This window comes from Miscanthus floridulus, chromosome 17 (assembly GCF_019320115.1).
Source record: "Miscanthus floridulus cultivar M001 chromosome 17, ASM1932011v1, whole genome shotgun sequence".
NCBI classification, from domain to species: Eukaryota; Viridiplantae; Streptophyta; class Magnoliopsida; order Poales; family Poaceae; genus Miscanthus; species Miscanthus floridulus.
In genome coordinates this window covers 93,941,983-94,085,680 of record NC_089596.1, presented here as the reverse complement: position 1 = coordinate 94,085,680, position 143,698 = coordinate 93,941,983, and the positions used below count along the sequence as shown (strand labels likewise).

Below are 143,698 nucleotides of genomic sequence, written 5' to 3'. Positions count from 1 at the left end.
GGTGCAATAGCTTAGATTTGTGGACTTTGAGCAGTGGTTTCCACTGAGGCAGGATGAGCGTGCTTCACAGGGTTTCTACACATCTCTGCAGGAAGATTTTTATAATGCATATCTTAACAGTGGGGCAGTATTCAGATCTCAGAGGGTGTGCAACATTGAGACTATTGTAGCAGCAGCTGGAGAGCATATTCGCCCTTACCTAGCTTACCTTTCAGGGCTGACAGATTTACTTGGATGGATAGGCTTATATGTTCTATCTTGGGTCCGTCGGTTCTATACTACACTCTGGATTGACCTGCAGCATAGATTTATACACTTTGCATTTAGAGGCAGAGATTATAGGCTGACGAGTACTAGGGTCAGAGAGATACTCAGGCTTTAGGAGCAGCCCGTCCGGCTACATGAGGTTTGCTATGGACAGACAGCACCCCTAGACGCCCTCATGGCAGTATGGTGCCCCCTACAGATCTAATCTATCATTGCTTCATAGAGCTATTCGATGAGGGGTCTAGCAGGACACCCAGTGATCTCACTCCCACTGCTAGAGTGCTTGATGCTATTATGAAGAGGACACTGCTTTCGAGGATAGGGTATCACGAGGGCTTGACTCACATATAGTTATGGTTACTGAACACTCTGATGCAGCAGACAATGTTTGACATTTGGGATCTCCTTCTATCAGAGATGGAGGATACTATTGCAGAGGGTTTCAAGGGTCACAGACAGCTGCCATATGCTCACTGGATTACATTCCTGATCCATAGGGCAGTTGCTGTGAGGCCACTAGAGATGCTGGCAGAGTATAGTGGTGCTACTATAGAGTTCCCTATATACAACATGACCTAGATGATCCGACATAGTGCAGTGAGGACACCCAGCCAGCCGAGCCGACGTCCAGAGGTGCCAGAGACTGTAGCTCAGCAAGATGAGACCATCAGGAGCATAGCAGCTATAGAGGAGCAGCAACTTGATGCTTAGCAGGAGGGGTTGTTGCGAGTGACCCCAGTGACAGCTCAGATAATGACTACCAGCCTATTTCTCAGATGCCTCTACGATGACATGACCATGAGGTCGTTAGCTCTAGTTCAGCTCTATCTGCACCACAGACTGACCCTGCTCTACTTGCCATACTTGAGCAGATGAGGCAGGATCAAGCTCGCCAGACTCAGGAGACAGCTGTCACTTTTGCTCAGTTTCAGACTAAGCAGGATGAGTTCCAGCGACAACAGCAGGTGATCCAGCAGCAGCAGCAGGCCATGCATCAGCAGCAGCAGGCCATGTATCAGCAGCAGCTCCTCATGCAACAGCAGCTCCTTGGATTTATGCAGCATGTTGTGACAGCTATTGTGGCTCCACCACCACAGTCTTTGTCCCAACTAGGTCAGCCTGCCACCACTTCTATGACTCTAGCTTTACAGCCTAGTGGGCTTCAAAGTCAGGGATAGCCACCAGCACAGTTTTCTTCACTTATAGAGCAGGTGTCCTAGTGGTTTGCCTCGCTAGTGCTAGCCCCGCAGTTCACACCTCTTCAGACAGGCTTCAGACAGGCTCAGACTTCCTCGCTGCTAGTGTTAGATACCTCAGTCTCTAGGAACCTTGGAGTGACTTTCAGTGAGTCGACAGGGTAGCCTACTCCGCCATATTTATATGTCCCAGGTCCTTCTATAGTTGCACCTATTACCGGGATTACAGAGACGCTCCCTTCTTCTGTTACATTATCAGAGCCGCCTGCTTCAGTGATACCTGCACAGTCTATGGTCGCTCCAGTCTTTGATCTGACCCAGACTGCTTTAGCATCGCTTTCAGCTACACAGGGTCAGACAACTCAGAGCTCAGGGTCAGATGATGATGGCACACAGTTCTAGCTCGCTCCTCGTATCTCAGCGCCTGACTCGTCCGCTGCAGCCCCGCCGACCGACCCTTAGGTTTTGGTGTTTGACGTCAAAGGAGGAGAGGGATCGAGTATGTTAGACCTAGGGGGAGCGACTTAGGGGGAGCTTAGTGTATCTATTATATTTGGTTTTTATGTGTGATATACTATTATCCATTCATGAGTTTACTTTTATGCATCAAACTATATTTATGTGATAGTGATATCTACGTGATCGTGATACGTGACATGTGTGCTCTCTACTTTGAATCTTTTATATGTCATATTACTAGTGTTATGTTCATTTGCTTTGCTTTCGTGTTTTACTCTAATGTAAATGAGCTTTATTACTTGTACTCATGCTTATTTTATATCTTTTGAGTACATCATGTTGGCTTGGGTTATATAAGCTTGCCTAATTCTTTTGTTCTTATTGACAAAAGCTTATATGAACCAAGCGTGTTAAAAACCTCAACCCTTTCACATACTCGAGATGGTATTGTCATGAATCACCAAAAAGAGGGAGATTAAAAATATCTAGGCCCCTAGTTGGGTTTCGGTGATTAATGACAATACGTGATTACTGTGACTAACGTGTGTTTTGCAGAGGCAATTAAGTTAGGTCACGGAAATGGAGATCGATTGGGCTATCATGGTGGTCATGCCCCTACGATGGAAATCGTTTCGATTTTCAAAGGATGGACGACAAGATTAAGAATGGACTAGTTCTAAGTGTCGATTGGAGTTGAAGAGACACTTATAATAGTTTAGGACTTTACTTTTCCTTTGACCATACTATTAAGGGGGTATGGACGGGTAGCTTGACCTATGTGAGTCTAGTGGGTTAGGTGTGGTGCATACTTGCTAAACCTAGCACTAGGTAACTCCTAAAAAACCCTTAGATCCATTGGAGCAAACTTCATTCACATATGATAGAGAGTTGAAAGTGAATGAAGGGTCAAATACTGACCGGACGCTGAATTCGGTGTGACCGGACGCTGGCGCAGAGTCCGGTCAGTTTATTTGATAAGGGGAAGTCGTCTGGAAGTGACCGGATGCTAAGAGGTGAAGTGACCGGACGCTGGGTCCCAGCGTCCGGTCGACTCCAGTAAGAGAGGGAAAAACGAAGAACTGTTTGAGCAAGTTGAATTGTTCATTAGATCTCAATTAAGTGCTCATCTGTACCATTTATCGCATCATTGAAAACACCTTTTCTTTTGGTTGCGATATTTCCGGCATCAAACATCTCAATCCACAACAGTAATCTGACAAGCTGTATTCATGAGCACAATACCGAAACGTGCAGGCAGGGGCAAACTGATACTGATACTTAATTTTATGAAGAAGCCATGGGTTGGGCAATTGGTAATTTGGCATGCTTAATTTTGTAAGTACTCATGTTGCTTTCACCTGCTCCAATGCAAAGTTCGTGCAAAGGCAATATAGCTTTCAGCCTAGCAACTAAAATACGCACTAGCGACATATGAGCACACAACACGGGGCATACAGATGTTTGGGAAGGACACAACAAAAGTAGCTATGGTCTTGTTTAGATTGCAAGTTTTTTCATTCTCTTCATCACATCAAATCTTTGGATATATGCATGGAGTATTAAATGTAGATAAAAAAAATAACTAATTACACAGTTTGATTGTAAATTACGAGACGAATCTTTGGAGCCTAGTTAAACCATAATTGGACAATAATTATCAAATATAAACGAAAATGATACAGTGTCAAATACTAATTCCTAACTCTAATCTAAACCAGGCCTAAAGATTCTTTCGTAATCCACCCCGTCTCTTCCTCTTTTCCGCCGTTCGGTATTCAGGGGTGGTCCAATGACAATGACCTTTCCTCTGTCCCCAATTCCAAGGCTGGAAGTATGGCAGTGAATATTTCCATCTGTTTGCAGAAAAATAAATGGTAGTTTTTTGTCTGTTGTCCTATACTTTATGTTTAACTTACAGGTTTTCATTATCTGCAGATGGAGCTATTGGTTATAAACCAGCCGTTTGGCTGTTCACGAATACCTGTTGCAGTAGTGAAATGGAGTGCCTGAGCTGCAGCAAGCAAGCATATAAGGGCTTTCTCCTTTTCCTCATGGTACAAATTACAGGTATCTCTCAGACTTCTCGTGGTATATAAAGTTGAATCAGGTCAAAGTATTTGTCACTGTGCATGTGACAAATCCTCCATTATTGATGAGCTATCTGAATCCCATCCTTGTTATACTTGTTACTTGGGTTGGCAGAAGGAAATGCTTTACCATTGTAATCTAAACATTATATTTACGCATGCCTTTTGCGTCCCAGTGTTAGCTGAAAATTACCACATCACACTAAAAACACATTCTTTAGCTTCAGTAGACCTAACAGACCATGTCGAATAGCACTGACCAGCACTATATCTGAAATAGAGCAAGGAAAATTACAAAATATGCAGTGCATTCAGGACATAGGCAATATTCTAGCATTATCTTATTAGATTTATCTCTACAAGCCAAAAAGGGTCATCCGAAGAAGCCAATGATTGACACAGCTTGCATGATTCAAAGGCTGGGCCTGGGCGACTGGCCTCATATCAGTTATCAGCACTCCCTCTCAGAGGCAGTTTTAATCTGTAAAATAGCAGGTTAAAAACAGAAATGAGTGGAAACTTTGAATTGAGTAACTGAAACAAAACCGGGGATTTATGTCAATATAAAATAATTAAATTTATAAACTTAGCAGTGATAAAGTTTTAAATTTCCATAACATGAAACCAAAGACAGCTTGAATCTGCACTGTACTTACCAGGCCATGAGGAAGTTCAGAGGTTTTCATAACCCTCAGCCTCTTAGCAGTAGAAACAAATACACTGCAGAATTAAATAATTTCATTTAGATAGGACAACCGTCATTTTTTTAGTTGGTATTCTCAAATTTTGATAAAATGTGAAAATAATTACAATTATTAAGAACACACCATAAGGAAGAAAAAAATGATTGTAACTAAAGGATATAGCTTAAGAAACTTATGAAATCTACTAGGTTTGTGAATTCTCATATACATAGACAAAAAGGAGAAGGGAAGGCTTACTTCCATGGTAGGTCCCCAACTAATGTCCTGCCTCCTTCACTGTCTTCAAAAATTAAAGTGTATTCACCAGTTCCATCCAACAACCCTGAAAATGTTTTCTCTTCTGCTCCTTGCTCTCCAATTTCAGAACAGGCTAAATCCTTTTGGGCAGCTGAACAACCAAATTCATAATCTTTAGAAAAAATTGTCCCATTAGCGCTATACATATGCACAAAGTATTTGATTATATAAAAATGACCAAGTACTTCTTTTGTATTTATGATTTGTACCTTCAAGAAAGCCACAAAACAAATCTTCGACGGCAGATGAAAGCTTCTGATAGTTGTCGTATGCTGAGAGGTTTATTTTCCTTCCAATGGGGATGCCGTCCATGTTTATTTTGATAAGTGGGCTTCTCTTGCAAGTTTGCTTTGCCTTGTCACAAGCTTCATCGTTTTGTTGCTCAGGGGATTGCTTAGATGAGCTGGCATTTGTGAGATTTCTCCTGAAGGACCGTACTGGAGGCCAACCAACCACTGGAAGAACAGCGCCTCTACATTGAATTTGAGCGAGTTGAGTAAGTTTGCAGTCCTTCAAGTTTGTACGGAAAGAAAAGGAAATCAAATCACTGTTGTGTTATAACAAACTAAAATATCCGAAATAGTTATACGCATCTCAAGTGATGTGACGTTAAATTGAGAATGTTGCAACCGACTCCCACCTCCTACAGTTTTTTTTTATTTTGTCAGTAGGACGTATACTATAGTTGATTTGAATGTAAATCAGTTCACTGGCCGAAAAGGATAGTCAGAACTAACAAAGAAAACGTTTAGGGCAAAAACTAATCTGTGTCATAGACAATAACCATAGGGTTGATTGATACGCGATTTTCTATTATAGCAGATTAGTGAATTTGCATGACCAAGGTTACTCCTTGAAACTGGAAACTTCATAACTATTTTCTTGTGTATGCTCGCTTGCTTATCACTTATCAGATTTGATTCTGGGAGCAAGGATCAAAAAGTCAAAATGAAGTGGACTGGAACATTAGACTATGTAATCCTTTCCCAAGATCACGCATATGCGACGACAAAAACAAACAAGCATAGCTCCCCAAGCTGGGAGCACACAAAAAGACGGGAAAGCAAGTAAAACAAGCCTGTCCTCAGTCCTCACCTCGTCAGGTGGGGGTTGCTGCTGCTGCTGTGCACAGGCGGCCCAGCAGCAGCCGAGTCATGCGACGATGATGGGGGACAGCACCCTTTCTTCCTCTCACCTGCCATGTTTTCACCTCCCAATGTTAATAACTCATTCCCACACCCTTTCCTGTCCTCCTGCCTCTGGTTACAACCTTACAAAATCACACAGAAAAAGATGTCAGAAATTAGTAAACGGGATTCCAGCAGCTCAGTGAACTTACTAATGAACGGTTGCATATTTTAATTCCCTTTGCGCTACCTTCTGCTTTGGCACCAACGGTTGCCAAGAACCCTCTCTTTGCCCCGGTGGTAGCACCAGTGCTGGTGGCGAGCTTCGAATGTGATGGGAAGCAACCAGAACCAAGGGAGAGTGCCGTGCAGTTCTCCTGTTGTTGCTCCATCTTCTCTCCTGGCCGCGCTGTTCTCTCATCATCTTGGGCACCAGGGAGGCCGAGCTTCAGCTCAAGCTGGGAGTCCTCCTCGGCATCAGGGCTTGTGGTTGTTGATGAGCCCCCTGCATCTTCTGTCTGCCTGATCACCTTCCATTCTCTCTCGTCTCGGATGAGGTTTAGCAGTTGCGGAGTGGAAGGAGCTCTCTCTCCGGAGCTTTCCTCCATGGGACTTGATCTAGGAGAGGCAAGAGGAAACAAAGCTTTAGTTTGCGTATATAAATACGTGGATGGTGCTAGTTCAGCAAGGCTTCGACAGCACTGAAAACCCTACGGCCTATATGATAACATTCGATGGATAGTTGTGAGGAATACAAGTAAGCTAAGACTGACTCGGAAACTAAAGTTAGTTTCATACTCAACTTCGGACGGAGAAAGCTGTGAAACTAAACGTGGGGTATAATATATGCAAGGTCAAAGCGAAGGAAAGCCGGGATGAAAAAAAATGAGCCGGAAAAGACATGACTCCGGGTCGCCAAATCAGCTCACGTCAAAGGCATTTTGGGCAAGGGAAACGGAGCCGGCAACTCATCCTATTCGGCGACGGGATGACTAAAACCTTCTGGAGTTGTTGTGTTCCACAACGCAACCATATCCTTGGAGAGAGATAGAGATAGAATCGACGCTTAGTAGGCTAGTAGTTGCTCAAGCTAGTAGAGGAAACGATCAGAACAAAGTCACTTCAAACGCCCAATCGAGACTGATCTTTCAGCAGTGAGCAGATCGATTCAAAGTCATTCCGACAAGGGTAGCCTCTCTAGTTCATAGGCCCTGAAACTCTAACACTGAACTGTACAGCAAGAGAATTCAGCAGAGCGAGGAGCAAGGAACTCACCTGATGAGGTGCAGTGAGTGACCTGAGGTAGCTGAAGAACTCTAGAACCCTGACGACTGACGAGGCCGTGGGAAGATTGGCTATCCAGGAGCCAGCTGAAGTGAGCGAGCGAGGGAGCTGCAGCTATCTGTGGCAGAAGAACTGCCGCCTGGCCTTTCTTTTGTACCAGTCCAGCATGATGCCTGCCCCGAGTTGGCGCCGTTCTTTTTCCCTGGCCCTAGCTTGCTATATCTCTGTAGCGTAGGCGTAGGGTGGATCCTCTCCTTTCAATCCTGCACTTTTCCGCCTATCGATCTGTTTCTCGCACTGCTGGTCTGCTGCTGCATCACAAGTTAAGAGGCAACGGCAACGGCAACAGCAACGGCGTCGTCGCGTCGCGTTGCGTGTGGGCGCCGTGCGCGCGTGGGATGGATGATTGGGACTGGGAGGGGGCCTTGGCGGGGCCGGCCAGGCGAGCGCGAGCCGGCCGGAGGAGCCCAGAGGAAGCGACGCTTATCCGGGCGAGTGCGGTGAGGTGAATGTGATGTGATGGATGCTGCGTGTAGTTGGTGTCGGGTGACGGGCCTGGTGTGGGTTGGGTGATGTGATGCGATGGTTCTTGTTGCCTGCCCTGCCTGGCTTCAGGCTTGAGGCTTGAGGCTTCAGCAATCAGCAAAGCACGGCCAGCCGCACCGGCCGGGACCACTGTCGGCGTTCTTGTTGGCTTGTGCAATTTGTACCTGACCCATGCTGTTGAAGAATATGTTCGTGTTGTGCTACATACCGGTTCCTTCAATTATCAAGAAAGGTCCATGCGCGCAGCTCAGGCTCTTTTTCAACGCAACAAGATGTTCTTTTTTTCTTTGTTGGGCACAAATTAATGACTCATCGTTGGATACGAGAACCATTTTACTACCCCTCCGTTTCTAATAATTATAGTTTTTTTTTGTCTAGACATATAGAGTTTATCATGTATCTAAGCGTGGCATATATCTGGGTATATAGTAAAATTTTGTATCTAGAAAAGTCAAATAACCTATAATTTAGGACGGAGTGAGTATATTCTAGTCAAGTTGTCTTATATATAAAATGCAATTATACTTGTGATGACTGATGAGCATGGCAGTTCTTGCTTGCTGCTCATGGGTTCTCTGACCATGCGAGCATGCTGCAGACCTGGTGTGTGCATGTAAGGTAGCGCCGGTCTACTAGCCGCAACTGGGGAACGCACTGTCCGTGCCCATGCCCATGCATGACCAAACTCAAAAAGGGACCAGAAAGAGCAACCACCTCTCAGCACCTCGAATTTGTACTTACGAAACGAAACGAAGCGAAGCCAACGCTAAAAACTGGAGTAAAAAACGTGCATGGAAGAAGTCTGGCAACACCCGCAGGGAGCCAGAGCCACACACGAATTAGGCTAGGTATGAATACGATACGACGGGCAGGCGCAGCTACCTCCGCAAGGCGGAGCGAGGTGGACTTCTCTCTCGATCCGCCGGCGCGCAGCAGCAACTCTGCGCCGCCGCGTGGGAGAGGAGAGTGGACTTCTCCGCGTTAGCCTCACACACAAGTGGCTGTGCGTGCGTGGTCACCTCACCGGCGGCCGGAGGCGTGCATGCGTGCAGGCGCAGCGCAGTGCAGTGTAGATGGACAGTACGGTACGGTGCTGCGTCTACGGCGCCGAGTGGTGGTCCAGCGCTACGCGCGAAGCAGGAGTACATACAAGCCCGTCCCCCGTGCCATGTGCCGTGCGCAGGCGCGCGACGCCGGCCGGGCGAGAAGTGGCATGCAGCTGTGCGGCACGTGGTCGGTTACGTGCGGCGCGATCATGCTTCTGCGGCCGGCACCGGCCCAGAGCGCGCTTGTAGATGATCTTCTGCATCTCTTGCGTGAATGTGTAGCAGATGAATACAACACCAAAAAAGACTCTGTTATTGCTCTGTAGCAGCTACAGGGACAGGCGTCGAATGGCTCACTTGTCGCACTATAGCCACAACACGGGTAGACATCAAAGTCGGTCATGCTGTCATATCTAATAACTGTAGCAGCACGATAGCTGTACTAGGACTAGATGAATAGAGTTGTATATATAGTTTACCACTGCAACTCAGTAAAGAGAGAGTTTATATTTACCATCTCCTATACAGAGCTCCGGCCAACGTTGGTGGCTCTGCTGTGTGTATATGTTCTGTTCTCCATCCCTTCTTCTATCTCTAGCCATAGTGTGTGGTTGGACAGCGTCTGTCGTGGTCGGCCGTGCTCGGCAAGACTGGTGAGTGGTCGACTCACCTGAGCCGGTGATCTTGTGGGTCAACAATTGGTATCAAAGCCGTACAAACGTCATCGCTGGACTAACCGCTGGCGATGACGGACGGTTCGGAGATGGACGACAGCAGTGGCACTGAGGTCGTTGTTTGCATGGTGCGGGAGGTCGGTGGCACCAGTTGACCGACGCTGACTCGCACCAACTATGGAGAGTGGTCGGTGACCATGAAGGTCAAGCTTAGAGCCTGACGGCTCTGAAATGCTGTTGACAAAGGCACCGACAATGAAGAAGATGACATGTCAGCGTTGGAGGTTATCCTCGCTGCTGTACCGACGGAGTACAAAGAGTCGTTGGGGGCGAAGAGCTCTGCTAAGGAGGCGTGGGAGGCTATTGCGGCGACGCACGTCGGTTCCGATCGCGCAAACAAGGTGACGGCCTAGCTTCTAAAGTAGGAGTACGCCAACCTCAAGTTCAAGGATGGTGAAACGGTGGAGGATTTCTCCCTCCACCTGTAGACGCTCGTCAGCAAGCTGAAGAGCCACGGCGTCACCATCGACGAAGAGGAGGCGGTCTCCAAGTACCTCCACTCCGTGCCAGCAAAGTACATCCAGATCGCTCTCTCCATAGAGACGATGCTGGACTTGTCCACCCTCACTATTGAGGATGTGACAGGCCGTCTGCGGGTGGTGGACGAGCGCCTGAAACTGACGACAGCAACCAAGGACAGAGGCAAACTGCTGCTGACAGAGAAGGAGTGGGCTACACCATATTCTAGAGCATAGGTAGCTAGCTAGATTAGATCTAGAGGAAGGCAAGCTTGGCTTGGATTCCTGATCTTGTCAAGAGCGTGGCTTGGTATAGCCATTTGTATCATCTTTTATATCTTTCATTATTTATATGTTTGCAACAATTGATTCGACATTGTTCTTAATATTATTCATGTTCCTAGTTATTATGTTCATCGTCTACTTTGATTATATGCTTACTATAGCTAGATTATCATTATATTTAAGCATAAGTTCGTATAGCGCTCGCTCCAGTATACATGAGTGAGTGGTCGACACTGTGTAAGCGTGATGCTCATACGTTGTTTACCTGCGGATGCACCCTATATTCCGGGTCATGTGGTAGATCGCAGATGTGACACTCCCGTTGAATCCTTTGTAGTTCAATCTCTAAATATAGGATAAGTAGGATCTAGTTACGAAGGAAGACATGCTCTATTCTTGATCTTCCTTAGTAATATCCCTTATGTGTAGGTATAAAGTTGATCTTAGCCATGACTACTAAGTGTAATTGCACTAATCAACATATGCTTTGACTTGTAATTAAGAATAACTTAGGAATTATCTCTCTAATTTCTACTTAGCAATGCTAATGCCATAGAAATGAGTACTGTAACACCCCGGTGTTATGCCTACATCTAGGCACTGCTAATCATACATGTCATGCATCATCAATCATCCTAATCCTACATGCATGATCTTGCATATAACAACTGAAATATTTCTTCGAAACATACGAAACATGATTGTGAAACGTAAATGGTACATACACTTATTATGGTTGTTTTGCTCTGATTCTTGCTTGCTAGTTGAGTAGAAACTGTTGGTTATGCTTATAAATCATCTAGAATGGTTTAGCACAATTTTTGGAGCAAGGTTTGTATTCAAATTAATTTAAAATTCTACTTCCAAAGTAAGTTCCCAAAATTAGGGTTTTGAGTTAAAATTTAACTTTGATTCGATAATTTAAAATCTAGATAGAATTGGACTTTGGTCATAAAAGCAAAGTTGTAGGTAATTAAATTCTAAGCAACTTTCATTTTTGGTACATTTTCAAAAGAGGTCATTTTCTTGCTCAAAATAATGTTTGAAAGATGGCATTTAAAAATTTTCTTGAAAATCAATTGAAAAATTCCATTTTCCTTTTTTCCTGGGCCGCCGCCTCCTTTCCGGCCCAGCCCCGCAAGCCGGCCCAGCGAGCTCCCGCGCGCCGCGCGCGCCTCGCCTCGCTCGGCCCAGCCCAGCACCGCGCCGCGCCCGGCCTGCCTCCGCGCGCCGCGCCTTCTTCTCCCGCGCGCCGTGCCCGTCGCCGCGCCACGTCCCGAGCGCGTCAGGCGACGCCCGCCGCGTGTCCGCCACGCGCCCGGCTAGCCCTGACCGCGCAGCGCACTGGCGGACTTGAAGAGGAGCGCGCCCTGCTGCCAGCCGCACGCGCTCTGCCCCACTCCTCCCGCGCTGCTTTTCCCTCCGCCCTCGCCGCGAGCCCGAGCTCCGCCCTCGCCGCGAGCCCGAGCTCCGCCGGCGTCTAACTCCCTCACCACCGAGCCATTCTTCAATTCGTCGCGCCCGCAGCTCCGCCTCGCCTCCCTTTGGCTCACGCGCGAGCTTGCTCCGCCTTCCGAGCCCTGGGTACGCCTCCCCACGTCTCGCCACCGACGGCCATGGCGCCGCCGTGCTCGGCCGCCATGGGAGTCGCCTTCCTCCTCTTCTCCAGCCCCGCCTAGCTGCCCTACCGCACTCACCATCTTCTCGCGCGTCGCATGCGCCCGCTAGCCCGCCTTGCCTCGGCCGGAGATGGCCGCCGGCCGCGTGGCCGAGCCGCGCCGCCGTGCCAGCGCAAGCGCCGGCATGGCCCTGCCTCAGCCAGGCCGGCCAGGCCAAGTGGCCGTGGGCCGAGCCCCGAGCCAGGCCGACTCCCCCTCCCTCGCGCTTGGGCCGCGCAGGCCGGTGATGGCCGTGGGCCAGTTCCATTCCGCAGGCCGGCCCAGTAGCATTTAAATGAATTGATTTCTATTTATTATTTGTTATTTGAAATCAAAAATGGTTTGAAAAATGTTTGGATGGTCAGATTTGCTCCAAATTTGTTGAAACAAATTTTTCTAGGTTCCTTATTACCAGATCTACTAGGGAAAATTATTGCATGTCATTTTTGGGATACTTTTCTATAGGATTTTATTTAATCTTGAATATTGCTGATAACTTGAAAAATGGGTATAGAAATATATAGGCTTCAGAAAAATATGATTTCAAGTTTGTTCATCTTCTTATGTCATGTACTTCCTAGGAAAAATATATTTCATGCATGTTCTGTGGAAAAATTTTGAGGTGTAGTTCAAGTACTTTTAATGGCTGATTTTTGTTATTTTTGCTAGGGCACAAATTTTGTATAAAACATGCATGTGATAATTTTTGTACAGTCATTATATGCTATGAAGAACCTAGGAAAAATATTATTTCTGTTGTTTGACACTTTTCATAGTACAAAGTAATTTCATGCTCATTTTCATGCTATAGCTTGTCATTTTTGTGTAGGATAGTTTACTTATCCAAATGCCATGAAATTTTTATGGTAGTCTGTTTAGAGTAGTATTATGCTACTGTAATTTTCTCAGATTTTTAGGAGCATCAGAAATATATGTTGCTATTCAAACCTATTATTAATTAGGGTTTAAGCAAGTGTCGCTTTAAGTGTGATTAAGAAATTAGTAAAGCTTTGGTGTATCTTTGAAGCATTTCATAAGATAGGTTAACTTAACATATTAGTAGTAGAAGAGAATGCAGTAGATGACATGTGCTTGTATTATAGTTTCGTGGATGATGTTGACTACCTTGCATTTAAACATATCCATTGCATTCATCTCCTTCGATGCACCGTTTGCATAATCACTTACGCGCATTGCATCATACAGGATCGCAAACCGAGAACCCAGTCGTCATAACCGAGGAGCCCGAGGAGCAGCTCGAGGCGCGGCAGCAGGAAGTGCCAGAAGCCGACGAGGAGGACGTTGAGGAACTTCCGGAGTGCCCCGATCACCGTCCGAGCTCCTTCGAGAGAGGCAAGCCCCGGAGCATTTTCTCCCGGTTTGCAATTAATTAATTAAATGTTTTACTTTAAATTGATGCATTACGTTCAGGAGTTGTTTGCAACCGTTGCTGCATTATACCTTGTTTACCTTTGTTATACTATATCCTTGTTACCCTGGTATCCGCAGTCGAGTCAATGCTTAGCTGGCTTAGACCGGTAGAAGTCGGGTGATTTCCTGTCACCTGCGAGCTATAGGTGGTTACCTGGATCTGCTTGGATGACTATGAAGTCATGGTATAACTAAGGGTTAAATGAAGTTGAGACCGGACGGAGACTTGCAGAGTTTTGAACTGTAGTGTTTCCGTCTGTGTCGATTAAGGACCGACCGTTGTTGGGCCTCGAGTCATGTTGAACGCATGCCTTACATTTAGCTGGCCGGATAAAGTACCTTCCGACCGCGAAGCTGGGAGATTTTTCGGGCCGAGTAGATTGCCCGCAGCGCACTGTGCCGAAGCAGGTGTGGTAGGAAACGGGGGCGGGATGATAAGACCAAAGTGCAGTCGGTCGGCCCCCGGGTACATGTGGTTCCTGGCAAACTCGAGATACCTGGAAAGTTGGCTCGGTGATCAATATCTCACTTTAGCGGGTGAGTGAGGTTTGTGTAAGGAATAAATCACCAGCTGGTTAGGAATCGGTTCGAATCGCCATCGCTCCTGGATAGTGAGCACTTGACTTGAGTGACTTCATCGTAGTAAATGTTATGGAACACTTGGACAGTTATAATGAATATGACGGTATGGAAGTTACTTAATGATCATTGGTTATCATTATCTGCTTAATCACATGTTTACTCTAGTATAGGTGCAAATCTAGTGGACAGGTTAATAATAATTAACTTGGCAATAATGCTTTTAGAAAGGTTCTTGAAATGCTAAAAATGCTTCTTTTGCAAATGAGTCAGCTACCCTACTATAAAGCCCTTCATAATCCTTGGTGTCATTTATTTTCGGTTATGTCGGGTAAGTCTGGCTGAGTACCTTCTCGTACTCAGGGTTTTATTCCCACTTGTTGCAGATGGGCAGATGTACTATGGCTACTGTATCAACTGCCTGTATCCTGCGATGGGTGATGCTTAGGACCATGGGCATGGTCATTCCTTACGTCTCATCTGATGCTTTTGTTGGAGATGATCATTCGCTGGCACTATATTTGAACTCCGTGTGAGTGTGTGTGGTTTTAAACAAATGACTTCCGCTACTTTTTATTTGAACTTGTTTTGTAATAACTATGTTTAAACTCTGATGTATCTATATGCAAACTTTTATGTAATATGTGATTGGTGACCGCTAAACTTATTACGATCATGGCTGGGACATGAGTTGGTTTGAAATCCTTCGTGATTTCACGGACTACCGGGTTATACGGGCTTAAGTTTGCTAAAGCGTCTGCGCTGGCGGATGATTTTCTTACTTAATTTCGTATAATTGGTCGGTTCTGTTACAGCTGGTATCAGAGCATGGTTTAGCGTGTTACTGTTCACAAGTGTATTTAAAACAAAAAGGCATTTGAAAAACGTGATTTTAAAACTATAAAGTGTGCCAGTGATCATACCCTTTATGCCCAGTTAAGGACTTTAGGTGGCTTAATTAAGTACTGACTGGGGTTCTTGCATCATATTTCTCTTTCGTCGCTCATACGGCGTGCTATTGTATGAGTACCACTTGTTTGAGTGGTAATGAATGGATCATTTGCCTCTGCGCCTCGGTAAGTGTGAGTTGTGAGAGCATGATCGGATACACCGCCGATCTAGGGTGAATGCTTATTTGATGCTGGAGTAATTACATGTTCTACGCATGTTTTACAAAGGTATCTCATGTATGGGTCTTCCGTCTGTTGAGGCGATGCCGTCAATAGGACGATGGTTCGGGTAGTTACTACCGTTGTACACGTATCTGGGGATTCGTGTAGATCGTGTAGATAAAATTTTACTGCTTTATGCATTCATTGGGAATTGGGCTGAAATGAATCTTCTGCAGGTACATAACAGCGCTATCGTGTAGAACGTATTAGCTACGTTTTGAGAGATCGTTGTATGCCACCGACTTAGTCGTTAGAAATTAATTATTTCCTAAGTTTGTGAGAACGTACGACCCGTACATACATCATGTACTTGTGCATTTCATTCATCTCATGCATTCCTCCCCTTATAAATTGATTATCTCATTTTGATAAAAGTTGTATCACCTAAAATATGTTTCCCCGGAGTAATAAGAGAACTTTTGCTACAGATGGCCCGCACGAAGCAGACCGCCCGTAAGTCCACCGGAGGAAGAGCACCCCGACGTCCGTTGGCCCTAAGGGAGCACCGCACCACGGACACCTTCTTGAGCGAGTTTGGCATGCCAACTTTGCTTTGGAGAGTGCTCCATGATGTGGGGTACCCAGAGGGTCAAGAGCCGGTGTACTCTTGGAATGAGAGCCAGTTAGCAGATGATGGACTTGCAGTGGTGGAGATCACGGTTCCTGCTCTCGGTGATGCTCCAGATTGGGATGGTTGGCATTTGGAGTTTGAGGGTCGCACTCCCGCTGAGGGTGCAGAGGGAGCAGCCTTCCGTGTCATCAGGGACATTATGAGCAGATTTCCCAGTGAGCTTGCAGCAGCTCTAGCTGGTACTTTTCCTAGGGATGATCCTCGTGATGCCATTTGGGTTCAGCCTCAAGGAAGCGCATTAGTCAGAGGCTCAGCTGAGGGACAGGCTAGCGACAACCAGGCGATGAGTGCTATGTTCGCCGCTATCAGAGCGTATGAGGGTCTCGAGAGTACCTACTGGACTTTGACTGGCTTGCGTAGTGAGGATAAGCTCAAAGGGAAAAAGCAGAAGAAGAGACAGGCACGAGCTATAGCTAGCTTGCAGGAGCAGTTGGCTGATATGAACTTACAGCGAGATCAGGCGGTTGAGAGAGGTGATAGAGCTATGCAGCGAGTGCATACGTTGACTCAAGCCAACAACAATGCAGACCGCATGATTGGACAGTTGGTCCAGGAAAGGAATGAAGCCTGGAACGCAAGAAACCTTCTGTTGCAGAGAGTCGATGAGCTAGAGGAATACAACGGCAACCTGCACGAGGAGTTTCACGCGCTCTACAATGGGGTTGGCCCTTATGCTCCAGCAAACGCCGCTGGCATGGACATCGATGACGACAACCAGAACGAGCCTGTAGTTTCACCTGGAGGCGATGGTGACGTCTCCGATCCCGACGATGGCCCCGAGGAGTAGGCTAGTTGCTTTGCGCTAGTATCTGGGTCTTGTCGCGATGACCTTTCTTTTGTTGGCATGTAATCTATCGTATGTTGCTTCGAACGTATGAGAATTGGCATGTGTTTGGAACTTGATTTTCGAATGCGATATCTGAACGCATAAAAAGTCCAGTGTATGTATGCTGGCAATGTGATTGTATGGACGCGATGTTTGCCGTTTAAGTAATACGATTAAGTGCTGTTGTTTTAATTGGAATTGCGATTGTTGTGCCTCTGTTTTATTGTATGAATTTATTCTCTCCAGTAAATTCAGTACGGCATAATTTTTCCTTCACTCGCAATTATTACAGCTCCACTCAATCATTACTTGTTGCTGAAATATGCAGATGACAAACACTCGCCGAACCACGTATGAAGCCGCTGAGCCCGGTGCTAACGGTTCAGGGACTGGTGGTGGTGGAGGAAATCATGGCAACAACAATGAGCCTCCCCATGAACCGCATTTGCCACCTCCTCCCCCGTTTACCCCCGAGATGTTTCTCGCACAGCTGCTCGGGAGTCAGCGCAACACGGAACAATCCCAGAAGAACATGGAAGATTTTCTGCGCACCATAGCCAACAACGTGCAACGTGGTAACAATCAAGGTGGTGGCATGGGAGTAAACCAATATAGCAGCTTCAAAGATTTCATGGACACCAGGCCACCCGTATTCAAGGAAGCCACAGAGCCACTCGACGCTGAGGAATGGATCAACACGATGGAAGATAAATTCCGTGTGTTGAGGATGACTGAGGTTCTGAAAACGGAGTATGCTGCACTTCAATTGCAGGGACCGGCGGGAATGTGGTGGAAGCACCATCGCACCACCTTCCCTCCAAATGCTCAGATTTCTTGGAGAGAGTTTGCTGAGGCCTTCCGTGGAGTCTATATTCCACCCGGGCTGACAGAGATGAAGTTGGGAGAGTTTCTGGCATTGAACCAGGGTACCAAAACCGTGACGCAATACCTGCATGCCTTCAACAACTTGTGTCGCTATGCTCCCGACATGGTTGACACAGATGCCAAAAGGATAGCCAGTTTTAAGAGGGGTCTCAATCCAAAAATGATGAAGCATGTTGGTACCAACAACCGCGTCAGATTCAACGACTTCATCAGTGACTGTCTGAAGCAGGAGAAGAATAACAACGCCAGCACCGCAGCCAAGACACGCAAGAGAGCCTTCGAAGGTGGGCCGTCTCAAGCTAGAACACCGATGGGAGGTCGTCCTCCTTATCGCCCATCGGCACCTGGCGCTAGATTCAGGCCACCTCAGCCAAGAAGCCAAAATTTCCGTGGACCTCAAAAGCCGTACAAGATGGCAGTACAGCCCAACAAAGCAGCCGCAACTGCGGTACAAGGCAGTTCCAAGGGAGCTGTGGGATCTGCCGGGACAGTGAGAGGACCCTGCTATAACTGTGATCAACCCGGTCATTTCTCGAGGTTTTGTCCATACCCGCCCAAGAAGAAGCAGCAGACTTATAATGCTAGAGTGCACAGTACAACAGTGGATGAAATTCCAGAGGGAGAGCCCGTCACTGCTGGTAAGTTTACTGTCAATGAAAACCCTGCAGTTGTTCTATTTGATTCTGGATCATCGCATTCTTTTATGAGTCAAGCATTTGCACAGAAACATGAACAACCATGCACAGAATTGGGTTATGGTTATCGTATAAGTTCAGCAGGGGCTGATGTTTTGACCAACCGGATGGTTCGAGGGGCAACCCTTGAATTAGGTAGCAGGAAGTTCCGAGTGAACTTGATAGTTATGCCTGGGTTAGTCTTGGATGTCATTATAGGGATGAATTGGATGAAGGATTGGGGAGCAGTCATAGATACTGGAGGTCGAGTACTTACCCTTAAGGATCCCCTAGGTGGGGGTACTTTCCAAGTACCATTGCCTAAAAGAACAGACCTTATAAGTGTTACATGCGCTACGGCAGTCATTCCTATTCATCAGATTCCGGTAGTGTGTGAATTCCCGGACGTATTCCCGGATGAGCTACCTGGTCTTCCGCCAGATAGGGAGATTGAGTTTGGAATTGAGCTAGTCCCCGGAACAGCTCCAATTTCAAGAAGACCCTATCGGATGCCTCCAGATGAGTTAGCTGAGCTAAAGAAGCAATTAGAAGATTTGTCGAAAAAGGGGTTTATTCGGCCAAGCAAGTCTGAATGGGGATGTCCAGCTTTGTTTGTGAAGAAAAAGAAAGAGGGCACGTTGAGAATGTGCGTAGATTATAGGCCACTCAATGCTGTGACCGTCAAGAATAAGTATCCCTTGCCACATATTGATGTTCTGTTTGACCAATTATCCAAGGCCAAGGTGTTCTCAAAAATAGATTTGAGATCCGGTTATCATCAGATTAAGATTAGGCCACAGGATATACCAAAAACTGCCTTTTCCACCAGATACGGGTTGTATGAGTATCTTGTCATGTCTTTTGGCTTGACAAATGCTCCCGCATATTTTATGTTCTTGATGAATACAGTTTTCATGCCGGAATTGGATAAGTTTGTGGTAGTATTCATCGATGACATTCTGGTGTACTCCGAGAATGAGAAAGATCATGAAGAGCACCTGAGAACTGTCTTGACCAGACTTAGAGATCATCAATTGTATGCTAAGTTTAGCAAATGCGAATTCTGGTTGAAGGAAGTTCCTTTCCTTGGTCACATTCTGTCAGAGAATGGAGTTTCAGTCGATCCAAGTAAGGTGCAAGAAGTTATGAATTGGAAAGCACCGACCTCAGTTCCTGAGATTAGAAGTTTCTTAGGACTAGCGGGTTATTACCGCCGCTTTATACCAGATTTCTCAAAGATCGCCAAACCGATGACGAGTCTCCTACAAAAGGATCACAAGTTTGTGTGGACAGAGGAGTGTGAAGCAGCTTTCCACACTTTGCGGAAACTGTTGACCACTGCTCCTGTTCTAGCACAACCAGATATTGAGAAACCCTTTGATGTGTTTTGCGACGCATCAAAGACTGGATTGGGTTGTGTTCTTATGCAAGAAAGGAGAGTCATAGCTTATGCATCACGTCAATTGAGAAAGCACGAGGTCAACTATCCAACACACGATCTTGAACTTGCTGCAGTTGTGCACGCCCTAAAAATTTGGAGACATTACCTACTTGGTAACGTGTGCAATATTTTCACGGATCACAAGAGTCTTAAGTATATCTTTACCCAACCAGAGCTAAACATGAGACAGCGTAGATGGTTGGAATTGATCAAAGATTACAACTTGAATGTGCAATATCATCCTGGTAAAGCCAATGTTGTGGCAGATGCTTTGAGCAGGAAGTCACATTACTTGACTGTGCAGCCATTACTTGAAGATGGATTCGATCTAATGCATCCTGCTGTGTTAAATAGTATTCAGATTAGTTGCTCGTTGGAGAGTAAGATAATAGAAGGACAGAAAACTGACAAGGGGATATTCCACATCAAAGAGAAAATAAAAGAAAAGCCGTCTCAACACTTTAAAGTGGATGAACAGGGCGTGTTGTGGTTTGACAACCGTCTTGTGGTTCCCAAGGATCGAGAGCTTAGGAATAAACTCATGGATGAAGCTCACCTGTCTAAGCTATCTATCCATCCTGGAAGTAGTAAGATGTATCAAGAACTAAGATCTCGCTATTGGTGGACCAAAATGAAGAAAGAAATTACAGCATATGTTGCCAGATGTGACACATGTTGTCGAGTGAAAGCCATTCACATGAAACCTGCCGGTATGTTGCAACCCTTATCAGTCCCTAGTTGGAAGTGGGACGATATCAGTATGGATTTTATCACGGGTTTGCCCACTACTCAAAAAGGACATGATTCGATTTGGGTAATTGTGGATCGTCTTACCAAGACCGCTCATTTCCTACCTGTCAAAACCACTTATCGACCACCTCAATATGCCGAAAAGTACGTCGCAGAAATTGTGAGGTTGCATGGTATACCAAAGACCATAATATCTGATAGAGGCTCACAGTTCACGGCTCATTTTTGGGAACATTTACACAAAGGCTTAGGAACTAGTTTGATTCGCAGTACCGCTTATCATCCTCAGACAGATGGTCAGACTGAACGAGTAAATGCTGTTTTGGAGGATATGTTGAGAGCCTGTGTATTGTCTTCCAAGGGATCATGGGAGTCATGGTTACCGTTAGCTGAGTTTTCTTATAATAATAGCTATCAAGAAAGCATCAAGATGGCCCCATTCGAAGCTTTATATGGTAGAAAATGTAGAACACCATTGAATTGGGTCGAACCTGGAGATCGAAGGTATTATGGCATTGATTTTGTAGAAGAAGCCGAGAAGAGAGTTCAGATTATTCAGCAGAATATGAAAGCTGCCCAATCACGTCAGAAAAGCTATGCGGACAAAAGAAGGAGACCCCTTGTGTTTGAAGTTGGTGAGTATGTTTATCTGAAAGTCACACCAATGAAGAAGAAAAGGTTTGGAATCCGCAGAAAGCTTGCCGCAAGATTCGTAGGACCATACAAAATCTTGGAACAAAGAGGTCCGGTAGCCTACAAGTTAGAGTTACCTGAGACAATGAGTACAGTTTTCCCAGTTTTCCATGTATCACATCTCAAGAAATGTTTGCGTGTTCCGGAGGAAAGAATAGAACCTCGAGGTATCCAACTCAAATCAGATTTGGTGTATCGTGAACAACCAGTCCGAGTGTTAGACACTAAGGAACGTGCTACTCGGAATAGTGTGGTGAAAACATACAAGATACAGTGGGATCACCATGATGAGGGAGATGCAACTTGGGAAACAGGAGAGTATCTACAAAAGGCTTATGAAGATTTTTATAACAAATGGTTCGTAACCCAAATCTCGGGACGAGATTTTTATAAGGGGGGAGGGCTGTAACACCCCGGTGTTATGCCTACATCTAGGCACTGCTAATCATACATGTCATGCATCATCAATCATCCTAATCCTACATGCATGATCTTGCATATAACAACTGAAATATTTCTTCGAAACATACGAAACATGATTGTGAAACGTAAATGGTACATACACTTATTATGGTTGTTTTGCTCTGATTCTTGCTTGCTAGTTGAGTAGAAACTGTTGGTTATGCTTATAAATCATCTAGAATGGTTTAGCACAATTTTTGGAGCAAGGTTTGTATTCAAATTAATTTAAAATTCTACTTCCAAAGTAAGTTCCCAAAATTAGGGTTTTGAGTTAAAATTTAACTTTGATTCGATAATTTAAAATCTAGATAGAATTGGACTTTGGTCATAAAAGCAAAGTTGTAGGTAATTAAATTCTAAGCAACTTTCATTTTTGGTACATTTTCAAAAGAGGTCATTTTCTTGCTCAAAATAATGTTTGAAAGATGGCATTTAAAAATTTTCTTGAAAATCAATTGAAAAATTCCATTTTCCTTTTTTCCTGGGCCGCCGCCTCCTTTCCGGCCCAGCCCCGCAAGCCGGCCCAGCGAGCTCCCGCGCGCCGCGCGCGCCTCGCCTCGCTCGGCCCAGCCCAGCACCGCGCCGCGCCCGGCCTGCCTCCGCGCGCCGCGCCTTCTTCTCCCGCGCGCCGTGCCCGTCGCCGCGCCACGTCCCGAGCGCGTCAGGCGACGCCCGCCGCGTGTCCGCCACGCGCCCGGCTAGCCCTGACCGCGCAGCGCACTGGCGGACTTGAAGAGGAGCGCGCCCTGCTGCCAGCCGCACGCGCTCTGCCCCACTCCTCCCGCGCTGCTTTTCCCTCCGCCCTCGCCGCGAGCCCGAGCTCCGCCCTCGCCGCGAGCCCGAGCTCCGCCGGCGTCTAACTCCCTCACCACCGAGCCATTCTTCAATTCGTCGCGCCCGCAGCTCCGCCTCGCCTCCCTTTGGCTCACGCGCGAGCTTGCTCCGCCTTCCGAGCCCTGGGTACGCCTCCCCACGTCTCGCCACCGACGGCCATGGCGCCGCCGTGCTCGGCCGCCATGGGAGTCGCCTTCCTCCTCTTCTCCAGCCCCGCCTAGCTGCCCTACCGCACTCACCATCTTCTCGCGCGTCGCATGCGCCCGCTAGCCCGCCTTGCCTCGGCCGGAGATGGCCGCCGGCCGCGTGGCCGAGCCGCGCCGCCGTGCCAGCGCAAGCGCCGGCATGGCCCTGCCTCAGCCAGGCCGGCCAGGCCAAGTGGCCGTGGGCCGAGCCCCGAGCCAGGCCGACTCCCCCTCCCTCGCGCTTGGGCCGCGCAGGCCGGTGATGGCCGTGGGCCAGTTCCATTCCGCAGGCCGGCCCAGTAGCATTTAAATGAATTGATTTCTATTTATTATTTGTTATTTGAAATCAAAAATGGTTTGAAAAATGTTTGGATGGTCAGATTTGCTCCAAATTTGTTGAAACAAATTTTTCTAGGTTCCTTATTACCAGATCTACTAGGGAAAATTATTGCATGTCATTTTTGGGATACTTTTCTATAGGATTTTATTTAATCTTGAATATTGCTGATAACTTGAAAAATGGGTATAGAAATATATAGGCTTCAGAAAAATATGATTTCAAGTTTGTTCATCTTCTTATGTCATGTACTTCCTAGGAAAAATATATTTCATGCATGTTCTGTGGAAAAATTTTGAGGTGTAGTTCAAGTACTTTTAATGGCTGATTTTTGTTATTTTTGCTAGGGCACAAATTTTGTATAAAACATGCATGTGATAATTTTTGTACAGTCATTATATGCTATGAAGAACCTAGGAAAAATATTATTTCTGTTGTTTGACACTTTTCATAGTACAAAGTAATTTCATGCTCATTTTCATGCTATAGCTTGTCATTTTTGTGTAGGATAGTTTACTTATCCAAATGCCATGAAATTTTTATGGTAGTCTGTTTAGAGTAGTATTATGCTACTGTAATTTTCTCAGATTTTTAGGAGCATCAGAAATATATGTTGCTATTCAAACCTATTATTAATTAGGGTTTAAGCAAGTGTCGCTTTAAGTGTGATTAAGAAATTAGTAAAGCTTTGGTGTATCTTTGAAGCATTTCATAAGATAGGTTAACTTAACATATTAGTAGTAGAAGAGAATGCAGTAGATGACATGTGCTTGTATTATAGTTTCGTGGATGATGTTGACTACCTTGCATTTAAACATATCCATTGCATTCATCTCCTTCGATGCACCGTTTGCATAATCACTTACGCGCATTGCATCATACAGGATCGCAAACCGAGAACCCAGTCGTCATAACCGAGGAGCCCGAGGAGCAGCTCGAGGCGCGGCAGCAGGAAGTGCCAGAAGCCGACGAGGAGGACGTTGAGGAACTTCCGGAGTGCCCCGATCACCGTCCGAGCTCCTTCGAGAGAGGCAAGCCCCGGAGCATTTTCTCCCGGTTTGCAATTAATTAATTAAATGTTTTACTTTAAATTGATGCATTACGTTCAGGAGTTGTTTGCAACCGTTGCTGCATTATACCTTGTTTACCTTTGTTATACTATATCCTTGTTACCCTGGTATCCGCAGTCGAGTCAATGCTTAGCTGGCTTAGACCGGTAGAAGTCGGGTGATTTCCTGTCACCTGCGAGCTATAGGTGGTTACCTGGATCTGCTTGGATGACTATGAAGTCATGGTATAACTAAGGGTTAAATGAAGTTGAGACCGGACGGAGACTTGCAGAGTTTTGAACTGTAGTGTTTCCGTCTGTGTCGATTAAGGACCGACCGTTGTTGGGCCTCGAGTCATGTTGAACGCATGCCTTACATTTAGCTGGCCGGATAAAGTACCTTCCGACCGCGAAGCTGGGAGATTTTTCGGGCCGAGTAGATTGCCCGCAGCGCACTGTGCCGAAGCAGGTGTGGTAGGAAACGGGGGCGGGATGATAAGACCAAAGTGCAGTCGGTCGGCCCCCGGGTACATGTGGTTCCTGGCAAACTCGAGATACCTGGAAAGTTGGCTCGGTGATCAATATCTCACTTTAGCGGGTGAGTGAGGTTTGTGTAAGGAATAAATCACCAGCTGGTTAGGAATCGGTTCGAATCGCCATCGCTCCTGGATAGTGAGCACTTGACTTGAGTGACTTCATCGTAGTAAATGTTATGGAACACTTGGACAGTTATAATGAATATGACGGTATGGAAGTTACTTAATGATCATTGGTTATCATTATCTGCTTAATCACATGTTTACTCTAGTATAGGTGCAAATCTAGTGGACAGGTTAATAATAATTAACTTGGCAATAATGCTTTTAGAAAGGTTCTTGAAATGCTAAAAATGCTTCTTTTGCAAATGAGTCAGCTACCCTACTATAAAGCCCTTCATAATCCTTGGTGTCATTTATTTTCGGTTATGTCGGGTAAGTCTGGCTGAGTACCTTCTCGTACTCAGGGTTTTATTCCCACTTGTTGCAGATGGGCAGATGTACTATGGCTACTGTATCAACTGCCTGTATCCTGCGATGGGTGATGCTTAGGACCATGGGCATGGTCATTCCTTACGTCTCATCTGATGCTTTTGTTGGAGATGATCATTCGCTGGCACTATATTTGAACTCCGTGTGAGTGTGTGTGGTTTTAAACAAATGACTTCCGCTACTTTTTATTTGAACTTGTTTTGTAATAACTATGTTTAAACTCTGATGTATCTATATGCAAACTTTTATGTAATATGTGATTGGTGACCGCTAAACTTATTACGATCATGGCTGGGACATGAGTTGGTTTGAAATCCTTCGTGATTTCACGGACTACCGGGTTATACGGGCTTAAGTTTGCTAAAGCGTCTGCGCTGGCGGATGATTTTCTTACTTAATTTCGTATAATTGGTCGGTTCTGTTACAAGTACTCTGAGTGATTAATGATCAGTTACCACTTACCATTCATATACATTTATCTCTTGACTTACCCCTATTATAAGTAGAATGTTGGTTATGGTTTATTTCTTCATCATATGTATAAGTTATTAATATATTCTAATTGTCCGTCCTTCCCTGTGGTAAAAATATAAATAACGATACCTGAAATACTCCTGGGTGAAGGGCTACAATGGTATTGAAAGGATCAAGATGCCCAAGAGGTGGGGTGAATTGGGCTAATTCTAAAATTCTTTGCAATAATTAAACCCTACACTTAGCCCACTTCACCCCTTGTGCCTAGAATGTGATTCTAATGATCTACCGCATAAAAGTTTAGTACCCTAAATTCCAATCCTACTCTATCATGACAATTCTAAGAATGTAAAGACAAGAATTGAATTGCTCAAAAGTAAATGATCAAAGTAAAGAGAGGAGAAGGAACGCGACGATATTTTACCGAGGTATCGGAGAGTCGTCACTTCCCACTAGTCCTCATTAGAGCACCCGCGTAAGGGTGTAGCTCCCCCTTGATCCGCGCAAGGATCAAGTGCTCTCTACGGGTTGATTCTTCAACACTCCGTCACGGTGAATCATCCACAACTGCTCACAACTTGAGTTGGGTCATCCACAAGCTCCGTCGGATGATCTCCAAACTCCCAATCACCACCAAGCCGTCTAGGTGATGGCGATCACCAAGAGTAATAAGAACAAACTCTCACTTGACCACAACAAGCCTAATGAGAAGGGTAGATGCACACTTGCTACTCTCCTTACACTAATGAGGCCTTAATCTTGGATTCTCAAATCTCAATCATCTCATTAGGCTCTTGCTCTCCAAAGCACTCTCAAGGGTGTTTCTCAGCTGATCAAATGGGTAAGAGACCTTCCTTGGATAAATAGAAGAAGTATTTATACCCCCTCATTCAAAATGAACCGTTAGGACGTTGCGTCAGCGTTCTGCGAGGTGATCGGATGCTCCGATCAAGATGACCAGACGCTCTGGTCAGTTCTCCCCGCCACAGGGCCATTAAGTTGTGATCGGACTCTGACCTGCGTCCGGTCAGCACTGACCGGACCCGTCTGGTCATGAAAACTGCTCTCCTTTGCTCACCGCGCTCGCCATCGCTGTCGCAGCCGCTCCGCCGAGCCCGCCCGCGCTCACCACCGCCCCATTCTCCAATCGGCTGCACTCAAAGCGCTGCCCCACTCTGCTCTACCCTTCCCACCTTGCAGCGCCCACAGTCACGCCTTTGGTAAGCCGCATTTTGCTTTACACCACCGCGGGTGTGCCCCTACCAGAGCTCTGCCATGGGCGCCGTCGTGGCCATGTTTCATCAGAGCACCTCAAGCCGCCTAGGTCGCCTAAATATATTCGCATGGTCACCATGATGCGGTACCGCTCCTCGCCTGACTTCACCATGGTCGGTGATGGCCGGCGCACCACAGAGCAGCGCCGCCGTGCCGCCATGGCCGGCGACGAGCACGCTCCGCCACACCTACACTGCCACCACCTAGGTCACTAGACGCGTTTTGCTCTGTAGCTCACGTCGGTGCACTTGTCTTCGCCGGAGGACTCACCGGCGATGAGCTGTGGCCGGTCTGCGTCGATCCAGCGTCGATGCTCTGTTTTTGTCTCACTGACATGTGGGGTCAACTGACCAGCGGGTCCCGTCTGTCAGTGACTCAGTTTAGAAAAGAGAGTTCAATTATTTCCAAATTTCATGCTATATTGTAAAATTTATATCTAGAGTTTGGTAGATCCAAATTTGGTGATTCTAATTTTGTTAGGATCTTGGTGAAGTGTAGTATTTAGAAAAAATATAATATTAGCACTTGTAGTAGAGTTTCTGGAAGAATTAAATTAAAACTTAAAATGTGTTTTTAAATAAATGCAAACTTGTTTAATTTATATCTAGAGTTCCTGTGCTCCAAAAATTATGATATTTATATGGTGTGCTTTTCTTGATAAGTATAAGCTCTGGTAAAATTTTGAGGGTCAGTGCATAAATAGTTTTTGAGTTATAGATTTTCCTTTTATGATTAGGTGATCCTTGTGTGAATTGTTATAAATTATCTATGAATCCAATGCTCATGAAATTTATTAGAGGTTGTCCTAGTACCTTATGGATGCTAAGAAAAATATAAAATATGTTGCTTGACACTTTTCACTAGGGTTTCCTATTTATGTTATTTTAAGCCTTTATGCCTTGTCATTTTTGCATAGGATGTTTTACTTGGTAAAATGGCATGAAACTTTTACAGTAGTCTATTGGTAGCACTAGTAAGCCACTGTAAATTTCTGAGAATTTATTATGTACATTTGGTATATGTTTATTATTTAACCTAAGTATCTTAGTAAATTGATAAAGGCATTTAAATAAATAGTTTGGGCATGGCCATTATGTTTCCTTGAGTTTATTTGATGTCCTTGTACTGTTGGTATGATTGGTGAGGTCAAATTTGGAATGTTTATATGCAATAGAAATATCGTTGCTTTATAATTCGGGTGAGAAGGGTTTTTGGACAGATTCTGTGGTTTGGTATGTTGCATAGTAAGAATGATGTTTGCTGTAAAAAAATGGTTAATAACAAAGTTGTAGGTAACTTCTTCATATATCTTGTGTTAAAATTTTAGGACAATAGGCCAAAGGGTTTAGGAGGTATAGCTGTTTAAAGTTAGTATTATGAAATGCTCGCTCTCTGGAATTTCTAGACAGCACTTGATTGATTGTCTATTTTGGTTAAGATAGATTGAGAATTAGCTTTTGGTGATTAAATAAGAGTTGTAGACAATTTTATAATCTTTCCAGAAAGTCCAAGATCACAGCATTTGGATAAGTAGAACTTCAGTCATGTGTAAAAACAAGTAGCTATTGTTTGTGGTATAGTAAATAAATTGTTGAAGTGTTTGATTAAGTGATCAAGGAGAGATATGCACATACTCAGTAAAATGTGATACACTTGTTATTACATTAACACCATGCTATTAAGAATACTTACATGAACGCATTTATCATGTGTCATCATACTATACTTATCAGCATATATGTATTCGTAATATCTTATTCCATATTCATGCATATAGGGTCGACAGAGGAGATAACATTGTTGGAGTTCAACGAAGGAGAGGAAGGGGGCCAGCAGAAGATTCCTCAAGCCGCAGCTCCCGAAAGCGAGGAGCAGACCCCAGAAGAGCTTCCGGAGTGTCCTGACCACCGTCCCACTTCTTTTCTAAAAGGCAAGCCCCGGGGCATTCTAAGTCTCCTAGTATTATACAAAATTTTACTCGAGTCCTTTATGATTGATGCATTAGGTTATAAGAGTTGATTGAAACCACTCGATGCATATAATTTCCTTATCCAGAAATATACCTTTAACCCTATGTAGGTCCAGGATCGAATATATGCTTAGCCATGCTTAGACCGGTAGAAGTTGGGTGATTTCCTGTCACCTGCGATATATAGGTGGATACCGAAGCACGGTTGGCTATATTTGCTATCGTGGAAAAGAACCATGGGGTGAGGTAAATCGAGGCCGGACGGAGTCTATGGTTGGTTGACTCATGTGATTCCGTCTGTACCGATTAAGGACCGTACCATTGTTGGCACTTCTAACAAGATTGAACGCATGCCTATCACTTAGCTGGACGGATAACTCGTTCCGACCGCGAAGCCGAGTAGCTCAACTCAGGCCGGACCCCGCTCTGTAAGAGTGTGCACTCTGGATGGTAGTAAGGATGTGTGGGGAGCCAGAGTGAGCCCAAGGGTAGGTTGGGCCTGAACGTCCTGGCATTTGGTGTCCCTGATTGTGCGGCGCTGGGCGAACCCGCGAAATGTGTACTTGAGTTGTACCAAAGGTGACCTAAGGCAACCGTGGCTGGTAGACCTGGGTTTGTGTTAGGAATAAATTTCCAGCTGGTTGAAATCGATTTGAATCACTGTCTCTCTCGGATAGTGAGAAACTTGGCTAGCCCCAACATCGTAGTAATTGTATTATGGAATATGATGGTTCGGATAAATATAGAATTATAATACCTGCTATGGTTACTATTGTATGCTCTTAAAATGATTTACCACATGTTTGGCACAGGGCAGTTGCTAATTTAGAGATGGATAGTCATAATTAACTTGATAACGGAATTATAATTGTATAACTGAGTGAATCGCTTTTTATACAAAATGTTGTCAAGCTACCTCTAATTATACAACCTTGCATAATCCTTGGAGTCAATTTATTTCTGGTTTATGACGGATAAGTCTAGCTGAGTACCTTCTCGTACTCAGGGTTTTATTCCTATTGTTGTAGATGGCACAGTATATCATGGATATTGCAAGAGTTGCTTCTATCCCGCTGTGGATGAGGAGTAAGCCTTGGGCAGGCTTCTTTACTAATCCCTCTATATACTTTTGTGGAATGTGGTCGTATGTTGGCACTGTATTAAACTATGTTGGCAAATGATACTTTCAAACTTAATTTGCTTCCGCTATTATCTATCAAACTTGGTTTGTAATAACTTTGTTTCATACTCTGATGATGGAAATATATCTGTGAACTTTATTTAATATGTGACATGTATGTTGAATCATGTACGATCTTGGTTGTTGTGGATCGTTTATCGAGACATGTCATGGTACTCGATAGACTACCGGGTTTATATGGGCTCAAGTATGACAGTGTGACCGCTTGCGGGCTGCCATTATACTTGTGCTCTTATAAATTGGTCGGTTCTGAGACAAAGATAAAACACTTACAACATATGCATGAAACATACGCAACATCCAAATAAACATACTTGTAACATGCGTTTGAAAAAACACAAAAGAAACATTGGGAATAGAAGCTTGCAACATACGTGTACAACTATTTCAACATGTGCAACATCCCAATCTACTTTTGCAACATCCGCATGAAACACTTGCAACATATCTCTGAAACATCTAAAACACTTGAAACATACGCTTGCAACATGCGTTTTTAGCGCAATATTTCCATGTTGTTTCAGAATGGAGGCTCATCGACACATGGAGTTCACCGGTGTAGAGCTCGTCAGTGGCATGGAGCTCGCCGCTCCGGCTGAGAAGGTCGTGACAGGTTCGATGGAGAAAACTACGGTGGATCCACGCGCTCTAGAAGGCTGCGGTGGATTACCAGCTCCACGCCATAGCCACCCTCGCCTCCCCATGTGGGTCTCCATCACCGTGTTCGTCTCCCACGCGCCGCTCGCCCCGCTCGCATGGGAGCCACCGTTTCCTCCCACGCGCGTGGGCCTCGAAGCTGTCGTCGCCTTGCTTGCGCACCGGCAACCGGACGTGGGAAGCGCAGTGGTCGTCGGAGATGCGGTTTGCAAGAGTGTAGAAGGGACGTAAGCCAGCAGCCAGATGTCGGAAGCGCAGTGGTTGCCTGAGGGTGGCGGCCAGATCCCTAACATCGCGGCGCTGGGGAACGGAGATGCGTTGTTGTGTGCGAGATGGATGTCGTTGCCTCTGCGGCTGCATCGATGACCCCACACCACCGCCATCGAATCTCCGATTCGCCACAGCAGCTGCTCCGGTGAGCTGGGTCAGCATCTCACCCACCTCCTTTTTTAGCAGAATCTCGACCACCTCCTGGCTCGGTGAACAATGGATGAGGCTAGCTCGCTCGAATGGATAAAGCCAAATCAGCCACCGCGTCAGCTTGTTTTTTTTAGAGGCGGTAGTTGGGACGGCACGGGCTGCCCACCATCGAGAGCATCGGGCGCGGACGGACGCCCTACCAAGAACTACCGATAGACATAGATTTTGCAAGTGAATTAGATATTAAAAAAAAAAGTTGAAGTGAACTACTACTAGTCGGGTTGTGCGGTTCGATTGATAGTGATGGGCCTGGATCTATCGACACGAAACAAAGTACAATTCTGACATCGAAGTGATGAGCCCTGCTGGGCCTTGTCTGAAATTTCAGCAAGACTCAGCCACGATACTACCGCAAGGCCCAAGGAAGCCCAGCAAATCGCCCGACAAAATAACGCGAAGCAAAGCCCAAAGGACCCTGTTGACATGTGAAGTCACGCTTCGAAGTTCGAACAAAGCAAGCACGCGGCACGCATCACGCCACCACGAAGAGCGTTCAGCATCCGTCGTCACGATCATGGACCAACCTGGGCGCGCCCCAACCTAACACGCGGACGCGCGGGGTCACCCTGGTCGACCTCACACCACACTTGACATTCTGCACTCGATCTATCTAATCCTGGGAAGAACGGACTAGATACCGAGGAGCAGCATGCTCCGTCGGGCATATGCATGTATGGAAACCGCATGGCTTCGTGGTGGAAAACGCCGAACCTGCCTGCATTTCCAACCGTTGGCGTAGCTCGGCAGCAGCCTTCTCCACGTCGTGTCGAACGAAAAAGATGCATGGCGTGACCCAAGCACGCATCTGATCTGGACTCTGAAACCTCTTCCTCTCCTCTTTCGCTCCGATCCTGACGTTTTCCTTCCTCGTTCGTTCTCATCCTCCGCGCTTTATTCCCGGAGACGGACGGAGAGAGGGCAAAAGTCATCGAGACACAAGGCATTATCGCTGGGATTGAAGTCAATCCCATCCCATCCCGCGATGGGGACGTGCGCCGGGATAGGGCATTAGGGCGCACGGGGCTTTTCGAACCATTTGTTCGATGGCTACAGCACCTGTCACGTTGCACCAGCTGTACAGTAAGTACTTGGTTGGTAAAAGGCCCGTAGCAGTGGCAGTGCTAGTGCCTTGCCAAAAGCGGTGCACGGAGACGTCGTCGCGCGCTTATTGGATCGGATCAGATGGTCCAACGCCACGTGCCGCTCACTATCTCCTCGTCGTATCTTCGCTAACGTGCTGTGACGAGTTGTTGCAGAATCGAGAGGCCTAGAGTGCGTCACGTAGGTGGGTACTCCCTACGTAAAAAAAAAGGCAATTCTAGTTTTTTAATCTGGACATTTGTGTTTTTTTCGAGGGAGTAGGAGGCTTACGAATCTGTCGCGAAATTTTTGTATTTTTGTCTCTTTTGAAAATATTTTTTACAAAAAGATCTATGCCAAAACGTTTGCTGAAAATAGACTATTTTTAGGCGTCTTAGAACATAATGCCAAGATATGAGGGTCGGCGTCGACTGACACGACGCCGAGGTCTTGCCACGTCACGGACGACCCCGGTTGACGGCGACACGGTGGCGCATGGGGCCTACTACGTCGGCGTCGTGTCAGCCAACGCCACAGGCCTAAATTCGGCGCTGTGGGGAGTCACGCCGAGCTCTTGGCACCATTCGGCGCGCGGTCCACGCGGCCCAACAACGCTTCGTGGGCCAAGAGGTCGGCGTGCGATCAGATGACGCCGAGACGCTAACCTCGGCGTAGCCCGACTCAACGCCGAGGTTCAGTCGGAACCCCACCCCACGCATCATGATTCATGAGATCAGAGAAGCATGCATGCAGCTCGATCGGTTTCATTCCACTAGTGATGGAGACATGGCATGTTCGTCTGCGGGTGCCGGGAGACCATCTCACGGTAAAACTAAGGTGTTAGGTTAAATTTAGTGGTCGGCGCCATGACCTATGGCGTCGAGACGTTACCTCGGTTTGCCGCAATCCCGCAACAGGCTAGACAGCGAGCATGCACTACCTCCGGTAGCATCGTCTCTGCCGCTCTGAATGGTCTCCCGGCACCCGCAGACGAACATGCCATGTCTCCATCACTAGTGGAATGAAACCAATCGAGCTGCATGCATGTTTCTCTGATCTCATGAATCGTGATGCGTGGGGTGGGGTTCTGACCGAACCTTGGCGTTGAGTCGGGCCGAGCCGAGGTTAGCGTCTCGGCGTCATCTGATCGCACGTCGAGCTATTGGGCCACGAAGCGTTGTTGGGCCGCCTGGGCCATGCGCCGGATGGTGGCAATAGCTCGGCGTGACTCCCCACAGCGCCGAATTTAGGCCTGTGGCGTTGGCTGACACGACGCCGACGTAGTGGGCCCCATGCGCCACCGTGTCGCCGTCGACCGAGGTCGTCCATGACGTGGCAAGACCTCGGCGTCGTGTCAGTCGACGCCGACCCTCATACCTTGGCGTCATGTTCTAAGACGCCTAAAAATGGTCTATTTTTAGCAAACGTTTTGGCATAGGTCTTTTTGTAAAAAATGTTTTCAAAAGGGACCAAAATACAAAAATTTCACAATCTGTCACGGCTCTGAGTGATAACAAAATTACTTCTTTATTTACAAAAGTAATATACACATGTACACGGCACCCCGTTTCGGGATATAGCCGGATTACGGGATAAGCAGGGGCGGATCTGCCGGGGCTCAAGCCCCTTTATCCTTAGTATATCATTGTTGGACCTTTGTGGTGATAGATGACAAAGGGGGAGAGAGACTGATTAAAGCTTCAGGATAGTTTCATTTGCTTATCTTTGTACCTGAAGATATGTACTGTAGGCTGTAGTTTGTTTTTGAGCTTCATTGATTGTATCTTGTGAGAGATGAGACTTATGCTTTATCTATGTATCTCTTGAGACATGATATTTATCTATATATCAGTGGTTTCTGGACTTGAGAAAATTTATAATGAGTGCTATGTGTGAATTACATGTGTCATATTTATTTTCATAAGGACTATGCATGCTAGAATGAAAATATTTGATGTGATGCCTTTATATTTATTCTTGTATGATATATCTTGTCATATGCATCACGGTTTCTCTTTGTCACACACACATGCACCCCACGGATGCAATGATTTAGGGGGAGTCTCCTATTTGTTTTAGTATGTGCAATTGACATTTAATGTCAGTTTGTGAATTCTAATCATAAGCACATATTAAGGGGGAGCCTCTCATAAATCATTTGAGCATATTGTGGATGCAAGCATACCTCTTCCTATAGTTGATTGGAGCAACTACAAAAATTTATCAAAAGAGGAAGAGATATGCGTGCAACTCAATGCTCAAGCTATTAATATTATTTTGAGTACATTGAGTGTAGAGGTTCAAGATGAGGCAATCTTCAATGGACAACCACCTCCGGAGAGTGCTCATCTCATTTGGACTAGACTTTTTGATTTATATGGAAAATCCAAATGTGATGATGCATTTGAGATCGAGTTAATGGAAAGTATGTCCATTGTGTCTTCATGCAGCGAAGAAGCCTCACAAGACCTCAAGAGTGCTGAGCCAGAGCAAGAAGTGCAAGCAGCGCATGACTTGTTGTCTGCCTGCATGTACCGGACGTGTCCGGTATTCCTACCGGACGTGTCCGATATGGCCGAGGCAGCAGACCAGCAAGCAGCTGTTTGCAATGATGCTCAAGCTCGGTGGCAACCAAGTGATGAGTCAATCTCAGTATCTCATGATACTCATCACTTGTGTCTCATGGCCAAGAAAAGCAAGAAGAAGAGTAACAAGAAAGATCAAGAAAAGGAGAAGGCTCAAGTGGATGATCAAGAAGAGAGTGATGTTGAAGTTGAAGACAACTACAACCTTAATCATCTCAACCATAAAGACAAGTTTATCATCATGAAGATAGTTGAAAAGAATGATGAGCTTGAAGAAGAGATAGAGAAGCAAGAGCAATCGCTTCAAAATCAAGAAAAGTTTCTCATCTCCAAATTGCAAGAGCTAAAGGCAATAAATGAGAGGTATGAAAAATTATCAATTGAGCATGCTTTAGTTACTAACTCCTCTTCTAGTGTTCCACAACTAGAGAAGGAAAACTTCAAGCTCAAGGCAAGGCTAGATGAACTATCAAGCAAGTATAATGTGCTACAAGCAAATTATGTTCATCTAAAGTGCTCTCATGAGGAAGTAGTAGAATCAAGCATTATGCTTGAGGTGGCTCATGAGGTTGTGATTACATCGGTAAAATTTTCTCAACCTCTCACACATCTGCTCACTAGTACACCATCTCAATTAAATATTTCTTGTACTAATGAATGTGCTCCTCAAGCAAGCCAATCTTCGATTGAGCTAAATCTTATAGAAAACATAGAGCTCAAAGAAGAAGTGCAAAGATTAAAGAAAGATGTGATTCGGTTGAAGGGTAAGGAGAAAGCACAACCTTCTCAAGATAACCGTGATAACATGGTGAAGAAGCTTGAGAAGGGTTCAAACCTTGCTTCCTCCAAAGCCCAACAAAAGAATCACATCTCAAGCAAGGCCAACACAACCAAGAGCAAGAAACATGGAAAAAGGATGTGCTATGGTTGTGGATTGTATGGACATGAGTGGGCTATGTGTCCACACAAGAGTTGGGCCGACAAGGTTGAAGCCACCAATCAAAAGGCTTCTACCAAGGAGGCCAAGCAAATGAAGAGTCATGGACAAAGTGCTTGTCTCATGAGCAAGAAATTGGGGCATCCTACCAAGAAATGCCCAATGTACAAAAAAGCAAGAAAGGAAGCCCAAGTTGTAACTAGAAGATGCTATGGGTGCAATGAGATGGGCCACAAGGTTGATAGATGTCCATACAAGCAAAGCCAGCATAGAGCACACAAAGGCCGCATATGCTATGCTTGTAGAAGAAAGGGGCATCTAAGCTATGAATGCTCAAATGGTAAAACTTCTAAGCCAAACACATTTGTTTATAATGATATGCTTAGGAAGACCACAAATGGAGTTAGCACTAGTAAGGTGATGTGTTCACCACAAACTAATGCTAAAGCCGTTTGGGTGCCTAAGCACTTGTTGACTAACTCAAATGGACCCAACAAGAGTTGGGTACCAAAGTGTGCTTAGGTTAATGATGTAGGTACTTGGTGATGAGATGAAGGTTTCGAGGTGGTTGAGCAAGCAATTTGACAATATTCACTCAATCTATCAACCAATTCTTATCATAATCCCTTATATGGTTGACCCAAAGATAATTCAATAAACATATCATATATTTCATCTTCACCATTGGTAACAAGTACCTAAACCTTGTAGGATAGCCACTTTGTTCGTTTCGTGATCTATAGTTCACAAATAGGTACATTTGTGAAATAATGAAAGTGGCTAATAAGATTCAATTAAAAGGAATTCTGCTTTGCCATATGATGCTTTTAACGGCTCTCTAGTAAAGCAATTCATTTGTTGAGATACAAATATATAATAAATAATAGAGCCAAACGAAAAATCACAAGCAACGAATTAATTGGTTCTGTCCTACACCTATCGGACGTGTCCGGTATTACTATCGGACATGTTCGGTATGGTCAGGGACAGAAGTAAGTGTTTCTATTATGGGTATTCCGGACGTGTCGGGTATACCTACCGGACGTGTCCGATATTGTAGCAACCAGAACACATTTTGAATTACAACTGAGTCTTTGATCCGTATATTTTCAATATCCTTAACTTACTCAGAAGCTTGTGATTCATCAATTCCTAAGTGGTTTGTGAGTATGTCTCATCGAAATCTAAATATGGCAAATTATTTGATTATGGTCAAAATGGAAAATTGGCTCCAAATTTCTTAATAGAATAAAAGTGCTTATAGAAAGTCATTTAAATTACTTGAAGCACTTATTTAGGGGGAGCTAAATTTCTATTTTGCACCATTGTGGACTAACAAATTTATCTAGCATTCTCTGTAGTTCTTTGGATGAAAATGTATCTAGCATGATTATTTGGCAATTGAGGTCGACATAAAGATCATCATGCTATTTATATTCTTAGTGGTATTCTTGTGGGCTCAAGGCAAAGGTATGTGTTTACATACATACATTGTAAGTGCATCTAAGGCCCTTTATATGTTAGAATGTGCATTTGTGTGACATAGGAGAGATATTTTTCAAAACCCATAACTAGCATGTGTAGGTGGTGTGAATTTGAAAAACTGTTTGAATCTTGGTCTTTGTGACCTAGCCTTGCCATGTGGTGATTATAGCTCTCCTTGATTGTTTGATTGGCTAATCACACATGACATGGCCCTCTTAAGTCCACAATCTACTCTGTCTCTCTCTATCTCTCTCAAGCAAGCGAAATCTTGTATATGCCAAATATTTGGAAAAGAGAAAATCAATTTAAGGCATTGGATAAGAAAAGTGATGATACTCGGTTTGGATCAACATTATATACCTTTTTGGACTAAGAAATAACAGAAAATGGGATTGGAAGAGAGAAAACATATTTTGGAATAAATTGGGCCAGCCCGTGTATATCGGACGTGTCCGGTATGATACCAGACGTGTCCGGTATGAGCGGGACTATAAAACCAGAAGTACCCCTTTGGCCCAGACTTGTCTGTCTCCTTCCAACCAACCAGTCGACGCCCTTCTTCCCCACCTAGGGTGACCAAGGATTTCACCAAGGAAAAGAGAGAGAGGGAGATTACATTGGAGAAGGCTTGGATCAAGGATTGAAGGCCCGTGGATTTGGATTTCACATCGCTCTCTCTTCTCTCCTCTCAAGGTACCCTAATCACGGACCTCGTCCGATCTACATGGTCAATGCATAATTTTGAAATTCCTTTGGTAAATGTGCTGCATTGGTGATGTAGAAGCAATGCCCAAAGTTTGGTATTAATCTGTGTTGGTTTGAATCAAGGAACCCTAGTTAGGGTTGCTGGTCGCCCATACCGGACTTATCCGGTATGCTACCGGACATGTCCGGTATGGCCAGCAGAGCAGGCTCTCTGCTTCCTTTGATTCAATCCTATCCTAGAATTGTATATTAGGCATAGTTTCTTCAGTATCTATGTTTTACAAACCTTGTGACAATGGTGTGTCGAGGTGATTGTAAAACCTTGGATAAAAGAATCTATGTCTAATTACAATTCAAAAATAAACTATGGGCATGTATCTAAAATTCTATGAAAATCTTTGGATACAGGACAGCAGCCATGAGTGGACGACAGGAGCTGAGGTCCAAGCACAGGCATGATCCAGCACTTGAGAAGTACAAGAAGGCGAGACAGGATATGCATCCTGGATTCAAGCCAACCAGCAGGAGGTCTACCAGGGCTGCCTCTAGTGCAGCAGCTCAGTATGTAGAGGGGTCTAGGAGCTCTTCTTCTGACACAGACACTGATGAGTTTAGAGTGGAGTCTAGAGAAGAAAGAAAGAGGAAGAGCACTGACAGAGGATCAAATGGTGACAGCTCAAATGAGGAGCAGGAGATTGAGGAGGAGTCAGTTCCTCCAGCTCAGCACCAGTCTGGTCAGGGGATGCATTATGGTCTTCTTGAGACACGTCTGCCCAATGTGCCCACCTATGTTCCCAGGGTTGACTACAGGGGAAAGGGTATGACCAGGAGAGCTAGAGATGAGCGAAGAGTTGATCCGAGAGGTTTACCTAAGGTTCAGTACGATCACCGCTTCTAGACAGCCTTTCACCTGGATTTCTACTCTAGTGTGATTCTCACCAGGAACCCAGTGATTGCCAGATCTCAGTGGATTGACTGGCAATATATTAGAGAGTTGCAGAAGGCCTTAGTTGATCATGCCATTGCCATCTGCCAGAGCATAGGAGTTTATGAGATCATAGAGTTCCAGCATGACTGGAACACAGAGGTAGTAGCTCAGTTCTATGCTACTCTATTTGTTGAGGAGGATGAGCGGTGGATGCACTGGATGCTTGAGGGCCAGTGGTACAGTGTTGACTATGATGTTTTTGCCACCCACCTTGGCTTCTTAGAGGATGATCTCTAGAGGGACAGGATCCACACCGAGCAGGTGTTACCCCCTGAGCAGCTCGCATATATGTATCCTCCTGGTGGTGAGAGATGAGCTGTGGGGAAGGTTCTAGGTCTTCACCCTACCTACAGATACCTAGACAGGATGTTTAGGAAGACTATTGACTGCAAGGGTGGAGACAAAGGCAACATTGCAGATTATTCTAGGAACCTACTCCATAGGATGGCACCTGATGCTCGGCCTTTTAGCGTGTTTGACTTTATTTGGTCTGAGATTAGGAGTGTGGGAGAGAGGCCCCTCAAGGGCTGTGGTTTTGCTCCTTATATCATGCATATGATCGAGCAGGTGATAGGGCACACATTCAAGTATGATAAGATTCACAAGGCCCTAAAGATTGTTGTAGATCTGCCTGAGATAGGGTTACCTCTAGCAGGACCAGGAGGAGCAGCAGTAGCACCAGAGGCAGATGCACCTGGGAGTGGTGCACCAGTAAGAGCTTCACCTTCACCACGTGCTCCTTCACATTCTACTTCATGCCGTGGTAGTCCTCCCTCGCCTTTCCGCAGGCTTTTTAGCTCCATATTTGGGATGTGCCGTGACATCCAGACCAGGCAGCAGAAGGAGAGGGAGGCTAGGAGGAAGGACACTCGAGCCTTGAAGCAAATTGCTTCTAGGCTTGAGCTTGATCCTCCTAGGTCTCCTCTATCAGATGAGGCAGCTAGTGAGCAGGAGACTAAGGAGCAGCAGCAGGCCAGATATGACAGAGAGTATGTTGAGTTCATACAGCGACAGCAGCAGCAGTAGGCACCTGAGCACCCTGACACTCTACCACTTTAGGCTCGTATGCCTACTCACTCTCAGCCATGTCCCAGCACTGCAGATGACTATGCCATAGATTGGTGGAGTGACCTGACAGGTGGTGTCAGCTTCTACGGGTCTGGTGGCTATGACCCGTCTGGTGCAGGTGGATCTCGTCCAGCCGGTGTTGCATGCTCAGATGGCGAGGATGCTGGTGATGATGATGATGAGTGATCTCAGCCTTCAGTGACAGCTTGTAGCCCCTTTGTCCTTAGTATGTCTTTATTGGACCTTTGTGGTGATAGATGACAAAGGGGGAGAGAGACTGATTAAAGCTTCAAGATAGTTTCATTTGCTTATCTTTGTACCTGAAGATATGTACTGCAGGCTGTAGTTTGTTTTTTAGCTTCATTGATTGTATCTTGTGAGAGATGAGACTTATGCTTTATCTATGTATCTCTTGAGACATGATCTTTATCTATATATCAGTGGTTTCTAGACTTGAGAAAATTTGTAATGAGTGCTATGTGTGAATTACATGTGTCATATTTATTTTCATAAGGACTATGCATGCTAGAATGAAAATATTTGATGTGATGTCTTTATATTTATTCTTGTATGATATATCTTGTCATATGCATCACGGTTTCTCTTTGTCACACACACATGCACCCCACGGATGCAATGATTTAGGGGGAGTCTCCTATTTGTTTTAGTATGTGCAATTGACATTTAAGGTCAGTTTGTGAATTCTAATCATAAGCACATATTAAGGGGGAGCCTCTCAAAAATCATTGAACCCAAAAGTTTAAATTTTATATCATTTTATAAACTTTAATCAAGTTGTCATCAATCACCAAAAAGGGGGAGATTGAAAGTGCATCTAGCCCTTTAGTGAGTTTTGGATGATTGAATGACAACGTGATTAAAGGATTAACCCGTTTGCTAAGTGTGGACAGGTAATAGGTTATCTCACAGGTACTTAGTGAAAGCCAAAATGATGTGTTGTTGTATAAACAATCTAGTTCAAGCACAAGACAACAATGCAAATAGAATTCATGTGAAGGCTTATTTATAGTGGGATTTCCATGTACTATGTGAAAGCAAGCTCGTGATTATTAGTTAATGAGATATGAGGAATTGCATATGGAATGGTCTCATATTTGAAGCTTGCTAAATTAAAATGAAAAAGATAACAATATATATGAATGGATGATTCAACAACAAGATGTGACTTGATGGCTTGAGATGGTGAAGATAGCAAGGAAAGGCTTCGAGGTACTAAGCAAGGGTGAAGGGCAAGCGATGGCTTGGCGGCCAAAGAACCTAGCTTGGGTGAAGAAGAAAATACTTGCATTTAGTTGAGGTAATAATCAAGCTAAGATGGTCATATTGATGTGAAGAATCAAATCTATAATGAAGTATTTGATGGAAGTGACTTGATACATTTGGGATTATTCAAATTTGATGAATGGAATCAAGTCACATGCTCAAGATGGCTATGCTCAAGTGAAAAGATCAACATCAACTTGTTAGCACCCTTACTTGATGAAGATTGGAAGGGACGGCATCAATTCAAAAGAAATCAACTCAAGTGGTATAAATTCATTTTTCCTTTGATCTTGAGTTTAATAGGTATGACGTACTATTAAGAGGGATGCATCATATTGATAGATAATGTTTCATAAGTGCTCAAGCCAACCCATGTGAGTTTTGAGTATTTGAGCAACAAAAGAGCTAACTGATTTGTTGCTGATCTGGCAATACCGGACGTGTCCGGTATTTGTCCAGCAGCTGTAAAATTGTTGTTCTCGGGTTGGTTCGTCGGGAGTTCCGACGTAGGTCGGGAGTTCCGACGGTCGGGAGTCCCGGCATGGATCGGGAGTTCCGACGTCTCGCACTCTAATTGACTTGGAGGATTCACTGTCCTGGTCATACCGGACGTGTCCGGTATTCATACCGGACGTGTCCGGTATGGATGACCAGAAGCCAACGGCTAGTTTTCAAAAGCCTTGAGGGTCGGGAGTTCCGACGGTCGGGAGTTCCGACATGCGTCGGGAGTTCCGACACCTCACTAACTTTAACTCAGTTACATGTTTTTCAAAATTGCTGAGGGTCAGGAGTTCCGACTTGAGTCGGGAGTTCCGACGGTCGGGAGTCCCGGCATTCATCAGGAGTTCCGATGCCTCACAACTTCACTGTAACTTAGTTACCGTTGGCGCAGTATAAGTCATACCGGACGTGTCCGGTATTGCAACGGCTATAAAACGGCTAGTTTTCCAAGGGGGCTATAAATACCCCCAAGCCTTCACCTTTGGAGGCTGCTGATTCTGCTGAGATAGACACACATTTTTTAGCCTTGCCAACTCTTCTAAACCCTCTCTTAGTGAGTGTGTGATTCAAATTGCAAAATCAATTTGTGGATTAAGAGAGAATTTGAAAAAGAGAGCAAGCCACCACTTGAGCACTTGTGCATATTGTCAATCTCGTGATTCGCATTTGTTACTCTTGGACTCTTCGGTCCTAGACGGCTAGGCGTCGCCGGAGAGCAACCGAGAGATTGTGGTTGCTTCGGAAAGTTTGTAACGGTCGATTCCGCCGCCTCAGAATCATTTAGTGGAAGGAGAAAAAGGAGTTGGAAAAGACTCCGGCTAGAGTGACCTTCATGGTACCCTATAGGGCTGACCTTCGCTGGGTCGCCCGCAGCCCCCTCAATGGAGAGTAGGACTCGAACGAGTCCGAACTTCGGTAAAACAAATATCGTGTCTCAATTCGCATTTCATTTTATATTTGTGTTGCTTTAGCTATTCTGCAGATACTCTGTGTATATTACTATCTCTAATAGTTTCCTGCAGTTTGGATTGAAGATAGAAATCAAAAGGAGCAAATTCGGGGCTGTTCCACTGAAGTCGTGAATACCGGACACGTCCGGTATTAGCCCCTGCACCAAACTGAATTGTATTGTGTTCTAACTCTTTGGTTGCAGGCGTTTGGCTCCTAGATTCATTTAGTATCTTTTATATACTTTGTGGCTAACTTGTGAGGGGTGGTACTACTCGTTATTTGGAGTTTCCATTTTGGAAACTCTCTTTACTAATCGTTTCCGCATTTAAAGGTGTTAATTTTCAAAAACGCCTATTCACCCCCCCTCTAGGCGGCATCCTAGGTCCTTTCACTCATCAAGTTAAATGAAAAAATACTTACTGCCTAGTTAGTGCTCCAGGACTGTAGTTAATCTCATCAAGTTTCCTAGCTCAGCTATGAAAGATGGCAATAAATAAGGAGAAATTTATTTTCAATTTCATCAACTTTGGTTGCTGATATTAGTTAAATGAAAAATAATTACCTCCTAGTCAGTGCGCCAAAACTACAGTTAAGGTCAAATGGGTTTGATGGTCCCTGCAGCAGCCTAAGTGGTGTATTGGGGCTAGCTGTTGCTGCTACTTATGTGATGACTTCCCTCCTAGTCCTCTTTCCCTTAGGTGTACTTGTATTGGCGGTTACCTCCTCTGTTATGATTTCTTTCTGCTTCTTGGCTCTCTTTCTCTTAGGTTTTGGTGGTGCTGGTGGTGGAGCATCTGAGTCGTACACAGTCTCATTGCAAGTTTTCTGAGTGTGCCCAAATTGGCCACATCTCTTGCATTTCTTCCTATTCTTGATGTCTCCTTCCTCAGCTCCTTTCACTCTCTTTGTTCTTGGTCTACCTGCTGCCCTCTTGAGTATTGGAGGCCATAGCTTGAATCCTATGTTCACTTGAGGCCATAGTGTCTTGTCTGGTATAGGTTCAATCCAACCTTCATATGCAGCTTTGAACCTAGATATAGAGTAACAATTGTCAACATAATCCTCCAACTCTAGACCCCTGTAAGAGCATATCAAATTGATTGCATGGGTGCATGGTAGTCCAGTGATTTGCCATTTATTGCAAGTACATGTTCTTTTTTCTAGGTTCACAGCATGTCTCCAAGGAGTCAAGTCCTTGTAAACACCACCTATCTCTGCTGTGTGTTCGACACCTTTGTGGATTGAATACCCAACCAATCCTCTACTTTTCGCATTGAGGTCCTTCACAATGTGTGGAAGCACTTTACTGTTGAGCTTCATGGCAAATCTTCTCCTTTGAAATAACTTATCCATGATTTTTTGTCTAATTCTATCCATTAGATCTATCACAGGAAGCGACTTCTCATGTTTAATCCAATTGTTGAAGACTTCAGCAATGTTATTGGTCACATAATGACACTTGCTGGCTGTAGAGAAGTAACATCTTGTCCACAAGTGCTTGTGATTATCCTCAATCCACTTCAATGCTTTTGGGGATGATTTCTTCATGATATTGTAGTGCATGTCAAACAAATCTTTCCTATAAACTCTTGCTGCTGGCCACAGATTCTTCTCGAAGACTTTACCATGAAATCTCTTTTTAAAGTTTTTGTACAAATGTCTCATGCATTCCCTGTGCTCTACTCCATTGGTGAAGACATTGGTCACCGCTATGTCAATGCCTTTCCCAGCATCAGTTGAGATAACAAGTCCAGGTGGAGATCCAACTGCCATTGCTAGGTTACCCATGAACCATCCCTAATTTTCCTTGGTCTCTGATCCAAATACTCCATATGCCACAGGGAACATCCAGTTATGTCCATCAATACCTATGGCAGAAGCTAGTTGCCTCTTCCACCTTCCAGTAAGAGCCGTGGAGTCAATGCCTAGGTATGGTCTGCATCCATTTTTGAATCCGTCTATACATAGCTTCAAAGCAACAAACATCTTGCTAAATCTGATCTTGGACCCAACCTTTTCATAATCTATCTTAACTATACTTCCATGAGACTTCCTTTCTATCTCTTCCTTGAATGCAAAAGCGTGTTCAAAACTATCCTCCCACTTGCCCAAAATCTCATCAATAGCTAGCTCCTTACCATTGTAGGCAATCTAGTATGATAATTGGATCAAGTACTTCTCTTCTAGCTTCTTCTTTAAAGCAATAGGACCAATTGTTGGGTCTTCCTTGAGCCATTGAACTACCCTATCCCTAACCCAAAACTGGTCAGCCATACAATTGCTCTCCAGTTTGCTTGTGCTTTTACAGTAGTGCTTGTTAGGTATCTTCTTAATCTACAAAAAACAATGACATAATTTAAAGGAGTTGGCTATAAATTAATAAACATAAAATTAAGGAACAAAATTAAGAAACATAAATAAAGGAACATAGAAGTAGGTACCATTCATGTCCTTCCATCTTACAGTTGTGATGCATGTATTCTCCACTTGCACTTTTTGGCCTTACAATATCCTCTATACCTCTTAGCTTCACTATAAGGAGATGCAATTTCAATCTCATTTAGAATAGCATATTGCCTAATTGCTCTTTTTAAGGTTTGTCCATCCTCAAATATCACACCAACTTCAATCTTTGGACATTCTAAGTCAGTTACATGGTCAACAATCTCACAACCTTGTTCACCATCAACAACACAATCATCATTGTCTTCATCCGAATCACGAATGCAATCAAATTCATTTTTATCATAAGAAATCAAGTCAACATGAAAGACCTTCTCATCATCTACACCAACATACTCAGCTTCATCGTTTTTGCCCCAAGGATCATCATCTGTAGGGTTTTCCTCAGTCCCAGATTTAATAACAGGATCAGAGAGATCTGCCAGAGTGGTACATGCGCTCTGTTGTGTGGGTTGTGCATGTGGATCTGCTACTACACAAGAAACATAATGTATGCTCTGTTCTATGGGCGGCTGATGAATGCCGAGCCCGAGCCTACAAGCACAGATGAAATCAACTCCTATAAAAATACTGCTAAAGCCCAAATATATATCTAACGAACTCTAGGCCGCTAAATCCCATGAACCCGTGCCATGTTCTGAACCCTAGATCCTCAAATTATTTGGGGGAAATTTGAATCTTACCCGTTAGGAACCTAGGACAGGTCTGACACCTTCTTTGGGGAGTCATCGCTGCATAGTCGCTCCACTCCAAGACCAGGGAGTGGGGACCGAGTCGCAACCATCGAGCCTGGTCTCTTAGTGCAGCTCGCGGATGGGGAGAACTTGTCGGAGCTAAGTTGCATCAGTGGTAGGAGGCATGGCGTGTGTGATTGGTGGCGGTCGGTGAAGAGTCGCCGGAGATTATGGCAAGTCGAGAAAAATTACGGAGGCGGCGGCGAGATGCGTTGCGACTACAGGATGGTGCCGTGAATAATCTGGATAGAATGTGGGTGTCAGCTAGTGTGCAGGTGGTGTATGTGAAGGGGGCATTTTGGTCTTCCTAGGCATCCACTTTTTTGTCAGGAAATTATTTTTTAATGGAGCCGATATGTAGTAGACAAATCGATGCCTTTTGCAGTGTCCATAGCTAAAACGGCAATTTGAGTGTGCTTGGCACAAAACCACGTTTTAGTGGTGTCCACCAGACAAAAAGCTCTAAAAGATTATTCGTCCACCCCCTGCCGGGCCCTGCTGGCTGACCTACGTGTCGCCTCGCCCCGCGGCGTGTCAGGCTCGCCGGGCTCCGCGCGGGACACGCTCTTGGCGCGTAGCTGCGTCCCGGCAACGCGTGTCCGTTCTTCCAGAACTCGGCACGTCGCCCGCCATGCCTGGTGTTCTCCGCTTTTTGTCAACTGGGCTGGGAACGCCTCTGTTGTCAGCTGGGAACGATGGTGTCGTACAACACGTGAGGGCGCTGTTGTTCGAGTAAGACTGGTACTGTTTCTCACGGAAAGGAAGACGCTGCTCTCTGCCATAAATCGGTTGAAGCTATTTTATTATAAAAAATAAATATTATAGATTCTAGCCGATAAGATTGTCGATAAGTTCAAATGAACATGCCTCTTCGAGACCCACAGCAAATGATGCGTTTCGAGGCGTGTGATTGATGTGGTTAGGAGAAAGAAACATGTTTGTTGTTGAACTTTAGTATTACTTCCGCGTGCACGTTTCTGTAAACCTGATATGATGACGGAGCTGAATTGGTCCGTGAACTGTGTGATGCTTGTTTCCTCCACTTAAAAGGCTCCAGCCTCTACTAGGTGCTTTTTCAGAAAAAGGGTCTTTAGCACTAGATAGATCATGTGAAAATGCCACCGTGCCTAAAAACGCTCATGAACTCTCGCCGATAGATCATGGGAAAATGATGTCGTGCCTAAACACGGAACAGCTCTCATGAATCCCATATCGACCCGAGCCTAAAATGATCATCCTAAACACAGTACTTCTAGCCCCCGTCTCGTCAACCTATTTCCTACTGTTGCCATCGTGCTTCTCGGTGACGTGCCACACCGTAGGAGCACAATTACCCCAAGAATGGAAAACGTATCTTACCGGATCCAGCTATCTAATCGCACCAACCCTACCAGCTATCTAATCGCACCAACCCTACCAGCCTGTTCGCTTGTTGGTTTCAGCCAGCCTAAATCAACCGGCCAACAGTGTTTTTCTCTCACAATAAATCAGCACCAATCAGTCTAAACCAGTCCAGAAACCAACCAACGAACAGCCCGTACGACCAGACCAGACACCACGTGGTACCCGTAAAGCGCACACACACATTCCCTGCGAGCTCGGACGGGAGGTGGCCACCCCGCCGTCACCGCGTCGGACCCACGCGTGAGGGCTCAGAACCCAACCCACCCTGTCCCTCACTCTCCACGTCTTCACCTGCACTGCACCACAGCGCCGCAGCGGTCCAGCGGCAGCCCCCCAGGGTGAACTGCGAACCAAACCGGGCCCATGCTCGTGACGCGAACTGAGATGAGATGAGGATAAGATCAGAGCCGTGGAGCGGAACAGATTCCGGGGCAAAACCCATGTGTGGCAGCGCCGCAGTGGCCAGCCCGACCCAACACCCTTTATTAACGCAGACAAACATGCAGCCCTTCAACTAGTCCAAACCAACCAACCAACAGTATTTTTCTCTCCCAATAAATCAATATCAGCTAATCTAAACCAGGTTAGAAATCAACCCGCAAATAGGCCGATGGTCCGGCCGGCGGACCACCCTCTCGTGTTAGCGTGCGTCGCAGGCAGGACGACCCCATTCGTGCCATGTACTCGCCGCGACGCGACGGCACCGGCGAGGAGACACGAACCGCTGCAAAACGCGGGCGTCACCGACCGTGCGTTTCTTTTGGTTTCCGCACCGAATTGCGCACATTACTCGCAAAGTAGCGTTGGTCAAACGACGGACGGACGACGTACGGCGTCTGAGTCCTGAACGCGAGAAGCGCAGGGCGCGTTATCCCGCCGGGGCGCGGCGGCGCGACTCCGGGCCTCTTCTGTATATAGTATTATATAAACGTGCACGGCAACGGCTGACATGGAAGATTCAACGTCATTGCCACGTGTATATTTAAAATAAAAATCTTTGTTTTACAAAAATCAGTTTTTAGCAACTTATAGCTATATATATATATATATGTAGGCGTTCAAATTTGAAATTTGAATCTAACGTGTGCCAATGATCATTTCTCTTATGTCCAGTTAAGGATTTCATTTGGACACGGGGAGTTTTATTTCATCGTCCATACAACGGGCTATTGTATCAATGTCATTCATTTGAGTGGTAATGTATGGATAAATGTCTATATGCTTAAGGTAACACGATGAATGGTACGACCGTAATATGTGAACTTACGGTCTAAGGTAAAAGGTAGCTTTGATATATATATATATATATATATATATATATATATATATATATATATATATATATATATATATATATATATATATATATATATATATATATATATATATATATATATATATATATATATATATATATATCTCTCTCTCTCTCTCTCTCTCTCTCTCTCTCTCTCTCTCTCTCGCGCTCTCTCGCAGGCAAGGAAGCGGAACGAGACGCAAGCGACTGAAACGCAAGAGAGCAGCGTTTCTCTTTGGGTCGGGTGAGCTGCTAGCGAGAGCGAGACGGGGTGAGGCTTGCCGTTGCAGTTGCAGAGCGACATGAGCTACCGGCTCGGGGACGCGGCGGGCCGCGAGGAGGGGGACGAGGAGCTGTTCGAGACGGCGGCGTCCGTCTCCGGCGGCGAGTCCGACGACGACGATGACGAGGGGGGCCAATTCCCCGGCGCGGCCGGGGCCGAGGGCTCGTGCGACCACCAGGACCGCCGCGCGTTCGTGCCGCAGCCGCTGCGGAGGATGAACTCGGACAGCATCTACGACATGACGTCCATGATGTCGCAGCTCCCAGCCAAGTAAGTGCGCGCTCCTACGACTCCGCCTCCCGGGAACCTGGCCGGCGAAATCACACCAGGCTCTGATGAAGCTTTTCATCAACCCATGGTCGTTTTACAGTAGAGTAATTTGCTCACGAATCGAGGACTGGTTTTGCAGAAAAGGGCTGTCGCGGTACTACGAGGGCAAGTCGCAGTCGTTCGCGTGCATGTCGGAGGTGCGCTGCCTGGAGGACCTGCGCAAGAAGGACAACCCCTACAAGCAGAAGATCAAGTCGTGCAAGAGCTACGTCGCGCTGGGAGGGATGATGGCCAGGAAGCAGCCCGCCTCCAGCTCCTGACCTCGTCGCCGCCAACGGGTTCAGGACGCCGCCAATTCGGAACGGGTACCACCAGTAGGCAGCAGCAGGCTGGCCGCTGGCAAGAGAGCGCTGAAACCGCAGGGACACGTTTTTGTTCCTCGAGGGTCGCTGAACTGTTTTTTTCTTTCTTCTTTTCTTTTTCCTCTTTCTTTCTACTTGTTCTGCGAGGATTTTCTTCACGGGCGCATTAGTCTGAGAATTTTACGAGGTGGTGTCAACTGTTAGGGTGCGTTTAGATCCAAAAAATTTTGGATTTTGGCTCACTGTAGCATTTCGTTTGTATTTAGTAATTAGTGTCTAATTATGAATTAATTAGGTTCAAAAGTTTCGTCTCGCGATTTCTCGACCAACTGTGTAATTAGTTTTTTTTTTCGTCTATATTTAGTACTCCATGCATGTGCCGCAAGATTCGATGTGATAGTTACTATGCAAAAATTTTTGGCAACTGAACGGGGCCTTACTTGTTCTGCGATCGGTAGAGTACTAGAGGAACTTACCGTTGACCGTTCTGCTGCACTGTTGCTGCTCGGCAAAAGAAACTGTTCTTTGGGTACTGTGTGTAAATACGAAGCACGGCAGTCCAGGGCTCCAGGCAGAAAATCATCGACCGTTTCCTTCTTTTGTGCATGTCAATCTTTCGATCTCCTTTTGGAGGTGACTCACCAGGATGAGGATAGCATGCATACGCCTCTGTTCGCCGCTTGACTTATAAGTCGTATTTTTTCAGCTAACGAATAGTGTCTTTCTCTCATAATAAATTAACCAACAGTAGTTTCAGCTATCGCAGATCAGCCAAGCGAGCAGGACAATAGCCTTCTACTGTAGCCAGAACCGTGGGAGTAAAAGAAAAAAGCTCCATCGGCTCTAGGAAAGGAGAGAGAGGAGAGAAGAAAAGAGGTTGTGTGAAGAGTGCGTAAACAATACACATACAGTGCACGTTTCAGAGAAGAGAAGCCGAAGCCGGTGAAAGCTGGGTTCTAAAATTCGGTTGACAGCCTAGAGGCGAAGAGGAGGCAAACATTCACACATACAGTACGATGTACTCCATCATCCCAAACACATTCAAAACTTTTGGATTCATACAGAGGATTCATAATTGGAATTGTATTTTTCTTGGACAGAATGGAGTTCCCTCCGTCCTAACTCCAAAAAAGAGAGTACAAAGAGCTCTTTTAGTTTGGTACTAAGTCAGATTTTTCTCAAATTCGATTATATTTATAAAAATAGTATCATTATTTATATCTCCAAATCAATTTACTATAAAATACTACATCACCTACCTAGATATACATTATATACCTGGGTATATTTGGATACATAGTAGAAACATATAACTTGAAAAGCTAGAACAACTTTCGATTTAATTTAGAACGGAGGAAGTAGAATGGAGACTATACAACAACAACAATAACAACAACAAAGCCTTTAAGTCCCAAACAAGTTGGGTAGGCTAAAGTTGAAACTCAGCAGAAGCAATTAAGGTTCAGGCACGTGAATAGCAGTTTTCCATACGCTCCTATCTAAGGCTAAGTCTTTAGGTATATTCCATCCTTTCAAGTCTTCTTTTATTACCTCTACCTAAGTCAACTTCGGTCTTCCTCTGCCTCTCTTCACATTACTATCTTGACGAATTGCACTACGCACAGGTGCCTCTAAAGGTTTTCGTTGAACATATCCAAACCATCTTAACCGATGTTTGACAAGTTTTTCTTCAATTGATGCTACCTCTAATCTATCGCGTATATCATCGTTCCGAACTCGATCCCTTCTTATATGACCGCAAATCCAACGCAACACACACATTTCCACAACACTTATCTATATTATGGTTAATTTAATAACACTTACTCCATATGCGGTATTATAAATGAGTATTATTTGTTTAAATTTAAAGTTGTTTAGTTTTTGAAAAAAACAAGTGCACTTTTTTTAATGGAGAGAGTTCATCTGTTTATTACAAGGAAAAGATTGATATCAGATATGCACACAGAGCTCTCGCACTCTCTACAACAGTACACAGAACACAGGTCTCCCGATAGCCAAATCTCTCTCGCCACCCACAGGCCACAACAACATACCTTTCTGTCCCGAGGGAATTCCGCAGGCTGTGCAAACTCATGCCGGTAACTACACTCTGCCGATGTACAAAGAGCGAAAAACAGATGCGGAAACCATAGCAGATCCACCTAGCAGGCTCGAACCTCAGTCAAACGGCCAGATTGTGGCTCGCAGTTGCCGGTAAGCTTCAAGGACCCAAGGAAGCAGGAGAGTTTTCTCATGATGGGCTTGTGGCGAACCACTACTTGCACTTCGACAACGTCCTTCCCGTCGTCGGCGTAGGTCTCATAGCCCTCTAGATCTTCTTCGGTTATGAAGACTGCATCACTACACCCAGTGGGGCTTGTTGGTCTGGACAGCATACTTCGACAGCAAGGTGAAACAAAATGCTCTCTGTCAAACTCAGTGGTGACGTAGCCATCAACTTCAGGGTCTCCAAAGGATGATTCACTGGATTCTTCGTCAGATGTTATTGAGTCTTCATTTGAGCTCTGAATTGAAAGACATCTGCTGCTCCGCGTGCTCGACAGTTCACTGGATTCCTCATAAGATACTGCTGAGCAGGTTGGGTTCGAGCTCTGTATGGAAAGGCATCTCCTGTTGAGCTCACTGAACATTTTAACAGCCTGCAGCAAGAAGTACCGTATTTCAGCAACTGGATCACAAAATTGGAGACCAAGTGTCCGAGTAATAACTAGGATAGAATAAATGTGATCATCTAATAGAAAACTGCAAAGGAAGTCAGGTAGCGTGCCTTCCACTGAGCTGGTGCTAAAAGCACTCTGGGCCTCACAGACCTTGCATGATCCAAAGCTGCTTGAGGAGTCATATTTCTGTACTTGATCTGCATTAAATAAGTATGTTAAGTTTATATTAAAATGCACAGTTACAAGACAGCTAAACCAGAAGCAAAACTTTTTTTTTCTTACCAAAAAACACAAAACTATAGTGGTGCTGCGTCCCCTTCCGGCCTTACAGTGGACATAGGTGCTACCGCCTTGCATTTCATTACCTAGAAAAAGAGCATACCTGACTTCCACACAAACCACATAGAAGCAGGACATATGACACTGTTTTATTACATACTACTACTATATTGTTACTAACTAAAGCGATGGAGCATTGGTCTTCTGGTACAATGTTTTTAACTACCTGCTGATTATGGACCCCTACCATATCAAACGAGGCAACCGACAAAAACGAAACTGAAGGTCCGTTACTATTTCATACTGAACAAGCACTGTCTTTTAACATCTTGTTATTTGATCCAACCAAGTGCATTTGCTTCTAAGGATTATCACCAAATAACATCACTGGGATAGCATTAATTCAAATAGAAATGCACAGTACAAATATTATAAACTAATGCCAATGAAAACAGTGGTTAGCACAATTTATAAGCTATCTTTCCTGCCCCTTAACTGATTAAAGAACTACCACTTCTAATCACACCAGACGGACATAATGACACTGTTTTACTACATATTACTACTATATTATTACTAAAGCCGTGGAGCATTGGTCTTCTGGTACAATGTTTCTAACTGTCTATTGATTATGGACCCTACCATACCAAACAAAGCAACAACCAAAAAAGGAACTGACAGGTCCGTTACTATTTCCTACTGTGAATAAACACTGTCTTTTAACATCTTGTTATTTGATCCAACCAAATGCATTTGCTTCTGAGGATTATCGCCAAATAACATCACTGGGATACCATAGTACAAATATTATAAACTAATACCAATTACGACAATGGTTAGCACAACTTATAAGCTATCTTTCCTGCCCCTTGACTAATTAAAGAACTACCACTTTTAATCACACCATACGGATTAGTTCACAGCATTGTCACATCTGATATGCATCATGATAACTGAAAAAAGCCTCCCTCTGTTCCAAATTATAGATCACTTTAGCTTTGTCCTAAATTCAAATTTCTCTAACTTCGACCAGGTTTATAGAAAAAAATACATTAATGTATGCAGCACCAAATAAGTAAACTATCAAGAAATATTTCATGGTTGATTTAATGAAATGATGTTGGTGCACTTTCCTAATTCCTACAACTCCGAAGTGACCTATGATTTGGAAAGGAGGGAGTACAACTTTATAATAGCAGTCATAATTCAATTGAAGAATAAGCCTTTACATTCAAGCTGACAAAATGTCCAACAACAGCCAAAGATAATATCAAAGTAACACGGATGACGCATTGCATAAACCGTAGCTGACCACTACAGCTACTTGCCTGATCTGAACTGGTACCACTAAATTAGCATCCTAAAACTGAGATGACATCGTCAAGACAAGTTGCTTGATGATGGATTGATGGAGCACAAATAAAATTCTAAAAACCCTAAGAAGCAAAAAGAAAATGAAAACATGGTTCAGAACATACTTACAATGGATAAAATCCACTGCCCGACAAATATGCTCCAGGGAGGGAGCAAACAGGTAGTCCCTTGTGGGAATTTCGAGATGATTGATTCCATGAGCCTGAAAATATGGAATTATATGATTATTCAGACATAAGTTGTAAAACCTGCCAGATATGGTATGGTGCCATAACAATATCTTGCTTCCTACCTCCCTATCTCATGTGCACCAGTGCCAGCCTAACCAAGTGATTTGCTGATTGCGCAATTCATAACGAGGCAATGAAATGATGTACATGATCAGAATGCATAGACCAGGATAAAAAGATTCTGCCTACTACAATGACTTAAAAAATAAGTGCCTCCTGAAGCTGGATCTACAGCTTCCCAACTTAAGTGTCATTAAGTTCACTATGTACATACCTGTTAGGTTAGAATATATCCTATAGTTCTCTTGGTCAAGTAATAACATTATAAGTTCAGAAAGAAATAAAAGTTATTCCTGCAGCTACAAGAGGTAAAGGAACGTCTACCTGGTATAGGGATGTTGGAACCAGAGTCTCATAGGGTTCATTGAGTGTAACAACTCCTCTTACACCAAGTTGCTTCAGGCGCGGAACATCGCTAGAGAACGGAACAGCACCTAACAAAACATACTGAAGATAGAGGTGGTAAGAATATCAGGCTACAATATCTATTGCACATTAAGAAGGAATGGCTATCGTTATTCCATCACCAATTTAACTGATCAACTCTAGTGACTGACTAAATGATACTCCCTCCATTCTAAATTGTAAGTCGCTTTGACTTTTTTAGTTCATTCATTTTGCTATGTATCTAGACATATTATTATAGTACCTAATGCATAGCTAAATGAATATACCAAAAAAGTCAAAGCTACTTATAATTTGGAACGGAGGGAGTACATTTACACCTCCATAACAATAAGATTGCACGTATATTTGATGAAATTTAATTGGGCAGAAACTGAATTGCCGACCCACACAACGCTAGCTGTCCCAAAAAAACATATCCCCAAATCGCATCCCGAAACACAAATAACGAAACCAGGACATAAACATGGAAACAGGCAAAAGATCAGCACCTTGTCGACGCGATCCCACCAGCGGAACTCGACATCGAACCGGTTGCGGAGCACGTTGTAGAGAAGCGTCGGATAGAACAGGACCCTCGCGCCGGCGCCGACGAGCGCGCGCTTCGCCCGCAGTCGCACAACCGCGACCACCTCCCCGTCGCCGCCGCCACCCCACGATCCCTCCTGCTCCCGCTCGTCGTCCTCCACCTCCAGCCCATCCCGGAGCTCCCGAATCCTCATGCCCGTCCGCCCGGATCGGAGCCCCAACCCGACCGGCAAACCCTAGGAGCCAACGCGCTTTGCGGCGTCCTCCCGCGCTCCTCGATTTCAGGGAGCGGGATGGAGAGATGGGAGGGATTTGTGGATCGAGAGATGATTAATCTACTGGCTTCGAGACGCCAGAATGGGAGGAAGGAATGGGGTGCGGCTGCGGCTCAGCGAACAACCCAGGTGGACGACGGCGACGGGAATAGGTCATAGGTGGCGTATTAGGCTGCGAGTTTTGCGACAAATCTGCTTTCCCATCTGTTTAGCGGATGAGTAGTGGCTGAGTGTGCTTTTGCGTATTGGTCCTTGAATGGTTGCATAATTATCTTGGCTAAAGAATTTTGTAACTCCCTATAGGCCCTGTTTGGTTGGGCTTTTGGCTTTGGCTTTTGGCCCGAAAAGCCAAAAGCCCAACCAAAGAGACTGCTTTAGGAGGGTGCTTTTTCAGAAGCAGCTGCTTTTCCGTAGTTCATTTTTGAAAGCTGGTTTGACCCTGCTTTTGGCTTTTGGCTTTCTGCTTTTCGAAATTGGTGGAATAAAAAGCTCTTCCATAGTTGTTTCAAGAGAGATAAAGATAAAAGGTATATTTTATACTTGTTTAACCAAATAGCTTTCAGCTTTTCTATAGCTCACAGCCCACAGCAGCTTTTCCACAGCTCACAGTCCACAACAGCTTTTTCCCACAGCCACAGCTCAACCAAACAGGGCCATAGGTTCACACTTTGTATGATGTGCACGTTGCAAACAAAACATCAAAACACTCTTCCTTCTCTTTTTGAATTCTTATCACGGAAATGGAACGATGCTTGTTGTGGCGTATATTAAAATCGAGAGCACCACATGTAAAATTGGATTATGGCCATGCTATATTACAGTGAACTCCAAATGCTCACAAACGTGAAGTGCCAAGAAAATAGTAGATGTGGTTTTAGGCTGTGTTTGACTTGGCTTTTTTTGAAAGTGTTTCTTCTACCCAAAAAAAAGAACATCAATCAAACGGATGAAATCAGTAACAGCTTTTTTTTTAGAAACATCAGCTTTCGCATCAATCAAAAAAGATTATATAAAGTTTAACACGGCTCTAGCCTCAAGATCCAAGTTGTACTTGGTTTTTATAGTATAAATTAAAGTGATTTAAATATTTATATATTTAAATAATCTGTAAACCATATTATTCATATAAATACTCTCATCGTGCTTCAAATCCTAGACTTTTTAAACTATAAATATCTAACTCTAAAACATCCAGCTAATACTATAGCAAACTGAGTCAAAGAAACACAGGAGAGGAAGTTTGTATAGTCGTTTGGAACAGAGGGTCCATCTATATTACTTTCTTATAGGAAACATGAATTCACATGGAAAAATATAATTTAATCCTTTTTTTCTTTGTAGATGCTCGAGGCACCAAGCATTAAAAAAAGGAGGAAAACATGGCGGTAAGTAGAAGAGGAACCTAGATGCCCCTATTGTTACATCTTGTCTCCTATCTCTAAACTAAAACCATTGCGGTGCCATGACACGCCACACTCCCTGTACAACCACAAACTTATGGGAAAATTGGTTGTGTAGCATCGAAAGATCGCGATCTCCGTAAAATACCACTGAAAGTTAACGCCCCATGAAATAGCACCGAAAGGATCCACCGTGAACCGAAAGTACCATTCTATCAAATTTTGCATACAGAAACATTAACCTAAGCTAAAACCTAGACATGAAATTACATATTTGCCCTTACCTTATCCTATCTCACCCATCTGAGACAGGAAGGCACTCGAGTCGCTCGGTTCTCAGCTCGGCACGCTCGCTCACCCCTTCCGCCACTGCCGCGGGTTCCAACACAAGGGTCAGGGCATTGCCTCTACCGGCCACCGTGCGGGTCTGGGCACCACCTCCGCCGGCCACCGCGCTACGTGTGCAACGCCTCAGCTAGGCCGCCAGACGCCCCTGCGTGGCGCCTTCGCTAGGCCACCGGGCGCCCCTGCGCAACGCCTCCTCCAGGTCATCGACATCGCCTGCGCGGCGCGGCACCTCCGCCAGGCCACCGGCATCCCTGCTCACCACCTCCGCCAACCTCCAGATGCCCCTCCACACTCGACTACGCAATGCATGAATCTAATATTCCCGATGGGTAAGAACGAAACCTTAGCTATCTACTGCATCATCTCGCAGCACAACTGAAATTAGTTGCGGCATGCGATTGTTTGTGATATCCAGTTCATTTGTGTGTGCGATCTGGTATGAGGATGGTCAATGATGAGAAAGGACTTTTGTAAGCAGTGCTAATTTGTTTGCACTACTACTATTTTCAAGATCGATCCGACCAATTCATGTAGAGTAGTGATTGATGTTTTGTCCTACTCAACTATTGAGGATGATCGATTTGTGTACAAAAAGGGCAGACGCTTGGATTGGTGGGTGGATGCAGAAGAGTACTCCATCATTGACATGGAGAAAGATGTTTTCGATCACTTCAGTTGGGCTAGCTATCAGGAAGCAAACTTCTGGTTTGTGGGTCAGAATAATCTAATAGTTTGCCTTGGTACTGACCAAGAGCTTCTAACTTTGTTGTGAGCTTCAAAATTGGTGGAGTTTATCATGACTATTGATAGATGTGAGCATGTTGAAGAATGACCTACAGCTTCAGGTCACAGAAATGTTTCAGGGGATGCATGTGAGTGTAGAATTGGATGGTCTAGAATGGGCCTTGCAACCGCAACCTGGTGTTATAGCTGCTGGTCCTTCTAGAGTAGAGGAGGAGGAGGGTGACCATTATATGGAGCTCGGTGTTGACCATGAGGGAGATGATCCAGTTGGAGCTGATGAAGAGTGGAGGTATTTCAATAAGGTACATGAAGTAGGAAGTAATGAGAAAGTGCAGCAAGAAAAGAAGAAAATGGACAACAACAAATTTATAATTGAAGACAAAGATCCTGAGGCTATGCCAAGTGATGAAGCCACCATGTTGCGAGATGCTCCGTATGTTCCACTCACTACATATGACAGAGACAACCCTAATATAAAGGAAGGTTCAACATTTACTGATAAAAAGACCTTCATACTGATGATCAAACAATATGCCATAAAAAGGGAGTTTCAAACATTTGTAGAGCATAGTGATAAATCAAGATATAGGGCATGATGTGCATATTTAGAGTGTGGATGGAAAGTTCATGCAAAGAAACTTCGTGGTTGTCCCACTTTCCTGGTATACTAATTTCATACTATACAATTGTTTTTTTTCATGTTCTGTCAATAATTTCAGACTATGCAATTCTATTTTTTCATGTTCTATCAATAATTTCAGGCTATGCAATTGTTCTTTTCCATGTTCTTTCAATAATTTTAGACTATGCAATTGTTTTTGTTCATGTTCTATCAATAATTCAGATCCCATATTTAAACACTAAATTCAAATCCCATAGTGTCTATTTTTTCAGGTTGTGTCAATAGGTTCTAGACATACTTGTGCTAGCACCAGCCAAGTGAGGGGTAAGGAGGCTAGCAAAGCGTAGATAGCGAACAGAGCAACAGAGGTACTCAAGTGTTCTCTAGAGTTGGGAGCAAAGAAGTTGCAAGTTGAGCTTAAAAGACAGTTCTCAATCAAAATGTCATATAATAAGGTGTGGGAAGGAAGGCAACTTGCACTAAAAGGCCTATATGGCACTTGGGATGAAAGTTTTAGAATGTTATGGAGTTTCAAAGTTGAGTTAGAAGCTAGATGTCCTAGAAACATAGTGTGGCAGAACTGCCTAATCTAATACCTCCCAGGAGTGTTCGTCTTTCATTAGACACTAAGCACCCAAAGGATAACACTAAATTACTCGGTTCCGTCGGGCACACCCCAGGGAAGAACCCGAAAATTCATATTTTTCCATCAGGATCGCAAACAATAGAATAAAGCTTACATCATTCTTAACCATTTCTTACATCGCTTTTAATACAACATCAGAGTATGATATTTATTATTATAACAGCAGAATGTAATCATATTATTAGAGTTATGAATAATTTAATGTAACAACGGAATATAAACATGTGATCAGAATTACAACGAAAAGAATTATCTATTCATGGCATGACGAAGCATTGATAGGTAAACTATGACAATAGATTATAAAACTTTCCTTTATAAAATATTTGGTGAGAGTTATAAATAAAAACTATAATTGCAGCGTAAAGAAAATCTTCTCTGAGCCCAGCAGGAGGAATCCACACACAAGGGTCAGCTCTAACATCCACCTGTCACTTGCAACAGTGGGAATAAAACTCTGAGTACTCAATTGTACTCAGCAAGACTTACCCAATAGGAGAAAAGAAAAGAGTCTAAGGATATGCAAGGCTATCTGGCTTGTGGGTTTATTGCATCTGCAGAAGCATTACTAAAAGTGTGTCCTTCTATCGGAGTCCTGTAGCATAGCATTCTACATGATCCTGTAATACTAGTAAGACTCATAGGATATATATATATATATATATATATATATATATATATATATATATATATGCAAGTGGGTTTCATTCAACTCCTTAAAACTTAATGCACAATTATAATTTAAAGCGCAGCAAAAATAGGAGTTATGCATCGGGGCTTGCCTGGGTAAAATATAATAAGAAGTTAGCATTCCATCTTGACATGATCATCGAGACACCATCTTTAGATTCCCACTCATCCTTCACTTGATCCGTTGATCCATCATCGTACCTATATGATATGTGCAATATGATGCAATACAAAGACGTAATTAATCGACTACAATCGTGACTCGTAAAAATACTATTTACGCCTCTCAAGTTAACAAGCTAGTTCTAACGACGACCGTACTTAGGCTACATACCCATGTTGTCAAATAAGACGCTAATTCCCAACAATTATTTTAGTTGCATAAACCCAATTTATTTCTTTATTCTATTCTATCAATTCAATCATTATTCAAAACAGGGCATCACTAACTACTCTAGTAAACTAAGTATTCTGGTGCTACAAAAATTACATTGAGCTACTATTAATAGTAGGAGTTTATTATAAAAAATTTAGAGTTAATACTATCACCGATTTATCACGGAAATTTCTACAAGTTCACCTTTTAACAATATTAGGCATGTAAAATAATTAGAGCAACCCTAAAAACATACCGAATCTACATGAGCAAAATACACTATTAGATGGATCATGATTTTAGGAACTCAACAAAACTGGTTTCATAATTTTTGGACAACTATATAAATTTTTATTGACTGTACAAGTTTATTTCCGAAACTAAATTAGCTATATGTTTTAGAAACTAAGGCCTAGCGGCCATCAATCGGCCCAGCGACCAGCGAGCCGACCTGGCCCACAGGCACGTGCACGGCCCAGCGCAGGCGACACCAGGCGGGGCAGCACAAGCCGGCCCAGCGACCGGGAGCGGGGCAGTGGCCCAGCAACAGCCCACACGCGGCCTGCCCAAACTGGCCTAGCGATTTTGCAAAAATGACCCTACGTTTTTCTCTATTCAACCCTAGGTCCATAGTCCTATTTAAATGAGTCACGTATTTTGCAGTAAGGACCTTGTACAAAATTTTACTTGGATTCTTACCCTTCTCTCCCACTCCAAAAATAGAGCACAGGCAGAGGAGCTCCGGCTGGCGGCCAATCTCGGTCGAGAAGGCACGACAGCGGTGGGAGACCCGCCGGGGAGTTGCACGGGAACTCGCATGACCACAGCCTGGTCGTGGCAAGACCCGAGCCGGCCCACGACAGCCTACCCGCAAGAGCCGAGGAGGCGGGCACGTCGACAGCGGCTACGTCGGCCAGGCGAGGATGGCAGGACGACGTGTAGGGCAACGGCGGCTCTAGGACGGGCATGGGTGGTGGCAGCGCGGCATAGCGTGCACACGTGCGCGGGGGCGGCGGTGGAAGCGGACGACGGTGGTCGGTGCAGGATCATGGTCTGCACGTGGGGACGCGGCGTGGGACCTGCCGCACCTACGCGTGCGACGACCGGCGATAGGAGCAGCCATAGAGCCAGCAGGAGGTCGCCTAGTGCAACGGGTTCCACACGAGGCCGAAGGGACGTGGCCCGCGCTTGCGAGGAGGGAGAGGCGAGGTGGAGCCATGGATGTGGAGCCCCACAACAGCAGCAGTAGCAGCAGGTCGGGCCAGCGGACGATGGCGGAGACGTGGTAGGGCTGTAGCAGTGGATGAGCAACGCGCTCGAGGACACCTCGGTGGCAGGGGGTCGGGTGGCCCGCGCACACAGCGCTCCCACGTGAGGTGACCGAGATGACGCTCTTGGAGCTTAGTGGTACGGCAAGGAAGGCGAGGCCGGAGGTTATGGAGGCTCGGTGTGGGGAGGCGTGGCCACAACCGGCCTGCCTAGCCATGCCGTGGGGCGAGGCGAAGGAGGCACCAGGGAGAGGCAGCGCTGTGGGTAGAGTGGCGGGGGAGGCCGGCACTAGTGGATGTAGCCATGGTGGGGGCACTGCGGCCTTGCGCGCGTGAGGAGGGGAAAAGAGACCGGCCATGGCGACGGTGTGAGGGCGCGCGACGCGGAGAGAAAGAGAGGGGCACTGGTGCTATGGGTACGGTGGCCGGTTGAGCAAGTTGGGATGGAGAGCAGTGCCGGGTAGCAGCGTGGTTTCCTCAAGAAGCAGGGGTAGGAGGCAGCAGCAGCAGCTTAGGGTGGCCAGCCTACATGCCTGGTAGAGGGAACAGTGGAGCAACGACAAGCAAAGGCAGACGGAGACACGATAGACAAAGACGTTGATTGCTGCAGGAATGATGCGATGGAGCAGGCAGATACAAGCAAGGCAGGCCACAGAAGCAAGGGGATAGAGCGAGCAGCGACTCGGCCAATCCCATTAAGGCGCTCACGAATAAAGTCGTGCAAAAGCATGTGCACGTGGCCTACTTCACGTCCAGTACAACAACAATACCAAGCAGAGCAGGGACACGCGGGGGTAGGCAAGCACAATCAGAGACAGAAACAAGCAGAAATAGAAAAAGGAGGAGAAAAACAATGCGAGGGTTCGACCAACTTCATTAACGTGGGTACAACGCAGTGTGCTTCGGCAGTGCTGCTGAGCAACAGGACGATGCAAATAGCAGGTGGTAGGGACACGCACAACACGTCGCAACAAATCAGATGACTGATTTAGAGCAGGGGAAACGCACCACCGTCGTCACCCTAACACATAGACAGGACGGCTCGAACCAAGCGGGATGCAAAGGCAGTTAGTTCGGCCAATCATCCATTAACGCACATGTCATACCGGTGAGGTAGGGGAGATGAGTGGCCTGTGGGACTTTCGTTATTATTTTAGTTCTCAATTATTCATTTACCAAGCCGATTATCTATATTTTTAAACCCAGCTAAAGCACTAAAGTTTGTTACTTAATATTTTAAATGCAACAAAAATCATGCTTCGAATTTTACTACATGCCAGTCGTATCGTATTTTTGTTTATAAATTTGTTTTTCATGCTTAATCAAATAAACAAGTTATTCGCCTTTTATTTGTTATCAGACATTTTAAACATAAATTAAATTTTAAAATCCGAGAAAATCGTTTCGAAAATTTTTCTTAGGCCTAAATCGTGGTGCTAAACGAGCTCATAACACTAGAGGTGTTACAACTAACCCCCCTTAAAAAGAATCTTGTCTTGAGATTCGAAGCAAGAACCAGAAGAGGGGGAACACGATTACATCCCATAGATCAGAGGTTACACGAAAGATTACACGACTTTGAATACTAAGCCACACAGGGATTTAGAGATACATGGTTAAGAGCAGCCTAATACAATCAAAGCTTAATCCAGCAGTCGAGATAGACGAGGGCAATGGAGAGACAACAAGATAACGAGTATCCAAAACATGGCGTCTGACCAACAGATCTAGAAACAGTCGACTGAGAAGTCAAACATCTTGAACCCTAAGGCTAAACTACCCAAGGGAACTTGAACTCCTTCGACGAACTAGATCCTTTCTTCTCCTTAGATTACACCATCACCTCAGACTGACGAACATAGCTTCATAATATCAACTGGATTTCGTAGCTCTGCTCTAAATGCGAGAGGAATGGGGATGAAGAAGAAGAGCAAGGACCAAGGGTATCTTATAGTGGCAAATAGAGGTGGGGCGCAACACACCGGAAGCGGATGCGGCGAGGATGGGATACACAGATGGTTCATGCTGTGGAGATATGGTCAGACATGATGCGCTTCCTGCATGAGCGAGTGGAGGGAAATAAAGGAGGGGAGATAAGAGGGTGCGCCCAACGAGGAAGGCGTGCGGGCGGCCATGTTCCCAAAAGGAGAAAAAGAGAAAGGGAAAGGGGGGTCCGGTACGGGGATGGGGCGTGAGAGTCGAGAGCCAACCGGATGCCAGGAAAAGGAAAAGCACACATTACACAAGGATGGTGAGTGCGGCACGATGCGGCGGCCACGCGAGAACGGGAAGCTAAAGGGGCCCATCACAGATGGTGTTCGTAGGGCATGTAGTGAAACCATCTGGCATGCGTAGCGTGGTCAACTAAACATAGGCTTGGGACATGACGTCCACTCAGGCTTTTCCAATTACTCCCAACTATCCACTACTAACTTTCCTTACTACTCTTCTTTTCTTTCCTTGTCCACCATGTGTACCAACCTTGGTATGAATTGAGAGCATGACATACATGTTTCCTCCAAAACCACCTAATCTTGTTTACTTTGAGATAACATGATTTCATCAACCCGTTGTGGATTTCTCATTTGAACACCTAAATATTTCCAAGGAGAATATTTGTAGCAAAAGTGGTATGGCGGTGTAACTTGGTAAAGGTACTGGGTCAACAACCTCGATACCAGCGCGTGCCGAGCAGCATCACCATGTGGCAGCTATTCCACAGGGAGCCCTTGGTTTCGTTGCGGCACCATAAGCTATTAACCAGGCAACTATTACCAACTTACATGCCCTGAAGGCGGTGGGGCCATAGACCACAGAGTAAGAGGAGTATTGCAAGGGAAAATTCAAACAACAAAGGTTCCCTTCACAACAAGAGACAAGAAATTCAAATACAACGGCGGATTTGATTTAAAAAGATTCAAGGGTTTTGCTAGGACATCCACAATTAGTCGGTAGAGGGTCCTATGTTCTCTAGTCACAACTGCATTGCTAACCTTTGAATGGTAACTTCTCTTGTAACACCCTTAATATCGCCCTTGAAAACTCTAAGCACGTCTACTGAGACCTAAAGGCAGATGGATGCAATCACACAGCGAAATAATTAAAATGCATATTCCAACGGTCTTATATGGGTACAACATACATGCATTCAGGCTCCCATTCATGACACAGCATTCACCTTTGGTCAGACGATCTCAACAACTATGGACGAAAGACAATGGCAAGAGTACAATACTGAAGGACAGCAACGAAAAGCACTACTACTACGGGTACAGCATCCCAAGGCAACTGATCTACTCTAGACCACGCATCTTCATTCCTGGGCCTAGCAGATTCTTCTACCGCCCTGACTACGGATCTGCATCTTCTCATGGCATTGGCTGAGTGAGAGGAATCAAAGGTTCTACTTCTGACACTTCCGAGGATGGAGGTGCTGGCGGTACTGTAACACCGGTTCTCCTTCTTTCTAGTGGGTGGACAGGAATCCCTTCCAAGATCGAGGCATCCTGCCTTTCAGCAGCCAACATCCTCTGCTTGGGCCTAGTGACAAGATAGGCCTCCCGTAGCTGATGGATATGCTGATCTTCAGCCTCCTTCAGGGCTTTCGACATGGCTGTCTTCCGGCTCTCAGCAGCTGCAGCACTGGCATGCACTTTGGTGAGCTACACCTAGAGCATCCGGGTGAAGATCTCGACTTCCTCCGCTTGCCGGAGGCAAATCCTCAGTTCCAAGGCTTGTCGATCATACTACTTTTCCAGAGCGAGTAGGTATGTGGTCAAGTGCACCATGGTAGGACTGTCCTCTAGCGCATCCCGCCCTTACAAACCTCCATGCGAGCCCTCCATGCCTGCCGATTCTTGTCCAAAGGTGGAAAGAACTTCATGGGGGTACGGGCGATGGGCTCTTCATAGATCTGGCAAAGGTACCACAAGGCTTTGTGGGCCACAACCTAGTAGGTGTCGATGAAGCTAAACCCGGTTGCGGTCACACTCCAGGCTTTAGTGAGGTTAGGGAACTCCTCACTCTTCCCAATGTAGACGGTAACCTCACACCGCTCGGTGCCACGCTCCTTATACTCACAGCCCTCATACTCGAGACGATCTTTGACTCCGAGCTTTTGTAGGGTGGCATGCCGGATTCTGGGAAAACCCTCCATGTTCAGGTAGTAACTAATAACCTAGGCTCCTGCCATTTCTAGCGATGGTGGTGAGGAAGGCTGAGCGAAAAGCTTGCTCAAAGGAAAAGCTAGACTAGCTAAAGTGCATCGCATGGTGGTACCAATGGCTAAGCCAGGCTCTACTTATAAAGGTGGAGCGTTCTGACACGGTCCACCAGGGTCCTTCGTGGTGTCACTACGAATGAATCGACCAAATTTTTTGCGCGTTCAAGGCGAGCGATCTCCGAGGCCGTTACTGACTAGTATGACTATAGGGCAAAGGTCTGACAAGAGCATAGAAAAGGGGTATGGGGAGACATGGGTCACAACAAGCGTGAACCATGGGCGAACGCAGAGCACGAAGCCACAGTGCAGACCTAACTCTAGAACAGGAACGAGCCAGTCATGCACAACACAACACGTGTGACACCTATTGATGGCGTATCTACAAGCAATACGAGCACTACAATGCACCAATAGAATATGCATGAATGCACGTCCTATATGTCCTTTCACTGTTGCCAACATATAGGGCAACCGTTCTTAGATTTTTGACACATCGTTCTCTCCCTATAGCTAGCCGATACTATCGGACTATGCTCGGGGTCAGTGTACCTACATAAAACTTGATTCAGCCTATCTAAGTCAGCAGAGTGCCATATATCCTAGATACACAACCATAGTAATAGGGCTACTTATATAACTTCGCAGTTGAACACCCTAACTTTTTGCAAAAATAGGTTGTCAAATTTTAGTTTAGAAAATGATTTCACAGCTTTATTTCCTCATTTGCGCTCTGATACCACCAGTGATAGAACCATCTAATCTAATGCCTCCTAGAAGTGCTCATCTTCTATTAGACACTAAGCACCCAAAGGATAACACTAAATTACTCGGTTCTGTCGGGCACACCCCAGGGGAGAACTCGAAAATCCACATTTTTCCATCAGGATCATAAACGAGAGAATAAAGCTTACATCATGCTTAACCATTTCTTACATCGCTTTTAATACAACATCAGAGTATGATATTTATTATCATAACAGGGAAATGTAATCATATTATCAGAGTTATGAACAATTTAATGTAACAATGGAATATAAATATGTGATTAAAATTACAGCGGAAATAATTATCTATTCATGGCATGATTATAAAACTTTCCTTTATAAAATATTTGGTGAGAGTTATAAATAAAAACTACGATCGCAACGTTAAGGAAATCCTCTCTGAGCCCACCAGGAAGAATCCACACACAAGGGTTAGCTCTAGCATCCACCTGTCACTTACAACAGGGGAAATAAAACTCTGAGTACTCAATTGTACTCAACAAGACTTACCCGACAGGAGGAAAGAAAAGACTCCAAGGATATGCAAGGCTATCTGGCTTGTGGGTTTATTGCATCTGCAGGAGCATTACTAAAAGTGCATCCTTATATTCGATTTTTATTAACAGCCGCATTAGTTCATTAACTAACCATTCTATGTAAGCACATGTGCTACTTTCAAGCAGGTGGTAAGCAATCAAATTTCATTTTGTCATCTTTCACCTTCTAGTTCTTACTACGGTGCTAGAGTTAAGACAAGTCGTACCGGAACGCCGGTGATTCGCGAATCAATGCCCCCAGCTAGGTACCCTAAAAACACACACCCCGCTTGTACCCTAGGCACAAGCAGGACTAACCCATCACCCTCCTATCCTAGGTGTCTGGGTTCCCATCTAAACTGGGACTCCAAGCCCCCGTCCCTGAGTCCCGGACTCAGTATGGTGCAAGGACCTCCTAATCCAAAAACCACCATAACAGTCGGTTCGGAAAGAGCCAGATCCACGACAAGAGAGCAACAAGTCTTCCAAACACCCATACCCAAGTATGTGCTCGGGATAATAAGTCTGTGACTTGCCTTAGAGTCTTATGCAACGGCCGGTCCTTAACCGACACAGACAGGAAAAGCAGTGTAACAAAACTATGCCCCGCGTCCACGGCGACACAACCTCTTACACCCACCAATACCCAAATCACATCCCTGCCCGGTCACCATTTTTCTTTCCACCATTTATATTTTCCAAGTGAAAATAATACAGTAATATATTTCCTATCTCTCGCGAGTGACAGGCAATCACTCGACTTCTACCGAAGTCCAGTAGCATAGCATTCTACATGATCATGTAATACTAGTAAGACTCATAGGATAAAGATATATATGCAAGTGGGTTTCATTCAGCTCCTGAAAACTTAATGCACAATTATAATTTAAAGTGCTGTAAAAATGGGGGTTATGCACCGGGGCTTGCCTGGATAAAATATAATCAAAAGTTAACATTCTATCTTTGTAACACTATCATCGAGACACTATCTTCAGATTCCCACTCATCCTTCACTTGATTCGTTGATCTATCATCGTACCTATATGATATACAATGTGATGCAATATAAAGACATAATTAATCGACTACAATCGTGACTCGTAAAAATACGATTTATGCCTCTCAAGTTAACGAGCTAGTTCTAACAATGACCGTACTTAGGATACATACCCATGTTGTCGAATAAGACGCTAATTCCCAATAATTATTTTAGTTACATAAACCCAATTTATTTCTTTATTCTATTCTATCGATTTAATCATTATTTAAAATAGGGCATCACTAACTACTCTACTAAACTAAGTATTCTAGTGCTACAAAAATTACATTGAGCTACTATTAATAGTAGGAATTTATTATAAAAATTTTAGAGTTAATACTATCACCGATTTATCATAGAAATTCCTACAAGTTCACTTTTTAATAATATTAGGCATGTTAAAATAATTAGAGCAACCCTAAAAACAAACTGAATCGCAAAATACACTATTAGATGGATCATAATTTTAGAAACTCAACAAAACTGGTTTCATAATTTTTGGACAACTATACAAATTTATATTGATTGTACAAGTTTATTTCTGAAACCAAATTAGCTAGATGTTTTAGAAACTAAGGGCCAGCGGCCAGCAATCGACCCAGCGACCAGCGAGCCAACCTGGCCCATAGGTGCATGCACGGCCCAACGCAGGCGACACCAGGTGGGGCAGCACAAGCTAGCCCAGCGACCGAGAGCGGGGCAGGGCCTAGCAACGACGATCGCGGCCCAATGCAAGGACGGGGCGCGAGCGGGCCAGTGGCCCACACGCGGCCTGCCCAAACCATTCTGGTGATTTTACAAAAATAACCCTATATTTTTCTCTATTCAACCCTAGGTCTAGAAACCTATTTAAATGAGTCACGTATTTCACAGTAAGGACCCTGTACAAAATTTTACTTGGATTCTTACCCTTCCCTCCCACTCCAAAAACAGAGCACAGGCAGAGGAGCTTCGACAGCGGCGGGAGACCCGCTGGGGAGTTGTGCAGGAACTCGCGTGATCACGACCTGGCCACGGCAAGACCCAAGCCAGCCCACGGCAGCCTGCCCGCGAGAGCCGAGGAGGCGGGCACACCGGTAGCGGCTGCATCGGCCAGGCGAGGATGGCAGGACGGCGCGTGGGGCAGTGGTGGCTCCAAGTCGGGCACGGGTGGTGGCGACACGGCATGGCGTGCACGCGTGCGGGGGCAGCGGTGGAAGCGGACGATGGCGGTCGGTGCGGGATCGTGGTCCAGCGTGGGGACGCGACGTGGGACCCGACGCACCTACGCGTGCGACGATCGATGACAGGAGCGGCCACAGAGCCAGCAGGAGGTCGCCCGGAGCAACGGGTTCCGCGTGGGCAGAACTTGTGGGTAGCGCAGTGGGGGAGGCCAACATCGGCAGACGTAGCCATGGCGGGGGCGCTGTGGCCTTGCACGTGCGCATGGAGGGGAGAAGGGACCGGCCATGGCGGCGGCGTGACGATGCGCGATGCAGAGACAAAGAGAGGGGTGCCGGTGCTACGGGTACGGCGGTCGGCTGAGCAAGCTAGGTTGGAGAGCAGTGCCGGGTAGCGGCTTGGCTTCCTCAAGAAGTAGGTGTAGGAGGCAACAACAGCAGCTTACAGTGGTCGGCCTGCATGCCTGGTAGAGGGAACAGTGGAGCAGCGGCAAGCAAAGGTGGACAGAGACACGACAGACAAAGACGTTGGTTGCTGCAGGAATGATGCGACAGAGCAGGCAGATACAAGCAAGACAGGCCACAGAAGTAAGGGGGCAGAGCGAGCAGCGACTCGGCCAATCCCATTAAGGCGCTCCCGAACAAAGTCATGCGAAAGCAGGCGCACGTGGCCTACTGCGTGTCCAGTACAACAGCAATACCAAGCAGAGCAGGGACACATGGGGGCAGGAAAGCACAATCAGAGACAGAGGCAAGCAGAAATAAAAAAGGAGGAGAAAACAACGTGAGGGTTCGGCCAACTTCATTAACGCAGGGATAGCACGGCGTGCTTCGGTAGTGCTGTAGAGCGACGGGATGATCCGAACAGTAGGTGGCAGGGACAAGCATGACATGTCGCAACAAATCATATGATTGATTCAGAGCAGGGGAAACGCACCACCGTCGTCACCCTAACGCATAGACAGGACGGCTCGAACCTGGCGGGACGTAAAGGCAGTCAGTCCAGCCAATCATCCATTAACGCACACATCATACTGGCGAGGTAGGGGAGATGAGTGGCCAGCGGGGCTTTTGTTGTTATTTTAGTTCTCAATTATTCATTTACCAAGCTGACTATCTATATTTTTAAATCCGGCTAAAACACTAAAGTTTGTTACTTGGTATTTTAAATGCAACAAAAATCAAGCTTTGAATTTTACTATATGCTAGTCGTATCGTATTTTTGTTTATAAATTTGTTTTTCATGCTTAATCAAATAAACAAGCCATTCGCCCTTTTATTTGCTATCAGACATTTTTAAACATAAGTCAAATTTTAAAATTCAAGAAAATCGTTTCGAAAATTTTTCTTAGGCCTAAATCGCGGTGCTAAACGAGCTCGTAACACCAGAGGTGTTACACATAGTAGAGATTGATTGTAAGAAGAACAAAAAGGATGGTCGAGTCTATTTCTGTTGGATGTTTACGGCCATCAAAGCATGTGTGAATGGATTTCTTGCTGGTTGCAGGCCATACCTTGGGGTTGATTCTACTCACCTCATAGATAAATATAATGGACAACTAGCTGCAGCAACAATAATTGATAGACATATTTGGATGTACCCGGTGGCATATGGATTTTTTTACAAGGAGACAAAAGCTGATTGGACATGGTTTCTCAAGAAATTGAAGAGAGCAATTAGAACTCCACATGGACTCACAATACACACAGATACTTGCAAAGGCTTAGAGAAAGCAGTCCATAATGTCTTCCAAGGTGACGTTGAGCATAAGAAGTGTTTTAGGCACCTCATGCATAATTTTAGAAAGCACTTCGATGGAGATGTGCTAAAGTACATGTGGCCATATGCTTGGGCATGTAGTACTAGGAGGTATCAATGGCTTTGGGACAAAATTAGAGAGAATTGTCCAGCAACAATTCCTTACTTGCAAGCAGAGCACAGACATCTTTGGTCTCGAGCTAAGTTCTCAGGGGAGTGCAAGGTTGATTATGTGAACAACAACATATCAGAGTCCTTCAACAACTGGATTAAAGAGACCAAAAGGTTCCTAGTGGATGTCCTTGTGGACATAATTAGGGGCATGATCATGGAAAAGATAGCTATGAGGCAGCTTATAGCTAACAAACTTGAAGGGTCGATTCTCCCTAGTGTTATAAATGAGCTGAAGATGAAGAGTAGAAACTTAAAGTACATAATTAAGGGGAGTGGTGGTCTCAAGGCTGAGATATCTGGATTGACTAAAGACAACTATCCTTGGAGGCATGCTGTGGACCTTGAAAGCAAGACATGTTCATATGGTCAGTGGAATATTTCTAGGAAACCTTGCACTCATGTTATAGCATTTATAGGTTCCCTTAAACAAATTAAACTTAAGGACTTTGTTCATGATTACTACTCAGTTCAGCATTTCAAGACTACTTATCAGTTTGGGGTCAACCCAATGGTTAACAAGTCACAGTGGCCTATTGTTGATCCCGGATTTGTAATGATGCCTTCGAAGCTTGAAAGGTCTGTAGGTAGGCCAAGAGTGAAGAGGATCAAAAGTAACGGTGAGCCAGGAAAAAGGGGTCCTTACCAATGCAAAAGATGCTTCCAGTTTGGGCATATTGAGAAGGGTTGGAGTGAGCCGCCACTGAAATCGTTGTTGAATTGCCACCAGCGGCTCCTACTTATTCAAGGTAAATAGGCCCCTGTACTTTTGTTGTAACATGATCTTTTATTAAATATGGCTGATATCTTCCTGATGTGTAGGAAAAGAAAAGAAAAGAGCAGCACATCTAGCTGCAAAAAAGCCCCCAAAAAATTCAAGAAAGTGTCTGCACCTTCTACTTTCTTAGTCACACAACTACCTATTAGTCCAAGGCCAACAACAACAAAGATGGCAGCTTCCACTAGTCCTCTCAGTCCAGGACCTACAACAAGGAGCAGGGCAGCAGTAGACATATCCCCAGGAGGAATTGCAAGAAGGCTTATCGTAGGCTAAGCAAGGGCTTTGTTAGTGCAAATGCTATGTGTTGTACTACTGTTATGATCTAGTTAGACTATGGATGCATGTGTCGGACTACTCTATGTGTTAGCAGACCTGTCCCCTTTGCTGTCTTAACTAGTACTCTGTTGAAAAATGGTTGTTGAGAAGTGGCTAATGTGAATGTACGTGTTCATGTGTGCTTATATTAAAGGGATCCCTATATTAAATGTCTTCATATGTGCCAAAATGTATGTGCGGGAATGTGCTTATATTGCTACTGAAATATATGTGTTCATTTATGTTTAAATGTTAGGGCACATACTACCGTTTATTTGGTTCTCATTGGGGGTATCTGTGTCCAAATTAACAGCTCCGTGACTTCATTTTAACAGAATGGTACTTTCAGTTCATAATCTAACATTTCTGTGGTATTTTATGGGGGCGCAAACTTTCAGTGGTATTTTAGGAAGATCGCGATCTTTCGATGCTACACAACTAATTTTCCCTAAACTTATTTATGCGTATATGGTCCACTTTTTCATTTGTAGTATAGAAGCTAAACCATTTCTTCTCCTTTTGACTAGGTCAGAACGACATGTAGGAGTTTGGTATGCGTGGTGTTAATTTCTTTAGTTTTAGTCTTTAATAAGTTATATAAACATGTCTAAGTTATAGTTAGCTTGTTGCAAAAAGATACCTGTCGGTGTTTCGTACAAGCACCGTCAAGTAAATTTATAGTAATGCGCGTTAGGCTCGGATGGTGCGCTAAAGGACACAAGATTTATACTGGTTCGGGCGGAACGTCCCTACGTCCAGTTTGCTGCTGCTTGTGTTATTAGCACCGTGAACGGTCTGTAGTAAGGGGTACAAACTATCGAGAGAGGGACTAGTCCCAAGTCTCTGATGGAAGGGTTGAAAGGTGGTCAAGAGCTTCGTAGCCGCTTGACTGTGCGTATGAGTGCGTTCTCTTGTTCGGTCTTATTTTTCGGGTCCTCCTGATGGAGGAAGCGCATCCCCTTTTATAGATGAAGGGGGCTGGCTTTACAAGGATGAGGGCTCTAGGACGCGTACTCTACTTAGTCTTGTGGCTCACGTCTACCTAGTCAGGTCCTTCATTCTGATGAGTGCGAAGGAAGATAAGTGCTTACAATGTTGTCGATGTCTCTGTAGGATGTCAGGTTAGTCACATAATGCTGCCCTACGCAGGGTATGGGCTGTAGTACAGTGGTTTTGACTTATGGGCCTCCCCCAGCCTTGCTCCACACGCCTTCTGGTTCCTATGAGTCCTCGTTGGAGGAACACGGGGTCAGGGTCCGGTGTAGCGCCGTGGCTAAGGCCTTCTGACTGGGTGGACCTGAGGGGTCGGGAAGTGGGCGCCGCTCCCTCGGGTCCACAGCGTGGTGACGGAATATCCGTCGTTCGTGGAGATAGCAAATCCTTTCCTGGAGCGTAGCGGTTGTCGTATATCTTTGTCGGGTTCCATGTCCCAGAGCTGAAGGCGGCGCCTACAACTCTACAGGGCGAGGTGCACGCACCTGTAATGCCTTTTGGGTTCTGCGGTGCCCAGAAGGGTCTAAAGCATCAGTCCTGTCGTTCCCTAGCAGTCCTTTTCCTGCCAGGGCGCAGGGTATGGTCCTTGGAGCCATGGTTGACCCGAATGTCTTGTCTCGTCCTGTACCCATCATTATGAGGGATAGATATCGATCAGGGCGAGGCTCGTTCTTGGCCGTCGGGTGAGACGGAGACCAATCCCTATCTCTTGGGCGAGACTAACCCCACCCCTCCGGGATCGGGCGAGGCGGAATCCATCCCTCAGCCCTCGGGCGAGACCGAGCCCGCCCTAAAGGTGTCGGGCGAGACGGAGATTAGCCTTGAGCCTTTGGGCGAGGCAGGGTTATCCCACAAAGGCATCAGGTGAGGCTGACCCCGCCCCTCCGGGATCGGGCGAGACGGAATCCATCCCTCAGCCCTCGGGCGAGACCGAGCCCGCCCTAAAGGCGTCGGGCGAGACGGAGTTTATCCCTCGGCCCTCGGGCGAGACCGAGCCCATCCCGAAGGTGTCGGGTGAGGCAGAACCGAACTCCTGTCACTCGAACAAGGGATGACATGGCACCCTTATGCGTCCAGAAGTTTTTCACGTTCGGTGGTTATTGGTTCCACCTTCTGGGGTACCCTGGTATTAGGTCCCCGATAGTAGCCCCCGAGCCTCTAGGTGATTCGAGTAGAACCGCCTGGAGGGTGTTTTTGATTTCGTCGAAGTTACTTTGCCGGAGGGTGCACGCGAGCGCACCCGATGGGTGTAGCCCCTGAGCCCCCGGGTGATTCGAGTAGAGTCGCCCGGGGGGTTGTATCGGCCCCTTCATGGGTAAGGCTGAAGGACTTAGTTTTTTATCAACTGGATGTTTTTCTGAGTGGGTCGTGGCATCCCGTTCACTGGGAACTGATTCGGTGCTGTCCTAACTGGTGCTTCTGCCCTTGATTGTGGATCGTTAGTGGATCCTTTCTTAGTTGGGCCGGTCGGCGAGCTTCTAGGCCCTAGGTGGGCCAAAGAGAAAAGAACATGCCTTTGTGGCTTGCGTTTCCCCGGTGGGTAGAGAGTTCGGATTCGCTTGGGGAAGGCGAACCGTCCGCCGAGATTTTTGGGGTGAGAGGATAGGGACTGCGGGCGCGTGTCCCGCGACGTGACGCGGTGGTGCGCGTGGCAGGCCTAGAGATCGAGGCGGACGGTTGCCCTTCTCGCGTCCGTCGCCCCTTATAAAACCACGGGGTTCGCCCCCAGGGTTCCGTATTTCGCTCCCCTTCCTTTGCGTTCTGAAACATCCACCGCCAATCTTCCCAGCCTCTCGCGCCCGCATCGCCACCGTCGACCAGCCTGCGTTCGTGTTTCAGCCACCGTCAAGCTCGCACCTGCCCTTCCCCCCTACTGCTTTAATGGAGTTGTGGGGCAGATCAAGCATCACCTCCCGGCGTCTGGAGGGCCTCGTTCGCCGTGGCCTTCTTCGCCCACTGTCCACCGTCCAGGAGTGGTTGCTTCCTGGCGACGAGGATGAGCCGGTGCCGCCTGAAGGGTATGTCATCTCTTTTGCCATCTTCCATGAGCGGGGATTCGGGGTACCCGCGCATAGATTCCTTCGGGGGCTGTTAGATTACTATGAGGTAGAGCTGCAGCATCTAACTCCCAATGGGATTCAGCATATGGCAGCGTTTGTTGCCCTGTGCGAGGGTTTCCTGGGGATCGATCCCTATTTTGATCTGTGGCGGTATTTCTTTAACATTAGTTTGTCAAAGAGGAAGACTGGGGGGAAGGATGTGAACGCGCTGATGGGATGTGCCAGTATTCATCTGCGCCATACCCGGTCGAAGGGTTATCCATACATGCGTCTGGCGACATCCAATAAGGGATGGCACTCATAGTGGTTTTATGTTAGGGATGATGCGAGTGCCACCCTACCGAAGTATACTGGGCGTCTTATTGTGGACGTTCCGGAGTCGTGGGGCTAGGGCGTCCAGTCCAAAGACAAGAAACACATCACCGACCTTCTTTCCGCCCTCCAAGCCCTGAAGGGCCGGGGTGTAAAGGGGACAGGGATCATCGGTGCCTACCATGCTAGGAGGGTGGCACCCCTGATGGCGCGTGTGCTTCCCCTGCATCGGATGATGCCCGGGATATTGTACGAGGGGACGGTGCTTGTTGACGAGGCGCTCCCTTACTCGGAAGTGGCGCAGCGCATCAAGGAGGCGACGGAGCTGACGAAGGATTCTGCGGGCAGAGTCCTTGACATTGTGTATCCGGCACCCGGACACCCCCAATGCGGCCGGAGCCTGGGTTCTTTGAATTCGTAAGCCCTCCTCTCCCATGCTCTTTTCTTTTTTCTTTTTTTAACACTTGCTTTATGACGTTGGGACCAGCCAAGGGTGCTGGTCTTTAAGGACAGCCCGGTTCCACTGCCGAAGGACAAGGTCGTGGCGGCAGCGAATCGACTCGCGGCCGAGCGGGACAAGAAAGCAAGGGAAGAGATGAAAAAGGCGAAACGACTGAAGCAGGAGGCACGGGATTGGGGAGAGGACGTGAGCAGTGAGGATGACGACGATGACGATGATGATGATGACGACGACAAGGTAGCTGTCGGCGTGGATTGGGGCGTCCTGGAGGACGAGGACACGCTGATGAGTGGCCACCCATCCGTGCAGGGGCCCTTCCCTTTCCACGCGGAGGGAAGTAGATCGATGAGGTCAGTGGAGGCCGGCGAGTCCGCCGCTTCGCACGGTGTGCCGGCCGAGGACCGGTGGATGGGGGAGGGCGGGCCTGCCGCCGCCATCCCCGAGGCGACGATGGAGGGGAGCAGCTCCGGTGCTGCACCCTGTGAGACGATGGAGGGGGACGGCTCCGGTGCTGCGCCCGATGAGACGATGGAGGGGAGCGACTTCGGTGCCGCGCCCGACGAGATGAACCCCCCTGCCCCGGAGCAGGGGGCAGGCATGAAACGGTCCCGCCCGGATGAGTCAAGGCAGGGATCTGGGGATCCGTCCCCAAAATGCTTCCGCTGGCCAAGGACGTCAACGTAAGCTGTTGATTCCTCTGTTTTCATCCTTTTTCCATTTTTATTTTGACTTAACGGTTATTACCTTTGTGCAGGTTCTTGCGGACGGGTCACCCCTTGGGGCTGGCGCCCAAGAAGAGTCTCGCCCTTCAAGCGGGACAGACGGCGTCGCCTGGAGTCACCCCTGTTTCGGGTGGGAGTGGTGCCGACGTCGGGGCCGCGTTGGCTGACCTGACGGCGCCCATGGTGGCTCCCACGCCCGCGGAGGTTACTGAGCGAGCGGCCTCCTCCGTGGCGGATGTGGAACAGCCGGCCGAGGGCCGCATACCGCCGGTGGAGGTGGTCGTGACCGCGCTAAGCCAGGATCAGCCGGGCGCGGTCGTGGTGGCGCCCGAGGGCGTAGTGTAATCCGCGCCACCAGGGGCCCAGGTGGATCCACCTGTGACGCTCGAAGCGGCCCAGACGGAGGAGGGTCCAACCGGAGGGTCCTCGAGTGCGGCGGTGGTGCCGCATAGGGTCAGGAGGGAGCCGCCACCAGCCCCTTTGTCGGGAGGAAGCCGCTCCCCTGCGCGGGGGGAGCCGCCGCTCCAGTGGATGGCCGCTCAGGACCCGACGTCGGCTCTTTTCTCGCTCGATGATCATTCTAAGAGCATGTAGCGGGAGGGTCTTGACATCGGGATCTCGACCATGCTGAACGCCCTGGATCAGGCCAGAGGAGCCCTCCGTGAGATCATTATCCCTACCACTCAGGTATTTTCTGGGCTTTCTTCTTTCTTCGTATGTTTTTGTGTTTTCGCATTTCTGATACCAGTCTTCTTTCTCTTCAGGTTCTTGTTGCTCGTAGCCGGAATAAATCCCAATTCCTCCACGAGCAGAAGGCAGAGTGGGATCGCCTCTCCAAGGAGGTCCGGCTGCGAGCAGACATGGCCGCCCAGCTTGCTTCCGCCCAGGAGCGGGAGGCCCAGGCGCGTCAGGACGTGGAGGAGGCCCATAGGATGTTCGAGGATTTGTCGGCGAGGTCCAAGCTGGACGGGGAGGAGATTGTCAGGCTCCAAAAGGAGCGAGACGAGCTACTGCAGAGGAATGCCGCGGCCAATGAGAAGGCCGGCGAAGTCCTGAAGGAGCTAGAGATGGAGCGGGACCTCCGGTGGAAGGCCGAGAGTAGGGCCGCGGCCCTTCAGCAGAAGGTGGACGAGGACGTCGAGGTGGTCCGCTCTCTCTACGCGGAGCTTGGTGACGTGGTGAAAGGAAGGTTGAGTGCTGAGAACGTCTCCATCAAGCTGGAAAAAGAGGCTGCCTATACGCGAAGGGCCCTTCAGGCTGAGAGCGATGAGCACGATCTTCTACAAGCTGCGGTCAGGGTGGTCCTCAACGCCCTGAATGTGACGGAGCCGGTGGAGACCAGCCCGCTCGCGGCTCGTGTCGCAGGTATCATGGCTCGGGTGGGCCAACTTGAGGAGAGTGCCTTTCACACCGGGATTACCCTGGCCTTCACCGTCGCCCACACCCATTACGAGAAGGAAATAAACCTGAAGGTGATGAGCGAAGGCTTTCTGTCCACCTACGAGGATGAAGAGCTGGAGGAAATGGAGAAGATGGTCGCTCCCCTTGCGAAGAACCTGGCAGACAGTCTAAAAGAGATGGTTCTCCCTCCGCGGGAGTAATTAGTCGAACGATTTTGAGAACAACTTATATGTAATATGTGGACAAGTGTCAGTATTTTTCGAGTCTGGACGCTTTTCATGATTTTGCGTCGTAATTTCATTTTGTTTGAATTTTTTACGATCTTACCAATCTGTTCCCCTAAATTATACCGCTGGTTATAATGCGAGGAGACTGTTCCGAAAGAAAGAAAGGAGGTAGCCGTACCTTAACCAGCCCCCGAGTAAGGTCTGACCCCCTGCATGTGCTAGGGTCAGGGGTTACTGGAGATCGAAACTGTGGTTTTGGTGATAGGTTGACGAAGTCCATGGATGTCATCGCCATATTCCCCGCCCTGTCTTCCAACAGAAATCCCCAACTGGGGACTCTATGGGCTCGGCAAGGTGGGGCCTTTGAACCTGTGTCCCTATATTGTTTGGCTCAAGCCCCCGAGCCTTGTTAGGGTCTAATAGGGGTCGGCCGTTGTTTGCGTGTTACCCCATCCTCGGTTTTCGCAATCGGAGGGGCTGAGTGAACGACACTTGCCTCGACGGCTCAAGTGTCACGCTCAATGAGCTCACTAACGGGTACGTTCGTGTGGAATCCGGGTCCATCATTTGCTGATGGGGTCGGCAGAGCCCTCTGGTGGCACTCCACAACTTCTTAACCCACCTCCCGGCAGATGCCTGAGTCGTTCGATAAGCTCAGGGGGCCCGATGGCCTCTCCTCATTGGAGATTCTGTGGGTTTGGCTCGGGGTTAGAATCGAACAAGAGAAGGTCGAGACGTCCCTGTTCGCTTTTGAGCGGGGTCAGGCAGGGCCGCTGGGGCTTGTCTCGGTTATCTCTCCCTGGCTCTGTTCGGCGTGAGGCGGCCTCGAGCCCTTCGCGGGCCGACCTTCGAACCTCGGTCTGTGGTCGCCTATATCGAATGAGGCGACAGCCGTTTCGTGGTGCGACACGAATCGTTGGGATGCAATGTTTTGCATATGTAATGTTTTGAATGCAAAATTTAATCGAAATAAAGGCGGGGTCGGCAACGTTACCTTGGTGGTATGAGTGGCGGAAAAGCTCCTACCAGATGGGTTCGGGCCCTGACGTTCATGACAAGGTTGGAAATACCCTGCATAAGAATTGCTATTCTTTGTTTTTGTGTCTCGGTGACGATCCGAGCCGTTCGATTAACTGACAGCTTCTCCTTTGGGGGAGATTCTGTAGGTGGACCCCTCCGATCCCTTCTTTGAGAAGGCAGACATCAAAACTAGAGACGCGGAGGGCGTTGAGTATGATTTTTCTGGTGAACAGAAACACCGTAGCTATCGGGGCGTAAGGTTTGCTAGTTCGTCCAGTTTTACTCAAAGCTTTGTGCCTGTATGTCGCGCCCTTAGTTTCAAGCATACGGAGGGGTCGGGTGAGGGGGATGTCTAGACTGGTTGTCATCCTCAGCATCCCTAGAAGCTCGTGAATTAATTTTAATGCATAAAGTAAGAAAGCTGAGATGCTTATCTTTCTTTGGATGTTCGTTCGTCGTATCTTCTGGGCCGAACGGCCGGTACAGGAGATCCGAAAGGTCCTATCATCGGGTCGTTCGTGGTCCTGCATGGGGAGGCGAAAAAGTTGTCTGCCTATGTGGGTGCCTTAATCGCCGCGTCTGGAGCGGGTCAGTAGCGGGCCATACCCAGGCAGTGTTCAGTTTGACCAAAGAGGGACGCCTCGTCGACCGGGGTTCGTCCCGTCAGTTCCAGCGTGTCCCCTCAGATATCAATCAGCATTGATTCTGTATTTAAAGAGGGGAAGGGAGAGGGTTTTTCGTCCAACCTTTCGCCTTTCCTTGGCTACCGCGTCTCCTCTTTAAATAGGGAGGGGGCGAGGAGTTCACATCCCACCTCGTCTTCTGCCTCCGAGCCGCTATCTCTCCTTCTTCTTTCTTTCCACCGAACGCGTCCGTGCGTCACGGCACTTCCTGAGTGAGGAAGAGTAATGCTAGAGAGAGAGACAACTCACAAATTTGCTCGCGAGTCTGGTGTGTGATGTCGAGCCGGAGGTTATCCAACGTAGATGAGATGGTGCGTGCTGCCCTTGCTGAGGAGTCGCTGTTGTCGAAGGAGAAGAGGCGCCGGTGGGCGTCGTATGTCGTCGACCGTGCCGTCGTCCGCTGTGCTCCTCCTTTGGCGGGAGGCGTTTCCTGCTCATATGCCGTTGTCAGGGTTATGGCTGGGGATGATGGCGTAGTCCCCAAACGCCATGGCGATGGCATCGCTGTCGAGGTTGCGGCTGACGACGATGGCGTAGTCCCCGGACGCTCCGGCGAAGGCGTCGTAGATGGTGGCGCCTTCGAGGATCCAGCGAAGCGGCGGGATATCGGGATGTCACCGATGGAGAGCATGGCACGGCGACCGCAGTAGACGAGCTGGCCCATGTACACGCCCTGGGCGTCACCGATGGAGAGCGTGGCGCGGCGACCACAGTAGCACTTGTGGTAGAGCTGAGCAGAGACTGTAATGAAATAACCTTGTGGGGAAGCCCCCGGGTAAACAGTCCTCTGAATTTATAAGTATATTTTCCTTTTTGTAATGAAATCGCTTTGTAAGTGATGAATTTGTGCAAAAAATGAACAAAATTACATCCTTTGCTTATGGCAAGCAATTTTTTATCTTTCTCCCTCCGGTAGGAATAATTTTAGCGCTTTCCGACCCTTCTCATGGTCTAAGTCATAGGAAGCTAGGAACGTGGGCGAACTAATTCTGATTGAACTGGTGAGCAAAGAGGTTGCAGCCGCTGGGGCGTGGGTGTCTCGCAGTCCTACCAGTTGTATTCAGAATTGGTTCCCAAGATCTTAGCCCTCGAGACTCGTTTATGAGGCGAATGGAAAACTTAGAGAATGTTTGTAAGTATAACACATGAATTTTTTGCAAGCGTAATACTTGTATTACACATGTCATATGTTATGATCACATGCCAGCCCCCGAGCGAGGTCTGACCCCTCGCGATTTGTAGGGGTCAAAAGTCACTAAGGATCGGGGTTCTGTTAAGACAAAAACAGATAAAGAAAAGTGTAAGCTTATTTTAAGGATAGAAACGACGTAGCTGCTCAATGTTCCAGGCGTTGGCGAAGACCTCGCCTTTGATGGTTTTCAACCGGTAGGCGCCTGGGCGAAGTATTTCCACGACGACGTAGGGCCCTTCCCAGGGCGGGGAGAGTTTGTGGTGATCCTTGTTGCTCTGCACAAGACGGAGGACAAGGTCTCCAACGTTGAAGGCTTGACCCTGCACCCGTCGGCTGTGGTACCGTCGCAACGCTTGCTAGTACTTAGCTGAATGGAGGAGGGCGATGTCACGGGCTTCATCTAGTTGGTCCATGGCGTCTTGGTGAGATGCCTCGGCTCCCTGTTCGTCATATGCTCTGATTCTTGGTGCTCCATAGTCGAGATCCGTCGGGAGAACGGCCTCTGAACCGTAGACCTTGAAGAAAGGTGTGTAGCCGGTGGCTCGGCTCAGAGTCGTCCTTAGGCTCCAGAGCACAGCCGGGAGCTCAACGAGCCAACGCGCGCCGAACTTGTTCAATTGGTTGAAAATTCTGGGTTTGAGGCCTTGAAGAATCATGCCGTTTGCGCGCTCGACCTACCCGTTCGTCCGGGGGTGTGCGACGGCTGCCCAATCGATTCGGATGTGTTGTTCATCACAGAAGCGAACGAATTTCCTACCGGTGAACTACGTGCCGTTGTCTGTAATGATGGAGTTCGGTACTCCAAAGCGATGGATGATGTCGAGAAAGAACAACACAGCTTGTTCGAATTTGATTGTGGATATTGGCCGAGCTTCAATCCATTTTGTAAACTTGTCTATGGTGACAAGCAGGTGGGTAAAGCCTCCGGACGCCTTTTTAAGTGGCCCAACCAGGTCGAGCCCCCAGACCACGAAGGGCCACGTGATGGGGATCATCTGGAGAGCCTAGGCCGGGAGGTGTGTTTGCTGAGCGTAGTATTGGCACCCTTCGCAGGTGCGTACAATTTGCTCGGCATCGGCTACTGCGGTGGGCCAGTAGAAACCTTGTCGGAATGCATTCCCAACCAAGGTTCTTGGTGCGGCATGATGACCGCATGCTCCACCGTGGATGTCGCTCAGCAGAAGTTTTCCCTGTTCGCCGAGGATATAGAGTTGCAGAATTCCGATGTGACTTCGTTTGTAGAGTTCGCCCTCTGCAAGAACGAAGGATTTGGCGCGTCGTGTGAGCCGTCGGGCTTCTGTCTTGTTGGTCGGTAGTACGTCGTGGAGGAGATAGTCGAGGTAAAGCGTTCTCTAGTCATTAGGAGGATCGGACTCCACTGCTGGGTCCTCTTCAAGCTCCATGACCTCGGGGTCGGGCGGAGCAGTTGGCGGATTGGCCTTGGGGGTCGGACTAGAAGGGCCATCGTCGGCTTGTTCCGACCCCGCATAGCGTACCGAGGGTTTGTGTTGATCACTGGCAAAGACGCCTGTTGGAACTGGCTCTCGGCTAGATGCTGCTTTTGCGAGCGTGTCGGCCGCTTCATTGAGGCGCCTGGGGATATGATTGAGTTCGAGGCCGTTGAATTTGTCCTCCAGACGTTGGACCTCTTGACAGTACGCCTCCATCTTGGTATCGTGGCAGCCTGACTCTTTCATGACCTGGTTGACGACTAGCTGAGAGTCGCCCCTGACGTCGAGGCGTCGGATGCCCAGCTCAATGGCGATTCGTAGGCCGTTGATGAGCGCTTTGTATTCTGCAGTATTGTTTGATGAGGGGAAATGAAGCCGAACCATGTACCTCATGTGGACCCCGAGGGGGATACAAAGACTAGTCCTGCTCCGGCGCCCTTCTTCATCAGCGATCCGTCGAAGTACATTATCCAGTACTCTTGATCGATGGCTGCTGGTGGCATCTGGACCTCGGTCCACTCCGCGATGAAGTCAGCTAGTGCCTGAGATTTGATCGCCGTTCGGGGGACATAAGAAATGCCCTGATCCATCAGCTCGAGTGCCCACTTTGCGGTTCTTCCCGTAGCATCATGGCTACGAACGACCTCGCCGAGGGGGAACGATGTCACCACTGTCACGGGGTGTGACTCAAAGTGGTGGCGTAGCTTCCTTTTGGTGTTGAGGACGGTGTAGAGGAGTTTCTGGATCTGGGAGTAGCGGGTTTTGGAGTCGGATAACACCTCGCTGATGAAATATACAGGGCGCTGCACCTTGAAGGCGTGCCCCTCTTCCTCTCGCTCTACTATTAAGGCGGAGCTAACCACTTGGGTGGTGGCCGATATATATAGTAGGAGAGATTCTCCATCGCATGGAGGAACTAGGACCGGCGGCTTAGTTAAAAATCGTTTAACCATGTCAAGCGCCTCCTGAGCCTCGGTTGTCCACTCGAAGCGGTCAGTTTTCTTCAGGAGTCGATAAAGGGGGAGTCCTCGTTCGCCGATGCGTGAAATGAATCGGCTGAGGGTGGCAAGGCACCCTGTGATTCTCTGAACCCCCTTTATGTTTTGGATTGGGCCCATCCTTGTGATGGCTGATATTTTCTCTGGGTTGGCTTCGATGCCACACTCGGATACGATGAAGCCAAGCAGCATGCCCCTCGGGACCCCAAAAACACATTTTTCGGGATTGAGTTTGATGCCGTTTGCCCAGAGTTTCGCAAAGGTTCGTTCAAGGTCGGCGACAAGGTGGTCAGCTCGCTTGGATTTGACTACGATGTCGTCGACATAGGCCTCAACGGTTCGCCCGATGAGGTCTCCGAAGCAATTAAGCATACAACGCTGGTACGTTGCCCCTGCATTCTTCAGACCGAATGGCATTGAAATGTAGCAAAACGATCCGAAGGGCGTGATAAAAGATGTCGCGAGCTAGTCGGATTCTTTCATCGTGATTTGATGGTAGCCGGAGTATGCGTCAAGGAAGCAGAGGGTTTCGTACCCCGAGGTGGAATCGACTATTTGGTCTATTCATGGCAAAGGAAATGGATCCTTTGGACATGCTTTGTTGAGGCCAGTATAATCGACACACATTCTCCATTTCCTGCTCTTTTTTCGGACAAGAACAGGATTTGCTAACCACTCTGGGTGGTATACTTCCTTAATGAATCCCACGGCCAGTAGTTTGGCTATCTCCTCGCCGATGGCCCTGCGTTTCTCCTCGTCGAAGCGGCGCAGGCGTTGTTTCACCGGCTTGGAGCCCGGGAGGATTTGGAGAGTATGCTCGGCGACCTCCCTCGAGATGCCCGGCATATCCGAGGGTTTCCATGCGAAGATATCCTTGTTGGCGCAGAGGAAGTCGACGAGCGCGCTTTCCTATTCGGAGGAGAGCGCGGTCCGGATTCGGACTTTTTTGCCCTCGGAGCTACTGGGATCCAAGAGGACGTCCCTGGAGCCTTCTGCCGATTCGAACGATTCGGACGACTTCTTTGCGTCGGGTGTCCCTTCAATGACCTCCTCCCTGAGCGTGACGAGCTCTTCGGATGCGATGACTGCGGATGCGTGTCCGCAGCATTCGACCTCGCACTCGTAAGCGCGCTGGAAGGAGGTGCCGATGGTGATGACCCCACGGGGACCCGGCATCTTCAGCTTCAGGTACGTGTAATTGGGTACGGCCATGAACTTCGCGTAGCATGGTCGCCCCAGGATGGTGTGGAAAGTCCCCGAGAACCCCACTACATCGAAGGTGAGGGTCTCAGTCCGGTAATTGGACCGATCCCCAAAAGTGACGGGCAGGTCGATCTGCCCCAGCGGCACGGCTTGCCTTCCCGGCACGACGCCATGAAAAGGTGCTCAGACGGGACGGAGGTGCATTCGGTCGACGCCCATCTCGTCGAGCGTCTTGGCGTACATGATGTTGAGGCCACTGCCCCCATCCATCAGTACCTTGGTGAGCCGCTTTGGACCGACGATCGGGTCGACGACAAGCGGATACCTTCCCGGGTGTGGGATGGCATCCGGATGGTCGGTCCGGTCGAAGGTTATGGCAGATTCCGACCACCGGAGAAAGGCTGGCGTGGCCGGTCCAGCGGTATAGACCTCACGACGAGCGACCTTCTGGCGGCGCCTGGAGTCGTAGGCCGTTGATCCTCCGAAGATCATGAGGGCACCGGTCGGCGTTGGGAAGGTGTCGTCCATCTCCTTCGTGTCGTCAAGGGTGGGAACCGGCTCCTTCCCCTGCTCCCCCTTATCAAGGCCCCCAGCCAAGTATTTGCGCATAAGGCCGCATTCCTTGTATAGGTGCTTGGCCGAGAAGGCGTGGTTTGGGCATGGCCCCTCGAGCATTTTCTCGAAGTGGTTCGGAGTGCCTTCCACAGGCTTCCGGCCACCTTTGTGGTCGGCGGCGGACACGAGCGGGTTGTCGCGCCGTTGCTTCTTATTTTTCTTTTTGGCGGGATGGTTAGAGGCGCCTTCGCCGGTGTCCTCGTCCCGCCTCATCTTTCCGTCGGAGCGATCAAATATGGCTCCGACCGCCTCCTCTCCAGAGGCGTAACTGGTGGCGATGTCCAGGAGTTCCTTGGTAGTTTGCGGGCCCCTGCGTCCTAACTTGTGGACCAGGGATTCGCAGGTTGTTCCGGACAGAAAGGCTCCTATCACGTCGGCGTTGGCAACATTAGGGAGCTCGTTGCACTGTCGAGAGAAGCGCCGAATGTACCCGCGAAGGGTTTCATCGGCCTTCTGGCGGCAGTTTTTGAGGTCCCATGGGTTTCCAGGGCGTTTGTACGTGCCCTGGAAGTTACCCACGAAGATCTCCGTCAGATCCGCCCAACTCTGAATAGCATTGGACGGTAAGTGCTCCAGCCATGCTCGCGCCGAGTCGGCCAAGAACAGCGGGAGATTGCGAATAATGAAGTTGTCATCACTCGCACCACCGGCCTGACATGCAAGCCGATAGTCTTCGAGCCAAAGCCCGGGATTTTGTTTCGCCAGAATATTTAGGGATGTTGGTGGGCGGTCGATACCTTAGGGGGAACGCAGCGTTGAGGATGTGTCGGGCGAAGGCCTGAGGGCCTGGCAGGCCGAGGCTCGGGCTTTGGTCCTCGTTGCTGTCGTAGCGCCCACCACGCCGGGGACGATAGCCGTGGCGTGCTGCTTCTCCATCGTCGCCGTGGGCACATCTCCGAGTGTCGATGATGCTGCGTACGTCGCGGCCATGGCCGAGGCGTTGATGTACAGGGACGACGGAGGGCTGCCCACCGGCTGGCGGTGTTTGGTGTACGGATGCGTCCTTGGTGGGACACACTGAGGGCGCGCGTTGGCTGCTGTCAGGTTCGCGTTGTCGAGACAACGAACTTTCCGCTTGCTGCGCCGCTGCACGCTCGAGCAACGTGCGAATCTCCCGGCGAGCGCGGCGATCCTCGGATGTCGCGGCCTCCGGAAGGCCATGCAGCAAGGTGGTTACTGCGGCGATGTTCTGGCTGGCTCGGGCAAAGTGACGAAGGGCCCCATCGTCGGTGAGGATCCTTTGATGTACGGTGCGGGCCGTGGCGCGCGCGTGCCCCCCATCTTTGCGGCGTTCAATCTCGCGATTGATGTCTGCGTATTCCCGGGCGAGCCCTTGCCTGGCCTCATCAATCTCTTGTTGACGAGCCCTTAGCTGCTCCATCTTTAGGTGAGATGGGGCTGTCATCTCTTCCCTGGATCTGCTGTCAGGATGGTTTGTAGGGATGGCCTCTTCCCTGGAGGCGCTTTCGACGTGACCCTCGGGGGTCTACGTCATGAAGCATTCCTGGGAAGGGTGGTGGCTCCCCCTACTGGAATCCGAGCTGGAGAGCGATACTGGCTCCTCGTTGAGGAGCTCGTAGAGGGTCTCCGTATCCCGCTCAATCGCCCCCACGAACTCGATGTCCGTGGGTGATTGAACCACACGTAGCGCCAGAAGGCGACCAGCGGTCGCCGCAGCGTTGTGGAGACCGAACAGAAACGCTGTCGGGGTGCTCCGTACGGACCCTTTCGGACACAGGGTGGCGTTGTGAGAGGCCTCCTTGGGTGACGGGACTCCTCGGGAGTTGCCCGGCAGGCCCTCAAGCCTGAGACGGCTGAGGTTGATGGAAGGAGGAGATGGGGCGGCTGAGTGAGTCAGCGCCAGCTCTCCTCCTAGTCTGATGATGAAATCTAGGTCGCCGAAACGCACGTGTGCGCCCGGGGCCCAGGTGATTGCGTGGGTGGCCATCCGAGGCGTGATTTGGAACGCGTAAGCCCCCTACCTGGCGCGCCAACTGTCGGTGTTTCGTACAAGCACCGGCAAGTAAATTTATAGTAATGCGCGTTAGGCTCGGATGGTGCGCTAAAGGACACAAGATTTATACTGGTTTGGGCGGAACGTCCCTACGTCCAGTTTGCTGCTGCTTGTGTTATTAGCACCGTAAATGGTTTTTAGTAAGGGGTACAAACTATCGAGAGAGGGACTGGTCCCAAGTCTCTGATGGAATGGTTGAAAGGTGGTCAAGAGCTTCGTAGCCGCTTGACTGTGCGTATGAGTGCGTTCTCTTGTTCGGTCTTATTTTTCGGGTCCTCCTGATGGAGGAAGCGTATCCCCTTTTATAGATGAAGGGGGCTGGCTTTATAAGGGTGAGGGCTCTAGGACGCGTACTCTACTTAGTCTTGTGGCTCACGTCTACCTGGTCAGGTCCCTCATTCTGATGAGTGCGAAGGAAGATAAGTGCTTACAATGTTGTCGATGTCTTTGTAGGATGTCAGGTTAGTCACATAATGCTGCCCTACGCAGGGTATGAGCTGTAGTACAGTGGTTTTGACTTATGAGCCTCCCCCAGCCTTGCTCCGCACGTCTTCTGGTTTCTATGAGTCCTCGTTGGAGGAACGCGGGGTCGGGGTCCGGTGTAGCGCCGTGGCTAAGGCCTTCTGACTGGGTGGACCTGAGGGGTCGGGAAGCGGGCGCCGCTCCCTCGGGTCCACAGCGTGGTGACGGAATATCCGTCGTTCGTGGAGATAGCAAATCCTTTCCTGAAGCGTAGCGGTTGTCATATATCTTCGTCGGGTTCCGTGTCCCAGAGCTGAAGGCGGCGCCTACAACTCTACAGGGCGAGGTGCACGCACCTGTAATGCCTTTTGGGTTCTGCGGCGCCCGGAAGGGTCTAAAGCATCAGTCCTGTCGTTCCCTGGCAGTCCTTTTCCTGCCAGGGCGTAGGGTATGGTCCTTGGAGCCATGGTTGACCCGAACGTCTTGTCTCGTCCTGTACCCATCATTATGAGGGATAGATATCAATCAGGGCGAGGCTCGTTCTTGGCCGTCGGGTGAGACGGAGACCAATCCCTATCTCTTGGGCGAGACTAACCCCACCCCTCCGGGATCGGGCGAGGCGGAATCCATCCCTCAGCCCTCGGACGAGACCGAGCCCGCCCTAAAGGCGTCGGGCGAGACGGAGATTAGCCTTGAGCCTTTGGGCGAGGCAGGGTTATCCCACAAAGGCGTCGGGTGAGGCTGACCCCGCCCCTCCGGGATCGGGCGAGACGGAATCCATCCCTCAGCCCTCGGGCGAGACCGAGCCCGCCCTAAAGGCGTCGGGCGAGACGGAGTTTATCCCTCGGCCCTCGGGCGAGACCGAGCCCGTCCCAAAGGTGTCGGGCGAGGCGGAACCGAACTCCTGTCACTCGAACAAGGGATGACATGGCGCCCTTATGCGTCCAGAAGTTTTTCACGTTCGGTGGTTATTGGTTCCACCTTCTGGTGTACCCTGGTATTAGGTCCCGACAATACCGTACCTTATACTTTATTATAAGAAGTACAAGATCATGACAGCTTCCAACAATTTAAATAAAGGCGCTTATAAGGTCCTATAGCTTGATTACGCGATACGGCGGCCTGGAAAATGAGGCACGGAGAACCAGTACACTAGCCTCGTGGAGGCGGCTGAAAATGCAAAATCGCGTGACGACCAGGCCAACAATGCATGAACATCTGATTTTCTTTTTTCCTTTTGTATAAGCGGACGTCACCTCGAGACGCAACCGGCCTAATCACCGAACGCGGGGTCGCTTTCCGCGCGCAGCTTCCACAGATCACACCCCCGCCGCATATTCGAGCCGTGCGTACCACTTGGGAGGGGGCCCAGAGCCGGAAACCATCGGGTCCGAACGGCCGGACCCGATCATCGCGTTGAACAGGCTGTTCGGTTGGCTGGTTCGTATCGTTGCTGGTTTGTGAAGAAGTACTGCTGACTGGTTTGGGTGAGAAAAAAATACTGTTCTAGCTGAAAATTTACGATCGTTTACGACAAGCCACCGCCAAACAAACCGGCTGCAGAGCGCGGGAGCCGCTGCGAGTACATGCGGGCGGGAGCCAAGCGCGGGACTGCAGGAGTATTTCCGACGCAACAACCCAGTCCCAGGTACCTACAGTTTCCTTTATTTTCCTATTCTTCTTTTTCTTTTCTTTTCTTTTCCTTTATTTTCTTTTCTATTCTTTTTTCTTTTTCTTTTCGTGCTTCATTATTTATTTATATTTTATTTTTTTTGTTTTATGTGATTTTTATTATTCTTTTTAGTTTTTATGTTTATGTTTATTTATTTTACTTTTCTTTTCTTCCCTTTTCTTATTATTTTTTTATTTTCTTTCTTCATTTTTTTGTTTTTGTTTTCTTTTCATGTGATTTTCTTTTCTTTTTCTTTTATTTTCTTTTTTCTTTTCTTGCTTCATTTTTTATTTGTATTTATTTTATTGCTTTTGCGGTCTGCCTCCGGGTACGTTTGTTTCTTTTTTTATTTTTTTCTTGTTATTCTTCTCATTTTTTATTTTATTTTTTTTCTTTTTGTGCTTCATTTTTTATTTATATTTTTTTGTTTTATGTTATTTTTTTTTATTCTTTTATTTTTTTATTTTTTGTTTTTATTTTTTTGTTTTCTTATTTTTTATTTCCTTTCTTCAATGTCTTTTTGTTGTTCGTTTAGTATATATATGGTGTTCTATGTTTTTTTACGTTCACGTGTTATACATGTAATGTTCTTTTCATGTTCACGTGGGATACATGTGATGCTTTATGATTTATTTTTGTAATGTTCACGTAGTATACATGTGATGTTCACGTAAGTATACACTGATGTTTTATGATGTATTTTGTGATGTTCACATAGTATACATGAGATGTTTATGATGTTCACATGCGATGTTTTATAATGTGATGTTTTATAATATATTATGTGATGTTCATATAGTATACATGTGATGTTCGCGTAGTATACATGCGATGTTTTATAATGTATGTAGTGATGTTCTATAGTGTATTTAATGATGTTCATTCAGTATATTGTGATGTTCTATAGTATATTTTAGGATGTTTGAAAAATATCCATGTGATGTTCTTTTAAAATTTTCTCTGTTGCGTGTTTTTATTTTTTTCTTATGCTTTACTATAGATTTTATTATTTTTATTTACGTTATGTATTTATTTATTTATTTATTTTTATGTATATTATAATACCAATTTCATGAATCTAAAACTAAAATACAGTTCTTCTAGATCGGGAATATTTTTCTTACAAATACGAAACATTGTTCTCTGAACATAGATGCCCCGTTCGGCTTACCCCATATTCGGCTTGTTCGGCTTATTTTTTCAGCCGGAACAGTGTTTTTCTCTCACAACAATTCAGCCAGAACAGTGTTTTTCAGCCAGTTTCAGCCAAGATTCAGACCAGCGAACGGGGCCAGAATATTGTCTCTGCTTAATAAAAGAAAATATTCTATCTTTATAAGATAAATGTTCGTTACTAAAATTTTATCTAAATACATCCATTTGTGATCTTATTTTGAAGGATTTATTACAAGAAACCAAATGGTGTAATCGGAATCTAATTTAGATGCTCGGTTTAACAACTATAGCTTTTTAAAGTTTCAAAAAATTTAGTACTAGGTCCCGTTCAGCTTGCTGGATTTTGGCTAAAAAACGCTGTTCCGGCTGAAATATTGTGAGAGAAAAACACTATTCCGACTAAAAAATAAGCCGAACAAGCCGGATATGGGATAAGCCGAACGGGACCGTTAGATAAAGCGAACGGCCTCCAAGGGCTCATTTGTGTTAAAATATATTAGAGTTCGGTCCATTTACACTAAAGCGGACGGCCTGCGAGCGCTCATTCTAGAAAATTAATTTGACGGGCCATGACTTTGCTACAGTCGGCGCTCAGCCCGGGGTTACACGGCGCGGAAAATTTTTTTGGCGCTCGTTACGGGGCGCGGGGAAAAATTTCGACGTTTGGCGCGAGATTACCGTCCGGTTGCTCGGACCCTAGCACCCTCGCCCACAGCTACGCTCCAGACGGACCAGACCAGACCCTGCCGTCCGATCCCAATTTCGAGGGGGGGGGGGGGGGGGGGGGGGGCTGCTTGCGGCAACGTGCATCCAACTTGTAAAATCAAGCTTGTACTACAAAACCACGACTGGGGTAACATGTTTGTGATGCAATGAAACTTTTACCTTTTCAAAAAAAAAACCGCGGCTCCAGGACCGCGGCGTACTGGTGGTCGGCCCACGGCCCTTGCGGCCTTTGTCTCGTCTCACGCCGTGAGCTCGTGCCGGCCGCTGAACCAAAAGTTCGTTTAACCCGTTTGAAGTAGGGATATCAACGGGGCGGATTCGGATTGAATGGAGTGTCTGTGCATCCGAACCCCAAACCCGAAATCGAAACCCAAAACCGTACCGAACATCGATTCGGGTGATAATCCGTTCCCAAAACCGAACCCGCGGATACCCGAAACCCGAATAGATACCCGAAACCCGCTTTGTATGGCAACATAGTAAGAGAAATAATGACTTTCTATAAACATATGCATGCTATATATACGCATATTCACATGTATAAACAAGAGGCAACAAATAATAAATATTTTCATGAGTCAACTTAGAATAAATTTAATAATATAAGTAAATAAGTTATTATTAGCATATTATAAAACATGAGTTTTAATTTCAAATGATTTATTTCGGATATCCATTGGATATCCACGAGTGGAAAACCAAACCCGATTGGTTTCGAGCCCCGAACCCGAACCCGCAAGACCCGAAACTCGCGGATATCCAACCCGAAATCATCCTGTTGCCATCCTTGGTTTGAACGGGCTAAAGGGAAGCCAATCCCGAAATCGCAGGAGAAGAAAAAAACAAGTCGCTCGGCGTGGACCCAATTTAGTGAAGCAGGGGATCGAGCCATAGCTCGAGTGGTAGACGCTGCAGGTGGTGCATTGGCCGGTCGTGGGTTTGAGCTCTGCTCGACTCACGATCCCCCATCGGGGTTTTTCTCCATTTTTAACAGGTGCAACCTCTCTCGCGTGGAGCTATAAAAGGATTGCGGCGCGCCCGTCGTCTACGAAGTCTTGGATGGCTTCGGTGATCTCCTCAAGGACGTGATCTTGGAATCTAGATGTGGTTGTAGGGTCTGTTTGTGTACATGTGGTATGAGTGAGGTGTGTGTGAGTGTGTGTGGTGTTGGTGTGTGTTTGTTTATGAACAGATACTACAGTTGTACCTAGATGAGAGGCGCAAAAAAAAAGTGAAGCAGATACGGCCCACCAGCTAACATTCCCATGTAGCCCTCCGTCCCAAAATAGAAATAGATGTCATTCCCACCTCCAAAAAGTCAAACACTTTTAACTTTAATTATATATATATATATATTAATATTTATAATACATAACTACTATCATTAGATAGATCATCGAACATACTTTTGTAATAAATTTATTTGAAGATATAAATAAATGTTGTACGTATTTTTTTATAAATCTAGTCAAAGTTAAGAAAGATTGATCTGCATGCATCACATAACCGCCTCTATTTCGGGACAAAGGGAGTATATGACATATTAACATCCCATCAACCAAATTTTGGTAGGATTCGTTTCCTTGTGCAAAATGCTAGATCAAATAGCTTGACTTTATGCCTCATGATTCATGAAAAGCAAGTAACTACTCCATCTATCTTGAACTACAGTGCATTATAGTAGCGTTCAGTTTTGTGTTGGTGAAACTTTGTTCCTCTATAAAACGCAACTTTCACGTAAATTATTTCCTTAGCCCCTCTTGTAAATTTAATTTTTTTTTATCAACTTGTACTTTCTCCTGTGGATCAGTATTTGTCTATTTTTGACCTAAAACATCACTGAATTCATTATAAAACTATACTGCTCATGTCTGCTAAAGCCACTGTTGTCTAAAATATCCACGAACATCCATCGGTGCCTTCAGCCTTTCCAAACAAATCTATATCTCTTATAAAGATAATCACTACTAGAAATCTATCTCAACATGAAAGCCATCCATATCACTCTCCACTAACTATCAACATCATCCTCCACTATAGTCATGTCATCCCACTAACTTTCGATATCTTAATGCAAGCTATCTACATCATCTTCACTTAATTTTAATCCATCTTTTTTGCAATCCTCGTAGCAACGCACCGGATATTTTCTGGTTTTACTATTTTAGAATTGTCACTAACGCCAGTGATCTGCGATCACTCTACCCATTAATACTACTACTAGGTTTTGCTATGACCATGTTGACGGCGAGACCTACCACGGCAGCATGGCTAGCTCCTACTGTACCATATGGTATCAAGTACTTCCTCCGTAAAAAAAATATAATTCTAACATAGTCCATTTCATATGTGAGATTAAACATTTATTCTACTTAGGACTTAAGATTTATTATAAATCTTGATATTTGTTCAATTTAGTTAAATAAAAATGAGCAAAGTCTTATTAAATCTGACAAATAGTATGCCAACTAGGCGCTTTGCCGGTTGGACCACTGATTCAAAATGCACCGACATGACAAACATTGCACACTGCCATGCGACTTGGATAATAAATAACGAGATAGGAGTATTCAGGTAACTAGCCTCTACACCGCATCCCCTGTTCACTACGGAGCCATGCATATAGCTAGACAGAAGAATCCTCGCTCGCTAAACTATGTTCGTTTGGTGGTAAACGATCATAAATTTTCAGCCAGAACAGTATTTTTCTTTCACACCAAACCAGCCAGCAATAATAATCCACGATCATATACGATCGTTTCAGCCCCAGCCGAACAGGCTGTATACTACCTACAATGCGGTTACCCAACCAACGAATTGAAAGGCATCTTGAAAAGTTCTATTAATTTGCACCGTCTTTAACCACTTAATAACCCCACGGTAGGTCATGCAGGTCTAATCAAAGATCGTTGATGCTCGGATAAGCTATGAACCTAGTCACTGGCCACAAACTTTTTAGGTTAAATGTTCCTGTGATCCACGCGATTGGATCTCTCTCTCTCTCTCTCTCTCTCTCTCTCTCTCTCTCTCTCTCTCTCTCTCTCTCTCTCTCTCTCTCTCTCTCTCTCGGTTTGAACTAACGTCCAATGTGTCTCAGTGCGTGTCTTTTCAGTCGTGTGAGAGCTATCTTGTATCTTCTGAAGATTCATCACTTGGTGCTATTCTTCTGAAGATTCATCACTTGATGCTATTTTGAGTGTTATCCGGCCGGCATTCACAAATCACAACTCGAGCTTGTAGCCGTGCAGTGCGTTCCATTTGACCGCCCCCTGAATTGTAAAGAGTAGAAAGAGAGGTCAGACGAATAATTGTGCTTTATTATGTGTGAAATGACGCGTGTTTCAGACGGGAAGAAAAGAGTTGTGGTGCTTGCTATGCGAGAGATGCATGCGCTCTGGAACTCGAGCAAAAGCAGCTCATCTTTATGGATGTGGATCTTCAGGCGTCAAGCGCTGCATATATGGCTGAATATGATCTCAAATCTCAATGAAGACAAATTGGCCACTTTTCAGCGTTTTGAAGGGATCCATACCAGTTGCCACCACCAGCTGATTGTGATAACAAATTTCAATTTGCGAGCACCCGACAATTTTGATGACAGCCACCACGTGGCAGGAGGCTCGTACCCTTTGTTTCCAATGGTAAATCTTTTGGTTTCTTAAATATATAGTTTTTGTTTTGTATCTAGATCTAACATATATACCTAGGTAGATGTCAAAAATATGTACCTAGAAAAATCAAAATAACTTATCATTTAAATCAGAGGGAGGAGTGGGGACCCAATATTATATTGTCATCTACTCCCTCTATTTCAAATTATAATTAAGACATTTTCGCTTTTTATTTTTCTAGATACATAGGTACTTAGATATATACTATGCTTAGATATATAATAAAAATGATATATCTAGAAAGAGAGGTTTTACAATGGTTAGGAAAGTGCCTTGCTATCTCCAGATTCTTTCATCTTTTTTAATTTTCTAAGTAATTAATTGAGAAATATATTATACAGATATTTTAGTAATTGAGTGTGCCCTTCTCGAAGTCTCGATACGGGGCGCAGAGATGACCCCTGTCTAGATTTTGTCCTGTGATTCTAAATTACTCAATCTTGGCTGCAGAGATGACCCATTTCATTTTAGAAATATGTACGGCATGCAAAAAAAAGTCATTTATATGGTAATCGAAACTTGGCCCTCTGCCCAGATTTCTGGACGCTTACCACTGGGCTACAGCCTATAAGCCTACAATTTGGTCATGTCTGCATTGTGAGTGTCCTGACAGGCGTCATCCCCAGAAGGCCTTAGGTGCTTAATCCGGTGTCATTGATTGGCTTCCTCACAGATACGTATGTCTTGTTCTTGTCTTTGATGTATTTGTGTTCCTCGCATGTTACGTAACAACTTTGGTCAATGTTCACTTCTTCATTTTCGGTAAAATAATACTAATGGATATGCTTGAGAAATTAATAACAACACTGAAAACAGATATATTGCTATCCCATACCGAAGCCATCTGAATCTTAAAGCTCTTCCAAATCTTTTCAGGTCTAAAATGTCAAGTCGACCAAGTAATTTTGGTCTAGCAGCCTTTGGCCATTGTAGAGGTTAGCGCTCTACTACATCTATCTTTCAAATTCTAACACTTAGGCCTGGTTTAGTTCCAAAAAAATTTCACCCTAAACTATCACATCGAAATCTTACGGCACTATACATGGAGTATTAAATATAGACGAAAAAAACTAATTGCACAGTTTGGTTGGAAATCGTGAGACGAATGTTTTAAGACTAATTAGTCCATGATTAGCCATAAATGCTACAGTAACTAGCATGCGCTAATGACGGATTAATTAGGCTTAATAAATTCGTCTTACAGTTTCCAGGCGAGCTATGTAATTAGTTTTTTTATTAGTATTCGAAAACCCCTTCCGACATCCCCGAAACATTCGATGTGACATTCAAAAATTTTCATTTCGTGAACTAAACGGAGCCTTAACTCTCTTATAATTACTATCCCATACAGAAAAACATGACTATAGTATACATTACAGCGGTGTGGCAGGTGTTGATGATGTGATCAATGTACTAGCAACTGGGCCTTCTTTTGTTTCACAGAGCGAAGAAGACCTTTGGCAGCGTTGATACTTGTTCCTCTAATACAAGCAAGGACTCTCGCTACTATATTATTATTATCTATATTTATTATTATTTTTCTCGATCACACAAAAGATTTGCGCGTCTTTGTATTAAGATAGAGAAAAAGTTTAATACAACACGCCTTAGCGACGCCCTAGGAGGTCAGAAGAGTAGTACACGAACGCTCAGGACCCTCCCTAGTGTATTGAAAGCTATGTTGTTACATTGGACACGGATCAACCCGACTTACGACGCCCGCATCTATATTTATTATATTATTAATTACATATAGATGGGGTAACACCGTACACATAGTTGCACATTATATATGCTTCATTCGGCTGCTTGCTTGTGAATGAAGCATTCAACAAACACAAGAACAATGGCAGCAACACCGTGGTTGGCGTGTTCGGTGGTACTGTGTGTTTCCCACAGCACTAGAGGCGACGTGCCTCCCAATCTCTTCTTTGCGTGTGTGCGCGCGTGTGGTGTGAGTGTAGAGTGTGTGAGTTATGTGCGTCCAAGTTGTACCCAATCAAAAAGAAGAGTAAATTGCACACGACCGGTCCTTAAAGTATTGGATGGTTTTCATCTAGGTCACAAAACTATGAAATCGCACGTTTGCCTCTCTAATGTATTTAAGTGATGTCATCCAGGTCTAAAATACACAGGATGAGGGTTATTAGAAGTTGACGTAGTCGTCCACGTGGACATGATTTAAGCACAAGACCCTGAGCCGAGAGTCCCACGGTGCCCAGCGTGGCAGCGTCCACTTGCCACGGCTGGCGGCGGCGTTCGCGGTGGCGCGCGGCTGGAGGTGCTGCTGCGGGTGTGAGGCCACTGCCGCCGCGTGGGTGAGCGCCACGCCGGACGAACGCGGACCAAGCTTTCGCCCACGGGGACCAAGCCCCCTCCTCCCACGTCTACCTCACCCCGCCCGCCAGCGCAACCGGCCGCCATTGCCACCTACGCCGTCTTTGTTGGGCCCTATGTGTTCGTAGGAACATGGCGAGGCCTGCCCACCTGCCTATGTGGGTGAGCACCACACTGCCGCCCTGGTGCACCGCACTCGCCGACCACCACCCCTCATGCATTGGCATGCCATATGATCGCACCAGCTAGCACCATGCTCGCTCTTGCACTGGTGCTACAAGCTCGACCGTCCTCCGCTAAGCGTCTGCGGTTCTCGCCGCCATCGCCAGCAGGAGGGGGTCGACAGCATGGACCGCGGAGACGGGGATGAGCCCTTGTGGGGAGCCTGGCACAATGATGGGGGCGAGGTCGCTCCGCATCGAGATGGGCACTCCGTCGGTGCCCTGCAGGGGGGGTCAACGATGACCGGGTCGCACGCCACGGGCACCGTGGTGGTGAGCGGGGACAAGCTGGTGGCCGCACGCATGGGCTTAAATCAGGGGTCCTGTGCTTAAATCATATCCACGTGGACGACCACGTCAGCTTCTAATAACCCTCCTCGTGTGTATTTTGTACCTAGATGAGATCACCTAAATATATTAGGAATCCAGACGTGCGATTTCATAGTTTGAGGGACCCAGATAAAACCGTCCAATACTAAGGACCGGCCGTTTGCAATTTACTAAAATAAAAACTACATGAGCCTAAGTCTAGTACCACAATGCACACGGGGTAAGTAACTCGCATTCCATCTTTCTTAACTTCACAACATGTGTACATAACAACCATCCATTTAAGCTAAGTCAATCTCAAATGATTTTTCATATGGGTTAATCGTTTAGTACACCTAATATTTATTATAGACCAAAATTTATTGTTTTAGTTAAATAAGATTGGGCTAAGCCTAATTAAATCCAATAAAGGCCATGTTCGCTTCTCTTATAATCCGTACTTTTCAGCTTGTTTTTTCAGTCCGGAACAGTATTTTTCTCTCACAACAAATCAACCGGAACAATATTTTTGCTTATTTTTTTCAGCGAAGCGAACGGGCCAAAGATAGCTATCGCATTATCATTAGCACGGGGTAGTTCAGGTGATCGTGCACAAGTTGTATCGTCGCAACGTTCATGCATGTTTATTACTGCCCTCCATTCCAAAATAAATAAATTTCTAGTGTCACCATAAATCAAACTATCTTAAGTTTGACTAACTTTTATAGAAAAAGGTCTTGCTGACATATATGGCACCAAATAAGTATATGATTAAAATATATTTTATGATATATTTAGTGATATTAATTTGATATCATAAATATTGATGTTTTTTTTATAGATTTAGGTTAAAATTAAATAGTTTAATTACAAGAACTAAAAATTAATTTAATTTGGGGAACAAGGGGGTAGTTAAACTAAAAGATCTAAATCTATCACCTCAATTTATCCTTGTACTACCTTATAATAAATAATTTGATAGAGGCACGAAATTCTTTACTTCTTATCTTAAACAATAACGATTGATTAGGTACCCCGATGATCCATACGACGGAGTGTGGTACCCTTGGATGATTGACTCCAGCACGTACGACGTGATATCAACGACGAACAGGGTGCTCAATATAGACGACGATCTCTTCGAGACTTCTTATATACTTTGGATGGGTAGGGTTACAAGAAAAATATTATATTTGATATTATATAATAAATCACATCTTCATATAGTCTTGTGGCGCACGCCTTGATCTCGTGGGCTGAGCTACTTTAGGACGCGGCACATGTCTTGTCCTATGGTTACCGGGGGCCATACCCCCATAGTTAGTCCCCGAGCGCCTTATATCCTTTGAGCAACGCTGTCTTGAATAAGTCCGAGCAGTTTGACGTGAAGACGATCAGCTTAACCGGTGATCCGAGCGGTGGAAGTCGAAGCCGACCAGTTTAACTGGTGAACTGAGCGGTGAAAGTCGAAGTCGACCGGTTTAACTAGTACGTAGATCTCGTACTTAGCCAAGTAAGACTTGGCAGACGGATGTAAGGGGCTCAAAATAAAAATTTAAAAATTCTCCACCTTAGGTGAAGTATAGCCTCTTAGACTCCGTTTGCGAGGAATCATCCATGATTTAGTCAATAAGGAGGGTAAATCAAGAAAAGAGCACTATATTCACCGCTAGGTGAAGTGTAGCCACTTAGTCCCCGAGTCTGCTGGAAGATGAATGAATCTTGTAGCAGGGTCAAAGAAAATAAATCTGAAAGCTTATAGACTTCATCTGACATGTGCGTATCAAGATCCAGACGTGCTGCCCCAGATCAACACCCTGATTCAAACAGCATGGAGCAAGCTGATAGTACGTCGATGAGACATAGCAAGATCCGACCACTAATTGAGTCCTCGGCTTACCTAGCAACTCTTGAACGAAGAATCCGAATGCTGAGTCCCTAGCTTAGCTAACGACGAAGCGACGAACAATCCAAACACCGAAGAGTCCCCAGCTTAGCTGGCGAGCCCCCAGCGTAGCGGACGATGAAGCAACGAACAATCCGAACGCCGAGGAGTCCCCAGCTTAGCTGGGGATGAAGTGACGAACAATCCAAATGCCGAGGAGTCCCCAGCTTAGCTGGCAAGCCCCCTAGCGTAGCGGACGATGAAGCGACGAACAATCCGAATGCCAAGGAGTCCCCAGCTTAGCTGGCGAGCCCCCAGCGTAGCTGACGATGAAGCGACGGACAATCCAACTAGTTGGTTTGTGAAGAATCGAGCACCGGGCAGTCCAACCAACTGGTCGGCGGTGAAGTGAGCGCCAAGTAGAAGTGAACGCTGAACAGTCTGACCAGCTGGTCGGCGACGAAGTCCATGAACCTAGCGGTCCGACCAGTTGATCGGCGAAGAAGTCCGAAGGCCAGGTGGTGCGACCACCCAGACGATAATCCTGTAATAAATATATAGAATGAGTAGTACATGATATAAAAATAAATATATGAACTCGACAATGAAGGCAGCAGAGCAGAATAGATAGACATTATGTTTGTATGAAGTGTTCATATTTTAAATATGAGTAACTTCCTATCAATTGGTTCTGTATCGCATCACCAACCCCGACTAGCCCATACTCCATAGCGTAGAGTGCTTAGCACCCGTTTATGCGTAAGAGCACAGGCATCACCGAGGATCCACTATTGACCACCCATACGCAGAGGGCTGGCGCTCGTGCACGTGTAGAAGTGAGATCGAGAACAGGGTTGTTTCTGGTAACACAAGTGAGAACGTGGCTGGTCAGCGAGTTGATGAAGAATATCTTAAATATATTGTAAACATTAAGTTTTCTTTTGGAAATATTTTTATATTTAATATAAATTGTCCTGGGCCTTTAGTTTGTTCGTTGAGCCCCTAGCCTCGGCTAGCCCATAAACCATAACGCGGAGCGCTGGAGCTCATGTACGTATAGGAAGACAAGCATCACCGAGGAGCCGCTGTCGACCACCCATAACATAGAGGGCAGGCGCTCGTACACGTGTAGGGAGAAGCCAGATATAGGACCATCTCTGGAGAGCACAAGCGTAAACGTGGCTGTTCAGGGAGCCATTGAGGTGAAAGTGTATGTCATCTTTAAGATGGTATACATGGAGAAAAGTCATTTGGAGAATAATAATGTAGAGAATAGTATGAAGAAACATTATGGCGAAAACTTTATTAAATATTCATATATAAAAGGTATTTATCTTTAGACATAACGTCTGGTCGGTGGCAATGAAATTGCTCGGCCCTCGAGCTTTCTGGCCTGTCGTCATGATGACGGTTGCGGTCGTTATAACGCCATTCTTCACGGCAATCATTGTGACGCTGCAGCCGATCGGAATGAGTAGTCCGATCGTCTCGCTTAGCGGCTCGCTTGATGGCTTGGACGGTTCGTTTAACAGCTCGGATGGGTACACGGAGTCATAGGTGAACAGACATAATTAGAGCCTAACGGTGTCAATCCTCGTGGAGAGGCAAAGTTCTTGAGCATGTCTGACCGAGGTGAGGGTGCGGTCTAAGATCTTCCTTGCATGCCTGAGATACGTGAGGTTACCTGCATGGTGGTGTAGATCCAGATGCATATGTGCTTGTATATCTCTTCAACTACTTCAATTAGCTTGTATGGCCGACCAACATCTTTGGTGGAAACACTGCTCCACATCGCGTTATCGCCAGTCGCCTTTCCTGATTGTTGGTTGTCGTGATCCACAAAAATGATCTTGCGTATCCGATGAGAAATCACGAGCAACAACAGGATGTGATTAGATTTCTCCCAACCGAAATCATGTAGACATACGGATATATCTGGAAGTATAATAATAATATTTAATTAAGAAGCAACTTGACTTAGCTTTCTTGGATTGCTTGACTCCGATCTTATTGTCGTGTGTTGCGTCTATTGGAGGCGCATGGCAAGGCGTCGGACTCCAGCACGTGCGGCCGTTCGCTAAGGAAAGTGACCCATTGCGTGCCAGCATCGAGTTCCCGCCAAATGCTGAGTTGCTGGTGACGTTGGTTGAAGAAAAGATTCCCATCTGGTTCACCATAGAATCAGCACGCACATCCCCTACCTGGCGCATCACTGTTGATGAAATCTAGTCAGCAGTCTACTGAGGGGTATACCCACGGTAGTAAATGATCGGTGAGGGTGCACGTGATCAGGAACCAGATGTTAACAGAGACATAAGACACAAAATTTACTATGTTCAGGCCGTCAGCTTGACGTAACTCCCTACATTCTATGTTATGTTATTTTGTATTGATTGTGTATCAGATTCGATATCCCGCCTAGGGGACCCTTGCCTCTCCTTATATACTCTAGAGGGGTAGGGTTAAAAGGAAAATATCCTATTTGGTATTATATTGTCGACGCAAAAATATGTATATACGCCGGGCACACAGCAAGCCAGAAGGATCCGCTTGATGGAGCAAGGCTGGAGATCCGCTTGGCTTCAACATAGGGGTAACCGATCCTACGAATTCCTCCTGAGGTGTGCCAGTCAATTTGACCTGCAATTGACAAGGAGAGAAAGTTTATTAGTGATTTAAGATGGAACATGCCAGTTTTGCCCAGAGAGTTCTAAGTGTGCCACTTCGGGAGCAGCCAGACGGAAAAATTGACTAAACGACCGATACGTGAAGAAATTGGCTGTTACGAATTGTAAAGCTCGTGGATCGTGATTTATTTTATGTTGACAGGTACAATGCACGTGGATATAAGCAAAATCATTAGCTAGGTGTATATTACCAGTATAAAGCATTGAGCCGATGAATCTAACGAGAAAGGATATAACACGTAAACAAATCGACTCTTTAGTATGAATGGATCTACAAACGCTCTGAATCTAATCTGTTACCATCAACAGTGAGGTTTTACTGGATCGTTGGCAGCTATGATGATAATAATAAACTAAAACCAAAGAATCCATAAAACTATCTATACATCGATAGGCTTTCTAAAGGACATGCTATGTGTGAAAGCTCGAGCGAATCGGCTGAAATAGCCCATTCAGGTGAAAAGGGACTACAACGTGAACAATCGACTATTTAACATGGACAAACCCATAAGCTCATCAGACTTAACCTGTTATCTCTAACAGTGGGGTTCGACCGGATCGATGGCAGTCGTGATAAAGACAACAAATCATACCTTTAAAGTACACAGATCTATTCACATTTAACAGAATCATAGAGACACACTGTAGGCGTTAAAGCATAGGCGATCGGCTATTTAGCCGATGTGGGCATAACAAACAGTTAATGTCATGCTTGATCGAGAACAAATCTACCAACTAGCATCCTCCGATCTAAAGTGCCATCAGTGGGGATCGACCGGATCATTATAGCCATAATAGCGAACTATAGACCATATTTAACTGGCCAGTAAACCTCTTCAAGATCATACGTGTCTTAATCGCGTACTATGCATGATCAAGATCGAAATATAATAGCCGATGAAACATAACCCGTCGCTCAAAGTAAGAAACATCGTATTGTAACAAAGCAAACGACGGACTAAAAGGATGTAAGGCCGATCTAGATCGATCTCGATTAGGCAGATTGATGTTGCTGAAAATTAATGACGATAATAACATCAACAAGATCGGTAACTTAATGAATCTACCCAAAGGATGCCACCCTTAGGTAGAGCCGATAACTTAACCTTGATCTAATTCAAGCAGTGGAGGTCGAACTTAACCGATGTAGCCGTCCTTGAACTAGATAAGAGTCGATAACTAGCTTATACTAGAGTTCACAATGGAGGTCGAACTTAACCGATGTAGCCGTACAAATAGAAGTATGAGCCATGATGGTACTTATAGACAAGCTGGAGGTCGGCTGGACCGATATAGTCCTGCTTGTTGAAGAACTCATCGAGATCTACACTACTCCTACTCCTAAGGGTTGGCGTAAAGCAAAAAAAACTTGTATTGATTGATTGGATTCATATCTTACAATAGCCGGGGGTCCAATATTTATACCCGGAGCCTAAGCATGAATCCTACTTAAATTTGACTTATTACAATCTTTGGTATAAAAGAAAATATTCCTAACTTAAGATAACTTGGACTCTAATCTTTCCCTTTTTGTAGAGTCTGACATGTATTTCCTGATGCCAACCGTAGCTCATTATCGTTATCTGCTGATGTCAATCGAAGAGAGCCGCTTCTAGTGTCGTATCTGAATCAGCTGATATCGATCCTTATACAATTTATTCCTTGATTGACATGATCTTGGAAGCCTTGAGTTCCCGCGTTCTTCTTCCCAAATTTTGGTGTAAACACATGCCCCTCAATTTCGGGATAAAATGATTTTATTCCAAAATTCCTATTTACCTGTTTACCACGTCGCAACCGTTTTATTCCGAGATATATGCGTGACTCCTGACTTCCTGGTCCGAGTCTTATATAATATCTCAATAGTATCTTTTCCAACTTACTCGACCCATTTGCTTTCCCCTTCTTTCTCGAGCAAATCTTAACAGTCGATACCGTCATCGCCAAAGCCTCAACCCTAGCAAGTCTTCTGCCCTATCAAGTTTTTATTCAAGCAATCTTCCTCAGATTCAAATCTATTTCGGCTGTAATGGCGACCAGCAACCACGTCCCTGAGGTATGCTTCTAAGTTCCCGCTTTCCAAGTATTAGCCTCTACCCTGCATTTCCTTTCTTCTCAAATTTATTTAATCTGATTTCTATAAAATGAGGAATGACATCTTGATTCCATCGGCTGTTGCTTCCAATGTCTATTTTCTCGAGCCTATGGACGACCCTGATCCATCTGATTTTATCCGTCAAGAAACCAACCAAATCCCCTTTAAACAATCTGTAGTGGATTTGTCATCCTGGAACACCAAAACTCCCTTTAGAAACTGGCCCAAAATGCCTAGGGTATGGAGAGACTGGTTTCATAGGGTATCCGATAAAAAGGCTGGAGATTGGAAGCTTTATGATTTGAATCAATGCTTGATACTCTCATTGTCTAGGATGGAGAGGAACGATTCACTCCTGATTTCTGCATCTCATTTCTGGTCTAACACCCAAAATGCTTTAGTTTTTGGTCACGACCCAATGACCATCACTTTGGCCGATGTTCATATGTTGATCGGCCTTAGAATAACAGGATCGATGCAGCCTTGACTTCTTAAGTGCTGGATCCAAGAAATTAGCCAAAATATTAGACTGCACAAGATGGGCGAGCTTCATTCTGAACCACATCGGAGATGGATCAATTGTTAGTGAAAGAGAATATGTGGCCTTTCTGAATATGTGGTTAGAGATATTCATCTTGTGGTCCAACTTATAATCATAAACTTATGGCAGAGCATCTAGCAGTAGGCGCTGGTATTCCTCTTGGAAAGTATATGTTAAGAGTTGCTTATCATCTGATGCACCAGGTAGCTACCCAGTTATTAAAGAATGAACCAGTGCATACTATTAGTGACCCTTGGTGGTTGATACAGCTATGACTGAACCTGTATATGCACAAGATTGTAAGACTTGATCTCAAAAACTTGAGCTTTCCTTCCTTCAACTTTGATGAGGAATATAGAGGCGATGAAGAAAGAACCTGTCAGTGGATGAGCTATGGTGAAGCTGCATCGGCCATAACAATTGCTGTCGATGTTGGTCATCTTTTCAAAAAGTTTTATAAAGGGTTTGATGCAGATATCCTAACTTGGCTACCCTATGATGAGGATGAGAACAATGAGCTAGTCTTCCTATTTAAATTTTTATTTGAATCAGGTTGTTCAGATGAAACGGCGGCTGCAATCTTCAATTCCTTCATCAAGCCCTGTGTTCTTCTAGCCAAATTTCATCATGGTAGTGGCAAAATCTCTACAGGTTTCTTCCTTCTAGGCAACCTTCCAACCTATGAGTTTTACAACCCTTCTTTTGTAGCTTGTCAGTTTTGTCTTGGTTAACTGCCTCCTCAATTAGTCTTCAAGGATATACTAAGGCCAAGAGAGGGTATTAGTGAAGTAATGGAAGCCTCTAGAGTCTTCCAACTAGGATTAGATCTTCCTTCTCTTTGCTTGCATGACTGGACAAGAGTCAACTTCTCTTCCAATCTTTTTGACTCTTGGTGGCAAGAATTGCGCTCCTATCTCTTTTGTGGGTTGGTCCATTCTAGATGCATAGCTCTAGATGGAGAGTTCGCTTCCGATAGAGAGGTAACTTACCATTTCTTTTTCAGAAAAATTGTTCAATGAATTGTTCTACCAACTGTTCTAATAGACCTTTTTAGGACATCGAATTCGAACCCCCAAGCCTAGACAGGAAGAGGCATTCTATAGATTATCAGCCACCATATCTAGTCTCAAGGATAGGATCAACTATACCTACACTGAAGAAGCTGATGAAAACTCAAGCTACCCCTACAATCATAATGTATCAATCCTCAAAGCATAAGACAGCCCAAGGGACAACCCAGAAAAATGTTACTGGGAAAAGACTTCACAGAACGAGACCATCAGCTGCCTACGTAAAACAATTCATGTTTTCTTCGAAATGGTATTCAACTTCTAATCCTCTTTCTTCATAGTTATCAACCATTGCATCCTAGTTGGCTCTTGGTGCAGAACTATTGTCCTAGGCATTTAATTCAGTATCAGTTAAACCTTCATTAGCCGATTCTCAAGAGGAGCTGATTTTAGTTGAACCAACTGATGCCTCTAAAACTGTAGAAGATGAGAACCCTTCCACTTCAATCTCTGATGTTGCCAAGGTATCTCCTTAAAGTTCTTAATTCTTATTCAGTTCTCACCCTTCATCTGACTATTTATCATGATAGATACTCTCTGAGGAAATACCCATATAAGAGTAGGAATCTAACATTCCTCCTGTTGGCATTGAGAATGATCCTATTGCTGTTGACACTCAGACTGTCGATTCTCCAATTTAGCACACAATTGATGGTAAGGAAGTCATACGCTTAATTTATCTCTCTGCAACAAATATAAACTAAAAATCTTCCTTGATGCTTGTAGATACCAATGTTGAGAGTTTAGAGACGATTTAACCAGATATCATTGGTGCATCATCAGTTGTTCCTTCTTCTTAGATAGAAGCTATCCTAAAAAAGGTACCATACTTGCTTCACTATTTGTCTTATTATCAACTGATTCAATCCTCCTAACCAGATTTCCTTATATGTAGGCACTTACTCTTCTAGCTCCAAGCTACTCATTCAACCTTGAAGAGTATTTAGATGAAGACAAAATCAGTTCATTAGCCACCTCTTCTAAGGAAGCTTTATCAGAAGAGACAAGAAATCGGCTAAGGGATATATTGCCAATGTTTAAGAAGAATATAGCCAATTTGGTCCAGGATGCAGATTCAATGCAGAGAGTCTCCTTGGCCTTTAAGGATAATTCATCCTCGGTTCTTACCAAGGCCTTGTCATCTTTATCTGTCATCGAAGATCAAGCCCCAAAGGTAAAAAGGCCTAGAAGAACCTGTCTAATCATGAAGCTTTATTGGCCAAGAAGTACTCTAATAGGCAAGAGACCAAAGAGTTGACACAGCTGATCGATGATTTGAAGAACTCTTCTCTCAAGATCGATCCAGAGCTGACCCAACTAGAAGCTAGGCGTGCAGAGCTTGAGAAGGAACTAGAGAACATGAAGGTTACCTTGATCATCATAAATCCAACCTGGTTCAAATACCCGATGCCATTAAGTAGAAGAAACAAGAACTGCTGGCCAAGGTCAGAGAAGGCAGGGCCATCTGTAGCAGCCTTGAGGACATTCTTGGATCAGCCGAAGAAGACAAGCAACAAATCATATAAGTAGATGATATCCGGCTAGAGGCATTGAAAGCCATCCAGGATGTTCTAAACTTGTAATCTGCATATCAATATGTATTTTGTGTAGAACTAGTGATAATCATATTTTTTGTTGTCTTATTGTATTTTCTGTTTCGGCTAAAGAGCCGATTTGAAAATAGCTGATTCCATATTTCTAACCTTGATCCAATTAATTCTGAAAACATGGCCTTTATTAAGAGATCCCCCTCAATCTTCTGTCTTCAGTCACCAACACCGCATTCTCTTCGGCATTAGTGAGGTGGCGCTTTGCCTCCTATTAATTGTGGTTGCCTTTTGCACGTCCCGAGACATCCACCACCTCGCTTTGTGGCTTCAAATACCGACCGAGGGCTCCAGCCTCGAACACATCTCTATACCTGCAACTATTCCTGTTCCTTTGCACTTCTCCGTCCTTGCGAATTCTGTAGCAGTTTTCTTCCCCCTTCTTGTAGATCCAACCGAACTCCATGGCTAGCGAGGGTAACTGAGGCAAACATGCGGCGACGGAGGTCCTAGAGGAGGACATGCCGGTGAGCCAGCGCCTTCGTCATATGAGGTGAGAGCGATATCTTCTGCTCATGGCGATGAACTCTTCTAACTTGTTTATAGGTTCATCTTGAATTATAGCCTTCGTCCTCTTCCCAGGGCCGGTGAGCCCTCTGATGCTACATCCTCTATGCCGGGCTCGTCGTCGAACTCCTCCAATTCTTACAATGGTGATGACGCCCGGTGTTTCCTTTGAGAGTGGAGGGCAGCCCAGAACCATTATTCCAAGGCAACTTAGGAAAACGGCCAGCTTGAGATCCACCTTGGGGTCTCTCAAGCCGCCCTTCATGCCATCGAGGAAGAGGCCAGCGCTGCTTAGGCGCGGCTAGCTGAGTCCGACGCCATGGTGGCGAGTAAGATGGATTCTAGGAACACCTTTATTTTGATTTCCACTTCCTTTATCTTGATAGCTCTTATGTTTCTATGATCGTCAACCCTGATGGTGCAATTGGAGTCCCTCCAACTAGCAGCGAACGTGGCTACAGCGGCCGTCAATGCCTGCCTCCATGACATCCTAGCCCGCATCTAGGAGATCGTCCTTCATGGCATCCGTCATGGTGCGTCGGTGGCGCTGGCCATGACATAGGTCCAGACCAGGTACGAGCTCCATACCATGGAGACCGGCTTCCCGATGGGCAACGGCCCCAAGGAGCATGAGGAGTTGATCGAGGAATTTGTCGATGCAGCGGAGGCCATTGTGGACATCACATCCGCTTAGGATGTGGTTAACAATGTCTTTGATTAGTTTATATTTAGGGCGAACTAATCAATGAATGAAGTCTTCTATTTTTCTATGATTGTATCTTAGTGTGCTTTCTGCAATGCCTTCATACATATCATGGTTGTTTATGTGTTTGTTTTTGCTCTATAGGTGATACATCTCATATCGGCTTTTTCCCTTTTTGAGTCTTTTTTGAACAAGAGGAGATACCCTTTTGGTACCGGCTATTAGAGTCGATGACTGAACAAATCGGCTGCCAAGTGTTGATTCAAACGCTAGGATAATATTCCTTCAAACATTTTCCATCGATCTCTTCTTGATAGGTTACACTAGGACTCTTCAAATCAAAGTTTAAACAACTGACCGACCTAGACCAAGCATCTTATTAAGCAAAATAATCTTTAAATTTCCTTTAATAAATCTATCAACTCTGGCTTGTACTCAAGATCTAACTTAGTGCTCACATACGTCGGCCTAGGCCTATCTCCAAGACCAAGGTCTATCTCCTTCAATCCACCAGCCGACGCAGAGTCATGCCCTAACTTACCACTTGTGCCATCCATTAGATTATTCATTAAAACAATCTCTCAGAGCCGATTGCTTGGATCGACTATTGGCTTTTATTACTGATCTTAATGAAGCCTTCTTCCCATAGCTTGCCAGAAAAATACTCAAAATCTTCTAGCTCCCAATATACTAGATCGACTATTGCGATACTCACAAATTCATCAGCGCGAACCGGCTCAACATCATCTCCATACCACTGAATCAAACATTGATGCATGGTTGATGGTACACAACAATTTGCATGAATCCAATCACGACCAAGGAGTAGACTATATGAACCATTCACATCAATGACGAAGAATGTGGTGAGCAAAGTTTTACTTCCAATCATCAGTTCGACGTTCATTGTCCCCCTGGTCTTGGATGCGTTACCCCCAAAATCTTTAATCATCATGTCAGTCTCAATCAAGTCTCCTGGTTCCTTGCCAAGCTTGCCAAAAGTAGTATAAGGCATAAGATTGATAGAAGCACCTCCATCTACCAACATCTTGCTCATCGGCTTCCTATTAATAAAACCTTTTACATATAAAGCCTTTAAGTGCCGATGTTTGACTGGCTTATCGAATATAGCCTATTGTATTATTGTCAACTTGGCAACTATCTCCTCATACTCCAACTCATCAAAATCTGAATAAACTTCTTGATCTGTTAGAGCCCTAAATTCTGATAGCAATAGAAAAGTCATTTGAATATTAGCCGATGGTTGACTCCTATTGGCTGTTTGTTTAGCACGCCACACTTGAGGTCTATCAGATGCCTGAGCCTATTCTAGCTCTCTGTTCCTTAGGCATTGCACTCTTCTTTTCTGGCTTCTTATGAAACCTTCTGGACACCATTGGCCTTCCTACCCAACATATCCTTCCTCATTACTTTCTTCTTCATAATCAGCCCAATTTTGATCAATAACTCACTTTCCAAGCCGATCATGAACACTTCTTTTTTCAAGCGCCGATCCATATTATTATAATGATACTCATCTTGAGCATGGATAGACTGGCGGTTGGCTTGAGATTGTCTAAACTTTCAATATTGTTCACTACACTCTGGGCAATTATTTCTAGTAGGCAATTTCAAACTTTTATTCCAACAATGTCTGAAGAAAGGACAATTCCAATGTGATTTGGCTTGCATTCTTTCATACCTCTCTTTTCCTATTGACGCTGGTATTCTTGCTCTTCTAACCAATGTTGATAATCATTTTCCTTCTATCGCTGCCATTTGTTCAATAAAATTCAAGATGTAACGCGTGGCCTTGTTGCCCCATCCCTTGACGTCTCTCCCTGCTCATATCGACTCTTTTGTTGGTCACGACGCCTTCTAATATCTCTATATTCATCAGTCGATATTTGTATCTTGGTATCGACTGTTCTAGCTTCTCTTGATCTAGTTGATGTTAGGACTTTAGTCTTCCCTTTTAGCAACCTAGCATCAACCATGTTCTGATCTCTTAGGAAAGGATTATCATCAACTTTTATTTTTCGAGGTGTATCAAATTTGAGCCTTTCTTATTGAATAGCCCTCTGTATATGTTGCCAAAAAACTCTACACTCATTAGTAGAATGAGAAGTGGCATTGTGAACTTTGCAGAATTTCTTATTCTTCAACTGATCAGGGGGCAACATAACATGATTGTCAGGCAGCTTAATATGTCTCTTCTCAAGCAAGAAATTAAAGAGCTTATCTAATTTTGTGACGTCGAAATCATAGCTCTCTTCGACACCTCTTCTCTAAGGATTTGGTACCATTACTGTCTTCTTACCCCAATTCCATTCAGCCACGGTAACCTCTTCTTCTTCATCATCTTCATAGCTATCATCAACTGAATATGGATTATATATTTCAGTAATTGCGGTACTTTTTTAGAATCAGGTATCTCTACGCATATTCTAAAATTGGCTATTGAGCACTGCCACTCGTTGAGCCAATTGACCTAAATTGTCAAACTCTTGTCCCAACAGCTTCTCTCTCCATGTTGGCAACATTCCCTAAATGGCCAAAGCAGCTAGCTGATCATCGGTCAAGTTCAATGAGAAGCATAGATTCCTGGTCACTCAGAATCTCTAAAGAAACTCGGTACCCGATTCATTAGTTTTCTGCCTTATAGTCGTCAAATCGGTAATTTTCTTTTCTCCTGTCCTAGTGTAAAAATATGTATGAAACTTCTTCTTTAGGTCAGTCCAATTAGCAATGGAGTTAGCTGGCTGTGATAAAAACCAAGTAAAGGCTGGCCCTGACAGAGACAAGGAGAAGAAACAAACTCGATGGGCCTCTTCAATGGATGCTTCGCCCAACCATATGAGATACGGACTGACATATTCTATTATGCTTGTGCTATCTTGGCCAGTGAACTTAGCAAGCTCCGGGAGCCAGTAATTTGTAGAAAGAGCAACCAAATCATACCACTCTAGATATGGGCGTTTGTATGAGAAGGTCTATCATTTTGGCTTCAAACCGAACTAATTTTTCATCATCTTGGTCACTCTAAGCAACAATTCATCAGCATTTGAATTTAGATTTCTCTACAATTGTTGACCCATCTGTGGATTAAAATTTCAGGTACCTTGATACCCTAGATTTGGAATCATGTGAAAGGTGTTGTAATCTGTGCCATAATGATATCCTTGTAGAATCTCTATCTACTGAGTCCTTTGCTGGTTTGGTGCTTGAAGTCTTTGGTTATAGATGTTAGGATCTATATCTCTACGAATCCTTTAAACTGATGGCGCTATTTTTTGAGCTGACGATGGTATTTGGCCTGATGTGCCAAAATTAACCATCTGGTTTTGACCTTGCCCCGTCGGCTGTTGCACATACTGCATTGTCGATATAGGATTATTTTGTACTTGATTGGTGGTTGTGCTTTGAATTTGCTCAGATGAGCTCTGAATTGCCTAGACATCATCATTACCAGCTAATGCTGCTTCTTGGTGGCTAGTACCAGCTTGATTAGTCCCCTGAGTCGACGGATGTGGAATGTTGTAATAAGCCGGCTCAACCTAATCAATTGGAAACCCATGAAACACCTCTTTCATGGTGTTGTGGAATGTGTTCAAGAAAACTGTATTGTGGTTCAATATGGCATCATGAACAAATTTATTTACAGCCTCCACGAAAAAACGCCTATCTTCAGCTTCATCTGCATCTGTCTGTCCATGCATCAAAACTCTTAGCAGTGGATATTTCTGAACAACCTTATTGTCACGTATCTTGGTGTAGGACAATAAACACTTGTTCTGAAATTCTTCTATAGCTTTGCTGATGACATCTTTATCTTCATCAGGTAGGTCTTCATAAGGTATCATAAGAATATTATTGTTGTTGTAAGCCACCATGATGATTATGGGGTCCCACCAGGCATGCCACAACATGTGTCAGTGCAAAAACATGTCTATGCGCCAGGCACACAACAAGCCAGAAGGATCTGGTTGATGGAGCAAGGCTGTAGATTCGCTTGGCTTCAACGCAGGGGTAACCGATCCTGTGAATTCCTTCCGAGGCGTGCCAGTCAATTTAACCTGTAATTGACAAGGAGAGAAAGTTTATCAATAATTTAAGGTGGAACATGCCGGTTTTGCCCAGACAATTCCAAGTGTGCCGCTTCGGGAGCAGCTAAACGGGAAAATCAACTAAACGGCCGATACACGAAGAAATCGACTGTTACGGACTATAAAGCTCGTGGATCACGATTGATTTTATGTTGACAGGTACAATGCATGTGGATATAAGCAAAATCATCAGTTAGGTGAATATTACCAGTGTAAAGCATTGGGCCGATGAATCTAACGAGAAAGGATATAACACACGAATAAATCGACTGTTTAGTACGAATGGATCTACAAATGCTCTAAATCTAATCTGTTACCATCAATAGTGAGGTTTAACCGGATCGATGGCAGCTATGATGATAATAACAAACTAAAACCAAAGAATTCGTAAAACCATCTATACATCGACAGACTTTCTGAAGGACATGATATATGTGTGAAAGCTCGAGTGAATCGGCTAAAATAGTCGATTCAGGTGAAAGGGACTACATCGTGTGAACAATCGACTATTTAACATAGACAAACCCATGAACTCATCAGACTTAACCTGCTATCTCTAACAGTAGGGTTCGACCAGATCGATGGCAGCCGTGATAAAGACAACAAATCAAACTTTTAAAGTACACAGATCTATTCACATTTAACAGAATTATAGAGACACACTGTAGACGTTAAAGCATAGGCGATCAGCTATTTAGCCGATGTAGGCATAGCAAACAGTTAAGGTCACGCCTGATCGAGAACAAATCTACTAACTAGCGTCCTCTGATCTAAAGTGTCATCAGTGGGGATCGACCGGATCGTTACAGCTATAATAGAAAACTTTAGACTAGATTTAACTAGCCAGTAATCCTCTCCAAGATCATACGTGCCTTAACCGCGTACTATACACGATCAAGATCAAAATAGAACAGCCTATGAAATATAACCCGTCGCTCAAAGTAAGAAACATCATATTGTAACAAAGTAAACAACGGACTAAAAGGATGTAAGGCCGATCTAGATTGATCTCGACCAGACAGGTTGATGTTGCTGAAAATTAATGACGATAAGAACATCAGCAAGATCGGTAACTTAATGAATCTATCCGAAGGACGCCACCCTTAGGTAGAGCCGATAACTTGACCTTGATCTAATTCGAGCAGTGGAGGTCGAACTTAATTGATGCAGTCGTACTTGAACTAGATAAGAGTCGATAACTAGCTTATACTAGAGTTCACAGTAGAGGTTGAACTTAACCGATGCAGCCGTATGAACAGAAGTATAAGCCATGACGGTATTTACAGACAAGCCGGAGGTCGACCGGACCGATGCAACCCTATTTGTTGAAGAACTCGCCGAGATCTACACTACTCCTACTCCTAAGGGTTGGCGTAAAGCCAAAAAAGTAACTTGCATTGATTGATTGAATTCATGTCTTACAATAGCCGGGGTCCAATATTTATACCCGGAGCCTAAACATGAATCCTACTTAAGTACGACTCATTACAATCTTTGGTATAAAAGAAAACATTCATAACTTAAGATAACTTGGACCTTAATCTTTTCCTTTTTATAGAGTCCGATATGTATTTCCCGACACCAACCGTAGCTCATTGTTGTTATCTGCTGACCTCATTCGAAGAGAGCCGATTTCAGTGCTGCATCTGAATCAGCTGGTATCGATCCTTATGCAATCGATTCCTTGATTGACACGATCTTGGAAGCCTCGAGTTCTCGCGTTCTTCTTCTCAAATTTTGGTGTAAACACATATAATAAATCACATCTTCATGTAGTCTTGCGGTGCACGCTTTGATCTTGTGGGCTGGACCACCTTTGGGGCGCGACCCATATCTTATCTTGTGGGTACCGGGGCCATACCCCTACAATTTTTCATTGGGGATTAGATAAATTAATAAACTATTGAAGATGCTCCTAAACCATTTGTAGTTCATACCATCAACCTTAAGTTAACCCTTTTATGTGAAGCGAGAATGAAAACAAATATGGGTGATGAAAATATATGGTACCTAGTGGGCAGAGTTTAGCCGTTTGGACTCATTACAATCATTATTGCACATTGCATTTATTATAGGCTAAGGCCAATTAAATCCTTTATACTAATTGATATTGATATGGGCATATCCAAGTAACTACGCAATAAGTTATATATTCTGTTACAACGCATGAACATATTTGTTAATCCAATTCTAAATGTTGAAGCTAAAGTCAGATATTTTTGCAATATGAGTTTGGAAATTCTGATTTAACATAGTGAAGAACAAACAACATCTATGTAGCTCTAGTTGGAAGCAAAATCTAAAACTTTGTACATAATTCTAGGATGGGAAGTTTCAGTGACACAGACTACAAAACAAGATTGCCAACAACAAACAACTAATCACAATAATTAAAAGCCAAGATTCAAAATAGAGATAACCATGAGAGAGACTGACAGTAGCTAAGAGCCAGAGCCTTAGGAGCAAGAAAATAGTGGCTTCTCTAGGCTCCTAGATTATTTGGAGAAAATAGAAAAAAAAAATAGTCTTTGTAAACAGTGCCATAAACAATGCCGGAGATAGAGAAGCCAAAGCCGATAACAACTCTTGTTAACGGGGCCTAGTTTATTTCACGAAGTTTGGACTCCAGTTGCAAGTTGCAGCTAGCACGAGAATTCATTCTATTCATTCACTTCGTTAGTCTCGGTATATATTTTCTTTGTATTATGTTTCTAATAGGTGTTATATTTGGGTACAGCATCTGCCATCACCGCGATCAGGGCGAAGTATCGTGTGCAAAAGAACTGGAATGGAGACCCATGTGCCCCGAAGACTCTTGCGTGGGATGGGTTGACTTGCAGCTATGCGACGTCCAATCCGCCAAAAATAACCGGCGTGCAAGTATTCTTAGAACATTTGTCTGTTTGTGCCCAACAGACAAATGGAATCGTTGGCCTATATATCTTAGAACATTTAATATCTTATGATGAAATTTCAAAAAAATATATCTTGTGACGATGACAAATAAAAAAAAGGAAAAGCAATTCCAACCCGTAAAAAAGAGATTGATCTATTTCAACATTTAATTTCTTTGGGATATGGAATTTTTAATAAATTGTGTTTGTTAAAAGAATAAATGTGGGTGAGGACAATATGCACACATAATTCCATGCCTTCAAACTTACTATTTGGAATTGTTGATAATAAAGAGGTTTCAAAAGTTTTACCAAGCTTTGCCTAGCTACAAAGTGATGTAGGAGTATTTGTGAATAGAGAGAGAGAGAGAGAGAGAGAGAGAGAGTAATTAGTATTCCCTCTGTTTCAAATTATAAGTCGTTTTGACTCTTTTGATACATAGATTTTGTTAGACGTATGTTACATCTAGATACATAGCAAAATTTATGTACCAAAAAGATCAAAATAATTTATAATTTGAAACGAAAGGAGTATCTTATTGGATCAAGAGAAAAGGCTAAGCTTAGACTTTTCTTCAAAGGAGAAAAGAGATTTATTCCCCATTATTATTATTATTATTATTATTATTATTATTGTTGTTGTTGTTGTTGTTGTTGTTGTTGTTGTTGTTATTACTACTACAAGAAATATAAACAAATCAATACACTATCTGGGACCTAAGCTCCCGAAGAAAGCTATAAGGATGCCGAGCACAAAACATAAACCCACATATATAGAGCTGCAACTGGAAAAATGAAAAAAAAAACAAATAAAAAATCAACACTGAGTAGTCTGCAAAGAAAACGCCTAAACGCCATGGTTGGAGATTGAGATGGCCAATTGGTGCAACTAGATGGCCTCCTTGATCAGACAAGCGACGTTTTCCGGTTGTTAAGAAACTTGTTGAAATGTCATCCTGTTGCCTTTTTTTTCCAAATCTTCCATCAGAAATGAACTATCACGCCATCGAAGCTTATATAGTACTGAATTGTCAAATATTTGCAGGAACATATCCTTCAGTGGTCTGAACGGGGACATATCATCTTTCTTTGCAAATCTCAAGGCCGTCCAATATTTGTATGTGTAGATCAGTTCTCGATCTGTTCCGTTCTAACAAAATGATTTCTTGATGATCTCTGTAACACATTGAACCTATCATGACCCGTACATATACCATGCTGCAGGAATCTATCGTACAACAACTTGACAGGCTCAATTCCTGATGTGATTTCACAATTATCTTCACTAACCGTTCTGTAAGTATCTGACCTATAGAATTTGCCCTGTCCAGTTGTCTGGCCCCAATGCATGGCGTTAGCTCACGTCACACGCATTTTGGTTCTTTCAGGGATTTGACAGGCAACCAGCTCAGCGGATCAATCCCCCCTGGACTTCTGAAAAGAAGTCAAGATGGCTCCCTAAATCTACAGTACATCCGATCCCCTAATTGTCTTTAATTCGGTTATCATAGAAGCATATCTCTTGTTTTACCATGACAGTTCGATGAAAACTATTTTTGTTTTATCTCACTTGTCTGTAGGTATGGAAATAACCCAGACCTTTGCACAAACCCCGATTCATGTCCGAGCCCGAGAGCGAAAGGGAAAAGCAAGCTTGCCGTCTACATTGCTGTCCCTGTAGTTCTGGTTGTGGTGATAGGACTAACGGCAATACTATTGTTTTACTTCCTGAGATGGAAAAAGCAAGGTGGCACACCAACTGTCTGATCTAATAGCAGTTTAATTTACTCACATGAACACACACACACACACCGATAACCTGATCAAGCAATTCGGATTGTTTGCCCATTTAGAATCAAGGACCAACACCGTGAAGCCTCAAAATGAGACGCCGGTGAGCCATGTGCCACCAGCAGCAGGTGACGAGCACGCGCAGAGCTCACTGCAGCTTCAGAACCGTCGGTTCACCTACAACGAATTACAGGCCATAACGAACAACTTCGAGCATGTGCTCGGCAAAGGAGGGTTCGGAAAAGTCTACAGTGGCTTCCTCGAGGATGGTACTCAGGTGGCGGTCAAGCTAGGGTCTCAGACATCCAACCAGGGTGTCAAGGAGTTCCACGCAGAGGTATAATTTTTTGAGTCGTTCTATTATTTACCTATCGACAGATTTCTTGGGGGCAATATATCAAAGGCAGGAGAGCTTGTTCAATCAATGCTTTTTTTTTTTCTCGTCCTATGAAATAAAAATCTGTCATCAGACATGTATATAGACCCATAATTTTTCTGTAGAATTTGCCTCAAGAAATTTCACGGGTGGAAATCGTTGATTGTTCAGGCTCAAATATTAGCACGGATTCATCAAAAGAATCTCGTGTCCATGATTGGCTACAGCAGGGATGGGCAGCACATGGCACTTGTTTACGAGTACATGGCATGAGCAGATTGCAGGTATGTCTCATGAGAGTTTAAAAGCAGTTTTTTTTTAACAAAACTGGCACGATTTCATTATTTGCGTAAAGGAGGAGAGAATTATATATGCCAAATTAAAAGAGTTACAAAATCAAAGCGATCTGCTCATGCAACCCTTGCGACATTTCTGTGACACCTCTGTGATAGTTCCAAGATTAAGTGTTCCTCTTTTTTTTTGAAAGAAAAGATTAAGTGTTCCTCATCAGCTGAATGATCACTTATGAATTGCCTCTTCTGATATGAATTGCTCGCTCTATTGATCTGTTTGCAGGAAACAGCGGCAATAGAAGATGCTTAACCTGGAGACAGAGGCTTCGAATAGCACACGAATCAGCGCAAGGTACTTATTTTTAAATTCTATGAGTATGTCAACTGATATTGCTTCGGTTTTTCTACATATAAGCCTCAAAACACTCGTTCACGCGCGTGAAGGGCTGGAGTATCTACACAAGGGCTGCAATCCACCTCTCATTCACAGGGATGTGAATGCAACTAACATCCTACTGAATGAAAAACTGGGGGCCAAGATTGCCGATTTCGGCTTGTCCAAGTCTTTCAATCACGACACTAGCGCGCAGTCCACAAACTCACTCGTTGTTGTTGGCACACTCGGATATGTTGATCCAGAGTATTTGAATCCCAAAACCCATTACCAAATCTCCATGTTTCCTGCTTTCTGTTTTCTCGGATAATTTGTTGATGCAATCGATCGAAACGCAGGTACTGTAGAACAAGAAAACCAACGGCAAAGAGCGACGTATACAGCTTCGGCGTCGTGCTCCTGGAGTTGGTCACAGGGAGACCGGTCATCCTTGATGACCCAGAGCCCACCAACATAATCGACTGGGCACGTCGGCGCCTGGCACGGGGCAACATTGAGGGCGTCGTGGACGCACGCATGCAAGGGCATGGCAACTACGACGTCAACAGCGTGTGTAAGGCAGCGGACATTGCACTCAAGTGCACAGCGCTGGAGTCGACGCAGCGGCCGACGATGACAGAGGTGGTGGCGCAGCTGCTGGAGTGCCTTCAGCTGGAGGAGGGCCACCACGCCGGCGGTGACGACGCGGCAACCGGAAGCTTCTACACCGGCACCAGCCGCGACCCAAGCTCGGCCGCTGACGGCCAGTCCGTGGACACGAGCCAGAGCAGCACTGCATTTGAGATGGAATAAAATCTCAGGAGGGTGCCAAGAATGGACGACACATCAGGTCCTGTTGCACGATGACGTTATGCTCTTGCGGTTTTCAATGCCGTCAGTTTACCAAAGGAAGCAGCGTCGAGTGTATACAGTGGTTCAGACATTACAGTAAGTGTGTGAAGTTTTGACCTAAATAAAGAATGATTGTATGCAGTTCCTTTTCTTTTCTTTTTCAGTTTAATTTCTGCACAAGACCTTGGAATCGATATGCATATACTGTTTTATAATCGGTTCTATTTCCAAGGAAGGACACTCAATTCAGTTACTAAAAATAAATAATGATTATACTCAGCTGAGTTTTTTTCTTCGTTTCTTTTTATCTATAGTCAGTTGAGTGTTGATTGAATGTTAGAAGCGAATATGATCGTGCTCCGTTGAGAGGAGTAAGGTGATGACTGATGACCGCATAGATATCAGGGTCCTGTTTGAATGCAAAGTATCTAGTAGTTTTAAAATAATTGTATTGCTTTATATATAAAGAGTAAAATCCATTTCAGCCCTCCATCTAAAGTTGTCTTCATATTTAAAAGACCTCTTCAATTCAAATACCAGACATACAACATGCCCGAATAGTCCAACCCGTGCAAAGTACACCCCCAACACCGCCTGCAAGTGGTTTTGATCGGAGTCACCAGCCACATCAGCAGCACCCGCCACTTTGACCCATCCACATCGCTATGACCCTAATGCCCCCGGTCGTCTGCCGCCTTCTCTCTACTACCACCATTATCCCTCCTTTCTTCTTCTTTTTGTGCAGTGTGGCAGCGCCCGTTACCCTAGTTGAGGTAGATGTGGATGGCCAGCCCAAGGCCCTCAGTAGGGTCATCGGGTGGAGCTTCCACCTCCTCCTCGAGATTGGAGGGCTAGGGCCTGCTGCATCTTTGATTCCATATCGGGAGGGGCCAATGTTGTACTTGCCCTACTTGTGCCGTTGCAGGAAGAAGGCTGCTAGATGGATTTTATGGAGTGACGAAAACCTAAATTTTTTGATCCAAGCATTGCCAGTTTGGTGAGTAGTTGAGGGTTTTGATTCTTAGAGCAAAGCTAATAACACAACCAATTATTGGTTGTATACAAACTTACAACCCACCTATCGGCCCACTTATATAGTGCTAGCTCACCTTTGATCCACTTGTTTCTCTCATAGAGTTTTTTGGATCTTGTGCATAAACTGGTTGTAAACTTGCAGCCCGCTTCTCTTCTCTCTCATCTCATCTCTTCTACCTCATCATTCAACCTACTTATAGCCTTTTATTATACCTTATCTAAGGGGTTTAATGTGTTTTCTTGTAGGCTGGTGGATGTGATTTGTGGATTTGGTATGAGCCCTCGTTAATAATTCCATTTGCGAAGCATCTGTGAGACATGGTGTGGCATTTGAGAATGAGAAGGGAGAAGTTAGCAGCCTGTTCGTTTGACTGTGGCTTGTCGTAAATGATTGTAAATTTTCAGCCGGAACAGTATTTTTCTCTCACACAAATCAGCCAGCAGTACTTCTTCACGAACCAGCAACGATATAAACCAGCCAACCAAACAGGCTGTAGATTCCTTAGTTGCATTGGACGAAGCAAGTCCCTAGGGAGAAATTAGATGCCCGCCCACTCACCTTCCTCCCTCCTAGAGCGATAGAGAGGGTGGACGCTAGACGAGGGTGGAGACTATTGAGCCGTATGGGCCCATCCAAGTGAAAAAAATACTTCCATATCCATTAATACATAAACAGTAACTTATGCTCAACACTCATGAGAGGAGAACCCTAAATTCAAATCGTTGATCTATTTAGAACATTTAATTTCTTCTAACGACAAACAAAAAGTAGTTATTCTATCTGTTAAAAAAATTTGTTTAGTACTCCCTCCGTCCCAAAATAAGTGATGTCTTAGGTTTGTTCTAAGTCAAATAATTTCAAATTTGACCAAATTTGTAGAAAAAAATATAAATGTTTATGACACCGAATAGATAGAATATGAAAATATATTTTATGATAAATCTAATAATACTTATTTGGTATCATAAAAATTAGTACCTTTTTATATAAATTTGGTCAAACTTGAAATGAGTTAACTTAGGACAAACCTAAAACATCACTTATTCTAGGACAGAGGGAGTATCTCACAATCCCTGTTCGCTTGAACTTATCAGTCATGGTATAATGTTTTTCTCTCACAACAAATCAACATCAGACAACTTATCAGGGCTGAGATTACTTACGAGAAAAATATGCTCATATAATTCCATGCTTCAGACTAATAAGTATTTAAAAATTCTACGGATAATAATAAACACTTTTCATACCGATAACATTTGATTACCCAGAATAGTGTTGTCCCTAAACCCTAGCAAAACCTCCCCTGCGGCCCTGCCTGTTTTTTGCCCACGAGTGAAGGCCCGTAAAAAAAAGGAACTAGGGCATGCCTTTGCTCCCGTCCTACACCCCGTTGCCTCGTGACCGCGCCCAAAGTCCCGAACTCCCGAGGCGTCGCGCCGCCGCCCATCACGGACATCGGACGGGAGAAGAGAAGCGGGGAGCACCGGAGCAGGCACCACCGCCGGGGCGTCGAGGTCGCCGCGCTCGCCGTCCGCTGAGGTAGCTGTGCTCCGGCCTCCGCGGCTGCTGGCTCCGCCAACGCCCACCGGCCACCGCCCCCAGGCGTCCAGCCACTGCGCCTCTGGTCCTCCGAGGCTTCAACTCCAGCTCGTCAGTTCCCAGCCGGCCCTCCCTCGATTCCTCTCCCTCCCCAGCTCCCTCAGTTCTGATATGAGGACCACCGGTCTCCAGATTTTATTTTTCTTTAGGAAAAAATTAAACAAGTTTAGCTGAGAACAGTTAATCGAAGATATTGGTGTCTGCTACCTGATTGTTGCAGCCCTTGCTTTGAGACTGTCTGAGGCTTATGATATTTTGTCGTACATGGATCCAAGTAGGAGTGTTAGACTATTTGAATTGCTTACTTGCACAAAGTTTTCTATATCGCATTTGATTGTTGAGCAGTGCTTTTAGTTACATGCTCTTCCCAGAAGTGAAAAAGCACATTTTTTTAGATTACAGTCTTGTTTGCAATTTCATATTTACACCAGGTCATAATACATGCATGTTTTTCTAGGGTGTGAACTGATTCTCTAGCAATGCTCTTTTCCTTCTGCAAATGTGTGAAAAATATAGGCAGGCCTAACTTATAAGGATGGGTATTGCTTAAATACTGAATAGATCTTTGCACCAGGACTGCGACATATCTGTTAGAAATTTTAGTTCAATCATTATATCTATTAGAAATTCTATCTTCATTTTGGTTATTTCTATATGTAACATTAATGGGTCGCCCTTGGGTAGGAGTATAATGGTTAGTTTTCACTGCTAGGTAGAGGCCCTAGTCTTGAGCAAATTCTGGGTCCGCCACTGCCTGCAGTGCTGCACTTAGTTGACCACCATCAGCGACGGTAGCGAGTAGCGACGGTTGCTTCCTGGACGTCATCCAGGGGGCACACCAGCTAGGCACGCTGTGAGATTTGTGGCATCTCAAGGCAGAGGCGGCAGCCGGCAGCAGCAAGGTGTGGTTTGTGCCAATTTTGGTGATGTAAGATGGATTAGAGAGAGTTTCAAGTGAATTCCTGCCAATTTTTTTAATTTGAATTTATTTACATTTAGTCCGAAATTTGGTGCTCCAATCTGACATTCATTGTTTTATTTTGTTCTTTGGTATGCAGTAAGTACGGGTCGCCAGGTGTTCCCCTCACCGTGTGATAGTGTGATGGTGATGGACTTGGATGAGCCGCTCGACGCGGCGGCCGCCGAGAAGGGCGAGGTGGCGCTGCGGCGGCTGAGCGAGGCCGACCCGGCGCTCTTCCTCTCCCCCTCAGTGGACCTCGCCGCCGCCGCCCGAGCGGCCTCGCAGCACATCTACTCCTCTCTTGCGCCATTCTCCCTCGCTCAGCCGCCGCCACTTCCTACCCTCCTCGCGGACCCCGCCTTCGACGCTGAGCAGATTTGGTCCCAGATTGAGCTGCTCGCCCGCCCGCTCCTCCCCCACCTGTGCCGCCAGCTCCGCCGTCTCGAGCAGCAAGCCCCCTCACAACAGCCTCCTGTGGCGACGCCTGCTGTTGCCGAGGGTGAGCTGTTGGAGGAGGATGGAGAAAGTAGCGAAACAGAGGAGTTGAAGAATGAGGAGGAGTTGGAGGGGACAGAGGATGAGGAGTCAGAGGATGAGGAGGAAATGGGCGACGAGGAGGAGGAAGAAGCGGAGCTGGATGGGAGAGGAGGGAATGGGGTGGAGGATAAGTTCCTGAAGATAGATGAGTTGACGGAGTTCCTGGAGAAGGGTGAGGAAGAGGAGTATGGTGGTGGTGCCAAGCGGAGAGAGAAGAAGGTGGCGAAAAACTGGATGGTTGAGAGTGATGGTGAGGATGACGATGAGGATGAAGACGAGGACCAATTGGATGTAAGGCCTTCATGGTCATTCTCTCTTTTTATTTCCCAATTGTAGAGAGATTATGTTTAGTGTTTTTTTTAGATTATAGAAAACAATTAAATAGAACCAGAAGTAGGCAGTATTTCAAGAAGTGAAGCTAGAATTTCTGTTAGCTGTGAAAGGGGAAGTAACTCAGCATCTAGAGATACTTCAGAAAATTAAGCAAGTTCTTAGATGTGATAAGGCTTTTGTGGTCAATCTCTCTTTGTCGCTCTGTCTCAGTTATAGCAAATTAATATTTAGTTATTGTATAGAAAACAATGGTTAACAATCTGAAGTAGAATTGCAGCCAAAATTTCTGTTAGATGGGAAAGGGACAGTAACTCAGCATGTGGAGCTCAGAAAACTCATTACTGATATGAGTTTTGAAGCAAGTTTCCTGCCTGAATTAATGATCTTGTTTTGGTAGTTACAATGTCCAATACTGTAAGTTTTATGAAACCATATGTTAGTCAAGATATTATTCTTGTTTAGCTTCAACACTGATGCTGTTATCTGTAGTTAGAAGATTTTGAGGATGATGACAAGGAGGGTGAAGCAGGCGGTGGAGATATTCGGTAAGCCTTTCATGCTAGTTATTGTGATTGGTGCAAATCACTTTGGATTGGACTTCTCAGAAACGTTTAGCATTTGTATACTGGACTTGAGCTGTATGTTAACTTTATTTTCACTATTGTGGCATCATTCAGATTGAATACTAGATAACTGGCTCTCGTTGATAATATCTTAGGAAGGTGCAGAAGTAACTAATATCTTTGTTCTTAATGCACAAACTGGACAAAGTGCAGCCACTGTAGTACTTGGAATGCATCTGCAGATAGAATACCATTTTGCACTGTTATCTGAACAGCAAAGGGTTTTTCCAGGTATATAGATTTTTTTGAGAAGGGACATAACAAGCAAGTTAAGAAGAGAGATGGTTCCATAAAGAAAGTTCAATTCAAGGATGATCAAGCACATGAATCTGAACTTGATGACAGTGAGAATGATGATGGAAATGTTGGTTCCACCCTAGATCGATTCATTTCAGTTGGAGCATGCACATATGCTAGCTTGTCAACGGTTTGCCTTTGTACAGGATGAACAAGAGCAAGGTCTCTCAACTCACGAAAAGGAGCGTTTGAAGATGCGTGCTAAAATAGAGCAAATGGAGAAAGCTAGCCTTGAACCCAGCACATGGACCATGCAGGGAGAGGTTCTAAATATAATGCATTTTATTCTACTTTCAACTATGCATTATTACGAATTGATGATGTTATTACATTTAATTGTAAATAAACTAAATTGTTTTTTGTAGGTTACTGCTTCTAAGAGGCCCAAAAACAGTGCCCTAGAAGTGGACCTTGATTTTGAGCACAATGTAAGACCTGCCCCTGTAATCACTGAGGAAGTGACAGCTTCCCTTGAAGAAATGATAAAGAAAAGAATCGCAGAGGTACATGTTCTGTTTTTTTTCCCCTTTTGCTCATGTATATGGTGTTCAACTTCAGCTGTGGTAGTATAGTGCATTGTTTGCAATGAATAAATCAGACAATCACTTTCTATGTTTCTGTTATTAATATTTAGATTTGATCTCCTGGTTCCTTACAGAGTCATTTTGATGATGTTGAGAAACCTACTATGTTGCCATCTAAAGCTCCAAAGGAGCACAAGGAACTGGTATGCCAACTAAAATTCTTACGTGGGAGCCATAAGATGACTCTGCTATTGGTATCTTACTGTTTTGATTTTTGTTCCATCAGGATGAAACTAAGAGCAAGAAGGGTCTTGCTGAACTCTATGAGGTTTGCACTATACCAATATTTTTTATTTTCTATCCATACTGATTGAGATTGACATTAGTATGTTAATCAATTTACTGTTGATTTTATTCTTCCAGGATGATTATGCGCAAAAGGCAGGCATTGCACCTGCCCCTCTTTCTATTTCAGATGAACTAAAGAAAGAGGTGAGTAATTATTGGCTCCTTGCTAGAATACAAGGGAAGATGGCTTTATATATTTGTGAAATTAGTATTAGTGTACTCTTTACCTCAATTGTTGTCAACAATCTAATACTACATTTGTGTTGATTTGAAAGCAAGTGTATTTTACAGAATAATTTTTTCAGTGTCTTTCTCGAGAACCATGGCAGATGTTACTTTCTCGAGAACCATGGCAGATGTTACTATTCTCATATATATGAACGAGTTCTTGTACTCTTCTGTTTATTTTGATCACTGCAATATAACTACTTGTATTTGTAGTTTGGCTTTGTTATAGTTTGCGATATAATTTTCACATAAAGAAATAAGCTATTGACAATGGTGTTTGGCCATGGTTTATTTGCCGTATGCCATGAAATTGCCTATCAATTATAGTTGTTCTATTGGACCAGTTGCATTAGATTCCAAAATAACTTGTTAGACAAACAAGAACTGGATTCTTCATGTTTTTTGAGGTGTCACCTAGGCATCCAGGCGTGCCCCCAAGGCCCCAATGATGCACACAAGGCACCACAAGGCCCGCTATGGGCTTACACCTTGTCACTTAGGCAGTGCCTACACCTCCTGGCATGCTCCCAATGCCTTAGATGCCACAACACCTAAAAACCATGTGTTTCTTTATTCAGTTACTACGGCTGTGTTTTGATAAGCATGTAGTTATATACTTATATATAGATAAAACTTGGTGCGTTACATTATTTGGGTAGAATTACTACATTGGTCTTGTTCGCTCACTCTGTTGATGCTATATGTTTTTTTTTTTCTGTTGATGTTTTATGTTAGCTATAAGTGTGTACTAATGACTAACTGTTCCTACCCAGGCAAATACTTTATTTAAGCGGATATGTTTGAAATTGGATGCGCTATCACATTTCCACTTTGCTCCAAAGCCAGTAGGGATAACTTCAAAATTCATATTTGCGATCTCTTTTGCTAAGTACTTTCTATGTATGAAGTGAAATATTGTCTTTTCAGGTCATTGAGGATATGTCTGTACAAGCAAATGTGCCTGCTTTAGCCATGGAAGAGGTACACAAATTCTTCACTTTTCCCTGTGATGTTGCTCTATCAGAGTGATTTGTGTAGTGATGATCTCTGTCTTTCAGGTTGCACCTGTAGCCGTTTCTGATGCGGCAATGCTTGCCCCTGAAGAGATCTTTGAAGGAAAAGGTGATGTTAAGGAAGAGGGGGAACTTACACAGGCTGAGCGCAAGAGAAGAAGAGCTAACAAGAAAAGGAGATATGCAGGTAACTTTTACCTTGGCCCTTGAGAATAAACGAGGATGCCTTTCTGCTCTCAATCTCATGCACTCTGGCTTTTTGCAAGGACATCTAAAATCAGATAAATGCGCTTTACTTCCTCAGTTGTGTTCAAGATGGACATTCAATGGTTTTTTGTTTCCTTTTCCTTGAAATGCAGCATCCCATAAGGAGAGGCCAGCGAAGTTGCAGAAAGAATAAACTCAATGTTAGTGAACCATATAAGTTTCTCATTAGTTTTAAATGGCATACAAGAGTAATAATACAAATTTTCCAAATTTTGTATTGTACCCTCTACTATTAGCTGTTACATGAACAGTAAAATGTGAGCATTTATATCTCTACAGAAGCACACAAGAAGATCGAGAGTTTTGATTTGCTAATGTGCAATTTTGAGAGTGCAAAAAAGACTTTCGTCTGTCGAACACTCGAACCCGCTAGAATGCTCATCCTTCGTCCTAACCGATGGATTTGGTTACAAGTTGCGATTCACTACATGTATAATTTTCTTTGCAGCTGTTGCAAATGAAAGATAAAGATGACTAATCATTGTTCAAGTTAATTTATTCCTAAACAAGTTTATCTTTTTTTTTTTTGGCAATGTAACCACGTTCCTTAGAAGATAATGTATCCATGTGAAATAATTTATTTGATATGTGCTATAAAGCAAGAACACAGAATAGTGTACAAAATTAAGTTACGCAAAATAATGTGCAAAAGTTAAACCACACTCTAATAAAACTTTGCATCCAAGGATATATTGAAGAGTCTAGAATCCCTTGTATAGTAACAAGCTTTGTAGTCTGTGTTTTTGTTATTTGTCTATAGATGGCAACCGTACACAAAACGTTGACTCAACAATATTTAAAGTAAAAAGAGTTATAAAATCCCTCACACCATAGCTAAATCTATCTGTATCTATTTCTATGTATTATACATACTATAAATGAGATGTATTTCTATCTATTATAGACTACTAGAGTATAATCCTTCATTGCTAGACTATTAGAGTCTAATCCTTTATTGTTGAGGTGATTTATCATTGATTTGTTTGGCCAAGGACCCGGCCTGCAGCACAGCCAGCCCGGGGCTGTGTCCGCAACTAACAAGGTGTTGCCTAGCGATTTACCATGTCACCATGTTGGTGTTTCAAAGGTGGATAAGATGCTTACGCAATGGACCCCGCTGTATATATACCTAATGATTTAAAGTCCACGAGCAAGTAGCAACCTATTACCGTTCGATCTCATCTTCTTGTACCTCTGAACGCGTTCAGACTTCGGTTCTTGTTCGGAACAGGAAAGCTCCATCCCTATTATGCACTCATGGTACATGACGAATCTGGGCAGGGAGCTGCTGAAAAACTGAGGCATGACGAGCGTCATACCTATATGCTGGAGGCTCCGCCGTTGCTTTTGAACATCTCTAAAATTGGCTTGATGCTCAAACAAATAGGGTCTGAGGGTTGGTTTGGTCACTTCGCCATCTCCAAGAGTTTTCTAAATTTTCTTCCTAAAAACACCATGTTTTTCAACTCCTAAAAAGATATTGGGAGGAAAAAAGAAGTCCATCTCTAATAGTACCCAATATTCCACTCTAAAAAAATTAAAATTTGGTGCCACTTAGATTTTTTTTTTCTTCACGCCACCACCGCTCCTCCTTCCTTCGTCGTGCGGCTTGTGCCCTAGCCATGCAGTCCCAGCCGGCCGTGACCACCTCCTAGCAGAGCGGCACCACCAGCAGTCATGCGCGTGCATCGGCTAGATATCAGCTAGTAGCAGGAACAAGCTAGCCATCGGCAGCAGCAGCCATAGTTGCCGGCCATCTACTAGGATCACGGTAGCATACAGGAACCATCAGTTCAGTACAATCAGCGAGAAGAAGCTGAAGCACACAGCCGGCCGGCTTGCCCCTTCGACTCTGACCACCGCATCGCGGAGATGGATAATCGATCTGCATGTCGCTACTCATGCCTAGATGTACATCAGTACATGTACTACTAGCACGCGCCTGCAGCCGTCGCGACTCGCGTCCGTCCTTCGTCAGGCAATCTTGGAGGCAACTGGGCTGGACACGCATGACGCTAGCTCGATCAACTGGACGCCAGCAGTCCACGGCAATGCCGGTGGTAGCAAGAAGCACACAGCCGACTGCGGGCAAGGCCAACCTAGCGGCGGCGCAGCAAGCCCACAACAAAACAAGGAAGATCGATGGAGTACGCACCAGCTCGTTGCTACGTCCGCGGCGTCGTCTACCCTCGACGGTGAGCGTTGGACGACGCGAAGGAACTCGCGAACAGGTGATGGACGAGGCGAAGGAACCTCTTTCCGCGCGACGAGAGTCCGTGTAGTTTTACGCGGACGAGGGGGATTTTTCCCAACTTCTAAAATACTAGGTAGCGCGTCCGTGCGTTGTTACGGGATAACTAACAATTTATACTAAAAACACACGGATCGTACGATAAGATAACAATACTGTTAAATTAAATACCAACGTTAAAGTGACATTTAATCCAAAAAAACAAAGTTTATGAATTTAACACAGTTACGGAGTGCGCGGCGTCGCTGGCTCACAAACTCTAGAGCTTCCAGAGATTGGGTCAAATCCAACCTAGAGCCTCTGAACCCTGCATCTTTTCCTGGACGGGCTTCATTTCGGATGCGCCAGTAGCAATATCAACGATCTCCAGTCGATGGACCAAGTCGTATGGATCCCCATACAATGGCTCAGACATGTAGATTTTGTTCTCCTTGTACTTGGATACACTTGTTCCACTGAAGCTTTCATTAAAATGTTTAGACACGAACAATGTCTGATCACCGATGTCCCTCACCCTGGACCACTCCGGCGTACGGTCGTGGAGATCGCACTTGTAGATCGCGCTGCTGTAGGTGATGCTCTGTGTCTCGTGGAACGTGCTCACCATGGTACCCACAATATGCAGCTCACCGTTTGATTCCAGGTAGTTGCGGTGGCAGAGCCCCGCAGGTGGCGACAATGATGGCAACAACGTCGCGGTTGGAGTAGCGCCGGCGGCGTTGCTGCTACAGACGGAGATTTCTCCGGTGCAGTCGATCGCCAAGAACTTGTCTTGGCAGTGGACGATGGACGCCATGGAGAACTCCAGTTTGGTGTCGAGCAGCGTCCATGCGCTGTCGACTCCAACCCGACAGAACGCGACCTCCATGGAGCACCCAAGCATGGCCATGGCCACGCACTCGTGGCCGGCGACATCAGGCGGCGCCGAGAGCACGATCTCACGGAAGAACACGTCCATCATGTCTTCTAGCTTGATGGCTCTGCCAATGGCATCCGCGTCCCCGTAGCCGTTGGTGGGATGGAGGACCCACCAGTCGTGGACCCTAGACACGCGTTCCGATGAGGACGCCGCCGCGACGTGTTTGCCTGCTGGCGGGAGCTCAACGCGGGCGGCACGGGCACTGGCGAATGGATTCAGCAGCGTCATGGACGCCACCTCATCCATGAGCGTCATCCACCCACACGAGGAGCCGCACGCCACCTTGCCGCGCACGTCGAGCAACGTCTTGGACAAGACCTTCTTCTCCGGGACGTAGTAGAAGCCGACGCGGTCCGAGTTGTGGTCGAACGGGAGCGGCAGGAGCGGCCCGAAGGTCGCGAACGGGACGGCGGCGCGCCATGGGGAGCAAGCGGATCGGAAGGACGCCGCATCGTGGCCTGACGCGAGATGCTGCCTGATGGACTCGAGGAGATCCTCTGGCAGGCCGGATCTCCAGTCAGGGAGAGGTAGGGACATTCTCTTGGGATTGAAAGGCTGAGCCATGGAAGACAGATGACATCAACTATGGTTCACGCAAGAAACAGTAAGCGAGGGCGATGGAACATGTGAGCGTGAACCAAATGAAAGGAGGAAAAAACTGTCCCTTTTACAAATACAAAGAGGTGAAGTAATTAAATGTAGGCAGATTTGGCAAGGTTCTCAGAAATGCAAAGATGTTTCTTTTGTCTTAATTCTATTTTCTTCTGTGTTAATTCTCTTTTCTTTTGCTCGTTGCCATGTATACTGGTGCATGCAAACATGCAATGTGTATATGGATAGCACAATAATTTTCTACTTTCTATTTTGTCGTGATTCCTCTATCATATGACATGCAATATTCAATCAAGGAGAATGTCACGATCAATCAGTAATTAAGATTTCGTGGGATCGTAGGCGTGGGCAGACGGACGAACCAAAATAAATGTTGCATCAAAAATATCCACACTTTGTTCTTTTTAGTTATAGAAGATTATGAGGTTGTATTAGGAGTTGTTGGAGATGAATTTTTTCACTTCTTTCTAAAAACCAATAAGTTCTAGGGAACTCTCGGAGATGCTGGATGCAAAGCAAGACGACTTATTTGCCAGATACCACAGGACCCATGCAAACGAGATTTCCTTGCTAGTTCAAACAAACCGAAATGCCTCGCTCATCCTGGCAAGTAAAAGCTTGCCCAAGCGAGCGAGGCGAGGTGACGCATGTCGGGCGGAAAGAAATGGGCCGCGGTCCAGAAATGAAGAAGCCTCAAGCGACGGAATCAACTTTCACTTAAGCCCACGGATCCAGCGGCCCACTGTGAGAGGCGGAACTCCCTGGCCTTTTTCTCTCCATCCCAAGCTGCTGCACGCGCGCACCCCCCCTCGCCGCCGGCCTCTGCTCCTCTTCCTCCGCCGCCGCCGCCGCAGCTGCAGGAGCTAAACCTCGCCGGAGACCATGTACCGCGCCGCCGGGAGCCACCTCCGCTCCCTCAAGGTTCGGCCCTCCTACTCTCCCCTGCCTTCCCCGTTGCATGCACGTCTCGATCCACTCGGGTATGAGCGCACTTAGGTTAGATCCGAACGGGATAATTAACTTTTTAGTATTATAACGGATGACGCCTCTTTAAATAGCAGCTTTAGGTTTAGCGCTACGCTTTTAGCAGCAGAGAGAAAAACGATACATATTTACCACTTGTGCTCGCGTGGCACGCCAGCTCCACTGTCCAGCTCGAATCCGAGTCAGCAGCCCCATACGAAAAGTCAGTCATGCCCCTCCCCTGATTGCCATAGATTAAAGTATGGACGGCTCATGATAGCCGCAAACAGAGATACGTATACTTGTATTTTTAAGATATTTATTTTTTATTTTGCAAAGGAAAAAAGAACGTATATGACATCATCATGATGTCATGCTCAAGAGCAAAGCACTGTGCATGGCGCACGGCGCACGCCCTAGGCTGGCGTTCAGCATGCTGCGCCTGCACAGCTTCACGCGCTCTGCTCCCTGACCACCGCCCGCTAGCAGGTGTCCTCCATCCAACGCGCCGCGTCGGCGACCCAGGAGAGCGCGGCCACGGCGCGGTTCCAGTTGGCGTGCAGCTGGCGCATGTGAGCGCCTTGAGCTCGGCGTAGAGCGCGGCGGTGGCAGCAGCGAGGCGGTCGAGCCTGCGCACAAGCGACGCGGCATTGGAGGCGGAGGCGGAGGCGACGGCGAACGCGCCCGCGTCGGAGCGGCCGGCGAGGAGGTCGGCGTAGACGTGGTCGAAGCCCATGAGTGCCGGGGCTGCGCACCGGTGGCCGAGGTGCGAGGCGACGGCCGCGACGCGGTTGAGCGCGTCGAGCTTCTGCGGCATGGACTGAAGGTGCTACGGCGGCGACAGAGGGACTGAAGGTGCTTGTGCGGCATGGACTGAAGCTCAAGCAGTCCTCTGGAGGTCACCTCCACCACACTCCCGGATGACGACGGCTTCCGCAGCTTTGCAGGCGCCGTCGTGAGGTGTGAGGACGCCAACGCGCACCTCTACACCTTCGTCGGGAACATCGAGATCGACGGCCAGCAGCACCCTCTGTCGCCGCAGCGCTGCCCATGGACTGCATGAGCTCCTCCCCTTCCTCGCTGTGTGGTGATGGCCGGAGGTTGAAGAAGAATATGACTTGTGGGGCCCGTGTGTTAGTAATGGGGAGGGAGAAGCCAGGGGCAGGGGCGGTCATTTTACGTGAGCCTGACTCGGATCCGAGCTGGACGGCGGAGCTGGCGTGCCACGCGAGCACAAGTGGTAAATATGTATCGTTTCTCTCTCTCTGCTTCTAAAAGCGTAGCGCCAAACCTAAAGCTGCTATTTGAGGAGGCGCCATCCGTTATAATGGTAAAAAGTTAATTATCCTGATCCGAACGGGTCGCGGGAGTCGATTTGGTCATGTGGCGATGAATCAGAAGCTGGGTTCTTTAGTCCTACTTCCGTGTAGGGACACAAATGGATCGAATTCGGAGTTATAATTTTTTTTTCTTAGTTACGAATCCCATGGGGATGGAATACGGCAGGTAGCTTTGATTGTTATCGATTTTCATATTTGTCTCGCAGTGTTAGATTTCACATGCCCTTTGAGTTTGTGTTTCGTTGACGCATTCTGTAAGCCTGAAGACATTCCATTCTTGTATTGTTTCCAATTTTCAGCATCATGGTGCTTCTAGGTTTGCCAGCACAAGTGTTGTGAAGCAGTCCTCAGGTGGTCTGTTCAGCTGGCTTCTTGGTGGAAAATCAAGCCAACTCCCTCCCCTTGATGTTCCGCTCCCAGGCATTACCATTCCCGCACCTCTACCAGATTTTGTAGAGCCATCTAAGACAAAAGTCACTACACTTCCAAATGGCGTCAAGATTGCCTCGGAGACATCATCGGTATTGTTCTGCTCTCACATATATTCAAGTTCTGGTTTTGTTTTGTTTTGTTTTGTTTTGTTTTCCATGACATCAATTTTTTCTTGTGGACTTAATTTCAGAGCCCAGCAGCATCTATGGGTCTGTACATTGACTGTGGTTCCATTTACGAAACACCTGCTTCATCTGGAGTATCGCATCTGTTGGAGAGAATGGCTTTCAAGAGCACAGTGAATCGGACTCACTTACGGTTAGTTCGTGAGGTGGAAGCCATTGGAGGAAATGTCTCCGCATCAGCTTCCCGTGAACAAATGAGCTATACCTATGATGCATCGAAGAGTTATACACCAGAAATGGTTGAAGTTCTCATTGACAGTGTGAGGAATCCAGCATTCCTCGATTGGGAGGTCAAAGAGCAGGTGCTTGATCACTGAAAGTAAATTTGAGTTCCTTTTTTTCTTCCTTTTTATGTACTAATGGTGTTACTCGTTTCTACAGCTCCAGAACATAAAATCTGAAATAGCTGATGTGTCTGCTAATCCTCAAGGTCTAGTTCTGGAGGCCCTTCATTCAGCTGGATATTCCGGGGCACTAGCAAAACCTTTGATGGCTTCAGAATCCGCTGTAGACCGATTGGATGTTAGCATCTTGGAGGAATTTGTTGCTGTAAGATTCAGCGATTTATTTCCCAAGTTAATGCTCAGTCATGAAGGCGTCTCTGTGACTTCTTTGCTTGCTGTGATAAATGTAGGAACATTACACTGCTCCCAGGATGGTTCTTGCAGCATCAGGAGTTGAGCATGATGCGTTGGTTTCAGTTGTAGAACCACTTCTGTCTGACCTTCCGAGTGTGAAACGTCCTGAAGAGCCGAAATCTGTGTACGTGGGAGGGGACTATCGCTGCCAAGCAGATTCTCCAGTGAGTTGTTGGCATTGCATTATTATTCTTGAGGCGTTATGAATGATTTACTTCAATTGTGCTTAAAGTTGGATTCCTTGGGAACAGAGCACACACATTGCACTTGCTTTTGAGGTGCCAGGAGGCTGGAATCAAGAGAAAACTGCAATGGTTGTGACGGTGCTTCAGGTATGCCTTACAACTGTTGAAATGATCTAACTATTTATGGATACTAGAGGCCATTTGTTCTATATAAGAATTGTTGATGCTTTCTTATGTTTTTTGGAACTTATTTTTATATGTTGTCACATGTGCTTGATGCATATTCAAATCTAATAATGCCAATTCGTTGTTCTGTAGATGCTCATGGGAGGAGGAGGGTCCTTCTCTGCTGGCGGACCTGGAAAGGGAATGCATTCTCGATTGTGTATGGCTCTTTACAAATCATTACTGTCATAGAGTTATGCAAGCAAACTTATGTGATGTATCCTAACATGACCTTTGGTCCTATATCCACAGATCTCCGTGTCTTGACCAACTTCCAACAGCTTGAATCATTCTCTGCTTTCAACAGTGTCTATAACAATTCGGGCCTTTTTGGAATTTATGCAGTCACTGTAAGCTTCTTTCCTGGAGTACAGTCTAAGTTGTGTATTCCCTTGTGTTCAAACAATTAATGCAGCTGACTGTTTTTTTTTTTAATTATTATCATTCAACAGAGCCCAGACTTTTCATCGAAGGCTGTGGATTTGGCAGCAGGGGAACTCCTGGAGATTGCGACTCCTGGAAAAGGTTTCCTTGTCAATCATCCTGTTTCCACTCTGGATTGACCATTATTATTCATATTCCTTTGTCCTCCATTTTTTTACCTCCTGTAGTTACACAAGAACAGCTTGATCGTGCTAAAGAGGCAACCAAATCTGCAGTTCTGATGAACTTGGAATCAAGGGTACACTGTTCTTGGTCCTGATCAATCCTAACTGTATGACTTGTTTCCCTAAAGTGTCCTTTACACTACATACTATTACTCTCTGCAGTCTATAGCATCCGAAGATATTGGAAGACAGGTTCTGACTTATGGGGAAAGGTATCAGAGTATTGCTATGCTAGTACATAAATTAAGTCTATTTTCTGTTATATTTATGTACCATGTCAAATATCGGCCACCCACATTTAAGTCCTCTTTTGAGGTGAACTTGGGTGCCTATTTTTCTTCTTAATGTAAAGCCACCTAATTACTCAAAAGTTGGTATAGTTTTTTTAGTCCAAGCAGATCGAAGACATAACAGTAATTTCTTACCCATGCAGTTGTGTCCATTTCCGTGTAAACATTTCTTCGGAGTCCCGACATTGTGTAGGGCACTATTTTATAATGTGGCCATTATTCATTTCTGCCAGTAGATCTGTTGTCATCTTCACCTATTATATGTTTCTGAAATTTCAGGAAGCCCATTGAATATTTCCTGAAAACAGTTGATGAGATCACTTTGAATGACATTTTGTCAACTGCAAAGAAGATGATGTCTTCACCGCTCACAATGGCATCGTGGGGCGATGGTATGTTCAGTAGTTTTGAGTTAAGTCACGGTGCCCGACAAGGTATGGCGACTAACTGACTTGCTCTTATTGCAGTTATTCATGTTCCTAGCTACGAGTCTGTCAGCCGCAAGTTTCACTCGAAGTGAGGATTCAGCATTGGACTTTCATGGCCTGTTCCAACAACTGAAGGTGAAGCCTGCAACGGTCCCTCAGCTGGAATAGTTACACATAATAAAAATCATGTGGTTTGTAGTGCCCCTTCCCTGCGTGTATACGCCAAACATGTTTTTGATAAGAATCATCCAAATCCCTTGGCAACTCATTTTTGAGTATCGCGGCGGCCCTAGATTTTATGTGGATAAATGAGCTTTCTGGGTAAGCTCGTGCAGAAATATTTTGCAGTTTAGACCAGAAAGACACGTGTATCATTTTGCCTGGGTTGTGTTGGATGCATGGCGTACATCTCTTGCAATTTTTGCTGTTACTGTTTCCATCGATTCTGGTATGAGTGTGCTCGCGCGCGCGTGACTGTATTGTTGCGATAAGATTAGCAATTCTCTGTATCTGTTTTATTTACGAGAATCAATGGCTGTCACAGGAAACCATTGGAGTGTAGGTTTGATTTCTTGTGTAGTTATAACTTCCCACGGCATCCCATCCAGAGCCAGTGGGATGTTGAGCTTGAGCATAAGAGAGTGCAAACAGCAGAAAAACAGTGGCGTAACATAAATAATGAAAGGATAGTCCCCTTTTTTTTCTGAACGGATAGTTTTGGAATGCCCAAAATGTGTAGCATTCCAAGAAACAGAGCCTCGTCGTGCAGCAGGACCTGAGCCCATTCGTGGCAGTGGCAGTGGCGTAACTATGGCAGCAGGAGCAGGGGGCTGCCCAGGCCAGGCTGACGTCGATGGACTCGCCGCCCGTGCCAGCGCCAGCGCCCGTGCCCGAGCCACGTGGTTGCCGACTTGCCGCTGTAGAGCTGTCGCATACTCCTATGTGTCGGTGTCTCCTGCAGCTGCGCCACCACGTCGGACGTCGGTCATGGTGGATAGGTTAGGTCTCTCCGCCGCCGCCTGCGCGGTGTACTTGAGAGCGACGTCCGCGACCTTCCAGACGCCGTTGACGTCGTACTCCCGCCGTCCCGTGCATGTCCACGACGCCCTCGAAGAACCCTCCAAGAAGCCATCGTACACTTGACAGCAACTTCAGTGCCATCCTCCGAGATGTAGTAGCGCACGCACGTGTTTAGATTTAAAAAATTTTGCGCAGTACTCGTCACATCGAATCTTATGGTACATAGAGTATTAAATATAGACGAAAAAAAACTAATTACACAGTTGGGTGAGAAATCGCGAGACGAAACTTTTGAACCTAATTAGTCCATAATTAGACACTAATTGTCAAATACAAACAAAAGTGCTACAGTAGCTAAAATCCAAAAAAAAAAAAATTGGATCTAAGCGGAGCCTAAGTTGTAGACAGCGCTTGGAAAGCAGTGTCATCATGTATTCATGTTCATGTTTCATGTACCCAGCCGGGATGTTGTAGTTCGTGCTGGCGTCCGTGAAGCCAGCGTCCGGGACGTAGGAAAGCTTGGTGCTGGTTGTTGTGTGTGTTCACGTAGCTCGCCATACCCGGTGGACCGCAGTCGATGCTGATGAATCCTGCAACCGCCACTGCAAAAAGTCATCCATTGATTTTGTCGAACAATTTGCTCCCCGTTCCCTTCCCTAAGGCCAATCTCAACCGGGTTTGGTTAAAGTTTCATGGACATTAAATATGCTGACATAGCAATGTATTGATGAAGAAAAATGATAAAAGTTTTATGGGAGTAGAGATAGTTTCATGGGGATGAAACTCTTCTGCACTGTTTCCAAAATATGAGTGTGTCAGTAACTGGGTCATGAAACCCCCACTGAGACTGGTCTAATTAATCCCATCACTACAAATGGATAACCTTCGTATTGAAACCATGTCGCTCAGTGACGGTATTGTCACTGGACAGAAGGCACCATCAACATTGCATTTCATGGAACCATTCAAGTGAAGGCTCCCCCGCCTCAAGCCGCCTCTGGCTCCCTCCCCACCGCCGCCGGTGCCCCACCCCTCCCCCTCCCCTCCCCTCCCCTCCCCTCCCCTCTCCCCTCCTGACCCGCTCGCGTGGGCGCGGGAGGGCGTGGCTCCGCTGCCCATGTCGGGGCCCTTCGCCGACCTCCAGCCGCCGGGGTCGGGGGCTGCCGGCGTGGGCGCCCGGCCGTCCACGGCCACCGGATCTGGTGGCCCGCGGCCGCAGGCGCTAGCCCCCCCCCAGCAGCCCGTGGCGCCGACGGCGAAATCGGGAGCCGGCGCTGTGGCCGTCAACGAGTCCACCGCCGTCGGATCCGCCGCTCCATCTTGGTCCTCGCCACCACCAAAGCCGGGACCTGCCGCTGCGGCAACCAGCTACAGCTCCCCATCCCCCATCCCTGCCAACGGCACCGCCGGGCACCGCCTCCACGGCCTGCACGCCCGGATCTGCGGCCTTGGTGGCCACAGGGACGCGCATGGACGCCGGATCTGACGGCCACGAGTCTCGACCACCTCCGGCGGCTTCCGACACGGACGTCGTCTGGTAGGAAGACGACGGGCCCTTCACGCTGCGGTCCCTGACGGCCACGGAGGCCCCCGCGGAGCCCTGCTTGCCGCTACAGCGGCAGCCGGCGCCAGCCGCCGCCGTCGCTGCACAGCGCACGGAAGCCGGAGCAGGGGAGAGCGCTGCCCCCACTGCCTCCGACCTCGACGCCTTCCTCGTTCACCCGTCCGCCCCCGCTCCGAGCCCATCGTCCACCTTATCACCCGAAGCCGCCCCCTTCCATCCTGGGGGTAGCGCGGCAGGACGTTGAAAGGCCCTTGTTTGATTTTGATAATTGAGTGACAATCTAGGTGGACTAATATATGGTTATGTGAGAATACACAGGAGATTAGTCCACATGTGAATATGTAATGAAGGAGCTCATTTCATATGATACATGACATGGAGTCATGTGACTAAGGTGGAGAAGATCAAGACAAGACTTGACTTGTTGGACCGATTGCAAGAGTGAAGGGCAAGTTAGAGGCTTTGAAGTGCTGGACCGCGTGGCGGGATGCTTGAGCAAAGGCTTGTCGCCGATGGACCGATGCAACGGTGAAGAGCAAGTGAGGTCAAGATCAATAAACCAATAAGGTCACATGATGATATGGAGTGGATCATATCATTGTTGATCGTGTTGGTGCATGTGTTGCATCGACATTGGAGGAGATGGAATGAAATACGCAAGGCAAATGTATAACCTATAGGGCATTTTATTTCACCGGTCATAGGTGTATAGAGAAGTTTATGACCGGGTTTAGGATAGATGGCCGTACTATCAAGAGGAGCAAACTTGTTTGCATATCGATCATCTAGTGCCACTCGAGTGATCTAACTTCGCATCATTGCTAAGATCGAGTGTCGTGGTGAAAATATTGCTAATCCTTTAGAAAAATATTTGTGAAAAGCTAACACACATGCACAAGGTGGTGTATCTCTTGGTGGTGTTAGCACATTTGCAAAGAAGAAGAAGTTGGAAGCGAGGATGAGGTCGCATAGAGCTTGGATTGCTTTTTGGACAATGGCGGACTGTCTGCCCTTTGGTGGCAGACTATCCGCGGTCCTCGGACGCTGACGTTTGGGAGGGATCGGATGTGATGCTCGCACTGTTCATGGGCTGATAGGTGAACGGCGGACTGTCCACACCTAGGTGGCGGACTGTCCGTCGGCTAAAATCGGTGGTGAGCAGAGTTGCTGGAAATTCTGTCCAGGTTGTTGGAAATCAACTGTGGACTGTCCGGCCCTATAAGGGCAGACTGTCCATAGGTTAATTTTTGAGGAACAGAGGTTGCTAGACAGGTTCTGGACTTGTTGTCGAGTTTGAATGACGGGTTGTCCGCCTATAATTCTTGGAATATCCACAGTAACGGTTTGAACTCTAACGGCTAGTTTCTGGTGAACGGCGGACTGTCCGGGCCCTAAGGGGCGGACTGTCTAGGGTGACCATTGATGCACCTAACGGCTGGTTTCAGCATAAGGGCGGACTGTCCAGGCCTATAAGGGAGGACTGTCCGCAGTTCACTTTTCAGCACGCGTCCAAACGGCTAGTTTGAGGCCTCCCTCTATAAATAGAGGTGGTGGCCGGCCATTTGTGGGGTTGAGCACCTTGGAGACTTAGTGTCCTTGTGTGAGAGTGCTAGGGAGCCCTCCAACTCACTTGTGATTAGTGCTAATCATATCCGCTAAGTGCGAGAGCGATTCTAGTGCGGCACATGAGAGATTACAAGTGTTGGCACTAGGTGATCAAGTTGTAAGCCGGTGGTGCTTGTTACTCTTGGAGGTTGTCACTTCCTAGATGGCTTAGTGGTGGTCTCTGTTGAAGCACGCAAAGAAGATTGTGCGGTGCTCCGGAGAAGAGATTGTGAGGGGTATTGTGTTCACCCCGCGGGAGCCGTGAAGAGCAACTCTAGTAGAGCGAGACGTGAAGGGCGACAAGTGGTCCGTCCGGGTCAAGTGCTAGAGCTTGTGGTAAGCACTCCATATGAGAGAGTGTAACTTGCGGGTCACCACTAGCAAGAGGACTGGCGGCAACCTTAGAGCTTGTCTCAACGGGGACTAGCGTGTTGGCAAGCATGTGAACCTCTGAAAGCTCTAGTTTGGTTTTGGTGAATTGATGAAACCCTAAGTGCTAACCTAGTTTATCAAGTGATCATGACATAGGTAGCACACTTCAAGTAGAAGAAGCTAATGAAGATCATAGCATGACAATGGTGATAGCATGGAGATGATCAAGGGCTTAAACTTGAAGATAAGAAAGAGAAAAACAAAAAGCTCAAGGCAAAGGTATAAACCATAGGAGCTATTTTGTTTTGGTGATCAAGACACTTAGAGAGTGTGATCACATTTAGGTTTGATAGCCGTACTATTAAGAGGGGTGAAACTCGTATCGGAATGCGGTTATCAAAGTGCCACTAGATGCTCTAACTTATTGCATATGCATTTAGGATCTAGTGGAGTGCTAACACCCTTGATAATATTTGTGAAAATATGCTAACACATGTGCACAAGGTGCTTGCAGGGTTGAGATGGGTTTGGGTCCCTCTCTCCCTCCCGCCGAGCTTGCGAGGCGGGATTCGGCGCTTTTGGAAAAATGAAATGTCTATTTTCTATTGCGCCGGATGCAAAATTCTTGGTGATTGGCTCATTGGAGCAAGGGTGAAGAAGTTAGAAGTGAAAACGAGTTGGTCGTAAAGATGCCAGCGTCGGTCAACTGACCGGACGCTAGATCTGAATGCACCGGACGCTGGCAGGCTGCGTCCGGTCGCGCTGACGTACGGTGACACAGTAGCTGGAATGTGACCGGACGCTGGCTGCGTCCGATCGCATTCGACCGGACGCGTCCGGTCATGCTCGGGAGCTTACTGGAAACGACCGGACGCTGGGCCTTCAGCGTCCGGTCAGTTTATACCGGAGCGTCCGGTCAGGTCAAGTGACCGTTGGAATCAGGACACGTGGTCGTCTGCGAGCGACCGGACGCTGGGGTCCAGCGTCCGGTCAACACGACTGGAGCGTCCGGTCAGAACGCGTTTTGCCCAGTGAAGGGGTATAACGGCTCTATTTGATGGGGGCTCTATTTATAGCCCCATGGCCGGCTGTGGCTTACATCTTTGGCCATTTTCATTGACATAGCAACCTTGTGAGCTAAGCCAAAGCCCTCCCACTCATCTACATCATTGATTCATCATCATAGTGAGATTGGGAGTGATCCAAGTGCATTGCTTGAGTGATTGCATCTAGAGGCACTTGGTGTTCGTGTTTTGCTGCGGATTTCTCTTGTTACTCTTGGTGGTTGCCGCCACCTAGACGGCTTGGAGCAGCGAGGATCGTCGAGCGGAGGTGGTGATTGTCTCCGGCTCCGATCGTGGTGATTGTGAGGGGTTCTTGACCTTTCCCCGGCGGAGCGCCAAAAGGTACTCTAGTGGATTGCTCGTGGCTTGTGTGATCCTCATCTTGTGTTGGTTGTGCGGCACCCTATTGAGGGTTTGGCGTGTGAAGCCAATTAGCGCGTGAACCTCCAAGTGAGTGAATCGCCACAACGAGGACTAGCTTGCCGGCAAGCAAGTGAACCTCGGTAAAAAATCATTGTCTTCATCATTGATTCCGAGGTGATTGGTCATCATTGTTATTCATCTTCGTGATTGATTGGTTCATTCATCTACACGGCGGTATAACCCTCTTAATCACTCTCTTTACTTTACCGCAAACTAGTTGACAAGCTCTTTAGTGTAGCTAGTTGTGAGAGCTTGCATGCTTGGTTGGTGTGGCTCTTTAGTTAGCCTTTGAGAGCACACTAACAAAGGGTAGTGTCATTGCTCTTGTGTGAATTGACACTATCTAAACTAGAATTGTGGTAGGTGGCTTGCATTTTGAGTAGGCTAGCGCAACACTCGCTTCGCCTCATAATTGTCTAACCATTTGGTTAAGTGGTGTTGTAGAAATTTTTATTAGGCTATTCACCCCCCCTCTAGCCATTAGGACCTTTCAACCTCGGGATAAAAATCATCGTGTCATCTTCTTTCTGTTGGTTTGCGATCCCCATACACAAGCTTGTATTTACTTTCATATATATTATGCTTGTGTAGTTGCTCTTGTAATTAGTTGCTTGTGTAGCTTGCTAGTTACCTTCTTGCTTGTATAGAATAGATGTAGCTCTCTTGCGTGACTAATTGGTTTGAGTAAACTTGTTAGTCACATTGCTTAGTTTGTGTAGCTAAGTATTTTGAGCTCTCTAATTTGACTTGTGTATCCTTGTTATTGAGCATTGCTAGTGAGCTTATGCTTTGTGCCCATTGCATCACTAGATTGTGTAGATGCTCCCCGGTTTGCATGAAGTACTAGTTA

At 45.8% G+C, this 143,698-nt stretch overlaps 4 protein-coding genes and 4 pseudogenes across 7 annotated transcripts; 5 read left to right on the top strand and 3 right to left on the bottom strand.

The window, feature by feature from the left end:
• Positions 1 to 4,134: 4,134 nt before the first annotated feature.
• LOC136517463 (auxin-responsive protein IAA18-like) lies at positions 4,135 to 7,692 on the bottom strand. 3 transcript variants are annotated; one of them, XM_066511024.1, is made up of 7 exons: positions 7,413 to 7,692; positions 6,388 to 6,755; positions 6,106 to 6,280; positions 5,220 to 5,482; positions 4,951 to 5,122; positions 4,666 to 4,729; positions 4,135 to 4,490 (listed from the first exon to the last, which is right to left on the bottom strand). In XM_066511024.1, exons 2-7 carry the CDS (start codon positions 6,743 to 6,745, stop codon positions 4,461 to 4,463), a joined length of 1,062 nt encoding a protein of 353 aa, XP_066367121.1. In that variant the 5' UTR covers positions 6,746 to 6,755; positions 7,413 to 7,692; the 3' UTR covers positions 4,135 to 4,460. The 3 variants fall into 3 exon arrangements, with proteins under 3 accessions (XP_066367121.1, XP_066367124.1, XP_066367123.1); XM_066511027.1 differs by having other exon boundaries at positions 4,951 to 5,101; positions 7,413 to 7,687; XM_066511026.1 differs by lacking the exon at positions 7,413 to 7,692 and having other exon boundaries at positions 6,388 to 7,230.
• Positions 7,693 to 42,784: 35,092 nt separating this feature from the next.
• LOC136516004 (uncharacterized) lies at positions 42,785 to 47,807 on the bottom strand (annotated as a pseudogene).
• Positions 47,808 to 48,839: 1,032 nt separating this feature from the next.
• On the top strand, positions 48,840 to 49,799 carry LOC136518484 (protein OXIDATIVE STRESS 3 LIKE 3-like; annotated as a pseudogene).
• Positions 49,800 to 51,450: 1,651 nt separating this feature from the next.
• Positions 51,451 to 55,583, bottom strand: LOC136516482 (phosphatidylglycerophosphate phosphatase PTPMT2-like). The gene is made up of 6 exons (XM_066509888.1): positions 55,101 to 55,583; positions 54,529 to 54,651; positions 54,023 to 54,116; positions 52,544 to 52,626; positions 52,369 to 52,458; positions 51,451 to 52,240 (listed from the first exon to the last, which is right to left on the bottom strand). The coding sequence occupies exons 1-6, from the start codon at positions 55,329 to 55,331 to the stop codon at positions 51,743 to 51,745; spliced, it is 1,119 nt and encodes a 372-aa protein (XP_066365985.1). The 5' UTR covers positions 55,332 to 55,583; the 3' UTR covers positions 51,451 to 51,742.
• Positions 55,584 to 58,966: 3,383 nt separating this feature from the next.
• Positions 58,967 to 72,594, top strand: LOC136516338 (uncharacterized; annotated as a pseudogene).
• Positions 72,595 to 76,980: 4,386 nt separating this feature from the next.
• LOC136516003 (senescence-induced receptor-like serine/threonine-protein kinase) lies at positions 76,981 to 119,973 on the top strand (annotated as a pseudogene).
• Positions 119,974 to 122,345: 2,372 nt separating this feature from the next.
• LOC136517043 (M phase phosphoprotein 10-like) lies at positions 122,346 to 128,222 on the top strand. Of its 2 annotated transcripts, XM_066510556.1 has the most exons (14): positions 122,346 to 122,644; positions 123,652 to 124,382; positions 124,914 to 124,969; positions 125,279 to 125,411; positions 125,491 to 125,607; positions 125,710 to 125,847; positions 126,003 to 126,071; positions 126,155 to 126,196; positions 126,292 to 126,360; positions 127,218 to 127,289; positions 127,372 to 127,425; positions 127,503 to 127,644; positions 127,817 to 127,864; positions 128,004 to 128,222. In XM_066510556.1, exons 2-13 carry the CDS (start codon positions 123,696 to 123,698, stop codon positions 127,855 to 127,857), a joined length of 1,620 nt encoding a protein of 539 aa, XP_066366653.1. In that variant the 5' UTR covers positions 122,346 to 122,644; positions 123,652 to 123,695; the 3' UTR covers positions 127,858 to 127,864; positions 128,004 to 128,222. The 2 variants fall into 2 exon arrangements, with proteins under 2 accessions (XP_066366653.1, XP_066366652.1); XM_066510555.1 differs by having other exon boundaries at positions 127,817 to 128,016.
• Positions 128,223 to 132,257: 4,035 nt separating this feature from the next.
• LOC136516736 (mitochondrial-processing peptidase subunit alpha-like) lies at positions 132,258 to 137,218 on the top strand. Its single transcript, XM_066510219.1, has 13 exons — positions 132,258 to 132,427; positions 134,109 to 134,330; positions 134,432 to 134,728; positions 134,808 to 134,975; positions 135,061 to 135,228; positions 135,316 to 135,396; positions 135,568 to 135,634; positions 135,727 to 135,824; positions 135,927 to 135,999; positions 136,086 to 136,156; positions 136,245 to 136,294; positions 136,652 to 136,764; positions 136,840 to 137,218. The coding sequence occupies exons 1-13, from the start codon at positions 132,389 to 132,391 to the stop codon at positions 136,890 to 136,892; spliced, it is 1,500 nt and encodes a 499-aa protein (XP_066366316.1). The 5' UTR covers positions 132,258 to 132,388; the 3' UTR covers positions 136,893 to 137,218.
• Positions 137,219 to 143,698: the final 6,480 nt, after the last annotated feature.

What these genes read in the sequence shown, in the direction of transcription:
- LOC136517463 (XM_066511024.1), bottom strand. Translation starts at nt 6,745, where the DNA reads ATGGAGGAAAGCTCCGGAGAGAGAGCTCCTTCCACTCCGCAACTGCTA. An exon ending in CGTTGGTGCCAAAGCAGAAG is followed by an intron (nt 6,281 to 6,387) that starts GTAGCGCAAAGG and finishes TGATTTTGTAAG; the next exon opens with GTTGTAACCAGAGGCAGGAG. An exon ending in GTTGGGGACCTACCATGGAA is followed by an intron (nt 4,730 to 4,950) that starts GTAAGCCTTCCC and finishes TTAATTCTGCAG; the next exon opens with TGTATTTGTTTCTACTGCTA.
- LOC136516482 (XM_066509888.1), bottom strand. Translation starts at nt 55,331, where the DNA reads ATGAGGATTCGGGAGCTCCGGGATGGGCTGGAGGTGGAGGACGACGAG. An exon ending in GGCAGTGGATTTTATCCATT is followed by an intron (nt 52,627 to 54,022) that starts GTAAGTATGTTC and finishes CTCTTTTTCTAG; the next exon opens with GTAATGAAATGCAAGGCGGT. An exon ending in TAGCACCAGCTCAGTGGAAG is followed by an intron (nt 52,241 to 52,368) that starts GCACGCTACCTG and finishes TTCTTGCTGCAG; the next exon opens with GCTGTTAAAATGTTCAGTGA.
- LOC136517043 (XM_066510556.1), top strand. Translation starts at nt 123,696, where the DNA reads ATGGTGATGGACTTGGATGAGCCGCTCGACGCGGCGGCCGCCGAGAAG. An exon ending in GTGAGAATGATGATGGAAAT is followed by an intron (nt 125,412 to 125,490) that starts GTTGGTTCCACC and finishes GCCTTTGTACAG; the next exon opens with GATGAACAAGAGCAAGGTCT. An exon ending in GTCTTGCTGAACTCTATGAG is followed by an intron (nt 126,197 to 126,291) that starts GTTTGCACTATA and finishes TTATTCTTCCAG; the next exon opens with GATGATTATGCGCAAAAGGC.
- LOC136516736 (XM_066510219.1), top strand. Translation starts at nt 132,389, where the DNA reads ATGTACCGCGCCGCCGGGAGCCACCTCCGCTCCCTCAAG. An exon ending in GGGAATGCATTCTCGATTGT is followed by an intron (nt 135,635 to 135,726) that starts GTATGGCTCTTT and finishes CTATATCCACAG; the next exon opens with ATCTCCGTGTCTTGACCAAC. An exon ending in TTGGAATTTATGCAGTCACT is followed by an intron (nt 135,825 to 135,926) that starts GTAAGCTTCTTT and finishes ATCATTCAACAG; the next exon opens with AGCCCAGACTTTTCATCGAA.